The sequence below is a fragment of the Oncorhynchus kisutch genome, linkage group LG23, assembly GCF_002021735.2.
Source record: "Oncorhynchus kisutch isolate 150728-3 linkage group LG23, Okis_V2, whole genome shotgun sequence".
NCBI classification, from domain to species: Eukaryota; Metazoa; Chordata; class Actinopteri; order Salmoniformes; family Salmonidae; genus Oncorhynchus; species Oncorhynchus kisutch.
The window spans coordinates 26,170,404-26,314,582 of NC_034196.2; the positions used below are offsets into that span (position 1 = coordinate 26,170,404).

A 144,179-nucleotide genomic window follows, 5' to 3' on the forward strand; every position below is an offset into this window, starting at 1 on the left:
CGAGCAGAGAAGGTGTTTAGTTTATCTGGAAGAGTGACGTTGGTATCCGTGAAGTGGCTGTTCTTGTTTTCGTAGTCCCGGATTTCCTGTAGAATTGCGACTCCACCTTGTCCCTGTACCGGCATTTCGCTTGTTTGAATGCCTTGCAGAGGGAATAACTACACTGTTTATATTCAGCCACATCGCCAAACCTCTTTCCATGGTGAAATGCGGAGGATCACGCTTTCAGTTTTTCACGAATGCCACCATCCATCCATGGTTTCTGGTTAGGGTAGGGTTTTAATAGTCACAGTGGTTACGACATCTCCAATGCACTTATTTATAAACACACTCACTGATTCAGTGTATAGATCAGTGTCGTTCGCTTAGGCTGACTGGAACATATTCTAGTCCGTGTGATCAAAACAAACTTGGAGCGTGGCTTCCGATTGGTCAGTCCAGCGTTGAATGGTTCTCGTCACTGGTACATCCTGTTTAAGTTTCTGCCTATTTGTCCGTTTACAAAGCCTGACCAGAAGACCGCTCTGTCTGCCCCTTCTGCATCGCCGTTGTTTTCGGTCAGCTGTGGACCTGTGGATATATTTCAAGGCCTACCTTCAAACGCAGTGCCTTTTTGCTTGACATCATGGGATAATCAAAAGAAATCAGCCAAGACCTCAGAAAAACAATTGTAGACCTCCACAAGTCGGGTTCATCCTTGGGAGCAATTTCCAAACGCCTAAAGGTACCACGTTCATCTGTACAAACAATAGTACACAAGCATAAACACCATGGGACCACGCAGCCGTCATATCGCTCAGGAAGGAGACGCTTTCTGTCTCCTAGAGATGAACGTACTTTGGTGCGAAAACTGCAAATCAATCCCAGAACAACAGCAAAGGACCTTGTGAAGATGCTGGAGGAAACAGGGAGAAAAGTATCTATATCCACAGTAAAATTTGTCCTATATCGACATAAACTGAAAGGCCGCTCAGCAAGGAAGAAGCCATTGCTCCAAAACCGTCATAAAAAAAGCCAGACTACGGTTTGCAAATGCACATGAGGACAAAGATCGTTCTTTTGGGGAAATGTCCTCTGGTCTGATGAAACAAAAATAGAACTGTTTGGCCATAATGACCATCGTTACGTTTGGAGGAAAAAGGAGGAGGCTTGCAAGCTGAAGAACACCATCCCAACCCTGAAGCACGGGGGTGGCAGCATCATGTTGTGGAGGTGCTTTGCTGTAGGAGGGACTGGTGCACTTCACAAAACAGATGGCATCATGAGGGAGGAAAATGATGTGGATATATTGAAGCAGCATCTCAAGACATCAGTCAGGAAGTTAAAGCTTGGTCGCAAATGGACAATGACCCCAAGGATACTTCCAAAGTTGTGCAAAATGGCTTAAGGACAACAAAGTCAAGCTATTGGAGTGGCCATCACAAAGCCTTGACCTCAAATCCCATAGAAAATTTGTGGGCAGAACTGAAAAAGCGTATGTGCAAGCAAGGAGGACTACAAACTTGACTCAGTTACACCAGCACTTATTGTGGGAAGCTTGTGGAAGGCTACCCGAAATTTCAAGGCAATGCTACAAAATACTAATTGAGTATATGTACAGTGCCTTGCGAAAGTATTCGGCCCCCTTGAACTTTGCGACCTTTTGCCACATTTCAGGCTTCAAACATAAAGATATAAAACTGTATTTTTTGTGAAGAATCAACAACAAGTGGGACACAATCATGAAGTGGAACAACATTTATTGGATATTTCAAACTTTTTTAACAAATCAAAAACTGAAAAATTGGGCGTGCAAAATTATTCAGCCCCCTTAAGTTAATACTTTGTAGCGCCACCTTTTGCTGCGATTACAGCTGTAAGTCGCTTGGGGTATGTCTCTATCAGTTTTGCACATCGAGAGACTGAAATTTTTTCCCATTCCTTCTTGCAAAACAGCTCGAGCTCAGTGAGGTTGGATGGAGAGCATTTGTGAACAGCAGTTTTCAGTTCTTTCCACAGATTCTCGATTGGATTCAGGTCTGGACTTGGCCATTCTAACACCTGGATATGTTTATTTTTGAACCATTCCTTGTAGATTTTGCTTTATGTTTTGGATCATTGTCTTGTTGGAAGACAAATCTCCGTCCCAGTCTCAGGTCTTTTGCAGACTCCATCAGGTTTTCTTCCAGAATGGTCCTGTATTTGGCTCCATCCATCTTCCCATCAATTTTAACCATCTTCCCTGTCCCTGCTGAAGAAAAGCAGGCCCAAACCATGATGCTGCCACCACCATGTTTGACAGTGGGGATGGTGTGATGAGCTGTGTTGCTTTTACGCCAAACATAACGTTTTGCATTGTTGCCAAAAAGTTCAATTTTGGTTTCATCTGACCAGAGCACCTTCTTCCACATGTTTGGTGTGTCTCCCAGGTGGCTTGTGGCAAACTTTAAACAACACTTTTTATGGATATCTTTAAGAAATGGCTTTCTTCTTGCCACTCTTCCATAAAGGCCAGATTTGTGCAATATACGACTGATTGTTGTCCTATGGACAGAGTCTCTCACCTCAGCTGTAGATCTCTGCAGTTCATCCAGAGTGATCATGGGCCTCTTGGCTGCATCTCTGATCAGTCTTCTCCTTGTATGAGCTGAAAGTTTAGAGGGACGGCTAGGTCTTGGTAGATTTGCAGTGGTCTGATACTCCTTCCATTTCCATATTATCGCTTGCACAGTGCTCCTTGGGATGTTTAAAGCTTGGGAAATCTTTTTGTATCCAAATCCGGCTTTAAACTTCTTCACAACAGTATCTCGGACCTGCCTGGTGTGTTCCTTGTTCTTCATGATGCTCTCTGCGCTTTTAACGGACCTCTGAGACTATCACAGTGCAGGTGCATTTATACGGAGACTTGATTACACACATGTTGATTGTATTTATCATCATTAGTCATTTAGGTCAACATTGGATCATTCAGAGATCCTCACTGAACTTCTGGAGAGAGTTTGCTGCACTGAAAGTAAAGGGGCTGAATAATTTTGCACGCCCAATTTTTCAGTTTTTGATTTGTTAAAAAAGTTTGAAATATCCAATAAATGTCGTTCCTCTTCATGTGGGATTGTGGGATTGTGGGATTGTGTCCCACTTGTTGCACTGTAAACTTCTGACCCACTGGGATTGTGATGAAAGAAATAAAAGCTGAAATAAATAATTCTCTCTACTATTATTCTGACATTTCACATTCTTAAAATAAAGTGGTGATCCTAACTGACCTAAGACAATACTTTTTTACTAGGATTAAATGTCAGGAATTGTGAAAAACAGAGTTGAAATGTAATTGGCTAAGGTGTATGTAAACTTCCGACTTCAACTGTATAAGAGCAACATCAACTTACCAACATTACGACCAGGAATACGACTTTCCCGAAGCAGATCCTCTCTTCGGACCAGCACCCAGAACAATGGATCTAATCCCAGCAGCTGACCGAAAACAACGGCGATGCAGAAGGGGCAGACAGAGCGGTCTTCTGGTCAGGCTTTGTAAACGGGCAAATAGGCAGAAACTTAAACAGGATGTACCAGTGACGAGAACCATTCAACGCTGGACTGACCAATCGGAAACTTCTTGGCTGATTTCTTTTGATTATCCCATGATGTCAAGCAAAAAGGCACTGCGTTTGAAGGTAGGCCTTGAAATACATCCACAGATCCACAGGTACACCTCCAATTGACTCAAATTATGTTGTGATACAGTGAATTATAAAGTAGATGTCCTTTCCAACTTGCCAAAACTCTAGTTTGTTAACAAGAAATTTGTGGAGTGGTTGAAAAATGAGTTTTAATGACTCTAACCTAAGTGTATGTAAACTTCCAACTTCAACTGTATCCAATAGTTCTTCCCGGCTGTATGTAGTAAGACTTAAGATTTCCTGGGGTAACAATGTAAGAAATAGTACACAACAAAAACAAAATACTGCATAGTTTCCTAAGAATGTGAAGCGATGCGACCATCTCTGTCAGCGCCATCTTGAATATGGATGTAACAAATAACTACATTTTTAATAAAGAACTGTAGAAATGATACATTTGTGACATCAATATTGAATTAAAAGAAGAAAGAAAATACAGTAATATGACATCTGTATATAAAACATTTACATTTGACATTTTAGTAATTTAAGTGCATTCATCTTAAGATAGCAAGGTAAGACAACCACATATCACAGTCAAATATACATGATACAAACATTCCATTCCAGCTAAACAGTGGATATATAGCATTCACATCTAAAATCCATGAATTAAACATCTGAGGACAGTAATATTGTACACACACACAAAGGTACCCATAAGCAATGATTTCTGATGAAAAAACACAAATGTGAAACATATTGTTTTGGAAATAAACTATTCAAGTGCTTGAACGCCTGAAGATACAATTATTGGATTTAAATAGCTCAGTGAGTATCTTAGGGGACCGCCATTATGTACTATATGCACTTTATCATTTAGGGTAAAACAATTTTCTTCAATTAAAAATGCTTACGTTAAGCTTCCCCTAATCCCCATTTCTGAACATACAGTACATGCATGCGGTAACTGTGTGGCTCAATTGTGTGTGAATACATTTTGCCATATAATGTAGACTTTACTGTACTTTCTTGAAAATATTTGGTATGTTTTGTAAATTTGAACTTCTCTGGCAGTTCCTCCTTAGGGCTAGAGGGCTGCCAGTATCTATTGCCACACGTATATTGATGAAATATGAACTGGATCTCATCTCTGAGGTTAGTTAGGGCATGTTGCAAAAGATACATTGGTGCAATTCATCCATGAAGATGGAAAACTGCTGATGTACATCCAGTTAAGAATGGCAACTTGTTGAACTTATAACCTGTCATAACCTGTCATAACCTACCATACCTGCACATATTTGAAAATAACTTTATATTGAGTCTCAGGCTGTCATTATCTCTTAAAACTAGAGGAAGTGTCCAGTCGTTTCACCATATTGATTGCACCATGTCTGGTGACCTATATTGAAAGTACTAGAATACACGTAGAAGGTTTAAGTAACATAGAGAATGGGTTACGTTAAAGGTCCAATTCAGCCGTTTTTATCTCAATATCAAATCATTTCTGGTTCACAATTAAGTACCTTACAGTGATTGTTTTCAATTAAAATTGTTTAAAAAAAAGAAGAAAATAGCTTCTTAGCAAAGAGCAATTTCTCAAGAGTTTCGCTAGGACTGTCTGGGAGTGATCAGAGTGGAGAGGGGAAAACTGATAACTAGCTGTTATTGGCAGCGAGGTTTGGAACTCCTTTCTTATTGGTCCATTAACTAATTTACTGCCTAGTGATGTCACCAGGCAAGCCAAAACTCCATCCCACCCAAACAGGCTGAAATTTCAGGTGGTCTTTTTAAACAGCTCTTACACTAAAAGGGCATTATCATACTTTTACAATGTCACAGTATTATTCCAACCTCATAGTGTGTAAATATAAAACACAGGAAAATTATGTTTTTGACTGCCAACTTTAAAGGTTCATTTAAAGTTCTCTTAAAAAGAATAGAGACACAAAAGCAGGCTATACATTGAGTATAGTCAAACAAACGAAATAGCATTATGTTAGGGGGTTAAGGATAAGTAAAGGATTCAGACTACTGCTTGTCTTCAAAAGCCCTAATAGAAGGAGGATGTATGGGGCTTTTGGCATTACACAATACTCTGTTAATATTTGCCATACATATCTGTGGGATTGCAAACTCTCAGAATCAGATCTCTTGGAAGACATTACGGAACAAAGTCCCTCTCCTCGTTAGCCTAGAAAGTAGCTACTGAAACCCTAACATGCCAACTGACATAGATTTCATACTTAATCCCATTGAAGTCAGCTTGGAGTGCGGACCGAGGCAGGACGATGTCAACATCTTTCTCTGATGCTTTGCTCTGTCTGTCGCTCACAGTTCACTCATGCATTGTGGTCTTTGGTCAGATCAATGAAACTGTGTGCATTGGAGTAGATAAGTCAGATACGTGTAGCCTAGGTCAGCAGAATGAACATGAACCCAATCGTCCTGACAGACAGCCTTTCTTAAACAAATAATTAAATCACTCCATATATCACTGGCAGGCTTAATGATCTACTCTTCTGTCAGTCAGAGTGATTATAAGCCTCTAACCTTCTTTTTTCTATCTTCTTCTTCTAGGAAATGGATTATTAGAGACTGTTATATCACTGCCAGTCGAAGGAGGCAGCTAATCCCCTTGCCTCCCCTCCTTGTCACCATGCTCAGATATAGACAGCCACCAAGGTGCAGACACTCACAGTCACACTCGGGGTGCATCTTAATACTCTAAAGTGGCCTCCTCTCCTCATCTCTTTTCTTTTATTCATGTTGGTCTAAGAGCCCAGGACAGGGAAATGCAAGATGGTGGAAACTTACTAGGAATCAGACCTGGGTTCAAATACTATTTATTGTATTTCAATTACATTCAAAAACACTTTCAAGTAAGTATCTGCCTGGCAGATATCTCAGCTTGGATGTCGGCCCACTAACTCAATCTCAACCTCAACAAGACAGGGCTGCTCTTCCTCCTGGGGAAGGCCTGCCTCTTCAAGACCTCTCCATCACGGTTGACAACTCCACGGTGTCCCCCTCCCAGATTCCTAACACCCTGTCATTCTCTGCCAACATCAAAGCAGTGACTCGCTCTTGCAGGTTCATGCTCTACAACATCCGTAGAGTACAACCCTACCTCACACAGGAAGCTCCGAAGGGCCAAATCCAGGCACTTGTCTTCTCCCATCTGGACTACTGCAACTCGCTGTTGGCTGGGCTCCCTGCTTGTGCCATCAAATCCCTGCAACTTATCCAGAATGCTGCAGCCGCCTGGTGTTCAACCTTCCCGAGTTCTCCCATGTCACCCCGCTCCTCCGCACTCTCCACTGGCTTCCATTCGGAGCTTACATCTACTAAAAGACCATGGTACTTGCCTACGAAGCAGCAAGAGGAACTGCCCCTCCTTACCTTCAGGCTATGCTCAAACCCTACAACCCAACCCGAGCACTCTGTTCTGACACCTATGGTCTCTTGGCCCTCCTACCCCTATGAGAGTGCAACTCCCGCTCAGCCCAGTCCAAGCTCTTCTCTGTCCTGGCAACCCAATGGTGGAACCAGCTTCCCCCTGAAGCTAGGACAGCAGAGTCCTTGCCCATCTTCCAAAAACATCTGAAAACTTACCTCTTCAAAGAGTATCTTAAATAACCACACAACCCCCCCCCCCTCCTGTTACTAGCTCTGACTTTGGAAAAATATACCTATTATGACTGTGATACAGTATGTGGTTGTCCCACCTAGCTATCTTAAGTGTATCTGCTAAATGACTAAAATGTATATGTATTTAGATAACTATTTGGATAAGTAGTTGTAGTAGTAGCTGAATATTGGAAACATATTTGGAAATACACTTGGAAAGTATTGGCATGTATTTCTTGAAAATACTCAAATACAGACAGTGTATTTTCAAATACAAATATTTAAATACTCATTATACTTTTGAACCCACTTCTGTTTGTTCATAGGGGTATTTGAAATGTTTTTGAAAACATGTATTTGAAAATAGTTTCAAATAGTATTTATAGGAAATTATTTGAAAATATATTCTAATACTTGAAGTAGAAGTATATGATTTGGCTACATTATTTGAATATGGAGTATAACGCAAGCTATAGTTGTTTACATGTATTGGACACAGAAATGTAGGGCACATGATGCGACTGAAATTTTGCAGCTGGGGAGAAAGCAAGGGAGGGTGGAGGAAGAGGCTTGGCTTGAAGTGCTGGGCATCTTGTTATGACATGCATTATCTGAATTAGGCCCACAGAATTATACCTACAGAGGAGCGGCTTCTATAAAGGAACTTTGAATATCTTTGAACTTCCGAGAGTTCCATTCTAATTAAAAATATCTCTCCCTAATTTCTGAATGACGCTTGTAATGTCAGTAGGGTACAGTAGCCTATGCTTCATAGGGGAGGGGCAGGTGGACTACACATGCACACACACTGGCAAAGATTTCCAGCTGGCAGGCAGACACTGGAATAAGTTCCTGAGTGACAAAGTGAGGGTTTTGCGTAGGTGCTTTGTTGTGTTTTTTGTGGGACTGTAAAAAAATGCATGGAACGTAAAAGAACGTTATTAACCGGTCCCCATTCTTTTAAAATAATGGTTCTGTTTTGGAACAGTATAGATCACATTCATTCACGGGTTCTGATTCTGTTCCTCAGAAAATGTCCTTCTTTATTGGTTTTCGGATCTGTTCCTGAACCAGTTCCAACCCCTGATTTAAAATACAAATATTTAAATACGCATGTATTTGAACTCTGCTGGGAATTGGACTTCACTTGTCCAGTCCAATCACAATAGTGCACCAAATTAAGGAAAGGAGACAAGGATCAAGGAAGCCACTAGACGCTATTGAGACACCCACACAGTCTCTCAAGGCTTTTATTTGAGGAGTCAGGCTTTAAGCCGCTGCCATGATTAATCTTATCTCACCACCTGAGCTAAAGTGGGACACTGAAGCTGTTAAGTCAAGCCCGTGCTTAGCTAGTTAAAGGCCGGTAGACGGCTTAATGCTTTTGCTACAAGGCTCATAAGTAGGGTCAGGAGTTTCCTCCAACTCAAACATTTTTTCTGGTCAGGTCACATGGACAGGGAAAACACCTGGCCCTACTTATACTGTGAGGACTAGAGTAGAAAATAGTTGACCTCAGCTCAACCTATGCTCGACTTCACATTGCCCATACCCTGACACACAGATAGCCAGCAGCCAACTCTGTAATGTCACCTGTCATAATCAACAATCATTAAAGGGGAATTAAGATGACTTTCGAGCCAAGTCACATACTGTTGGGTGCATTATGCTAGATCGACAGTCTGCTCTGTAATAGAATGAATGTTGTAAATGCTCGTTTAGAGTTAACCATTAAGCGTGTAATTCGCTGACATGGTGGCTTGCCTTGGAGCAATAGATTAGATTACGTAGTGTCTGTCTGGCTGGTGCCATGATAACACACACCTTGTCTAGAATGCCAAACATTTCATATGGCAACAACCTAAGGTTATTAGAGTTGACTGAGCTTTGACGGTTGATCATTCTTGGTTGGGGCAGTAGCCTCTTGTGTAATCATGGATGGATATCAAGACAAAGAAACATCTTTGAAACATCTATCCACCGTCTTTGGATTTCTGTGAAATCAAAGCCTTCTGACGACATTTCAATTACCTCTTGAACACATTGTTTCAATGCAAAGCCTGAAAAGAGAGTGGTTTGCAGGTGATAGCGAAACAAAATAATGAGATACGAGCTGTGGGGATAATTGATGCCACGTTTGAACTAGAAATCGATATAGGCGAATAACGTCATGCTTTCGAGGGGATAAAACATGTAATCCTCTGTGATGCTGTAATGTAATGCTGTCTACAGATGATAGCCTCAATCTCAAGAGACCCCGAATTGACGTTTTTAATTCACCTAAAGTGAAAGATTACAACCCACGTGTGAGCCTGAATATCTAATTGCGAGTGACTGATGGTACAGTATAGCGGGGATCTCTCTGGTCTCTGGTAATTCAATAGGCAGTAGGCACTGTGGAAATGACAGAGATGGCATCAGCTCTGATTAGTAAGAGTCTATTGTAGTACTGTATGAAGTGTGGGTGTGTCCCCATAAATGACGTTTGTTAATGGGCCAATGCATGCATTTCACAGCAGGGCTGACCCGAGATCAATGTGTGCATTGTGAACAGGACAGATGCTTTGCTGTTGTGCTTTGGTTTTGTAACGCCTGCAGGGCCACAAAGGATTTTATTGGTTGTTTGCGGTTTGGTGAATCAAATCAAATCAAATCATATTTATTTATAAAGCCCTACTTACGTCAGCTGATATCTTAAAGTGCTGTACAGAAACCCAGCCTAAAACCCCAAACAGCAAGCAATGCAGGTGTAGAAGCATGGTGGCTAGGAAAAACTCTCTAGAAAGGCCAGAACTTAGGAAGAAACCTTGAGAGGAACCAGGCTATGAGGGGTGACCAGTCCTCTTCTGGCTGTGCCGGGTGGAGATTATAACAGAACATGGCCAAGATGTTCAAATGTTCATAGATGACCAGCAGGGTCTAATAATAATCACAGTGGTTGTCGAGAGTGCAACAGGTCAGCACCTCAGGAGCAAATGTCAGTTGGCTTTCCATAGCCGATCATCCAGAGCATCTCCAACAGCTCCCGCTGTCCCCAGAGAGCTGAAAACAACAGGTCCCGGGGACAGGCAGTACGTCCGGTGAACAGGCCAGGGCTCCATAGCCGCAGATAGGCCTATATGCAATTATATAGGTTCTGGAATGTCTATGAGTGATATCTTACGGCCATAGATCTTTATGTACCCCCAGACACAAACAAATCATCATGCTACCCATTTATGACAGAATTGAAATTGAACCAAGTACAATTTGATGATTGCATGGCGTGAAGGTTTTGGGACTTTAGTCCCCAGCTGGTTGCACGAAGTGAGTGCAGGCATGGGTTAAATTGGGATTAAGGAAGAATACTAGTTTCCACCACCCAAAACAGGTTGGCTCTCCAAGATTATTTTTAAACTGACAGTTTTAATATTAAACTGCCACTCTAAATCTGTTTTCTCCATCAGTATTCGGGGGATGTGATAAATACTTTGATTTGAAAGGGGTTCCGCACCACTACACTCCCCTTACAAGTCAACTCACCATCATTACAACCAGGAATATGACTTTCCCGAAGCGGATCCTGTGTTTTGCCCACCACCCAAGACAATGGATCGGGTCCCAGCCGGCGAACCAAAACAACGAAGTGGTAAAATGGGCAGATGAAGCGGTCTTCTGGTCAGACTCCGGGGAGACGGGCACATCGCGCACCATTCCCGACCATACTACACGCCAATGTCCAGTCTCTTGACAACAAGGTTGATGAAATCCGAGCAAGGGTAGCATTCCAGAGAGACATAAGAGACTGTAACGTTCTTTGCTTCACGGAAACATGGCTCACTCGAGACACGCTACCGGAGTCAGTACAGCCAGCTGGTTTCTTCACGCATCGCGACGACAGAAACAAGCATCTTTCTGGTAAGAAGAGGGGTGGGGGGGCATGCCTTATGATTAACGAGATGTGGTGTGATCATAACAACATATAGTCTGTTCACCTGACTTAGAATTCCTCACAATTAAATGTCGCATTATCTAAGAAGAGAATTCTCTTCGATTATAATCACAGCCGCATATATTCCCCCCCCAAGCAGACACATTGATGGCTCTGAACTAACTTTATTTGACTCTATGTCAACTGGAAACCACATATCCTGAGGCTGCATTCATTGTAGCTGGGGATTTTAACAAGACCAATCTGAAAACAAGACTCCCTAAATTCTATCAGCATATCGATTGTGCTACCAGGGTTGGTAAAACCCTGGATCATTGTTATTCTAACTTCCGCGATGCATATAAGGCCCTTCCCCGCCCTCCTTTCGGAAAAGCTGACCACGACTCCATTTTGTTGCTCCCAGCCTATAGACAGAGACTAAAACAGGAAGCTCCCGCGCTCATGTCTGTTCAACGCTGGTCCGACCAATCTGGATGCACGCTTCAAGATTGCTTGGATCACGTGGATTGGGATATGTTCGTCATTGCGTCAAACAACATCATTGATGAATATGCTGATTTGGTGAGAAAGTTTATTAGCAAGTGCATCGGCGATGTCGTACCCACAGCAACTATTAAAACCTTCCCAAACCAGAAACCGTGGATTGATGGCAGCATTCGAGCGAAACTGAAAGCGCGAACCACTGCTTTTAACCAGGGCAATGTGGCCGGAAACATGACAGAATACAAACAGTGTAGCTATTCCCTCCGCAAGGCAACCAAACAAGCTAAGCGTCAGTATGGAGACAAATAGAGTCACAATTCAACGGCTCAGACACAAGAGGTATGTGGCAGGGTCTAAAGTCAATCACGGATTACAAAAAGAAAACCAGCCCCGTCGCGGACCAGGATTGTCACGTTCTGACCTTAGTTATTTTGTTATGTCTTTGTTTTAGGTTGGTCAGGGCGTGAGTTGGGGTGGGTTGTCTATGTTCGTTTTTCTATGTTGTGTTTTGCGTTTGGCCTGGTATGGTTCTCAATCAGAGGCAGGTGTCGTTAGTTGTCTCTGATTGAGAATCATACTTAGATAGCCTTTTCTCACCTGTGTTTCGTGGGTGATTGTTTCCTGTCTTTGTGTATGTCACCAGACAAGACTGTTTAGTTTCTTTTCGTGTCATTCTCTTTGTTATTTTTGTTTCAGTGTTCTGTGTTTAATAAATTCACCATGAACACATACCACGCTGCGCATTGGTCCTCCGATCCTTCATACTCCTCAGACGAGGACGACGAACGTTACAAGGATGTCTTGCTCCCAGACAGACTAAACAACTTCTTTGCTCGCTTTGAAGACAATACAGTGCCACTGACACGGCCCGCTACCAAAACCTGCGGACTCTCCTTCACTGCAGCTGACGTGAATAAAACATTTAAACGTGTTAACCCTCGCAAGGCTGCAGGCCCAGACGGCATCCCCAGTCACGTCCTCAGAGCATGCGTAGACCAGCTGGCTGGTGTGTTTACGGACATATTCAATCAATCCTTATCCTAGTCTGCTGTTCCCACATGTTTCAAGAGGGCCACCATTGTTCCTGTTCCCAAGAAAGCTACGGTAGCTGAGCTAAAAGACTACCGCCACGTAGCACTCACTTCCGTCACCATGAAGTGCTTTGAGAGACGAGTCAAAGACCATATCACCTCCACCCTACCTGACACCCTAGACCCACTCCAATTTGCTTACCGCCCCAATAGCTCCACAGACGGTGCAATCGCAACCACACTACACACTGCCCTAACCCATCTGGACAAGAGGAATACCTATGTGAGAATGTTGTTTTTCAACTACAGCTCAGCATTTAACACCATAGTACCCTCCAAACTCGTCATCAAGCTCGAGATCCCGCCCTGGTCTCGACCCGGCCCTGTGCAACTGGGTACTGGACTTCCTGACGGCCGCCCCCAGGTGGTGAGGGTAAGTAACAACATCTCCACCCCGCTAATCCTCAACACTGGTGCCCCACAAGGGTGCGTTCTGATCCCTCTCCTGTACTCCCTGTTCACCCACGACTGCGTGGCCATGCACGCCTCCAACTCAATCATCAAGTTTGCAGACGACACTACAGTGGTAGGCTTGATTACCAACAATGACGAGACGGCCTACAGGGAGGAAGTGAGGGCCCTCGGAGTGTGGTGTCAGGAAAATAACATCACACTCAACCTCAACAAAACAAAGGAGATGATCGTGGACTTCAGGAAACAGCAGAGGGAGCACCCCCCTATCCACATCGACGGGACAGTAGTAAGTTTTAAGTTCCTGGGCGTACACATCATGGACAAACTGAATTGGTCCACCCACACAGACAGCGTGGTGAAGAAGGCGCAGCAGCGCCTCTTCAACCTCAGGAGGCTGAAGAAATTTGGCTTGTCACCAAAAGCACTCACAAACTTCTACAGATGAACAAGCGAGAGCATCCTGTCGGGCTGTATCACCGCCTGGTACGGCAACTGCTCCGCCCACAACCGTAAGGCTCTCCAGAGGGTAGTGAGGTCTGCACAACGCATCACCGGGGGCAAACTACCTGCCCTCCAGGGCACCTACACCACCCAATGTCACAAGAAGGCCATAAAGATCATCAAGGACAACAACCACCTGAGCCACTGCCTGTTCACTCCGCTATCATCCAGAAGGCGAGGACAGTTCAGGTGCATCAAAGCAGGGACCAAGAGACTGAAAAACAGCTTCTTTCTCAAGGCCATCAGACTGTTAAACAGCCACCATTGACAGTGGCTGCTGTCAACATACTTACTCAACTTCAGCCACTTTAATATTGGAAAATTGATGTAAAACAATGCCAATGCCATGTTTACATACCCTACATTACTCTTCTCATATGTATATACTGTACTCTACACCATCTACTGCATCTTGCCATCTTTATGTAATACATGTATCACTAGCCACTTTAAACAATGCCACTTTTATATGTTTACATACACTACATTACTCATCTCATATGTATATACTGTACTCGATACCATCTACTGCATCTTGCCTATGCCGTTCTGTACCATCACTCATTCATATATCTTTATGTACATATTCTTCATCCCTTTACACTTGGTAGTTGTTGTGAATTGTTGTTGTGAAAGCACAAGTATTTCGCTACACTCACATTAACATCTGCTAACCATGTGTATGTGACAAATAACATTTGATTTGATTTGATTTGAAGTTGCACATCAGCATTGCCGACTTCAGACAAGTCCCGTGGGGCTTGTGGGGGTCGTAGAGCAAAACGGAGAACACCATCGTGTTCATGAGAGTCTCATCGTTCCATAGAGTGAGACCAATTTTCAGGATGTCTCATGGTCTGTCAAACACCGCTGTAGCTTGGATGCGCCGAATTGAGATGCAGCTCATGCAAATAACCAGATACTGTATCTCTAGCTTCAACTGACTTCTTTTGAAGGAGAGTTTTTTTATTGTCTTACTTAGATTGACTTACTGGTACCTCAACAGACTCTTAAGGATAATATGAACTGAATTGACAAAGACTAGGATAACTCATGTGTTGTACATCTTTCCTTCAATGCCAGTTGGTACTTAACAGTAAACGGTATGTGTTCAAACAACAATATCCATGTGTAAATTGACCGCCTAAAGGCATCTTTGCACTGAGATGAACCTTACAAAATAGCGTGTTCAGTCTCTGTACCACCTCAACCCCTGATGTGGCACACGCAATGGACCAACAGTGTAAAGAGAAACCTCTAGACACAGCACTTACTGAAGTGTGTTCTAACAAATATTGCATGTTAAACATAATGAACATTTTCTCAATGCACATTAACTTTCATATTGTAGTGAACCCTATATGGTCTGGAGACAACTATAACCACAGTTTAACTCACCAAATACACTCTCCACCTAACTAAAGCATGCTGCACTGAAGTCCCAGTCCCCCCATGGCACTCGTCAAAATTGGACACATCACCGGTATGACATTCGATCAGATCTATACTTAGCAGTCATAACACAGATTGAGATTTAAAAACATTTGTGCTCCAGCAGGGCCTCTGAGGACCTGACTCCTGCGTCTGAGTACCCAGGGATTCATTGTGATGTTAATCTACTTTTATCCAGTAGGACCCTAAAATAAACCTGCTGCTCTGAATGAGCTTTCATTCCTCTTTGCCTGCCTCTCTCTCCTAGAGCCCATGCTGCAGAAGCTTTGGGGCTGACTGAGTCTGTTATATCACAGCTAAAGCTATAGGGCTAAAGTCATACTAGAGAGGGAGAGGGAGGGGAAGAGTGAGAGAGAGAAATGATGACCCAAAGTATCATAAAAGGGTTCTTATTTTGAAAATTGTTTAAAATTTTGTCTTAGAAACAATGACCGTCATGACTTAAATAAAATGTCAAATAAAATGATTAATTAGCCATTTAATTATGTTCCTGTCCCACCCTTCATTCCTACCCAAGAGTAGTAAAGCCCCCTTTACTGGCTCAAATAGCCGACCAATCAGCCTGTTACCAACCCTTAGTAAACTTTTGGAAAAAATTGTGTTTGACCAGATACAATGCTATTTTACAGTAAACTAATTGACAACAGACTTTCAGCACGCTTATAGTGTGCACAGCACTTACACAAATGACTGATAAATGGCTGAGAGAAATTGATGATAAAAAGATTGTGGGGGCTGTTTTGTTAGACTTCATTGCGGCTTTTGACATTATCGATAATAGTCTGGTGCTTGAAAAATGTATGTGTTATGGCTTTACACCCCCTGCTATACTGTGAATAAAGAGTTACTTGTCTAACAGAACACACAGGGTGTTCTTTAATGGAAGCCTCTCTAACATAATCCTGGTAGGATCAGGAATCCTCCTGGGCAGCTGTCTAGGCCCACTACTTTTTTCAATCTTTACTAACAACTTTGAGTAAAGCCCGTGTGTATGCGGATGACTCTTACCAAAGAACTGCAGTTAGTTTCATAATGGGTGGCAAGGAATAAGTTATTTAAAAAACCAAAAGCATTGTATTTGGGACAAATCATTCACTAAACCCTAAACCTCAACTAAATCTTGTGATGAATAATGTGGAAATTGAGCAAGTTGAGGTGACTAAACTGCTTGGAGTAACCCTGGATTGTAAATTGTTATGGTCAAAACATATTGATACAATAGTAGCTAAGATGGGGAGAAGTCTGTCCATAATAAAGCACTGCTCTGCCTCATGTTCAGTCATGTGGTCAGGTGCCACAAAGAAGGAAAATTACAACTGGCTCCGAATAGGGCAGCACGGCTGGCCCTTAAAATTACACGGAGAGCTAACATTAATGATATACATGTCAATCTCTCATGGCTCATGGCTCAAAGTGGAAGAGAGATGGACTTCATCAGTACTTGTTTTTGTAAGAAGTGTTGACAAGCTGAATGTACTTAGCTGTCTGTTTAAACTACTAGCACTCAGCTCGGACACCCATGCATACCCCACAAGACATGCCTACAGAGGTCTCTTCATGATCCCCAGAACAGACTATGGGAGGCGCATAGGACTACATAGAGCCATGACTACATGGAACTCTATTCCACATCAGGTAACTGATGCAAGCAGTAGAATCAGATTTATAAAACAGGTAAAATACACCTTATGGAACAGCTGGGACTTTGAAGAGACACATACACAGGTATAGCCACACAAGCGCTAACACACGCACTCTACACACACGTGCATTGTAATATTGTTGTACTGTATGGTGGTATTATACATTTTGTATTGTAGATATGTATAATAATAATAATGTTATATGATGTACTGTTTTATCTTTTGTTTTATATGTAATGTAAGTGCCTTAATGTGTTTGGAACCCAGGAAGAGTAGCTTCTGCCTCGACAGTGGCTAATGGGGATCCCTAAGAAATACAAATACAAATACAAACCTGGCCCTATAGTGCCTGGGCACATATTGCTCCTTTCCACTTAAAGGAACAATAGCAACAAAACTCCATACATTTGATCAAATCCTGAGCAATTAACTAAATGAGCAGCATCTTTTATCTCATATGACAGCCCCTATGACCATTAGAGGGGATAATTCACGCTGTTGATAGGTGTGTGTGTGTGTGTGTGTGTACGTGGGGGATCACTGACTGATCTGAGTGGGCATTCTATGTTGGATGTCTTGTTTGTCTGTTTCTGTGTTTGGGCCTGATATGGTTCTCAATCAGAGGCAGGTGTTAGTCATTGTCTCTGATTGGGAGCCATATTTAGGTAGCCTGTTTTGTGTTGGGTTTTGTGGGTGAATGTTCCTGTCGTTGTGTTTGTTACACCAGATAGGGCTGTTTTTGTTTTTTTACGTTTCTTGTTTTTGTATATTGTTCTATTTTCATCTTTATTAAAGATGTATCACAATAACCACGCTGCGTTTTGGTCCGCCTCTCCTTCCCAGGAAGAATTCCGTGACACTGACACTCTCAGTCACCCTGATCAGGCGAGGCCTACTCTCATTTTCTTACCCATAATTACGAGCACACATTCGTTAAATACATCCATCGTAAATCTACAAGATGTCAGTAGAGGTGATCCGGAGGCATACATTCGCAATTACAATCCTGCAAAATATTCCCCGTAGCCCTTTGTGTCTTGAGGGCAATTTGTCTCATGTTATCGATTCTTAAGTATGGGAATAGAAAAGCCTCTATGATTAGAAAGATACTGATCATCACATATTGTTCATGTAAAATGTAATATCCTAGCATGTTGCTGGATCATCTTTCACCTATGTCGGCCTATTGACTGCGTTATTACTACACTAAGGGGTTGTAAAACACTTGAACCGTCACAGATAACCTTGACTATACAGCTCCCAGAGACCTCTTCGAATACACCTCCCCCTCATCTGTCTGCTTCTGGTTTGACCAGGATCTTTGGGTTGAACATGGGCTCCATCCAATAACATAATTGGGCTGATCATTCTTGGCAGAGAAACGTGAGTGAACAAGTGAGTTCTTAGAAGGCAAATAGTGAGTTCCTTGAAGACAATCATTTGCAACTGGATCCCCAGGCTCAGACTTGTTCAGTCTGTATGCCCAACCCTGTCATCTTTTTGCATATTCTTTATAATTTCAGATGTAATGGATATAGTCATTAAGATTGGGAGATTGAGCTTTGGCTTCTGTTTCAATCTGGCCTGTCTAGCTCTTTCTGGAACGGGCATGCGTGTTCTATACAAACACACCTTTGTAAGCCTTTAGGGCCTTTCACATGAACAATTCAGTTCAAAAAACGATGGGATGAAGATGAAATGGAGCATCCCTTGTGTTATTTACAGAGATGTATTTTTTCTATGACAATTCTCTTACAGTAGTGTGGAAAGCGTGGAAGCACTGTGACAAGCCTGTGTCAGATGATTTAGATATGTCGGGCCACAGTGTCAGGGACTCTGCACTGTGAAAGTACAGCCAATTCAAATATAACACAGACATTATAACAAACTCTTGGGAAAAGATTTCCTTGAAAAACGGGATTAATAGCAATCCAATTGGTACCACTGAGGCGAAATAGCATGGTGAATGTAAACAGGTTCCCTCCGGATGTACTCTAACCTTTGCACAATGTGGACTAATACCATGTGGAAATGTGAAACTATTTCTTCATTGCCCATTTGATTCAATAGGGTAGGCCTAAATAACGAAAGTCAAATAGGACTAATAAAGGGAATATGTATCTGGTAATACATAGCGTTGATGAATTTGCATACAGAGTAGTTCACCACCAATGAGAATGTCATCACTAATTTGTTTTTATGCAGTACGGAAATTGCATTTTTTTTCATAATTACATTTAGGACACATGCTAATACATTCGTTATTAAATGACTCATATGACATGGGGAAAATAGAACAAAATACCAGATGCGGAAACTGGGCTTTCTGAAAAAGCACCACACTTAGGTTGGTTATGTCATGAATTATATTACATCCTTAGGAACATCTTGTCTATCATTTTGGCAGCTCTTTAATAATGACATAAAGCTGAGCAAACATTGACTGGAACAATGCACAGCAATGCCATGACGGTTCCATGAAACATTTTGAATTTTGGATCACACCCAAAGTATATATTATGTTATATATCATCTTGGGGAGTAAGCAAAGTGACTTTCAGAGTGAGTCTACCTCTATGGGGCCTCTGAGAGTGACCTGAGTATAACCTTATGGAGGTTGCCACACACATACACTTTGTTTCGGAGAATATTGGACAGATCTGAAATGACACCTTATTCCCCATATAGTGCACTACCTTTGACCATTGTATTTGACCTTTATTTTGACAGGAAGTCAATGCTGAGACCAAGGTCTCTTTTCCAGATGAGCCCTGCATAGCACCACAATACACATCAACTTAAAATAAACATCAAACTACACATTCATATGCACATTAAAATACACTTTATCATACACAACAATACACGAAAAGCTAAACACAATGATAAAAAACAGACACATTCTTCAGTAAAAAGGTCCCCTAACAACCATCTGAAATGCCCTAGAGGGTCCAATTCCTTCAATTTTAAAGTGCATTGGAGAACATTCCACATCTAAGGTGCTACTAAGCTAACATATGGAATTGTTTGTAGTTGGTCCTACCATGGATTATTTAGCTATTTGGTTTAGAATTTTAGGACCCCTTTAGGTATATATATATTTTATATATATATAAAATATATTTAGAAATGATTTGATAAAATATTGAATTTGGCCTGTAATATTTACTATAGCCCATAGAAACACATTGAATAACACATTCATAAATGGCTAAAAAGACAGTAAAATATATACATCAGAAGGAATACGTTTCGGAAGTGTCTGTCCTATATCTCGGAGATATACACCCCCAAAGCCTATTCCTCTATTGGCCGCCTTTCCTTCCAGCTCTCTGCTGCCAATGACTGGAACGAACTGCAAAAATCACTGAAGCTAGAGACTCATATCGCCCTCACTAACTTTAAGCACCAGCTGTCAGAGCAGCTCACAGATCACTGCACCTGTACATAGCCCATCTGTAAATAGCCCATCCAACTCCATCATCACCATACTGTTATTTATTTTGCTCCTTTGCACCCCAGTATCCTACTTGCACACTCATCTTCTGCACATCTATCACTCCAGTGTTTACTTGCTATATTGTAATTATTTCACCACTACGGCCTATTTATTACCTTACCTCCCTTATCCTACCTCATTTGCACACACTGTATTTAGACTTTTTCTATTTTATTATTGACTGTATGTTTGTTTATTCCAAGTGTAACTCTGTGTTGTTGTTTATGTTGCACTGCTTTGCTTTATCTTGGCCAGGTCGCAGTTGTTAATGAGAGCTTGTTCTCAACTAGCCTGCCTGGTTAAATAAAGGTGAAATAAAAAATAAAATAAAAGATATATACATATATATTGATATGCACTACTGTTCAAAAGTTTGGGGTCACTTAGAAATGTCCTTGTTTTTGAAAGAAAAGCAAAAAAAAAATCTCCATTAAAATAACATCAAAATTGATCAGAAATACAGTGTAGACATTGTTAATGTTGTAAATTACTATTGTAGTTGGAAACGGCTGATTTTTTATGGAATATCAACATAGGCGTACAGAGGCCCATTATCAGCAACCATCACTCCAGTACACGCAAAGCCTAATTGATCATTGACCCTTTTGCAATTATGTTAGCACAGCTGAAAATTGTTGTTCTGCTTAAAGAATCAATAAAACTGTCTTTGTTTAGACTAATTGAGTATCTGGAGCATCAGCATTTGTGGGTTCGATTACAGGCTCAAAATGGCCAGAAACAAAGAACTTTCTTCTGAAACTCATGTCTATTCTTGTTCAGAGAAATGAAGGCCATTCCATGCTAGGAATATCCAAGAAACTGAAGATCTTGTACAACGCTGTTTACTACTCCCTTCACAGAACAGCGCAAACTGGCCCTAACCAGAATAGAAAAAGGAGTGGAAGGACACGGTGCAAAACTGAGCAAAAGGACAAGTACATTAGAGTGTCTAGTTTGAGAAACAGATGCCTCACAAGTCTTCAACTGGCAGCTTCTTTAAATAGTACCCGTAAAGCACCAGTCTCAATGTCAACAGTGAAGAGGCGACTCCGGGATGCTGGCCTTCTAGGCAGAGTTCATCTGTCCAGTGTCTGTGTTCTTTTGCCCATTTTATCTTATTGGCCAGTCTGAGATATGGATTTTTCTTTGCAACTCTGCCTAGAAGGCCAGCATTCCAGAGTCGCCTCTTCAAATTATTATTATTATATACTCAACACTTGTCGACATGAACCCGGCTGCTCTCAGTCAGATTCCACCACAGATACAAAGGAAGCTGTTGGAACTTGTCTAGTGTGAGAGAATTGAAATGTCCTTGGCAAAGAACTGACCTTCCGAGGAATGAATGGCATCCACCAGTACCCAGAATCTGGACCAAAAATAGGATGTGATGAAGGCTCATATCCAACTGTAGAATTATTGACATACAGTACATTATCCATTAAAAATCCATTAATTTGTCAACTAACATGCCTGTATTTGGTCTACTGAACTTTTTGACCCTATTTATCTGTGACCATAGAGATGTTCTATTTCATTATGTGTGTGACAATGTATGATATATGTGTCTAACTGTTCATTATGTTGCGTAATAATATTTTTGTTCTATTCTAATGTGTATTTGTCGATGGGGTGGGAGGTAACTATGCATTGCCCTATAAATTAAATGGACAATAATGTATTCAGTACATGCAATCAGGTAAAGTCTCTATAAGATGTCCCAGTGGAAATCGCCTGCAACCCAAGTTCATATGTTATGAATACAGACAGATTAAATAAGAATTTCCTTAAACCCCTCAAGTAGGATTTGAAATCATCAATCAAAACACTGCAATACAGTACATTTAATGTAATGGATTAAAAAGGCAGACAAATAAACTTGATCAAAAAGCTGATTTCATCCAGGCCTAGTTATGAAATATTATTGTTCTGTATTACTGTTTAGTAATATTATCATCCAATCATGGCATTACCGAAAGGGAATGCTTGCCTGTGTGCTGGATGTTAGTTTGTGTGCTACATGTACATGGTATATGATGAATGCTCACAATATCAACCAGGGACTTTTCAGTAAACACAGCCTTATAGTCTTTGCAACTATTTCACACCATGTTTTTCTTCACCTACATTACTGTCATAAATTGATACCTGCGTCAAATGTATTTTTTCTATTCTGTATGGGTCAACATGAAAGTGACCGGGCTGCCGTTATGTGGTTTTTCAAATTAAGTCATGGGCCTTTAAGCCTTTAACATGAGGAGATAGGAATACATGAGTGATTCTTCTGACTTGACCTGTAGAACCACATGATCCCAGACCAGGCTGGCTCCCCTAGCTATCTATCTGCTATCTATCTGCTGCTCTACATTCTTCACTGCTTTCACATGTCCCCCTTACCAAAATATCAATATTTGATATTATCACTCTGTAGGTACATGACACCACAGCATATTTAATCATTTTGATTTGAGCTTACTTTTTTGTTTACCCTAGATTACAGAAAGACAACATTAAAGAGCCACTTTTACAGAAGTAGTCTAGTAAGTTGATGTGTATTATTGTTTGTTGAATACTTTTGCTATTTTAGGCTTATTTTATAATGAGTATTTCTGTTTTTGAATTTAGCGCTCTGCTATTTCACTGGATGTTGGCCAGGTGGGACGCTAGTGTCCCACATACCCTAGTGAGGTTAATATGCTCTCAATCTGTGTGATGCATACTGATGAGTACTTTTCTCATGGTTAAGGCATGAACACATGAACACTCAACACTGCCATCTGCTGTTGAAGGGAAACTATTAAGTAAAGAAACAGGTATGTTTGACATTGGCAGCAAGAAAAATGCTGACACCTTTTAACAAAGTATATTTTATTGTATTGAGGGTTTCATATAGACATCTGTTATTTATTCAGTTGAAAAAAAAAGTCTGACATAATTTAAACCGGTATTCAATGATGTCAGTGGTTAAAATCACTACCATAATCTTCTCAACAATAGTTTTCCTGCTTTGTTGTATTTGTGGACATACTGTTAATGAATTCCAATAGGTTTAAATAATATAAAATGATATTTGAAATATCAATCACTCAATATGAAACAAACGATACCCAGTTTAGTCAGTCCTGCCCTCAGGTCTGTACAAGGAAACTATTTTTTTGTATTTTTTTTCATTCATCCTTTGATCCAGTCCCAAAATGTTTTGCAGGTCAGCAGGCAAGGTTCCAAGACATTGGACTTTCAAGAGGCAAAGTGTCATTTGTCACATCATCATAATGATGCGTTTGGCATCATACGATGCGTTTTACATCATTATGCTGATGTGGCAAGTGACACTTTGCTTCTTGAAAGTCCAGTATCTTGAAAACGTATCTGCTGACATGCAAAACATTGTAGGACTGTATCAACAGTGGACAAAAATATTGTTTTTGAGTGGAATTTTCCTTTAACCTCGATAGCTTTATTTCCCCGTCCCTCAATGTCTGGGGAGACTGAGGGGTGTGGCATGAAGCCACGTTATTATTTCCATGTGCCTAGTTGAAAAGCTTAACGGTGCTCATACAGTTTTTTTAATCAACTGCCAGAAAGAGAACGTAACAGTGTGGGAGAATAGAACATAAGAGCGAGAGTGAAACTTACAGTAGGACTCTTTTTACCCTCACCATAAAAATACGTGTAACCGAAATCTCCATTAATTGTTTCACATTTCATAATCAAACTGCCTTATTCTTAATTGGCATATTCAAATATCTTTGGACATAATATAAGGAGCCATATTTGGCTTGATTCTCCAATGAACGGAAACAATAAAACAAATCAAACACACAAAAGTGCCTATTCTGACCATTCCAACCCCTCCACCACATATCTTCACAATATAACCATGTACAGATATTAAGTCTATGATCTTTTCCGTCGGCTTTCAACGTTTCGGAAGTTGACGGGTCTAATCTTCATCTCGACGAACTGGATTGAATGCTCGTGTCCCTTCCAATGGAACCAGTTGATACCCTGAAAAAAGTCTACTTTTTTTAACATGTTTACATTTTACATTTTACACACATTTTACATTTTACACACAGTATTTCAAAATATGTGTGTATGTGTAATACATAATAAATGTAATAATCTTGTTTCATACTCTGACAAGAATATAATATACGCACACGTACAAACACACACATACACACACACACTTTATGATAGCATTAAGGAAGTCAATACATTGTAGGCCACACTTTCTGTACCTTGCTGTGACTATTGTCACCATATTTTCCCATGAGGTTGACACGATGGCAGTTCTTGTACCAGAAGGCACCCTTATAGGACAGTGCACAGTTGGTTACTGCAATGTCGTTGTCATTGTCGTACGTGGAGAAGGGCCGACCATGGTGATAGGTCATAGAGTCACCTAGGAAACAAGAAAAACACATTGACTGGTGAGAAGAAATATGGATAGTTCAATCACAGTTATATTGTGTCTTTTATTGTAACTTTTTTTTACTGTAAAGTGTATTGGTATATTTCAATGGAATTTTAATCAAGTTAGATCTGACTAGATTTTCTGTGCAGGAGCACTAATAAACACAGCTATTATTATAATTGTCCTTACCTGCTGTGCCGATATATCTTCCTAAGTATATCTTGTAGCGGCTACGTGGCTCTGCGATGGTGAACTTGTCATACTGAGCGTAGGCCGACATCCCGTTGTCCCTCAGGTCCACACGCAGCTCGTACTGGCCTGATGCCGTCATCTTGTGGAGGTTGGCCAGACCTGAAACGACAGGAAATGACATCACAGTGCCATTCCTGTTTCCTATGGCTCAATTGGTTGGAGCATGGTGATGCAACCCCATGATTGTGGTTTGACTTCCGCATTGGCCACAAATACTGAATAAAGGGAGAAAATAAAATACAAATAAAGGAAGGGTGGAGAGATGTGGACTCACCAAACCAGAATTCATCATTCATGTCCCCAAAGCCACCTGTGTAATTCTTCCAGTTCCTGAAGAACTCTAGATTTCCATTCTGGCGCCTCAGGAACACCTGTAAAGAGAGTTGACAGAACCTGTCATATACGTGTTATTTCTTACATTAGTACCCCAGGTCATCTTAGGTTTCATTACATACAGTCGAGAAGAACTACTGAATATAAGATCAGCGTCAACTCACCATCAGTACGACTAAGAATATGTTTTTCGCGACGCGGATCCTGTGTTCTGCCTTACAAACAGGACAACGGAGTGGATCCCATGCAGCGACCCAAAAAAACGACTCCGAAAAAGAGGGAAACGAGGCGGTCTTCTGGTCAGACTCCGGAGACGGGCACACCGTGCACCACTCCCTAGCATTCTTCTTGCCAATGTCCAGTCTCTTGACAACAAGGTTGATGAAATCCGAGCAAGGGTAGCATTCCAGAGGGACATCAGAGACTGTAAAGTTCTTTGCTTCACGGAAACATGGCTCACTGGAGAGACGCTATACGAGGCGGTGCAGCCAACAGGTTTCTCCATGCATCGCGCCGACAGAAACAAACATCTTTCTGGTAAGAAGAGGGGCGGGGGCGTATGCCTTATGGCTAACGAGACATGGTGTGATGAAAGAAACATACAGGAACTCAAATCCTTCTGTTCACCTGATTTAGAATTCCTCACAATCAAATGTAGACCGCATTATCTACCAAGAGAATTATCTTCGATTATAATCACAGCCGTATATATCCCCCCCCCCAAGCAGACACATCGATGGCTCTGAACGAACTTTATTTAACTCTTTGCAAACTGGAAACCATTTATCCGGAGGCTGCATTCATTGTAGCTGGGGATTTTAACAAGGCTAATCTGAAAACAAGACTCCCTAAATTTTATCAGCATATCGATTGCGCAACCAGGGGTGGAAAGACCTTGGACCATTGTTACTCTAACTTCTGCGACGCATATAAGGCCCTGCCCCGCCCCCCTTTCGGAAAAGCTGACCACGACTCCATTTTGTTGATCCCTGCCTACAGACAGAAACTATAACAAGAGGCTCCCACGCTGAGGTCTGTCCAACGCTGGTCCGACCAAGCTGACTCCACACTCCAAGACTGCTTCCATCACGTGGACTGGGATATGTTTCGTATTGCGTCAGAGTCAGATAACAATATTGACGAATACGCTGATTCGGTGTGCGAGTTCATTAGAACGTGCGTTGAAGATGTCGTTCCCATAGCAACGATTAAAACATTCCCTAACCAGAAACCGTGGATTGATGGCAGTATTCGCGTGAAACTGAAAGCGCGAACCACTGCTTTTAATCAGGGCAAGGTGTCTGGTAACATGACCGAATACAAACAGTGCAGCTATTCCCTCCGCAAGGCTATCAAACAAGCTAAGCGTCAGTACAGAGACAAAGTAGAATCTCAATTCAACGGCTCAGACACAAGAGGCATGTGGCAGGGTCTACAGTCAATCACGGACTACAGGAAGAAATCCAGCCCAGTCACGGACCAGGATGTCTTGCTCCCAGGCAGACTAAATAACTTTTTTGCCCGCTTTGAGGACAATACAGTGCCACTGACACGGCCTGCAACGAAAACATGCGGTCTCTCCTTCACTGCAGCCGAGGTGAGTAAGACATTTAAACGTGTTAACCCTCGCAAGGCTGCAGGCCCAGACGGCATCCCCAGCCGCGCCCTCAGAGCATGCGCAGACCAGCTGGCCGGTGTGTTTACGGACATATTCAATCAATCCCTATACCAGTCTGCTGTTCCCACATGCTTCAAGAGGGCCACCATTGTTCCTGTTCCCAAGAAAGCTAAGGTAACTGAGCTAAACGACTACCGCCCCGTAGCACTCACTTCCGTCATCATGAAGTGCTTTGAGAGACTAGTCAAGGACCATATCACCTCCACCCTACCTGACACCCTAGACCCACTCCAATTTGCTTACCGCCCAAATAGGTCCACAGACGATGCAATCTCAACCACACTGCACACTGCAGTGTGGGAACACCCCCCTATCCACATCGATGGAACAGTAGTGGAGAGGGTAGCAAGTTTTAAGTTCCTCGGCATACACATCACAGACAAACTGAATTGGTCCACTCACACAGACAGCATCGTGAAGAAGGCGCAGCAGCGCCTCTTCAACCTCAGGAGGCTGAAGAAATTTGGCTTGTCACCAAAAGCACTCACAAACTTCTACAGATGCACAATCGAGAGCATCCTGGCGGGCTGTATCACCGCCTGGTACGGCAACTGCTCCGCCCTCAACCGTAAGGCTCTCCAGAGGGTAGTGAGGTCTGCACAACGCATCACCGGGGGCAAACTACCTGCCCTCCAGGACACCTACACCACCCGATGTTACAGGAAGGCCATAAAGATCCTCAAGGACATCAACCACCCGAGCCACTGCCTGTTCACCCCGCTATCATCCAGAAGGCGAGGTCAGTACAGGTGCATCAAAGCTGGGACCGAGAGACTGAAAAACAGCTTCTATCTCAAGGCCATCAGACTGTTAAACAGCCACCACTAACATTGAGTGGCTGCTGCCAACACACTGACACTGACACTGACTCAACTCCAGCCACTTTAATAATGGGAATTGATGGGAAATGATGTAAATATATCACTAGCCACTTTAAACAATGCTACTTTATTTAATGTTACTTACCCTACATTATTAATCTCATATGCATACATATATACTGTACTCTATATCATCGACTGCATCCTTATGTAATACATGTATCACTAGCCACTTTAACTATGCCACTTTGTTTACATACTCATCTCATATGTATATACTGTACTCGATACCATCTACTGTATCTTGCCTATGCTGCTCTGTACCATCACTCATTCATATATCCTTATGTACATATTCTTTATCCCCTTACACTGTGTATAAGACAGTAGTTTTGGAATTGTTAGTTAGATTACTTGTTGGTTATTACTGCATTGTCGGAACTAGAAGCACAAGCATTTCGCTACACTCGCATTAACATCTGCTAACCATGTGTATGTGACAAATAACATTTGATTTGATTTGATTTTATTTGCTATACAAGCCCTGAAGGTCAATCCAATCAAACCTGGAGTTTAGACTTTGTGTGTGTGTGTGTGTGTGTGTGTGTGTGTGTGTGTGTGTGTGTGTGTGTGTGTGTGTGTGTGTGTGTGTGTGTGTGTGTGTGTGTGTGTGTTCTTCACCATCCATCCTCCTCCGTCCGTGGTCATGTCACAGTAGACCTGGATGGGCTGGCTCTCGTCCCCGCCCAGGTAGATGTTGTAGGTGCCAGAGATCGTGTCTCCATTCAGCAGAGCCTGCGAGCAGTCCTTAGGGTATCTGTATAATCCTCCAACTACACACACACACACACACACACATCAAGAACAGTGCACTACATAGGAAATAGAACATCACTTGAGATCTGCCCATTGTAAACCACCACTTACTGGTGGTGAAGACATTGGTGACGTGGCGGCTCCGCTGGGCTCCAGCGATGGCCTGTAGCCTGACACTGTACTCTGAAGAGCCACTCAGCTCACTCATGCTGTACGATGTGGCTGTAGGGCTCAGGACAACTTCCTGTATTCAAATCAAATCAATCTTTATTCATAATGTAAAGCCCTTTGGAAAATGTAGCTGTAAAATAGCCATTGATGATCGATAGTGGGGGCCAGTGTGCGGACTCATAAACCCGTACCCGGACTGTGCCGTCGGGTGAGGTGAAGGTGAGGATGTATCCGGTGATGGCGGCACGCGGAGGCTTCCAGGTGAGAGTGGCACCGTCTGTCTGGACATTAGTGGCCGCCAGGTCACGAGGAGAATCCACATCTACAGACACAAACAGGAAAGTGGAAGGATCACATGTTAAACGTGTTAAATAATGATATCACAGGGCCTCCCGGGTGGCGCAGTGGTTAAGGGCGCTGTACTGCAGCGCCAGCTGTGCCACCAGAGACTCTCGGTTCGCGCTCTGTCGCAACCGGCCGCGACCTGGAGGTCTGTAGGGTTGGCCAGTTGCACGGTGTTTCCTCCGACACATTGGTGCGGCTGGCTTCCGGGTTGGAAGCGAGCTGTGTTAAGAAGCAGTGCGGCTTGGTTGGGTTGTGTATCGGAGGACGCATGACTTTCAACCTTCGTCTCTCCCGAGCCCGTACCACGAAATTGGGGAGAAAAAGGGGTAAAATTCAACAACAAAAAAACAAACAAAAAAAATAATAATAATGATATCACAGATGTCTTAATATTGAATTCATGGACAATACAATACTGCACTTCATTGAATTTATGAACAATAAAATATTACACAGTTTGACCCAATGCTCCTATATGAAGCATCTGATTGGAGAGCTACCCGTTGTGAATTCAGTGGTGATGGTGCCACTCTTCTGTGCCTCCCTCATGGCGTACACCCCTACTGTGTAGTGTGTGGCAGGGACCAGGGAGCCCATCTCAAACTCCACCGTGTTCCCAGAAACGTGCTCCATCACTGGGGACACTGCAGAGGAAAGAAACAATATCACCACCCGGTTACCACCACCAACAGTCCTATTGTGCTATGTCTCTTTGGCTAGTGATGAGGGATACCATTGATACAAATACATAATGTACATAAATACATGTCAACTCCTGGCAATCTGTGCCTTGGGACTCTTGTGAAACACACACAAACCTGAATCTGCGCTGTAGGTGATGACGTAGCCATCGACAGTGGCCTGAGCTGGTTGCCATAGCAGCAGGGCGGTCGTGTCAGTGACGTTGACAGCAGAAAGAGCTTGAGGCCTGTCCAGAGCTAAGGAGGAGGAAAATACACCGTTTTGTTACACACATAGGCCTGTAGCCACAACAGCTTCAGAAAACAAACACCTGTACTGACAATATTATGACCTGCAAACAACCCAATGCAATGATGTCATACTTTTTCCTGGAATAATTGACTGGGGTGGGCAGAGTAGAGGAGGACCATATGTGCTGTTGAGTATGAATGTATGAAGCTAATGATTTATGAAATGCTCATAATGTCTATGCATGACACAGAGACTTCTGTCTATCCTCCTCATAGCACTGTGACTTGAATGCAAACGTATTATATCATTTCATGTATTTAGTAAAAGGTCAAATGTGTAAATGTATGTATGCTAAAGAGTAGTCGGACACCTGTGGTGATGTTCTCTGTCCCCGGGTCACTCTCCTCCAGGCCCTTCCCAGCAAAGATGGTGACCTGATAGGTCACTCCTGGCAACATGTTAGGCAACATGGCCTGGGTCTCAGTCCCATCTGCTAGCACTGTCATTGGGCTGCCTGTTGTTGAGAGAAAATATTGCATTTATGCTACTTTACGTTCTTCTATCCTGAAGTAAATAAATGTTGAATGGTGCTGTTAAATCGTACTGCTAAATCCACTTTAAGGAACTGGTTTCCTTTCCTTCCCTGGTAGCAGCTGCAGATATTCACAGTTCTACACTAGTGTAAATTATTGTGTGAAGAAACCGTGTGATTACTCTATATTCCACTAGAGAGAGTGCTTTGTCCAATTTGAAAAATACTGGAGGAGAGGAAATTCCTCCCCCCATGCCACATACTATATAAATGCACTCCAATATCCTTATTATAATGTGTAGACTTGACTGACACTATAAGATATGAGGCTATTCACTCACCTCCTTGGAGAGGCACATAGATGATGCGGTAGTTATCCACTCTGGCACGAGGCATGATCCAGTGTACTATGGCCGAGGACTCAGTCACTTCAGAGAAGCGGATGCCTCTTGGAGCACCCAGGCCTGGGGTCAGGGTTAAAAAGGCAAGCAAAAAATGAGAAAAGTTAGATTGATCTGTTTGAGTTTGATTTTTGATCAGGAATCGATTTGACTGAGGTCAGTTTTTTCAACGGAATAGGCCTATTGCCCTATGGTGTGTCAATATACACACTGACAAATCAGAAAGGCACACAAAGACACAATCACCCCAGCCAGAGTAAGATTGAAACCCACTGCAATCTACAGATCAACAGGGGTGCATCAGTATCACACTTCCCAAAAGGCTAAAAAAGTGAACCATGAACCAAACCATTAAACTTTTGTCAAACATGCTACAAAAAAATGTAACCAGTTTAGTAACCAGAATGTAACCAGTTTAGAGCCAGTAAAATGTATAGGCTATGAAAATTGGTCTATAATGGGCATCAGAACACATGGACTTTGAGCTGCATTTAAATCCAAGCATAAGCAGCAGCACAATCTAATGCAAAAACATGTGTCTCCATATTCCTGAAAAGGATATCATATGGGGAAAAAGAGACATGCAAAACCAATTTTTAAAATGTAACCTTTATTTAACTAGGCAAGTCAGTTAAGAACAAATTCTTATTTACAATGACGGCCTACACCAGCCAAACCCAGACAACGCTAGCCCAATTGTGCGCCACCCTATGGGACTCCCAATCCCAGCCGGTTGTGATACAGCCTGGATTAGAACCAGGGTGTCTGTAGTGACACTTCAAGCATTGAGATGCAGTGCCTTAGACCGCTGCACCCCTCAGGAGCCACTTGTTTGGTCCCTTGATGCTCACAGGCCTAGAACTATTGATACATAAAATAATTATCAGTGGCAATTTAGATATATCCCTGAAGGCATACCCCTTGGAAAAGAAAACCAGTAAAAACAAAAGGTATTATTACAAAACCCAGTCAAAACAAAGATCAGTATTGCATCTTGTAATCAAGACACCTGTTTCCAGAGAAATCAGACGAGAGATGTGAGATGCAGACCACATTGTGCTTTGGCATTTACTGATAGTTCAGATTGTCAGAAAATAGGCCCTTTATTTAAATACCTGTTCGAGCGACACCGGTAATTGGTTGGGAGCGCTGTTCCAAAGTGACACCGTACAGCTCGATTTCGTACTCGGTGCCGCCGGTGAGTCCCGTTAAAATCTTGGTTCGCTCGTCACCAAGGACGTTGACTTCCTGCGGATGCGCAAACTTTGTGGAGTCCTTAATTTTGATCACAAATCTATCAAACATGTCTTCATCTGCGGTCCAGGCCAGGCGGAAACTGTCTGAAGTGATGTCCGAGACAAACATGTGCTCCACTTCTGGCTCAGCCTCTGGTTGGAAAGAGAATTCAATTCGACGTATTTGTCGAGAAACATTCACCCAATTACTAGAAAACAAATTTGACGACGGCAACTTTCGGCGACTAGATGGAAAAGGTGAGAGAGTAGGACTCCTAGTTTTTGGTTAAATTCTCATGAACTTGCTACCACCACTCTGACATGCTTTCAAATCGTCAAGGTGCTTTGCATTCCTTTGTTATTTTATTGAGAAATAGACACGTTCATGGTTGTGGAGGCATTTATTGACGTCAATTAGCAAGTCAACATCCACAATTACTATTCTCCGTGATTGTTGCATCAAGCCAAGGATTTGGCCAAAACAATCCATCCACACCGCATGCATCCTCAATGCCAGCCCTGCATTCAGTGCATTCAAAGGTAAATAAGAAAACGAGTGGTTAGGTCAACTGACATTTCATGCTGAAAATGCCATGTTGATTTGTCTGTGTTTTCCTACTTATAGGCTAGGCCTACTATCCAATCAATGGTCCATAACCATCCTCAGACATTTTCAACTGGAAATAAAGACTGTTTTTTAAACGCCTTATCAGTCTAATATTTACAGTTGAAACTTAGATATTGCTTGCTTAGCCTACCTCAAACAATTCTTAGTGACAGTGATATGTGTCCACTGAAAATGACATCCTTTACACCGTAACGTTCACAGTGTCACATTATGCGAAATCTGAGGGGAAAACACAGTTTAAAATATGAAAACATATTTTCATATTTTGGAGAGAGGAAAAAGCAGAGCACCACACACTTCTTCGCTGTAACAATTAAGCTTCAAACTGAAAACATAGGCAAGACCTCCATGATGCTTCAAACATGAAGAGGATGAAGAAAATATTAAGAGTAATCAGATTGCTCTGGAAAAGTAAGTGAGATGTTGGAGGAGGTAGTAGGGTTGTGTGTTGAGGCTTCCCCACCAAAGTAAAGCATTGATGGCATTAATATTTCATCCTTTCTCAGAAGATTACAGTGGAAAGGCCTACTAGTTTTTTGTGATACAGTAAAAGTACAAGTTGGGAATCAATCACCCCTTGAGTAAGTAAAGTAAACCTGTGTTTTCACTTCGACTGAATAGTGACCAATCCCTCAAGCTGTCCCAAGTGACACCTCACTGTGATGGAGAAGCCTCTTTGTACAGGGCCGAATCCTAACTCCAAGTTACTTGTGTGCATCTTAGAATTTCAGCCTACAGTGTGTGTAGTGTGGCCAGAGGCATCATGCACCTTATTTTTTGAGGGGGCACTGATGACCGAATTCAATGTATTTCAATGAATTGTGAGAAAAATCATCTATATCTTGTATACCTTTTATCTACAAATTGATCAAATTGGTAGGGGGCTCATGCCCCCTCATTTTCAACAGCCATGACGCCTCTGTGGGTGGTACCTGTCACAGCCACTGTGGTCAGTGGGCGGGAGACCAGCCCAGTACTGGATACCCCAGTCAGCCTGACCTCATAGCCTATGCCAGTGATCAGGCCCCAGATGTCCAAGAAGCTCTGGTTGCCAGGGACAATGAACTCCTGAGGTTCCAGTAGCCAGCCTGAGTCTGACACCACTATGTGAAAGTGGCCGAAGCCACCAGTAGAGGGAGCCCCTTCCTGTTGTTGAGGATGATGCGCCCTCCAGGACACGCGGAAGCCGAATGGGGTGATCTCAGAAATGGTCAAGTTTTCCACTTTGGGTAATGATGCTGGAAGGAGCAGGAGTTTTTTTTTTGGGGGGGGGATTAGGGTCGGGTAGAGGAGGGGTAAGACGTGGTGAGAATACATATGGTAGTTGATGTGTGCAATGATTGCAAAAGTAATTGTTGTCTTCGGCAAAGTTGGCCCTTTGACTTGTAGAGCCCCAATTCAATTAGGAGAATCTAGTCATGCACATAGCCTAAATAGATTGATATCATGTTTATAAATGGGTGACAAACTCTTAATTAAATGTCATGTAGATAAAAGGGGGTGTTGAAACACTAAAGTAAAGATCCTCATCCAAGAATACTGTATCCATCACGCCTCTTTGTAATGTTCACTTGAACACTATTCAAAGCCTGCAAATTTGTCCCGCTTAAACCTGGGTGGGTCCCTGGAGAGTTCATGTGTAATTCTTTGGCTACTGGGACACACATTTCCACCCTGTCAGTGTTTCAACATAAGTGGTAAGATTTGAGTAAATTACATAGTACCTGTGACGGCATGGGCTAAAACGGAAGGGGTGCGGCGCCCATGAGAAATACCGTACAGTTCAATGTCATAGTCAGTGCCGTCCACTAGGCCAGTGACTGTAATGTTACGGACCTCGCCAGACGGCGTGAACTCCAGTGTATCAAACAGCTGTTCAGGGTCACCGACCCGGATGACAAAGCCATCAAAGTGACCAGCCACTGTGCCCCAGGACAGGGTGAAGTTATCGGGGCTAGATTCGGACACAGCTATTGAGCCCAACTGTGGGACTGCCTCTGGACAAAAGAGAACAGTGATTTTGAATTAGGGGAGATGAGGAGTGTGATATAAAATTTAGACGTTATCTGTTTGACAGTCTAGTACTATGGCTGAAACTATAAAGTTATGATTATTTTCATAGTCCGGGTTTGACTACTCATGAGCTAGTTAAGAGTAATAGCTTTTGAATTCGGAATTATAATATGTTATAATGTAACATATGGAGAAAAAATACATGCGATGCAATACCTGTGGTGACTACAGCGAATAGGGGCTGTGTATTCTGTCCAGCGGAGCTAGCGTACAGTTTGATGTCGTAGGTTGTACTCCCTTTGAGGCCAGTCATAACTGTGGCGCGAGCCGCTCCAGGCAGGGTGCGGCCCATGGCCTGCGAGGGCAAAGCAGACTCTCTGACTTCTACTATAAAGTTATCAAAAGCCTTCTCCCCTCTCCTCCATGACAGTGAAAGTCTGTCTGAGGTAATGTTAGAAACAACTAGCCTGGACAAGTCAGGCTCTGCAGCTACAAAGGAGAGAAAAGTCAGCATTCATAAAAAATTTTAAGGGTGGCACACTGTTACTATCCTTTTGTCCCCTCAATTAACTGTTTTCCATTTAATCCAGTGTCAAAAACTTCAAGTGACCCAGATTATAATGAAGTCAATGGGTAGTCATGTGTATTTTATATAATAAGTATGTGTGCTCAAGAAAAATGATCAGAAAAGCATTGCAAACTTCAATATGGAGCAAAGTGATCATGCGCTCGTTCTGGCTTTAGAAATAAACAACTCAAACAAACTAGAAATACCTGTTGATGCAATAATACTGACGGCATGGGTTCGTGATCCCTTGACAATCCCAGTTAGGTAGGCTATATAGTCAGTGCTGGGCCTTAGCCCTGTGATGTCATGAGACATTGCATTCTGGGATATGTTATATTCCTTTGGTTCCTTCAGCCAATCTGAATCAATAATCTCCAGGACATAACCGTCAAACTCTCCCTCAGTGCCATTCCAGGAGATGGAGAAACTCTCTGACGTTAAATTAGATACATACAGATTGCCAACCACTGGCTCGCTCACTAAAGGAAGAAACAGTTATTGGATTTTTAAATAAGCTAAAATGTTAAAAGCAATATGCCTATTGCCTATGAAATCACTCGTTTGGCTGCTACATATTCAATTATCTATCTAAGGGGATGATAATAGATTGTAGATGATTTTGTTTATCAAAGATAAATGAGAATAATAAGTGCAATTTCACATGGCACTCACCTCACACCTGCCATTCTCGATAGTCTTTGAATATAATGAAAAATGAATGACATGCACATTTGAATTCTGACAATACAACGGCAAGCTTTTGGGGATGTGGTGAAGACTAAAGAAAGGTACAAATATATTGCAGTGTAACACATCAGTACTCATCATAATGTGTCACATGAATAATAATAGCATTTGTGCCATATAAAGTGTAAGTGATATCATCATTATTCCAATTAAAGCCAGGTCAGGACTAGCTCTTATTCTAAAAATAGATGTGCATGTTTTGTTCAGTGTTTGTTCAGACAAGACAGAGTAAGACACTGACATAGACACAAACAGGGAAAGTGACAGATAGCCAAAGTGCCGGAGAGAGAAAGAAAGTCAACAGGATTTGACTTGATTTGCTAGACTTGACAAGTATGCTTTTTGACAGAAGTGTACGGTGGAATTTAGTGTCAAAATGTGACGTAAGGCAGGGGTCTCCAACTCTGGTGCTGGAGAGCTACTGGGTGTATAATGTAAGGTTTTGTTCCAGCCCAGCACTAACTCACCTGTTTCAAATAGTAAACAATTGTAGCCTGTAGTTAGTGCTGGGCTGGAACAAAAGCATGGATACTCAATAGCTCTGCAGGACAGGAGTTGGAGAACCCTGGGCTAGAAGACAGTGGACATGTTGTTGGTGAGATAGTACATTGCCAAACCCAAGCAGGAGAGCCATTCACTTATGATGTTAATAATATGGATGGGTGATGATGTTAAAAACACTCCATGCCTTTGGAAGAGTTTGTTGACAAGGGAAAGGAAAACACTTATGTGCAAGAGACATTCACAAACAAGTTCAAATCATGCACACACATTACATTGAGTAGGACAATAAGTTGCCGTTTTTGTTGCACTATAGTAGGAATAAACAATGTTTCACAAATATAATATCTAAAAGAGGAGTTAATGTTGTTACAACACACACACAGTACTTAGTATTCATTGTCACAGGAGGTTGGTGGCACCTTAATTGGGGAGAAACAGGCTCATGGTAATGACTGGAGCAGTATCAAATACATCAAACACATGGTTTCCAGGTGTTTGATGCCATTTCATTTGCTCCTTTCCAGCCAGCTGTTCTCCCCTCAGCAGCCTCCATTGTTCATTGTATACTATTAGGCCTACATTTCCAGTCTCTCTCGTACTGAAACCAATACATAGGCCTCTAATGTCACTCAGCCGTTCTGGCCACTCAGTTAAAGCATGACTCCAACAGGCAAACAAGCTATAGGTTAATTACTCAGTCTGTGAGAATGGGGGGGGGGGGGGGGGGGGGGGGTGATGGAATGATGGCGAATGGACACTGTTTAATGTGGATGGGGGGGAGGAGGTGTTGTTTGGTTTTCTTTTGCAATCATTGCAGCACATCAAAACTCACCACGATGCATGTAATGGCAGGGGGAGGGCTTCATGCACTCAGGAATGTGAGGAGGGGGCGAGACAGGGTGAGGTTGGTCACTTGCGGGCAGCTTGCTTGTTTCAGTTATAAGGTAAGGGTTTGTGTGGGTGATGCCCAGCACCCTGCCCTGTGGTGAAAGACTGACACAGTGGCTGGAGGGTAAGAATGAAACATGGCATGGTGTTGTTAGAATGAAACATTGTCATTGGTATAAAAGGCTAAATTGAAGGGTTACGTCAGTGATCTTGCTTGCTACGTGCAATGCTGTGGATGCTTGCATGTGAATGGAAACAGGCAGGTGTGTGTGTATGCTGTTCACCACAGATCCCAACTGGAATAGAGAGAAATTGCTCAAAGGGAACAGTGAAGAAAAAGTAAAGAGAGAGATAAGAACAGAACCTTGGGGGACACCTCCATTCATTGGTACCTGTAGTGGCTTCAGTATACACCGGCTCCTGGAAGGAGCCCTGGTGGAGCCCGTACAGGCCAATCCTATACAAAGTGTTAGGACTCAGGCCAGAAATGCCCAGGTTGAAGGCATCAGCCGACAGGGTGAGGTTCTCACTCTCTGGACCTCCCTCTAAGTTTGTCACCTCAATGACAAAGCTCTCAAACTCCCCGTCCTCGGGAGTCCAGTACACATTGAAGCTGTCCCATGTCACGTCAGAGACTGTGAGGTTGGCCACCACAGGCCTCAGCTCCTCTAGCAGACAAACAGATCATAGTACAGTCAATAAAATATACACTATATGATATATATCAAATATCGATATTTCACATCATATTATGTTTTATATCCCATAATCAGGGATCATCAACTAGATTCAGCCAAGGGTCGATTTCTTTCTTGAGCAGATGTTTAGGGGGCCGTAACATAATTACAAATCATTTGTATACTGCAAATTGACCGCAAGAAGTCCAAACAAATTTCAAACCTTGCTTACATTTGTATACGATCACATGTATCTCTTTATTATGTGTGGGAATACTTTGAAATAGATTTCCAAAATTGAAATCACTTGGAGTTGATTTGCTGGAGGTTTTACAGTCTTTTATGTCCGACAATTAAAAAATAAAATGCAACAACAAATAAAATCACCCGCGGGCCGCAAATTAGGGAACCCTGCTTTATATATTCCATATATTTCACATCAACTATACAATGTATTGCAGGGATTAAACTGTGATGTGTTTCAGCAGCACTTTCTTAGTCAGTTATGATGACACAGAACACACGAATACAAAGACAGATGGATGAATAGGAGGATGTATGACATGTATAAGGATAGGATGGAGAGAATGATGACCGATGGTTATGGATGTCTATGGCAAAGAATCACTGCTCCATGTACCTGTATTGGCAAAAGCATGAAGAGGCAGAGACTGCTCCCCCTCCACCTTCCCATACAACGAAACCTCATAACGTGTCCCAGGGGACAAGCCTTCTATAAGGGTCTTCCTGGCACTTCCTGGTACCGTGGTCACATGAGCTTGTGCCATCCCTGACAGAGCATTCACCTCCACCAAAAAGCTATCAAAGGCTTCATCTGGGGCTGACCAGGCTAGCCTCACGCTAGTGGGGCTCACGTCTGTGACATTGAGGTCCCCTAGCGTCTCCAGGCTGGAGGCCTCTGGTTCAGATTCAGCCCCAGAGGGGATGTCCCCCGTGGGGTACAGAGATGTAGATGTAGGCCCCTCTGTGATCAGAGGAGCCAGGGGAAGGACTGTTGGATGAACAGCTCCTGTGTCAGGAGACTGTGTCGTCTGAGCACTTTTGACACTCAGAGCGACTACATCAGTAGAGGTAGACTTGGGTGCTAAATGAAAGTACATTCAAAAGGATTAAATGTGTAACCTGTAACCTCTAAAGGAGCAGAAGAAAAACAAAAAGAGTGGTTAACCTGTGGGAAGAAGATCTGGTTAGAAGAAATAACTGGTAGAGTAAAAGATTAACATAAGTACCCACAAAAGCATAATGATTGATTACAGTAACAAAAGGTATATTGTCTTTTGTCTAACTTTCTCCCATTGAGGTTTGGAAGGAATAATTCTGCATTCATCACCATTTTCTCTCTATGGTGCTGTGTGGGTTTTCTTGTTGTCAGGGACCATAAACTTCCACATGCATCGGAGACGTACATTTACACTGAGCAGCTCATGCATTAATGGCCCTTGAACGAGGGCCATTAATTTTTGAAGGTTCCGAATAGTCCACCGTAGTGACAGTACCCAGTACACTTCAAATGGATGAAGAAGCCATGCACTGCCAAAGTTATCCTACAACTTTGTTTATGTTCCAATATCCATATTAGGTCACCACTAGTGTACTATGCAAGCATGGATATTGGAACAGAACCCTGGTGGAACACTTTAGAGTTTGATTCATGTCTTGTTGTTTCAAGATGCATAATATACTATTTTAACATTGTCCTTTGCAAGCAATACTGTAAACATTTCAGAATGAAAATGCAATGTGAATGGGATCGCAAGCAATGACAGTGAAGTGGATGAGTTTGTTGGCACAGACATACAGAGGACAAATTGGGTGCTTTTAAAAACTCCAATGAATGAGGAAATTGGTGTGCAAATGTAGTCTAATCGACTTTTCTGGATGTCATGCTGATCTGCAGGGAAACAGTGGAGACATTGTAACCTCTGAATTGCCATTCCATGGAATTCACTGATTTTCTTAATGCTTTATCTCTTCAGCTAGAAGGTATCAACTTTTCTGATAACAAACCTATTTGGGGGAGGGGGGGGGGTTCCACAACGTGTTTTTAAACAACCAATAGATAGTATCGTTGCTGACAGAAAGCCGCAAATGATGCCCTGCAAATGACAGCATTTACAGTCCCAGTATCCATTGCTATATTTGCTATAACCAATTTTAGTAATGTCCTTCATCTGAATTTCTCTGGAATAGAGAAGGCATGGATTCCTCTTCATAGTTTGAAAGCAACACTTTCCGTTTTAGGACTGCCGTCCTCAGCATGCAAGAAGTGACTGGATGGGATGAAGCCAAATGGCCATTTTGTAAAGATGGTATTATCTCAAACCTCTAATATCATGCCATGCGTACTGATCCACTGCAGTTAAAAATCACAATACCATCATGCAAAACGTGAAAGGTTTGGTTTTGAATTTCTCAACCTTTGTTCAAATCCTGACTTTGCTATCCAGGCAGACTTAAAATGAGCAATGTTCAACAACAAAGGGATATCTATTGTACTGAAGGCATGCAGCCCAAAAGTAAAGCATATACCTGTAACTGTGACTGCTTCAAGCGGAGAGGATCTTTGGCTATTGCTTACTCCGTAAAGCTTTACTCGATATTCTGTGGATTCCCTCAGGCCTTGAAATCTAGAACCTTTGGCATCTCCATGGAGATGGACCTCTTTTACATCCCATAATCCCAGAGTGTCTCTACATTCTAAAATATAACTATCATAGACAACATGTGCCTTTGGTTCCCACGAAAGTTCAAATCCTTCGGATGTTACAACTGAGACAGTCAGCTCTCCCAGCTTATCCTCGAGCTCAAGCCCCATCCCTGAGATCTGTAGGTCTGGGTCAGAGGGGTCTAACGACACAAAACTAATGATATTGTCCTCCGAGCCTATGGGAGTGGTAAGCTCAGGGGCAGGGTTGGCTATGTAAAACGTGAAAGAGGCTACAAGAGAAACACAAAGGCACAAATTCAGATAAGGAAGACATTTAGAGATTGTGTGTCTTTCTGCACTGTTACTGTTGGCCTCAGTGTTGTCTATTTTTGTCCCACTAATAAAGTAAGTTACAGCCTACAACTACCGGACCCTTGCCCTTAGTAATTCCACATTCTTCTGTCAAGTATTGGTATGTATATGAGGAAATGATTTCACTCCCAAGAGCTTGTGTTGTGAAATATGTTTGGATTGGTAAAGCTGTTACAGATGTCTTTATCTCTTAGGATTATAAAATGCAATTCAAAACTGATAGCAGGACAATAGGATCCATACGTTTAGCACTTGCTGAATGTTTCCCACAAGAGACTGTTTTTTACCCAGACCTGAAACCAAATCTATGTCTTCAAATTGGCAAAATATTATTGTATACTGGAAAATTGCTATTTGCGGAGAGCAGAACTGAAACTACTTTCTTAAAGGATCAACCACACATATTTGTGCCTTGCAATACGAGGGTGGAGTCAGTTGTGAAGATTCTGTTTCAACCCTCACCTGTAGATGCGGACAGGGTGGCAGGTGTGCTCTTCTTTAAGCCCCTCTCAGCAACCAGGGTGATGGTGTACATCATGCCGGGGGTCAGGTTGTTTAGGTTGTAGGAGGTGGCTGTTCCAGGGACCTCCACCTCCTCCCTCCGGCCATCCTTGGAGATGTACACCAGCCTGTAGACTGGGATCTTGGCTCGGGGTCTCTTCCACACCAGCGTCATGCTGGTCTCTGTGGACTCGCTCACTTCCAAGTCCTTGGGCCCATCAAGGTCTGTGGAGGAAAGTGGTATAAAGCTTTCAATCAGTGATTATCAAGCCTTAGGTACAATTCATAGGGTAGTGAAAGTACAAACAGAATTCTTCTGTTTTAACAATGGATAGTATAGTGCTTTCATATTTCATTCTGTTCTATGATAGTTCTGAGGTTTGAAGATTGTTTCCCAAACCTCTTAGAAACATCAGAACCTCATAACGCACCTATGTTTGCCTCATATTGTTCCCTAATAATCTGTTGCATTGAAAGTTATTTATATATATATATATATATATATATCTACGACTGCAGAGTGTCTGTGGTCACTTATGGTGGTGGATATTTGGACTGCTGTTGAACAGTGGCTATCCTATGAAAACGTGTCAACGTATGCTCTCACTGGTTGCTGCATTTGTGGTGGCAGGCAGGCTCTCCCTCTCGTTCTTCATGGCGGTCACACCAATTCCGTACTCTGTACCCGGCTTCAATCCTGTAATGGAGAAGAACAGAGATTAATTGAGTACCTGATTAGCTTCAGTCCTGCAATCGAACAGAACAGAGAAGGATTTGAGTACCTAATTGAATTGACATCAAGAGTAACAAAGTCATAGCGAATCCTATCTTGACTACTACATAATTGCATGTTGGGATTTGGTCATGGTTGACACTCGCCAGTGATAGTTGCCTGAGTGTTGCCTCCTGGCCCACGGGGGAACACCTCTTCGCCATGGGAACCCCCAGAGATAGGGCTGTACTTCACCCGGTAGCTGTCAACGTCTGCCCGGCTGTTTTTCCACTCCAGTGTGACGCTGTTGTCTGACTGGCCCAGTGGCTGCAGGTCCTTAGGAGAGTCCAGGTCTGTAACAATGGAAGAAGAAGAAAGGAATATAATAAAGACTGTTGACAGCGAACTCTTGATCAATCCAAGTGTACCTGTTATCAGGTACACTTAAAAGAATGGACTGGACATGGAATTGAATTGGGACTGTAAAATTGTAGTGTGCTCAAACACAGTTTGCACTTATCAGGAGTGCACTTATCAGAAGTGGATAAAATAAAGCCCCGACCTGTGGTGAATATCTCAGTGACTGGATCGCTGGTGCTGTTTCCCCTCCTGGAGACCAGGGACACCTGGTACTCAGTGTCTGGGCTGAGGCTGTCAATGCTGTACTGTTTGTCTGAGGTGGACAGGTCCACGCTGGTCCTCTTTGTGGGGTTGGAGCTGGGGCCATAGGACACGGTGACACCATCCACCTGAGCCACGGGATGGAACCAGGTGACCAAGCCTGAGCTGTCTGTTACGTCACGCATCTCTACCTGCCTGGGCCCATCAATCCCTGGGGGAAAGGGACCCAAGGAATACAATATGTTAAGGATGACTATTGCAGGCTCATTCACCCACCTTCCTCTCCCCTGTAACTATTCCTCAGGTCGTTGCTGTAAATGAGAATGTGTTCTCAGTCAACTTACCTGCTAAAATACGGATTCAATCACAAGGAATTAAAAGGGTGAAAGTATGTGCTGTTTGTTATGGGCAATGATCACACACATGTTTTAAGTCCTCCCTTTGGACTACAGACACAAGGACACAAGGAGTATTGGTTTTACTTTAACTACATTTTAAGACCTGCATAACACTTACAATTATGGCATAACAAATGTAATTAACAGTTTGGTTACTCTGACTGTTTGGTATGTGATTTCACTGATCTGTGTTCTGACAGGACCTCTGGTAAGTTCCTGTGTTTATTTTCACAGGAGAAGTTTCTCAATTCCATGCTGTGGTGACTTCACCGGGTGAAATAGGCCATAGGTTCACACTGTATAAATCACCTACTTCTTCATTCCTCATTCTTGAAAGCTGTGCTGAACTTAAGCCTGTATAAATAAATTATGAACAAGTCAGGAGAAGATATATTTATAGGCTCCATCAACAAGGAATATTTAATGAAATGGCTTTTCCATAGACGAGGTAGCATAGTTCACTCTAGAAACCCATTTGACCTTAATGTATGGACTAAACAGTTGGCAGTGGAAGCTTATGGCAGGGCTCCTTGAAAGATACAAATACTCTCTATTGTAATATGCAGGCTGGGCTGAGACTCAGCATTGTTCACTTTTGCAAAAAAGACTGTTAAACTGGACTGTGTGAAACGACAATGGAGGTTTAGCCACTTTTTCCATCTAATCCTCATGCCATGATTGACAGTTAAATTGGTCTGTTCAGTTCCTCTGTCTGCTTGTGTGATTTGTGAGGTGTAGGCATTTTCCTTATCCACCCCATGGGATGTGGGTGGTCGCCAGGATGAGTGGAAGAAGCCTGGTTTAGATTCATTCATGCATGGCATGACAATGTCAGAAGAGTTGTTTGCACATACAGATCTGCATTTGACTAGGGGGAAAAAACATTACATAAGCTTACTGGTAGTGATGATTTTAGTAGACTGAGGTCCCCTGGTATTGTTCTTGATGACGCCCACTGAAACCTCGTACTCCTGACCAGGACCTAGCCCCGTCTGCTCATACAAGGTCTGGGAGGATGGAAGGGTGGTAAGGGTTTTCCCACTCTCCTCTTTCTGAAAGGACAAATACATACTGTTTTTAATATACCATTTCTGGATTCATACATGCTACATAGCCTACTTACATATCCAACAGGCAAGCTGAGGTAAGCCACGTCAATGTGTCCTTTGAATCAACAAAATCAATATTTCAGTTAAACAATAACAGTTAAACAATAACAATTGCTACAATATTAAAACGTCTCATGGTTATTTTAGCAAGTATTTGATTACCTCAGATTAGAATGCTACAAACAAATCCCATTTGGCCCATAGTAATAGGGATGAAGTGCTGATCATGGATTACAGGTCCTTACATTTTATGTATGGGGCAATAAAGCCCAAGCGCTGAGGAGAATGGGATTAGCAATAAACAGTGCTGAGCATGTCCTGGCTGCTGGCTGCTGTTATAACGAGGATACAGCCCTTTGTGAAAATGAACTTGGGAACAATATGAAGGGTATTATGGGTTATGGCTGCCCAGACCTTTGCCATTAGCAGCTGAGCAGAAAACATGCCAGTAATAATAAGCCCCCAGATTTGTGATCTGAGGCAATGCAGTTATTTTCCACGTACCGGTTCACATCAGCGTCATTCTTTAAAGTGTAAAGTACAGCACGCTTCAATAGTGTAATAGCAATTTGTGGTTTATCGTGTATGTTTCATTTTTAACCTTGTTATTTTGAGTTGTCTTAATTGAAAACTGAACTAACCCCAACCCTGATAGTTATTGCTACTTCACTGGACATGATAAATAGCCAAGTATTTCAAGATCTCCTCACTAAAAGAACAAAGCCAGCTTGTGAAAATCTGTCATCTTGTCCCTGCTGTTTAGTGGAATTCTAGGTAAGACCCAGCAGACATCACTTGCAGAGAGGTGGATAGATTGCAAAGAGACATAGACAGACTGACCGTGTTGCGGATGTAGAGCTCCCAGGCATCAAAAGGAATGTCCAGCTGATCCCACAGCACCTCTACTGAGGTCTCCCTCACCGATTTAAACTTCAAGCCTTCTGGTTCTGGCAGATCTGGCAGGACAGAGCGAGAGACAATAATATGTTATGCCTGATGACAAGATATTGTGCATCGAGACAGTGTGTGGTTTCAAAACTTGTTAAGCATCAATCAAATCTAGTGGTTGTGTTGGAATCACCTTAAAAAGAAAGCCTTGTGTAAACATTGTGCTGTGAAATGTTCTCCACTGGACTGAATAGCATTCTGATTACAGTTAATATGCAAATGTTTGTTTAAAAAAAAAAAAAACATCTAACGTGGATCACATTCCCATGAACCCAGACTGCTCAGAGACCCAAGTTCTCACATCTTAGGCAAGATGTCTTATTACGCAAGCCTGGTTAAACGGGCATGACCTACATGTGGCCACCCTGGCGCTGATTGGGATGCTCTTTTTGTTGCTGAGGATGGCATAGACGTTGATCAGGTACTCGATGCCAGGCTCCAGCTCGCTGACAGTGGCAGCAGTCTTGTCTCCGCCCACTGTGAACTCCTGATACAGACCCCCAGGACCATTTGGCACGTAAGTGATCAGATACTCTGTCACCAGCATCTCATTATTCCAGGTCAGGTCCACTGTCTCAGTGGTGACCTCTGTTACGGTCAGGCCCTTTGGAGGGGAAACTAAAGAGAATGAGAAAGAAAGAAAAAAGAGGGATAGGAAATAGTTATATTTTTGTCTGAGTTTTTTACTATCTCAGACACTAAGTTTCCCATGCCCTCAATTTAATAATATATAATATACTGTATATATGCCATTTAGCAGACACTTTTATCCAAAGCCACTCAGCCACTAACAATCCTCCACACAAAGCTAATGCTTTCCCCAGACTCACATCTGGTAGTGGTTTGGACCAGAAGTACAGACAACTGAAATGCACAGCTTTTGGCATCAGAGGAAATCATAGATGGAAGTTTTAATCCTTTTTGCAAAACCCCTTTGAAAGTAATTCAAATGGTATTTGGGGATTTTATTATGTTTTCAGTATAAAACATAACGGAAAAATAAGTAATTGGATTTAATGTGGCATTCAACCAGCACATGGAAGTATCAAGCGTGCAATGTTAACAAATGAACTAAACCCAATTATTCAGTTGTTTTTTTTCTCTCAAATCAGTGGGTCAGTTGAATGAAACCATTCTTACCTTCTGAGCAGTCTTCTCCAATGTATCCCTCTTCACAGAGACATTGTCCATTCACACAGCGGCCTTTGTCCTGGCAGTTGTTGAGGCAGCTCAGCTCTCCGCAGTTGTCTCCCACGTATCCCTCCTCACAAATGCATTTCCCATTAACACAGAGTCCCCTGTTGTTGCAGTTATCAGGGCAGGTGAGTCCAGAGCAGTCGTCACCCGCATAGCTGTCCTGGCAGACACATTTTCCATCCACACAGTATCCCTGGCCCAGGCAGTCATTGGGACAGCGCTTCTCACTGCAGTCTTCCCCTGTGAGGCCCTCATCACAGACACACTGCCCGTCAACGCAGCGTCCGCGGTTCAGGCAGTTGTTGGGGCAGCTCAGCTCGCTGCAGTCCTCACCAGTGAAGCCAGCATAGCAGACACATTGGCCGTCCACACAGTCTCCACGGCCGTAGCAGTCCGAGGGGCAGGTCTTAATACTGCAGTCCTCTCCACCAAAGCCTTCATCGCATACACACTGTCCGTTGACACAGCGGCCCCTGTTGAGGCAGTTATTGGGGCAGGAGAGCTCAGAGCAGTCCTCTCCCTGGTAGCCTACGTCGCAATGGCACTGCCCATTGACACACTGCCCCCTGTTATGGCAGTTGTTGAGGCAAGCCAGCTGGCTACAGTCTTCTCCTTGGTAGCCAGCATCGCAGATACACATGCCATTGAAGCAGGTACCTCTATCGTTGCAATCACTGGGGCAGGTGAGCTTGGAGCAGTCCTCTCCGGTGTAGCCAGCGCTGCAGACACACTGGCCGTTCACACAGAAACCATGACTCATGCAGTCGCTGGGGCAGGTTGTCTCCCCACAGTCCTCCCCGGTGAAACCTTCTTCGCAGTAGCAGGTTCCATTGACACAGTGTCCACGGTCATAGCAGTCGTTGGGGCAGATGAGTTCCGAGCAGTCAGAACCCGTCCAGGGCTCTTCACACACACACTCCTCATCTACACACTTTCCACGGCCTTGGCAGTTGTTCAGGCAGTCCGTCTGAGAACAGTCCTCTCCAATGAAACCCTCGGCACAAATGCAGACCCCGCCAATGCATTGTCCGTTCTCACCACAGTCCACTTTGCAAACCTCAAGCAAACAGTCGTTCCCGCCAAAGCCCTCGAAGCAGATGCATTTCCCGTCTATGCATCGACCTTGGTCCTGGCAGTCATTGGGGCATTCAGACTCAGTGCAGTTGGGTCCCTTCCAGCCAGGCTTGCAAATACAGCCACAGGTGTCAGCACTGTAGTTGCCACGGCCATTGCAGTAAGGCTTGGTCCCCACTTCACCTAAAGGAGCAGAGTTAAGTGATTACAACCCTCTGAATCATAATCCTGCCCCTCACCCCCCCCCCCAATCCACTTCTCTAACAAATGTAATTTACAAATATTGTAATCAAGTATTATCATTATAGACCAGAGACATTTGAAACTCAAATTATGTCCTGAATAACAATCTTCTAATCAGCACGGAGTATGTCCATGCTTCGATGTTCATTCCATTTTCAAGAGCATTTTTCCCTGTAAAAGAGAAAGCACTGCTAAGCCCAACCCCACATTCAATTCCAGTGAAGCTTCCCAGAGGTTGAGTAAAACAGATGTCCCTCTGAAGGAAGGGGAGGTGATGAGGTGACAGTCATCCTAAGCATGCTATAATGTACCAGGATTTCTCAACTCTTTAACCTTCAAAACACCCTAAACTTGTCCCAATTATATTATTTGCAGTATCCTAACTGTTGTGTTGTGTTTCCTAACCATTTATTTACCAGGTAAGTTGAGTGAGAGCACATGATCATTTACAGTGATGACCAGGGGAGAGGAGAGGGGTTGAATGAGCCAATCAGAAGCTGGAGGTGATTAGGTTGACGTGTATACAGTACAGTACCTGTGACTGGCTGAGCGCTGCAGAAGCCAGAGTCTCCAGTAGTGCACTGATCTCTCAGCGTGGACAGCTCTCCCTCCAGAATCTCCAACCTGCTCAGGAGGTCCTTCAAATCTGGGAACCCTTCGGTGCATGCACACGCCTGCTGAGGAATGTTAATGCGGTGGGTGAAGACAATCTGGTTCTGCCCATCCATGGTATGTTCGGTGGTGTGGAGGCCTGATGGTGGAACTGCGTCCTGGGGCTCAAGGCTGGTACTTCCTGGCGCATCCAGGTCCACTGAGCACAAGGAGCTAGCAGGGACGTTGATGTTGTAGACATGGTTGAAGACCACTGGCTGGTCAGCACTGGGGAGGGTTATGTTGTCTCCTCCCGTGGCTGTCAGAGTTGCCCGTTTATGCCTAAGTATTTTTCTCACCAGCCCAGATTGGCAGAGGCTGAAAAGGAGAGTCAGGAAGAGGCAGCCTAGAATGCTTTTAGTACTCATGTTTGGCTCTCTTAACTGGACTCAGCTTTAGGAATATCGGGACAAAGACTGGCCAAATCTGGAAAAACAGTGTAGGGGCCCTGGAAGGTAAACAAAAAACATTAAGTCAAAGATAGCCTCAATAACGCACATGGATAACTACATTTTCACAGGGTCACGCTGGGGAGACGTCCATGACTGTAAAACTTGTAAAGGCAGACAATAACCTGTGCACTCCGTGAACTACAAGACGGTAAAAATAGATCAATGAGCAGTCAACATAACTTTTTTGTCCAGACTAATGGAGGTTGTTACACTTGAACACCTGCACATTCCAACTGCATTCTGTCTATTATACCCTAGATAACAGCACCAGTAAAACTGACAATGCTAAATCCGGACACTAAAGGCCATAACATTCCAGAGGGATGAAGTTTGAGATGTAGCGACATCCCTCTGGGGTGGCAGGGTAGCCTAGTGGTTAGAGTGTTGGACTAGTAACCAGAAGGTTGCGAGTTCAAACCCCCGAGCTGACAAGGTACAAATCTGTCATTCTGCCCCTGAACAGGCAATTAACCCACTGTTCCCAGGCTGTCATTGAAAATAAGAATGTGTTCTTAACTGACTTGCCTGGTAAAATTACTTTTTTTAAATTAAAAATCCCGTGTGTATGTCATTAACCCCTCTAATCAATGGGTTTCACTCAGATGTAAATGAGAAAAGATTAAAATATTTTCTCCCTCTCTTTATTTACATATTCTCACAGGGTGAACACTGTCTATATAAGTTGTGAGTGATTGACACCTAACCCTTTAGTGTATTTTCCCGCTGAGGAAAGCGACCACTGACTACCGACACGTAGCTCTCACGTCTGTAGCCATGAAATGCTTTGAAAGGCTGGTCATGGCTTACATCAACACCATTATCCCAGAAACCCACTCCAATTTGCATACCGCACCAACAGATCCACAGATGATGCAATCTCTATTGCACTCCACACTGCCCTTTCACACCTGGACAAAATGTGTTAATGCTATTCATTGACTACAGCTCAGCATTCAACACCATAGTGCCCTCAAAGCTCATCACTAAGCAAAGGACCCTGCGACGAAACACCTCCCTCTGCAACTGGATCCTGGACCTCCTGATGGGCCGCGCCCAGGTGGTAAGAGTAGGTAACAACACATCCGCCATGCTGATCCTCAACACGGGGGCCCCTCAGGGGTGCTTGCTCAAGCCCCCCTACTGTGCTCCCTGTTCCCTCATGACTGCACGGCCAGGCACGACTCCAACTTGATCACCAACAACAATGAGACAACCTATAGGGAGGAGGTCAGAGACCTGAACTTGTGGTGCAAGGACAACAACCTCTCCCTCAAAGTGATCAAGACAAAGGAGATGATTGTGGACTAAAAGAAAATGAGGACCGAGCACGCACCCATTCTCATCAACGGGGCTGCAGCTAATCAAATGGCTACCCAGTCTATTTGTATCCCCCCCTCCCCCGGAATGCTGCTGCTACTCTCTGTTATTATCCATGCATAGTCACTTTAATAACTCTACCTACATGTACATATTACCTCAATTACCTCGAAACCGGTGCCCCCGCACATTGACATTGACTCTGTACTGGTACCCCCTGTATATAGTCCGCTATTGTTATTTACTGCTGCTCTTTAATTATTTGCTGTTCTTATCTCTTACTTTTTGGGGGGTATTTTCTTAAAACTGCAATTTCAGTTAAAGGCTTGTAATGCATGTAATGCTACACCTGTTGTATTCGGCGTATGTGATAAATAAGATTTGGTTTGATTTGACTTGACTTGACTGTGAACCACTGAGCCATTGAAAGTTTGCAACTTTTTCTCCCGCTACCTAAACCTTAATATACGCAGATTACTTTTGCATCATGGGACATCTTTGGAGACTTGTGAAGTGTCAGTTGCATGTTAAACGACTGAGATCAAGCTAACCACAGAACTGACAGTAATTTTAGCTGGTAATTAATTAATTACATTTTATGTTTGTGCTTTTCTAATAACCCATTTCTGTGTTCATGCAAGTGACTGATTGATATCTGCTATTTGGCAGTACACCCAGAACCTTGTTTTGAGAATGAAATGGATATCGCAGTTTCAAGTTCTCAGCTTGGAGAGAAGAAGCCTCATGAAATATTGGTCGGTTACATTCATGAACCAAACGTTAATGATGAATTAAGTATGAATAATGCATAAGCTAAATCATGTAAAAAATAACTTGTCTGTGTAAGCAGTACATAAGAGAACTAACGGAACTGCCCTGGTGGAGATCACTTCAGACTGGTACTTTATGCATCTAAGTTTGACCCATGTGTAGAATTTCTATTACACACCCTTTCCTTGGTCCAACAATTGTATATACACTCCTGTTCTAAAGTTTGGGGTCACCTAGAAATGTCCAAATTGATCAGAAATACAGTGTAGACATTGTTAATGTTGTAAATGACTATTGTAGCTGGAAACGGCAGATTTTTTATGGAATATCTACATAGGCGTACAGAGGCCCATTATCAGCAACCATCACTCCTGTGTTCCAATGGCACGTTGTGTTAGCTAATACAAGTTTATAATTTAGGCTAATTGATCATTGACCCTTTTGCAATTATGTTAGCACAGCTCAAAACTGTTGTTCTGCTTAAAAAAGCAATAAAACCTCCCTTCTTTAGACTAGTTGAGTATCTGGAGCATTTGTGTGTTTGATTACAGGCTCATATTGGCCAGAAACAAATCACTTTCTTCTGAAACTCGTCAGTCTATTCTTGTTCAGAGAAATGAAGGCCATTCCATGTGAGAAATTGCCTACAAACTGAAGATCTCATACAACTCTGTGTACTACTCCCTTCACAGAACAGCGCAAACTGTCTCTAACCAGAATAGAAAGAGGAGTGGGAGGCCCCGGTGCACAACTGAGCAAGTACATTAGAGTGTCTAGTTTGAGAAACAGATGCCTCACAAGTCCTCAACTGGCAGCTTCATTAAATAGTACCCGCAAAACACCAGTCTCAACGTCAACAGTGAAGAGGCGACTCCGTTGATGCTAGCCTTCCAGGCAGAGTTCCTCTGTCCAGTGTCTGTGTTCTTTTGCCCATCTTAATCTTTTGTTTTTATTGGCTATGGATTTTTCTTTGCAACTCTGCCAAATGTAATATTTTATTAAGGTAAAATAATGTGAATAAATTATGGTTAATAAGTGATAAGCAGTAATGGGCAGCCACTACCGTCATGGGGCTTTTATTAATTGTTTTATGTGTTACAGCATTCAATCCAAATAATGCATAGTGCATTTAATGTTACCATTTTTTATCATAGACGAAATCAAAAACCGTGATGATTATTTTTCAATAATCGAACCAAACCGACGTCAAAAAACACTAATCGCTCAGCACTACCATGCAGTAAATTAGTTAATAGACCAATAAGATTGAGTCTAAACCTCTCTGCCAATAACAGCTAGTTTTCAGTTTTCCCCACCCCACTCAGGCAACTCCCAGACAGTCCTAGCAAAATTCTTGTTTGAGAAATTGCCATTTTAGTTACTTTTTGACCATTTTAATTTAAAACAATCTCAGTAAGTGTCACGTTCGTCATATAGAGGAGACCAAGGCGCAGCGTGATATGAATACATTCTTCTTTTAATAAAGAACAGATAACTAAGGTCAGGGCGTGACAGTAAGGTTCTTAATTGTTACCCAGAAATCATTTGATATCGAGATAAAAACGGCTGCATTGGACCTGTAAGACATGTATGTGTTTAAAATAGTGTATTGATACACCCGTGCATCAATCTAAGTTACATAATAAAAACAAATTTGCATGAGCTACGTCTCAATCCACTGTATCCGCCTATGGCCGAGCTTCTGCAGTGTTTGTCAGACCCGAGACAACCCAAAATGGGTCTTCTCGCGAAAATGCCTGTGGCCTACAAACCACTACAAACCAGGGGAGACTCTCACGAACATGATGGTGTTCTTCGTTTTTCTCTGTCGTGATACTCTTCTCAAGGTAACCCAAACAAATGAATGGAAGTGTGTAGGTAGTTTTGTGCTAACAAAAATAAGGGGTTAAATATGTGTCCAAAAATATATATATTTCCTGAGCTTTCTAATATAGATATAGGACAGACACCTCATTCTTTATGATTCATTTTTTGGTATAGGTATCTTTTTGGGGTACCAAAAGTGTCACGCCCTGATCTGTTTCACCTGTCCTTGTGATTGTCTCCACCCCCTGCAGGTGTTGCTGATTTTCCCCAGTGTATTTATCCCTGTGTTTCCTGTCTCTCTGTGCCAGTTTGGCTTGTCTGTTTTTCCAAGTCAACCAGCGGTTTTCCCGTTCTGCTGCTTTTTGCTATTCTCCTTTTTCTAGTCCTCCCGGGTTTGACCCTTGCCTGTTTCTGGACTCTGTACCTGCTTGCCTGACCATTCTGTATGCCTTGACCAAAAGCCTGGTTGCCACTCTGTACCTCCTGGACTCTGATCTGGTTTTGACCTTTTGCCTGTCCACGACCATTCTCTTGCCTACTCCTTTTGGATTAATAAACATTGTAAGACTCCAACCATCTGCCTCCTGTGTCTGCATATGGGTCTCACCTTGTGTCATGATAAAAAGGGGTCCTAAAATTCTAAAGCAAATTTCAAAATGAATAAAAATAATTACATATGTTAGCTTAGTAGAAGACCCCCACCCCCCAACAGCTTTTAGAGATTAACATATGCACCCTGAGACCTGAAATAACTTCCCCCTCGGAGCCAAAGACCCAGGGAGTGAACATTTACTGAGCAACGGACATGGAACAGGACAGGACAGCATCTGGACATAAACACATAGCATTAATGCAGACACAGGGAACACACGGGGAAGCAGACAGAAATAGGGAAGGCAATCAACAAAGGGAAGGAGTCCAGGTGAGTCCAATGAGCGCTGCTGCGCGTAATGAAGGTGACCGGTGTGCAGCCTGGCGCCCTCCAGCTCCAGAGAGGGAGAGCAGGATGACACCCTGCCTATTTCTAGTTTCATGTTGCACCTCTGTACCCATCAAAAGTGAATACGGATGTAGGATTTTTACTGTATCACCCTGTTGTTGCAGGAAATGCAAACATCTAGTGTATTTGAAGTCTACAAAGGCTTCTAAAGTTTGTAATTTCCACTTAAAAATGTCAGACTTGATTTATGCATCAACCCCTACAAAAATGTAAATGAATTGTAATCCACACAATAATTGACATTTCCTGTTGCTACAGGATTATTTGCCTGCTGTGAGAAAAAGCTCAAAAGAAGATCCTATGTATGTTCACAGCAAATGGTCATGATGGAGGACTTTTGATCTACAAAAATCTACAAACAATCCCATCCCTGTTTTTCTCTTTGAGTGACCTGTCACAGCGCTCGGGGATGAATCTTCCTGGGTATTTTACCCCAGTTCCTCTGACACCATGATCATTCTAGTGTCAATAAGCAGTTTGGATGGAAAATTGTGTTCCATAGGATTTATTTAACTCCACACTGTACATGTTGGTCTTACCAGCTGTTTCATGCATTAAACTGGGGATGCATACCCACACACATAGGGCCAGATCCTAGCTTGAGAACTGAATATGTAAACTGAACTTGCATTAATTATGCTTTAGGAAGATGGCAAAGATCTTCTGATCCTTTGTTGCTGGTCTATGCACCAGCTGTCATGATGGATATGAGTGGTGCATTTAGGGCAACAGTTTGGATTACTTGTACATATCTCATGTTAGGATTCAGCCAATACTGCAGATCACTCTGATGACTTCATATGCTGGACACTGTAGTCCTGTAATTTGTGGGAGACGGATTGGAAGAAACATCAAACGGTTCTTCTCCCTCAGCATGAGAAAACAGTGAGGGATGACTGAGTTTAGGGTTTCCAAAGGTTGGGTGGGTGTGAGGGGAGACACTACTGTAGCAAGACCCTGGTTGATCCATTGAAGGTATGCCAATCCACAGGTCTGGTAGGATTGATCATGCCCAGCCCTATTTCCTAGTTCCCAATAGACTGCAAATTCAGCAGTTGACACAGAGAGTTACTCTCCTCCACTGATTTCCACTTGAACATAATAAATACTACTTGACTACAGGTTATGTTACAGCCCACATGCTTTCACGTCATGCCTGATCTAAGACAGTTTTATGTTGTACGTAATATAACAAGCCCCCAGATGAGGCAAAAGAAGCCTGACTGATCAATCAATATTATTGTGGCTATAAAATAATTGAAAAGAAAACATGATTTTTTTTGCATATCCCATCGGTGATACGTATCACAGTAGACTCTGCAAAGTTGACAGCTCAAACGGCAAGGGCACGAGGTTTCACGCATAGTGGAAAGGTGGCACGCCAGATCTGTAGATATGAGCCAACCCATGACAGCTCACTATAGACTCTGTCAACTCTTTGCAGAAAGACCATTCCAGAGCATCTATTTTGCTACTCTCTGGTTTCAGTGGAAATAATGTCATAGCAGGCCCATGGCTCAGTCGGTAGTACACCTGTGATGGCAATTCCAGCGCTCCTTTTCCATTCCCACCCTATCTGCCTCTCAAATGTCTTTCTTCCACTGTCTTGCAATGAGTGAGGCATTTCTGCCCACCCAGTAATTGGAGGACTCATTGTTTGGGTTATGTTATAGTGGATGCTCTGTCTACTGTTTCAGCATAGTGTTTAGTATACACACATCACAAATTGACCCCATAAGTTATTTACCACATTTGTAGGTAAATGCTTCACCAGAGATTGTGAAACCAACGACTTCTGTGTCACATCTGCTCCTGCCACGCCCTCTAGTGCTCATCCGGTGTCTCCTTGACCTGCCGCCACTCCCCCAGTGCTCTCTCCCTCTCTCTCTGTGTGTATGTGAGATTGTGTGGCCGGAGACAGGTGTGCTGGAGTCAGAGCAGATCCCCACCAGCTGCAACCTGTTCCATAATCAAGACCTCTACAAATACTCAGTCCACACTGGCAGATTGTAATCGCTGCCAGTCAGTCCATGTTTCTAGCCATTTGTTCCTGTTGTGGCTGTTTTTCCGTGCCTGATGCTGTTTTCCTCTCCGCTACAGTTCTACCCGCTCTGACTCTGGTCCCTGTCTCCAGGTAGACTTCTTGTCGGTCCTGCTACTCTGTCCTGGATTCCCCACTCTACGCTCCCTTGGATTCCCCTCAGGACCTGCTTACCCTGTCACCACACCTCTCACTCCAGCCTCAGCCTCGGCACCTGGTTTCCAGCAACCTGCCCGAGCTTCCCCTGGCCTGCACTCAATCTTCCCCCCCGTTTCAATAAATGCCTTGGTTTCCTCATCCCAGTCTCCTCATCTGAGTCTGCTCTTGGGTTCACCTGTTCCGCTCTGCGTGACACTCTGCATCAATATGGAGTCTGTATTTGTCAGTTTCTAACTCAAACGTGCAGTTAACCTGTTATAGGCTGATTACAAGGACCCCATTATTCCCTGGAGGCAAGGATACACTACAGAAACTTGTATTTAGGTTTAAAAAAGCTTCTGAAGTTTAATTTTCACTTAGAAATGTCAGATTTTCCCTTACAAAAAAATGTATCAACCCCTACAAAAAATGTCTTAGTTATAATCCACATAATTCACATGTCCTGTTTTAGCAAACTGGCTCAAATGAAGATCCTACACAAGTATTGTTGGATCTAAGACTCTTGATTTACGGCCTCTGTGGATGATGAGTGGACCACATGTACGTACTTTTCTTAGTTAGCAATACCCAGAAATTCCAGAGTTTAGCAACTGACATATTTTAGATTAATTGTAACCTAAATTGCTTGCTTTTCTTGAAAGGGTTAGAAGTTTGTGTTGGCTGACCTCTTCCCTGGTGAGGGTAATATTGGTAGAAAGGGTAGTATACAGTAAATTTGTATATAGATGTGTATATGTATATATTTTTTACACCACCTTAGTGTGTATGTCACCCACCTTGCATTAAACTAACACTTTTCAAAGTGTTGATAAACTAACACTCCAAGAGTGTTTGGTCCCTAACACCATGGGTGTTGAAATTTCAGAGTTAAATTAACACTTTATAAGAGCTGCTGCTGTAACACTTTCTCCGTGTTAGGGAATCAACACCTGTGGTGTTACAGTGTTGTTTTAGCGCTGTAGGGTGTAAAGCCTTATTTGCATATTTATTTCTGAGGGTGCCTTTCGAGTGAATTTTAGATGTACCTGTACCACCCATGACTGTTTTTGCTAATGGTTGTGAAATAGTTCATTAATGGTTACACAGAGCATCTGCACTGACCCTGTCTTGCACTGAGTCTATGCATACTCACATGACTATACAGTACACACTATACATACACATACACACACACCCACACACTACACTGACACTCAAAACCCACACACGTTCATATACACTACATACGCACACACACACACGCATGCCGAAAACACACACGCAAACATACGCATTTCATGATTAAATCTACCGCCTTTCCATTTGGAGCATGTGACAAATAAAATCTGATTTATATCATTCCTATTGGAATCGAGACAGAGTTAGGATATCCAACAACTGGAATTTTACTCACCCGCAACCTGCAGATAGAATGACTGTCAAGGTAGGGAAGATTGATGAACGAGACTACCTAAACTATCTAAACTGGATCAACCATCTCAATAACAAGTGAAATAAGTCCAACCACTTAAAGATTGTATTAGTTTAGAAACATTTGTTATTTATCTTTGTGTAGTATAAGAAAAATGAATCAATCAATGTGCATATATATATATATATATATATATATATATTTAACAAACTCATCTAAAAAGCAACCTGCAACAAAGCATGCTGGGAAATATGGCAATGATACCCCTCCCATATCATTTTTACTCAATGTTACCGGTTATTAACTCCATTCAGCTGAGTTACAACAACACCACCTGGTGTTGATTCCACTGTGATTCAAATAACACTTTGTTTATTCACCGCAGGTGGCGTCAATTTCAATCCCACTGATGTTAACCCCACTAGAATCAACACTCAGATATAACACAACACATTTGACCTCAACACCGAGATTTTAACATCTGCAAATGTGCTGTGTAATGATGAAACGGGGAAGTCCAAATTATGGGATTTCATTCATTCATGAGTTGTATCAGAAGTGTATGGTTTTTGCTGTGTTTGTGTATGAAATTGAGAGCAGCAGGGAGGTTTCCCCTATCTTTAGTCCTAATCTCTTGTAGATTATGGGAGGATGAGTTAAAAAGGCAGTAAATTTAAGTGTGTGTGTATGTGTGTGTGTGTGTTTTGGGTTGGAAGTGTCTGCAGAGATAAAGATGTAACAGATTCCATTTCTATCTGCTAGGAAAGAATCTCAGTGGAAGGTTTGAAGTTAACTGCAAGAGATGGTCAGAAATATTTATCATATTCACACCTATTAAAAATCCCAGAACAAATTATAATTATTAGTTTGAGTTATATATTTTGGACACCCTGCGATTTCAGGGACACATAATTCAGATTCAGAATGGGGTTGATCAAGGACATCCCCTTTCACCATGGGACTTAGGGAGACGTTTGTTAGAAAGAAAAAATAAATAAATATCAGTGTTTTCTTTAAAACAGAATTACTGGAGCCTTATAACTCTTCTCCCATCCTGGCGTGGAACTGTGAACTTTCCCACATGGAAAACAGGGATGAGGAATGTTGGCCCTAGATCCAGGACATCTGTTTTGCCTTGTCCAAGACCAAGGCATTAACACACAAGTCATACTGTATGTCCAGACTGGGGCAGCCTTAATGCTCAGACACTTTAGCAATTAGCTAAATTCCCCCTGAAGCTTAAGACAAGCTTTCCTGCAGGTCCAGGGTTACTTATATCACGGCTGTATCACCTTTCTGAGAAATGGGCAGCCTGGCTGCTCGATACAGAGCATTATGGTCGGTCCCATATGGGGTGACACAGGCGGAGAGAGAAATAAAAACTGTTTAAAACTCCCTAAGGTCGATTCCCGCACCCACGCGGTAATGTAATTAGTATAATTTAAAAATCCCCATGAAAATCTGTCAGTTTAAGCTAGATATATCTGTTTTTTTGCATTGCATGTGTCTCAATCCACAGCATCCACCTACAGTATGTAACACTTTCACAGTGAAAGGTGACATAGCTAGAGCAGTGTTTGTCAGACCATGAGACATACCAAAAATCAGACTTCTTACAAAATCGTCTTCAGCCTACAAACTATTATGACCCCTCTATGGAAAGATGAGACTCCTTTTTGCTCTACGACCCCCACAAGCGTCTTGGAATTCGTCTGAAGTCCGAACCCCCCCCCCCCCCCCCCCCCCCCCCCCCCCCCCCCACGCCCCTCATCGGCATAGACAGGGCTTAGACTCTAGGGGGATATTATTAATTAAATCATTCTTAAAATGTGTAGTCTTGCAGCACAATCCCTTTACAAACAAAGACATAGTCCCGTAGGCACTGTAACCATGGTTAGTCTTTTGTATCTCTAACTCAACAATTCATTGATTCCATTGCAAGCTGAGAGAGCAAAGATCTCTTCACCATTATCACTCATCACTACCACCTACACACAGACACAGTGAGTAGGATCTGGTGTCTATGGAGTCTTCAGTTCTCGCTCTGTATTTCATAACACCATATCCATGGGAACGGTTGGAGTGAAGCGCGGCAAGGTGTACCTCTTATGGAAAACAGTCTCTAAACTCTTGTCTCAGCGGCGTTAACAGCATGTCAGGACTTCCCGGTTTGTGCCAGACACAGCCGTCGATCATGCACATCTGCTTGTTTGCTCATTTAGTTTTTCCCTTGGGATTTTTTATTTTCCGTTAATGGGAACAGGAAGGGCTGATTGACCAAGCTGCTGGAACAGCTGGGGAATCTTTCCACTTAGTGGGTGAGAGTGTAGTGAGTGCAATACCTGAGGTCATGAGGTGACTTGTTGGTTCATACAAACACATACATACACAAATTCACACACACACACATGCACAGACACATGTGATCATGCAGTTGCATGCACACACACAGATCTCTCCCTCATGTGAACCATAACCCATACACACATACACAAACACCTCATTTTCATTAGACAGCGCATCCCTCCATCTGCATACAGATGAACGTAGGTATTACTAAATGGTTGTGCCTGGTTTTGCTGTTGTAAAAAAGAATTGAGATGCCAATAAGTAGTAGTAAACTCTGCCTCGCCCTGAGTTTGAGATATGGCATTGCAGGGTCATATGTTTCCGATCTGATCTGTATTGTTACATCATGTTCGCAGCGCCTACTGCACAATGAAATAGAAAGTCTTCACTCCACCTCTGAATTGTATCAATTATCATTATCCACAAGATAATGCTACAAACAAGTGACAAAATAAAATATAGAAGCTCGACAGTAGTTGACAATAATTAGGATGTCATTGAATAATCACATTGCCTCTTGCGTTTTGTTTAAGTAGCGTGTGGGGTTTTATGCTTGGCAGGATTTCGCAGCAGATTTACTACTGCTTCATTGGCAGATCCCCAAGAAAGTGAAAGCGGTGAATAAAAAAGCTGAACATTTTCACAGGCCGTTTGGAGCCATCTGCACCCCAAGTCCCACACGCAACTTGTTACACACCCCGTCTAGACGCCCCAGCAGATTTATAGTGCCAGGCCCTGATATCAAAGTCTGTATGCGCTCCTTGACACAGATCTTGCATATGTAGGCAATAACCCGTGCCCCATACATGGCCATGTGTATTCTAAGATGATCAAATAATATCAAGAATTACATCATCAGTCGATCAATCCACATGAGTATTGCAGTCATGTTTTTCCATACAGTGATGTCATTATTTTATTCAATAGGATGTGGATCGAATTCAAAATGGGTTTTCTTTACTTGAGTTGTGTTCACCTGAAACTACATGTTGAAAGATAGTTTGATAGGGTACATGCAGTTGGAATAGACATGATTCCACATGAACAAAAACATTTTTGGGGTCATGTAACAGAAAGATTTACATTTATATCTGATCGGTAAAGATAACTAGAGAGAAACTGCATATTTGAGGCGTCACACTCTCTACTGAGTGGAGGTTAAAATGAGAGGGAAATACCTTCTCCAAAAGCAGGACAGGCCCTGAGGCAAATGCCTCAAGGGGGCCACTATACCACCAGTCTCCCCCCTCCCCCTGCACACTCGCACGCCCATGACAGAGGCCTGTCCAGCCACACATCCCCCACACCAACAGAGGCCTGTCGCTTTCTCTCTGTTAAGCAGCCCCATAGCAGAGGACCCATAAAGCATCTGCCCCCTCCACCTCATGACCCTGACTGGGGCCAAGTAGTAACTAACAGATGTCCCATTCAAAATTCTCCACGTGTATGAGGTGACCTCTTCTTTGAGTTTTGGGGGAAGTGTGACTCCACAGATAACAGTTTTTCTCAATGCTTGGTCATGTTACATGGTATTTGGGTTTTGTGTTAAAGGTTGACAGCAATGATGATTTAAATGCCCGAAGTAGCTAACTTATTTTACTTATAGTAAGATTAGTAAGATTAGTTAAGAATACTGCCGACAACAGTTACTGTGTAAGTTGTCTCGCGTTCCGATACCTTCAAATTCACGTCGTTTTCACGCCTCCCTTGGAGGTCTGGAGAATTGTGTATTGGAAAAGCGGTTTGAATGGTCTCCCAGCAGCAATATTTTAATTGGATGTTACATTTCAAATACCCTCCCCCCACACACTTGATGAAGGGGCTGGTACATTTTATGCTCGACACTGTTTTCCGACCAGGTAGGACACATTTTGCAGAAAGTTGTTCTTTACGCTAGTTAGTTTGCGACATTGGCAATAAAAACACATGACACACCCCCCATTACTCTCTCCCTCTCCATCTGTGTGTGTGTGTGTGTGTGTGTGTGTGTGTGTGTGTGTGTGTGTGTGTGTGTGTGTGTGTGTGTGTGTGTGTGTGTGTGTGTGTGATTGTGTGGGTGGGGACAGGTGTGCTGGAGTCAGAGCAGATTCCCACCAGCTGCAACCTGTTCCATAATCAAGACCTCTACAAATGGGAAAAGGTGGGAAAAAGGGCTGCCTAAGTATGATCCCCAATCAGAGACAATGATAGACAGCTGCCTCTGATTGGGAACCATGCTAGGCCAACAAAGAAAAAGAAAACATAGATATACAAAAACTAGAGTACCCACCCTAGTCACTCCCTGACCTAACCAAAATATAGAGAATAAACAGGGATCTCTAAGGTCAGGGCATGACAGTACCCTGACTGTAGTAGGGGAGGGTCCGGGTGGGCATCTACCCTCGGTGGCAGCTCCGGTTCGGGACGTAGCCCCCGCTCCCTACGCTGATCCCTCTGCTTCTGTGGAACCGGACCGTGGATCATCGCCGGAGACTCCGGACCGTGAATCGTTGCCGGAGGAACCGGACCGTGGATCATCGCCGGAGGCTCTGAACTGGGAACCACCGCTGGAGGCTTCGGACTGCAGATCATCGCCAGAGGCTCCGGACTTGGAACCCCCGCCAGAGGCTTTGGAGTGCAGCTCGTCGCCGAAGACTCTGGACTGCGGCTCGTCGCCGGAGGATCCGGACTGCGGACCATCGCCACAGGCTCCGGACTGGGGACCGTCCCTGCAGGCTCCTTGCCATAGATCGTCGCAATAGGCTCCGGGCCATGGATTGTTACTGGAGGCTTCGTGCCATGGATTACCACTACAGGCTTCGTGCCATGGATTATCACTGGAGGCTCCGGGACACGGATTATCACTGGAGGCTCCGTGCCATGGATCATCACTACAGGCTCCGGGCCATGGATCATCACTGGAGGTTTCAGACCATGGATCATCTTACTCCTCATATCGTTGCCGTTCCGCTTTCGCTGCCTCTATCTCCTCCTTCGGACGGCGATACTCCCCGGCCCTTGTCCAGGGTCCTGCTCCCTCCAGGATTTCCTCCCAGGTCCAGTCCTCCTGACCACGCTGCTTGGTCCGTTGGTGGTGGGATCTTCTGTATCGTCCGTCGTTCAATGAAGACCAAGGTGCAGCGTCGTAGGCGTACATTTTCTTTAATTAAAAATTTTCCACCAATAAACAATAAACAATTCAACGAACGTAAAAGTAGGAGTGCAACATATGCAACACAAAAAGACAAGATCCCACAACTGAAGGTGGGAAAACGGGCTGCCTAAGTATGATCCCCAATCAGAGACAACGATAGACAGCTGCCTCTGATTGGGAACCATACTGGGCCAACAAAGAAAAAGAAAACATAGATATATAAATACTAGAGTACCCACCCTAGTCACACCGTGATCTAACCAAAATATAGAGAATAAACAGGGATCTCTAAGGTCAGGGCGTGACACATTTAAATAAAAGCAAAATACGATTTTAATATCTGAGACTGACATCATGCCATATACTACATATTTGCAATGATAAACTTTGTGGATAAACTTTGTGTACTGTATGTGCCACATAAAAGGGTCTTTATCAGTTAATTCATTGTCAAGGAAAACTAACTACACTTAGAAAAAAGGGTTCCAAAAGGGTTCTTCAACTGTCCCCATAGGAGAACCCTTTTGGGTTCCATGTAGAACCCTATGTGGAGTTCTACATGGAACCAGAAAGGGTACTGCCTGGAACTAAAAAGGGTTCTTTAAAGGGTTTCCCTATGGGGACAGCCGAAGAACCCTTTTAGGTTGTAGATATCACCTTTTTTTCAATAGGGGGGGAATGTAAATGAATTAGGCTACAATTGTCCATATGATCAACTGAAAATATTACAAATGTGAGCCTGTAGGACGTGTGCAACAGTGTCTTCGGCCTATATGATAAGTCTATGAAGAGTGTAATGATTAACACTGGGTTAATAAACAAACAAACAAAAGTTCACCTGTAGCTCACACACTGTTGCACCTATGACCCTAATCTAGTGAGCACCTCCGCCCAAGCAAGGCATTTGATTGGTTTGATGTGTTGTGAGGCGTCACTGATTTACACCGGGTTCCCAACACTTTTTTAGCTGAATTTGTGCCATGGACTTCCCCAGGCTTCCTGTTTAGAGAAACCTGGTTCTCCACTAGGCTACTGTATAAATTACACACAGGCTCAAAGCACTGTCCATCAGGACCACAGAGTGCAAACCTTATGAAAATCAACCACTCACACAGCATGAGGTGAGATTTCAATTAAGCAGAGCAAATGGATTTAGAAATAAATGCACATGCAGTGTGCCTGTTTTATCTCATGACTCACACTGGAAAAGGCTGCATCAACGGCTGCTGCTCCTGCTGTGTAATCTCCTTAATAGAAAACTCATATAAAACAAGACCATAATTGCGTCGCCCACAGACAAACGATTATTCACCAGACCGCAAAAGACTTCCAGAAACCTGGGGGGGGACACTTCCTGAATAACCCACACACACACATTTCTGCATGTCTCACACACAGACATACACACACACACCACCTTTCACAGACATAAGAATGCACATATACACAGACACACACACACACTTTCCTATTTTCTAAAGCACACTGTCCAGTCAGTTCACTGATCTAGAGTCTGGAAAAATTTGAAAAATATTTTTGGCTCTATGCCATTCTTACATCATACATGGGCTCTAAGCCCTGTAGCCCCAGGTGACCAAAGAGGTGGATGACTCCTCCACATGTTCTATCACTCATCAGTTATTCAACCCAGCTAATGCTCTCCTTGCTCTGTCTGTCTCCCAATCCTCCATCTCTATCACACAGACCCAGCCTTGGGTCAAACTGGCCAACCCAGAAGTTTCAGCATGCATGAAGTATGTTAATATTCGTTCCCTATAAACCATAATTGGTTCCCTTTAGCGACTCAGCAAAGCTGAGCAATGAGAGCCATCTGTTGCTAAATAAAGAACGAAGCCTGGCAGAGGGAGAACAATGAAGCCACAGTTGTTGGATAAGTATTATGACAGTATTGTATTCTGATTGAGTTCATCCTGCTTCTTTCCCCATTTATTTCAAATGTACATTGGCTTCGTAGAAGTTATTCATTTGGTATGATAAACGTATTATTCCACATTCTCTTATTCATATTTCATAAACACTTTATTCAATTACCTGGATGTCAAATTGAATTAGACAATTGAATTGAGTATGCTTTGAAGGGTTTGACATTAATAACCAAAATGTTTACAACAAAAAAATATCTAATCTCCAAAATGATCAGGAACAACTAAACACAATAAATGTAAGTGTCACAAGGTTTGATCACGTCATCAATAATCTCAATTGACTGTCAAGAAGGCTGAAAAAATCTCAACATTTCCAATTTATAAATATGGACACAGTAATCAATTATCTAAATAACAGCAACAACTCATTCAAAGATCTAAGATCAGTTTCATCCAGGTAAAAATAAATGAATCTCTCATTCTTACCTTTAGCAGACCAGACAGTTTAGAGCTACGCCACCACAGCCTTCAGCACCAGCTCACACAAATTGCCTCGTTGGAACCCAGCACATTAAATAAAGGGGAATGAAAGGATGTCCACTTTGAAGACTGTTCCGGAACCTCTCTCCTTGTGCTCGAACCTGATGACACTTCTGTTCCGAAAAGCCCCTCTGCCACTGATAGCTCAGGTGCCTGCTCTCCTCACCTAGACCCTACAGAGGATCTGAGCTAGAGAGAGAGTGGGAAAGAAAGAGAGAGGAGGATAAAAGGCCTTTTAAACTGAGAGAGAAGCATTCTGGTCAGACCCCCATTCCTCAACTACAGCCCTTAAATAGCTGTCCCCTTCCCTCCCTCCTCTACTTTCTCTCCACCTCCCTCCCTCTTTCTTACTGTTGGAGTTAGCTGGGCTGCTGTATTGAAGTGGTATGTTGTTGTTCTTACTGGCAACCGGTGGTGGAAAAAGTACCCAATATTCATACTTGTGTAAAAGTAAAGTTATGTTAATAGAAAATGACTCAAGTAAAAGTGAAAGTCACCCAGTAAAATACAACTTAAGTAAAAGTATAAAATTATTTGGTTTTAAATATACATAAGTATCAAAAGTAAATGTAATTGCTAAAATATAGTTACGTTTCAAAAGTACACTCCAACACTCAGACATAATTTACAAACAAAGAATTTGTGAGTCTGCCAGATGAGATGTGTTAGGGATGACCAGGGATTTTCTCTTGATAGGTGTGTGAATTGGACCAGTTTTGTGTCCTGCTAAGCATTCCTAATATAACGAGTACCCTTGGGCATCAGTGAAAATGTATGGAGTAAAAATTACATTATTGTATTTAGGAATATAGTTGGAGTAAAAGTAGTCAAAAATATGAATAGATAAGTAAAGTACAGATACCCCAAAAACTACTTAAGTAGTACTTTAAAGTATCTTTACTTAAGTACTTTACATGACTGCTGGCAACTCATGACAAAGAGTGAAAGAGAGGGAGAGAGTGACTGTATGTGAGGGAGAAGACAGAGGATGGAAAAAAATAGGGAGAACAGTCACAGTAAAGCAGTAGAGTGGTACTGAATGAGCCAAGTTAATCCAAATGAAACCTGGTATTAAACACATAAGGGGCTAAAAGAATCAGCTCTCACGTGTCTGATTAAAGTGAAATACACAAAGCAACACATCTATGAATGCATGATGGACTTCCATTCAATAGGTTGAGACTCCCGTAGCGAGTCCCTACACATGACCCACCAACTGCCCCAAAGCAGGGCATTCAATAGGTTGAGACTCCCGTAGCGAGTCCCTACACATGACCCACCAACTGCCCCAAAGCAGGGCATTCAATAGGTTGAGACTCCCGTAGCGAGTCCCTACACATGACCCACCAACTGCCCCAAAGCAGGGCATTCAATAGGTTGAGACTCCCGTAGCGAGTCCCTACACATGACCCACCAACTGCCCCAAAGCAGGGCATTCAATAGGTTGAGACTCCCGTAGCGAGTCCCTACACATGACCCACCAACTGCCCCAAAGCAGGGCATTCAATGGCACCATGGCAACTGTTGCCCATTCGCTACTGACCACAAGTCTCGACTATAGCCCTGTGATAACTAAGTCCCTTCAGTCATCTGTTGCCCATCTTAATCCAGGTTCCCCAAACAAAATAGACTTGGAGTGAGATAGCCAGCCTCCCTGCCATCCATCACTCTCCTTATCTCCCTACACAGACAAATCCTTAGACACAAAGACAGACAGAGGGACAGAGAGACCGAGAGAGGGAGAGACACACCCACATGCATGCACATGTATTCACACACACACATCAGGCGGCAGACAAAGCTGATTCTCCCACTGATAATACACACACAGCTCATCTTCTCCATCCACAACCTCTGTTAAACAGTAAAGTACTGGGTGGCTGCAGTCAGCTGAAGGGACATTCGTCAAAGTTGCATTTAGCTTACTAGATAAGAGTTAATGAACTTCAAAGTTGAAATAATGCAGAAATGCTGCAGGATGGCTAGATACCTGGTTCTGGGTATATTCCCCACCACATTTCAGGTCAGTATTTGGGAGTATTGAGTTGCATTTTCATTCAAGACAACTGTATATGACTCATTCCATTTATGCACGTCCCAAATAATGACAAAAGCATATGGTGAGTAGCTGCCACTTATAAAATAACCCAAATCTATCAGAGGACAAAATGATGGGGGATTTTCTCCCCTCGTCATCTCTTGTCCTGACCGATGAGTTTTATCTCTGACAGAGATACACTTTCATTTGTTTAACAGATGCTGTGAGGCTGAAAAAGACAGGAAACAGACACATTTTTTGCCGTTGTGTCGAAGCATCGGGGAATGGGGAAAAAGCTGATTTTATGGGAACATGAGTGGTGTTTTGTGTCGGTGATTTGAGCTGTAAAATACAACCCCGCAAACTCCATATAAAAGTCCACATCCGATGGACACAGTTAGTAGGCATGTAAATGCTGATGAGATCACATGCCATAAGGACAGTATAGTATTTTAACTGTAGACTTGCCTTAGGGGGGGTCACCTTTGTTAATTTATACCATATGTTTATGAAGTCCTCAGAAGGGAGGCAGAAGGAAAAAGGAGGATGAAATAGTTTTACTTTTACATTGAAGGGACACCTTTCATCATTATCCACTCTTATAGGTCTATACTGTAATTATAATTATGGCTATTTTCTGCTCTTGAACAGTAATGGTGAATGTACAATGATTCACTTTTTTATATGGTTACAAAACAGCTGTCTCAAATTGACATGCTTGTTGACAGAGGGTTCCAAACAAATGCTACCCCTGGTTCTGGTCTCTACCACCTGTTTGTAATCGCTTCACTGGTCTCAATTACGCAATTACAGCTCAACTGAGCGCATATCACCTAAACAGACTAACTGTGCTCTACGTGGAAGCCAAGCCAAGCGCAAATGCCCCATTGATTTCCAAGAGGAGCCAAATTCAACACTTTGTTTTATATTGAACACTTCCTCTCCATCATTAATATAACATAGCTGGGAGCGGAACAGGATATATCCTTTCTGTTTCTTGTGGAAAATATATTTCCTAACTGATTGATTTTTCCCTCAGGTTCATCTGATGATCGTAATACCCAAAAAGATTGCGATTCAGTTATTTAATCAAGAACACCTTGTAGGTCGTAAATGCTGTTGTAATTGATTATGACATAGCCTGAACAAGTACTTGGCCCCTCAACCTGCTAATGATAACTGACTGATGCACAGACAGAAAAAAAGCACATCTTCATAGGTCTCTAATATCCATTGTCATAAACTTGGATTCTCTATTTAGATATTATACAGTTTATGCCATTTAGCACACGCTTTTATCCAAAATGACTGAGTCATGCGTGCATACATTTTACATACAGGTGGTCCCAGGAATTGAACCCAATACGCTGGCACTGCAAGTGCCATGCTCTACCAACTGAGATACAAGGGACTATATGAAGACAGGTTGACGTTATTTCCATAGACACAGACCGAAGCTTATTAATTACTTAAAAATCATACAATGTGATTTTCTGGATTTTGTTTTAGATTCTGTCTCTCACAGTTAAAGTGTACCTATGATAAAAAATTACAGACCTCTACATGCTTTGTAAGTAGAAAAACCTGCAAAATCGGCAGTGTATCAAATACTTGTTCTCCCCACTGTATATACTCATTGAAATAAGTCAGTTCTCAGTGAACTCATACTGTACCTATAGAGTTCAATTTCTAATTGAGGCATTACAAAGAAAACCTTATCAAGTAGACATGAATCGGTTCTGGTGATTTATATACTATTCAAATGTTCCCAAATGCACCACTATGTTTCGCAGAACTTCCTACACACTGTAGAGGGCATGACAATAGAGAAAGGTCATCAATTATCTTTAACACCGATCCAAGTCCTACCATCCACATAAGGAATAGGTCATATGAGTAATGTTGTAGCAAACAAGACTTCCAACATGTCACTTCCTGCTCATCACAAACAGTTATGCTAGTTACTGCAGTCTGTTGACAAATGTAAACATTTACACACATACTCGTGCTCACTGTTTTTATCTTAACCCTAAAACATATACACTGGGCATTCATGTACTGTAAACACACACTATAACATTAGCCATTTTAAGTGCTACCATTAACTCAGACTTCTCTCTCAAAAATAAAAGTATTTCAAGTCTTTGGGGATGACTTCATCCTCAGTCATTTAATGGATCTTCCATAAACACACTGTCACTATGTAAACACAAACAGAGTTAAATCAGACACATTGCTTCTCTCTGCTCCCAACGACCCTCTTCTCTGGAAGTGGAGTCATTGGATTGTGTATCTAAACACAATCACAACAATGGAAACGGAAGCTTAACCCAAGACCACAGAGGACGCGGACACATTTCATCTTAGTTTTGCTCAATACCAACTGTAGAAAAACACAGGGGCATGGGGCTCACGACGTTCTTTTCTTTTGTGTCCATCCAGGATCTGTCTGTACTTATTGTAGCTCGCATTCCAGAAGAGGTGATCATTTGACATTGGGCCATTATAAATATTTACATATCATAAACAAACACTAATGAATGGCTCGTGAAGTCACATAAATTATATCTCCCTTGGCTGCCTGAGCAAAATGAGGAGACAGTCTGTTGGAGTGCACTAGAGAGGGAGACAGTCCCTGTAGACATGGGACATTTATTTGGTGGTGAGGTGAGAGGGTTACCCTGTTGTCTCTTTTTATTGAACGGAGGTGAAGGCTTCACATGTGTTTGACACGTATATCGTGACCTCTCTGAAGGGTAACGTGTCTTGTTTGTATGTAAGCCACCTCCAACGTGCAAGTCATCACTATAGGTAATGTAACCAAAAGGTTGACTTCACAACAGTCAGGACCCTCGTAGTATGTCACCAAGCACTTGATGTGTAAGTGTTGGGCTAAAACAAAAATGTGCACACTGTGGGGGTCCCTCAAAAATGGATTTAGAACACATGATGTATACTGTATAAAGTAAAGGTGTGATACAAGGGCCTACTGTAGGACAAAAGGTTGAAACAGGCTAGTGCCCAGACACATTCACAAGCTAAATCTGCCGAACAGATGGCAAGACTGTTATAAACAAATCAAAAGTCTCTTTTAAACAACACAGGTGTTCTTGTGTCTGAGTCATATGTAAACCTTACAGATACAGTACATCCTGCTGAAGTCAAACATGGATGTCCATTCAAGATGCAGGGCCTAACAACTCCCTGTCACAGTCAAAAGGAGACTTGAGCTGGATTAGCGGGTAGATCATGGTATTAGAGAGGACAAGGGAGTTAGGAGAGGGATGTACACCTTCAGGTATTTGGTTATGGTTTACATTAAATTGCACAGATACAGTGGGAAGAAAAAGTTTGTGAACCCTTTAGAATGACCTGGATTACTGCATAAATTGGTCATAAAAAGTTATCTGATCTTCATCTAAGTCACAACAATAGACAAAAACAGTCTGCTTAAACTAATAACATATACTATAATTTTTTAATAATTTTTCATGTCTTTATTGAACACACCGTGTAAACATTCACAGTGCAGGTTGGAAAAAGTATGTGAACCCTTGGATTTAATAACAGGTTGACCCTCCTTTAGCAGCAATAACCGTTTTCTGTAGTTGCGGATCAGACCTGCACAATGGTCAAGAGGAATTTTGATCATTCCTCTTTACGAAACTATTTCAGTTCCACAATATTCTGGTGTGAACTGCTCTCTTGAGGTCATGCCACAGCATCTCATTCGGGTTGAGGTCAGGACTCTGACTGGGCCACTCCAGAAGGTCAGGACTCTGACTGGGCCACTCCAGAAGGTCAGGACTCTGACTGGGCCACTCCAGAAGGTCAGGACTCTGACTGGGCCACTCCAGAAGGTGCATTTTCTTCTGTTCAAGCCATTCTGTTGTTGATTTACTTCTGTCTGTCTGTCTTTATTTATTTTATTTAACCTTTATTAAACTAGGCAAGTCAGTTAAGAACAAATTCTTATTTTGTAACGGTTTTCTTGAGTCGAAGGAGAGGCGGACCAAAACGCAGCGTGGTTATTATTCATGGTTCTTTAATAAAGAAACTATACATGAATAGACTAACAAAACAAGACATGTGAAAAACCAAAACAGCCCTATCTGGTACAAACACAGAGACAGGAACAATCACCCACAAAACCCAGCACCAAACAGGCTACCTAAATATGGTTCCCAATCAGAGACAATGACTAACACCTGCCTCTGATTGAGAACCATATCAGGCCAAACATAGAAATAGACAAACTAGACATGTAACATAAAATGCCCACTCAGATCACACCCTGACCAAACAAAACATAGAAACATACAGAGCAAACTATGGTCAGGGTGTGACATATTTACAATCACGGCCTACCAAAAGGCAAAAGACCTCCTGCGGGGACGGGGGCTGGCATTAAAAATAAATAAATAACATATAAATTTAGGACAAAACACACATCATGAGAAGAGAGACAACACTACATAAAGAGAGACCTAAGACAACAACATAGCAAGACAGCAACACATGACAACACAGCATGGTAGCAAGACAACATGACAACAACATGGTAGCAAAACAACATGGTACCAGCACAAAACATGGTACAAACATTATTGGGCACAGACAACAGCACAAAGGGAAAGAAGGTAGAGACAACAATACATAACACAAAGCAGCCACAACTGTCAGTAAGAGTGTCCATGATTGTGTCTTTGAATGAAGAGATTGAGATAAAACTGCCCAGTTTGAGTGTTTGTTGCTGCTCGTTCCAGTCGCTAGCTGCAGCGAACTGAAAAGACAAGTGACAAAGGGATGTGTGTGCTTTGGGGACCTTTAACAGAATGTGTCTGGCAGAATGGGTGTTGTATGTGGAGGATGAGGGCTGCAGAAGATATCTCAGATAAGGGGCATAAGAGGGTTTTATTAATAAGCATCAACCAGTGGGTCTTGCGACGGGTATACAGAGATGACCAGTTTACAGAGGAGTATAGAGTGCAGTGATGTGTCCTATAAGGAGCATTGGTGGCAAATCTGATGGCCGAATGGTAAAGAACATCTAGCTGCTCGAGAGCACCCTTACCTGTTGATCTATAAATTATGTCTCCATAATCTAGCATGGGTAGGATGGTTACCTGAATCAGGGTTAGGTTGGCAGCTGGGGTGAAAGAGGAGCTATTACGATAGAAGAAACCAAGTCTAGATTTAACTTTAGCCTGCAGCTTTGATATGTGCTGAGAGAAGGACAGTGTCTAGCCATACTCCCAAGTACTTATATGATGTGACTACCTCAAGCTCTAAACCCTCAGAGGTAGTGATCACACCTGTGGGGAGAGGGACATTTTCTTACCAAACCATATGACCTTTGTTTTGGAGCTGTTCAGAACAAGGTTAAGGGTAGAGAAAGTTTGTTGGACACTAAGAAAGCTTTGTTGTAGAGGATTTAACACAAAATCTGGGGAGGGGCCAGCTGAGTGTAAGACTGTGTCATCTGCATAGAAATGGAATAGAGAGCTTCCTACTGCCTGAGCTATGTTGTTGATGTAAATTAAGAAGAGTGTGGTGCCTAGGATTGAGCCTTGGGGTACTCCCTTGGTGACAGGCAGTGGCTGAGACAGCAGATTTTCTGACTTTATACACTGCACTCTTTGAGAGAGGAAGTTAGCAAACCAGGCCAAAGACCCCTCGGAGACACCAATACTCCTTAGCCGGCCCACAAGAATGGAATGGTCTACCGTATCAAAAGCTTGGCCAAGTCAATAAAAATAGCAGCACAACATTGCTTAGAATCAAGGGCAATGGTGACATCATTGAGGACCTTTAAGGTTGCAGTGACACATCCATTACCTGAGCAGAAACCAGATTGCATACCAGAGAAAATACTATAGACATAAAGAAAGACAGTCAGTTGATTATTGACAAGTTTTTCCAAAATGTTTGATAAACAGGGCAAAATAGAAATAGGCCTATAACAGTTAGGATCAGCTTGATCTCCCCCTTTAAATAAAGGATGAACCATGGCTGCCTTCCAATCCATGAGATCCTCCCTAGAAAGGAGAGACAGGTTCAAAAGGTCGGAGATAGGCTTGGCAATGATAGGAGCAGCAATCTTAAAAAAGAAAGGGTCTAAAACCATCTGACCCAGATGTTTTTTTGCGGTTAAGTTTCAGGAGCTCCTTCAGCACCTCGGACTCATTGACTGCCTGCAGAAAGAAACTTTGTAGTGGGGCAGGGGGGGAAAAGAGGGAGAAGCATTGGGCATAGTCGCATTAGACGGGGTGGGAGATGAGGAAATGTTGGACGTGCAAGGAGGCATGGCTGAGTCAAATAGGAATCCTGACTTAATGAAGTGGTGATTAAAGAGCTCAGCTATGTGCTTCTTGTCAGTAACAACCACATCATCAACATTAAGGGATATTGGCAGCTGTGAGGAGGACGGTTTATTCTCCAAGTCTTGAACAGTTTTCCAGAACTTCTTGGGGTTAGACCCACAGAGAGAGAACTGCTCCTTAAAGTAACTAACTATGGCCTTCCGGAGATCCTAAGTGCACTTATTTCCCTGAAAGATAGCCAGTCAGCTTGAGTATGCGTGTGCTGAGCCTTTTGCCAAATGCAATTCTTGAGGTGGAGTAACTCTGTAAGATCACGTTCGAACCAGGGGCTGAACCTGTTTTTTTTGTTTGTTAACAAAACCACTGAAAATATTAAAAAAGAAGGTCCATGCGTCTTTGACAGAAGGGAACAAGCTGATACTACACCATTTTACAGAGGCCAGTTCATGAAGGAAGGCATGACCATTAAAGTTTTTTAGCAAGCATCTATGACAAATCAGGACATGTTGTTTCACTGAGCAGCCATTACAAACACAGGCTGTAAAACAGTGATCACTAAGGTCATTACAGAAAACACCAGACTATTTGTGAGGATAAAATCAAGAAAAGCAGCCTTTTCTGGATGTTTGGAGTCAAACCTTGTGGGATGGGTAATAATCTGAGAAAGATTTAGGGAGTCCCATTGCTTTGGGACTTGGTCAGGTGGTTTAAGCATGTTCCACTTTAGGTCACCTAGCAGGACAAATTTAGACTTGGTGTAAGGGGCCAGGACACAGCTTAGGGCAGGTAGGGTACAGGCCGGTACTGTTGGAGGACGATAGCACCCAGCAACAGTCAACAAAGAGATATTTGAAAGTTTAATACTTAAAACCAGCAAATCAATTTTTTGGGGGACAGACTTGGTGAAGACAACCGAGTACTGAAGGTGGTCCTTGGTAAAGATTGCCACTCCCCCACCTTTGGGAGATTTGTCTTGCCGAAAAAGGTTATAACCAGAAAGGTTAACATCAGTATTCAAAACACTCTTCCTTAACCACGTTTCAGTAATGACCAACACATCTGGAATGGAGCTGTGAACCCACACTTCCAACTGATCCAGAGAGAGAGGGAGGGGGTACCTGTACCAGACAGGGGGAGACAGGCCAGGGCAGACAATGTACAGATCGCCAGGTGGAATCCAAGCAACAGTGCAGCAGGCGATGGGAGTAGGTGTCACCCACTTGGGTGAAGCTTTTATTTTTCGAGGCAGATTTCTTGAAGAAAATGCCAGCGGATGGTCTTGGAACAGCAGGAGGGGGCTTCAAGGCCTCTGGATCGGGTGGGGTAGCCTGCCATTTGTTGGGCTCAAAGGCTTCGACACCTCTCGCTTCACAAGGTGTGCTAATTGAAGTTGTAACTCTTTGTCCTAGCAAAGCTTGGTAGCCTCAGCTTTCAGTCCTTATCCTCTTTGGGCTAGGGGACAGTATTTTCACGTCAGGATGAAAAGTGTACCCAAAGTAAACTGCCTGTTACTCAGGCCTAGAAGCTAGGATATGCATATCATTGGTAGATTTGGATAGAAAACAAGTTTCTAAAACCTAAAATAATGTCTGTGAGTATAACAGGACTGATATGGCAGGCGAAACCCCAAGGACAAACCATCCCCCAAAAATAAAAAATTCAGCCTACCACTGTTTTCAATGGCTGTCACTTTTATTATAAGGCGAAATCCTCCCAGATTGCAGTTCCTAGGGCTTCCGCTAGATGTCAACAGTCTTTAGAAAGAGTTTCAGGCTGGTTTTTGGAAAAATGAGTTAGAAGTTGTAGTTTTTCTAAGTGGCTCCCATTTTGGCTGTAGTGTTTCCATGTGCGTGGATGGAAGCGCGTTCGTTGTTATTAGTCTTAAATTGTATCATTTATTTATGTATTAGGGTACCTGCGGTTTGTTTATAAACATTGTTTGAATTGTTTGGAAAAGTTGATTAGTAACGTTTGGGATTAATTTTGTATGCATTTTGATGGAGGGAAACCGGTGGATTATTGACTGAAGTGCGCAGCTAAACTGAGTTTTTATAGATATAAAGAAGGACTTTATCGAACAAAAAGACCATTTGTGATGTAACTGGGACCTTTTGGAGTGCCAACAGAAGAAGATCTTCAAACGTAAGGCATTTATTAAAACGCTATTTCTGACTTTTGTGTCGCACCTGCCTGGTTGAAAAATGTTTTCATGGTTTTGTATGCGGGGCGCTGTCCTCAGATAATCACACGGTGTGCTTTCGCTGTAAAGCCTTTTTGAAATCTGACACAGCGGCTGGATTAACAAGAAGTTAAGCTTTATTTTGATGTATTACATATGTATTTTCATGAATGTTAAATATTTATATTTCTGTAGTTTGAATTTCGCTCTCTGCAATTTCATCGGATGATGTCGAGGTGTCCCGCTAGCGGCACGTCTAGCCGTGACAGGTTTTAATAAGTCAAATATATCATTGTAATTGGCTTTTGAAAGTTTAAAAAGTTTTTTTTTAAGTACAAGAAAAGCTTCAGACTAAGCATTACTCACTCAGCTCCAGGTTGGATGGTGTTTTCAGGTCTCTGCTTGTTTGCCAGAGCATTTGATGTATAGTTTAGGAATAATAATCCTAGATGTAGAAAGCATTCGAAGTAATTCCATCCAAAAATCAGGTAGTAGGCTTGGAGTTTTGCTTTGGAAGGTTATGTTGTTAAGGGTAATATCCTGTATATATCCCTGCCAAGAAATCTAAGTTTGTCTAACTCTAAATCTATCTATTTTTAAAAACATGCTGAAAAATGTGTGAGCTTATCTACACATGACCTCTCTGTCTCTCTGTCTTTTGGGTTGTTGTCCCGTCGCATCACCCAACTTCTGTTGAGCTTCAATCGGTGGACAGATAGCGTTACATTCTCTTGCAAAATGTCCTGATAAACTTGGGAATTCATTTTTCCGTCGATGATAGCAAGCCGTCCAGGCCCTGAGGCAGCATAGCAGCCCCAAACCATGATGCTCCCTCCACCATAGTTTACGGTTGGGATCAGGTTTTGATTTTGGTGTGCTGTGCCTTATTTTCTCCACACATAGTGTTGTGTGTTCCTTCCAAACAACACAACTTTAGTTTCATCTGTCCACATAATATTTTGCCAGTAGCGCTGTGGAACATCAAGGTACTCTTTTGCGAACTTCAGACGTGCAGCAATGTTTTTTGGGGGCAGCAGTTGCTTCCATGGTGTCCTCCCATGAACACCATTCTTGTTTAGTGTTTTATGTATTGTAGACTCGTCAACAGAGATGTTAGCATCTTCCAGAGATTTCTGTAGGTCTTTAACTGACACTCTAGGATTCTTCTTTACCTCATTGAGCATTCTGCGTCCTGCTCTTGCAGTCATCTTTGCAGGACGGACAATCCTATGGAGAGTAGCAACAGCGCTGAAATTTCTCCATTAACAGACTATTTGTTTTACCGTGGACTGACTTTTAGAGATTCTTCTGTAACCCTTTCCAGCTTTATGCAGGGCAACAATTCTTCATCTTAGGTCTTCTGAGATCTCTTTTGTTCGAGGCATGGTTCACATCAGGCAATGCTTCTTGTGAATAGCAAACTCAAATGTTGTTTTTTATGTGGCAGGGCAGCTCTGACCAAAATCTCCAATCTCGTCTCATTGATTCCACTCCAGGTTAGTTGACTCCTGACTACAATTAGCTTTTGGAGAAGTCATTAGCCTAGGGGTTCAAATACTTTTTCCAACCTACACTGTGAATGTTTAAATTATGTATTCAATAAAGACAATACAAATACAATAATTTGTGTGTTATTAGTTTAAGCACACTGTCCTTGTCTATTGTCGTGACTTAGATGAAGATCAGATCAAATTATATGTAAAATATATGCAGAAATCCAGGGAATTGCAAAGGGGTCATATACTTTTTCTTGCCACTGTAAGTATTTACAACGGATTTCAAATGCTGATTGTTGTTACATGAAATTAAGACGTAACAACAACACTAGATAATCGTTTTGAAATTTGTCATGGACAATTCTCGGTTAATGCACAGGATATTTACAGTCTGATTACCAAAGTAGTAACTTTATTCAAGATGTATTCAACACATTTTCAACAATATTGTTTTCAACGCAGAAAAACAAATACAAATGTTTGTCCCATATCTACAGTAGCAGGCAGATATATTGCTCTGGCGACTTCATGTTTCACAGAAACACTTGTAATGAAAGAATACTGTTCGCATTGACCTCATGGACATGGTCAAAGGGTTAACCCAACAGCAAGCAGCCAGAGAAATCCAGATGTTTGAAGTAAAGAGTGTGAAAACAAATACATCTAACCAACGGAGTTCCAGCTCATGACTTTCATCCCCAAAACACTACAATTATCAGCAGTGAAAACACAAGGTCTCTGACACGACCTCGGTACCAGGCTGTCATTATCATGCACCAATGGTCATAAGAGGTATTTCCTCTCCTGTCATTGGTCGAATAAGGAGATACCAAAAACGGTATGACTTGTGGTAAAACACTGCATCATAAAAGATTCAATAAAAACAAATCATACAGTTTATGTGAAAATGGTTGAGAGATGTTTAAAACAGACACAGTGATGTCTGTATACTAATATCTTTGTTGAATCAATTTCTTACATCGTCTCTGAAGATAAATCAAATCCTTTACATTGGTCTCTTTCTGTAGTATGACAGGACTAGGACTAAATAATCTGACAGTCTGATGGAGAGACCAAAAAGAGAAAGAAAGCTAGCACAGTGGTGGATCACACTTTATTTGGATAGTCCATATTTTCCATCTGTAGATGCTCTACAGATGGTCATACATCAACAAACTATCTGTTGTTAAGCAACTGCTTGCTAGGTTTAGGTTTAGAATAAGGGTTAGGGTAAGGGTTAAGGTTAGGATTAGCTTATGGGTTAAGTTTAGGGTTAGGATAAGGATTAAAGTTAGGGTTAGGTAGTAGTTGAAATGTTGCTGATAGTCTGTAGAGCATCGACAGATGGACTATCCAAATAAAGTGTTACCCAGTAGTGTGCCGATTAGACTACTTTAGGAGGTAGCTCATAGCCGCAGAAAGTAGGGGTGCTGATCACAATAAAAAAAACACTTAACACTTAAAAATATATATTGGGGGCAAAAAAAATATCACCCACCAAATTTGTGCACTAGGCCTTTATCAGTCCTATACGAGCGGAGTGGCCATTAGATAGCTAGCTGTTTATCTGTTTATCACTTAAACGTCAGCACCTTTTCTGGAGTAACTAAGAGTAGTGCTTGAGCATTCCACACCATTACATGTTATTTTGCCTTTTGACCAAAAAAGGCGCACAATGTCAAAGTTTAGGTTGACATGACCAAACATAGCGTTGACCAAACTGTCAGGTCGGTGATCGCGAGCCTATTGAATCTTCCTCTGCAAGAGAGCCAGGCGATTGAGAAGTATGCAAACACAGAGTTTTGCCAGACTCTTGGCCAATTACTTATTGTCCAGAAGGGGGACTGACAGTAAATAACCAACACATAACCAGTTATTCATAAACAATGTGACACAGGGAGTAAGATGGAGAGAAATCACCTTGACAACCAGCGAGCCACACAACAACATAAGGAACAAATCTCAAACTTGGTATCTGTATTGTATGAGACATGAATGATTATCTGTAATAAAGAAAAATATAAACCCAACATGCAGCAATTTCAAAAACTTTACTGAATTACAGTTCATATAAGGAAATCAGTCAATTGAAGTAAATTCATTAGGCCCTAATCTATGTATTTCACGACTGGGAATACAGTTATGCATCTGTTGGTCACAGATACCTTTAAAAAAAATGTAGGGGCAAGGATCAGAAAACCAGTCAATATCTGGTGTGACCACCATTTGACTCATGCAGCGTGACACATCTCCTTCGCATAGAGTTGATCAAGACTTTGGAATGTCGTCCCACTCTTCAATGGCTGTGTTCGAAATTGCTGGATATTGGCAGGAACTGGAACACGCTGTCGTACACATCGATCCAGAGCATCCCAAACATGCTCAATGGGTGACATGTCTGGTGAGTATGCAAGCCATGGAAAAACTGGGACATTTTCAGCTTCCAGGAATTGTGTACAGCTCCTTGTGACATGGGGCTGTGCTGCATTATCATGCCGAAACATAGCACGACAATGGGCCTCAGGATCTTGTCACTGTATCTCTATGCATTAAAATTGCCATAGATAAAATGCAGCTGTGTTCGTTGTCCCTAACACATGCATGCCCATACCATAACCCCACCGCCACTATGGGGCACTCTGTTCACAACATTGACATCAGCAAACCGCTCACCCACATGACGCCATACAAGCTGTCTGCCATCTGCCTGAAGTCGTTTACAATGCTGAACTGCAGTTAAGTCAAGACCCTGGTGAGGACGATGAACACTCAGATGAGCTTCCAGGGGCGGCAGGGTAGCCTAGTGGTTAGAGCGCTGGACTAGTAACCGGAAGGTTTCAAGTTCAAACCCCCAAGCTGACAAGGTACAAATCTGTCGTTCTGCCCCTGAACAGGCAATTAACCCACTGTTCCTAAGCCGTCATTGAAAAAAAGAGTTTGTTCTTAACTGACTTGCGTAGTTAAATAAAATAAAATAAAAAAGACGGTCTGCCAGTTTGTGCAAACCCACAGTTTCATCAGCTTTCCGGTCGGCTGGTCTCAGACGATCCTGGGTATGTGGTTGTGTGGCCGGTCTAAAACAACATTGCCTTTTGATTATGGTAGAGAAATGAACAATAATTTATCCGGCAGCAGCTCTGGTGGACATTCCTGCAGTCAGCATGTCAAATGCACGCTCCCTCAAAATGTAAGAAATCTTTGGCATTGTGCTGTGTGACAAAACTGCACATTTTAGAGTGGCCTTTTGTTGTCCCAGCACAAGGTGCACCTTTGTAATGATCCTGCTATTTACTCAGCTTCTTGATATGCCACACCTGTCAGGTGGATGGATTATCTTGGCAAATTTCTGCACAAAATATGAGAGTATGGAACATTTCTGGGATCTTTTATTTCAGCTCATGAAACATGGACCCAACACTTTACATGTTGTGTTTATATTTTTGTTCAGTGTACATTTTATTGATGACACAATGGTTGATTAAGCTTTTGAACTGTGGTAACTATTTTGGAAGATGTTGGTGAGTGGACTGGCTCACCTCTTTCGTGGGAGTTTGTTACGGTAGGTTACAACTGACATGAGCATGTCTTTCCTTTAGTTCCATGTGTCAGGCTTCTGTTAATGCCAGCCCCTGGTTTGACCCTCACCTAGTCTACAATGTCCAGCCCCTGGTTTGACCCTCACCCAGTCTACAATGTCCAGCCCCTGGTTTGACCTTCACCCAGTCTACAATGTCCAGCCCCTGGTTTGACCCTCACCCAGTCTACAATGTCCAGCCCCTGGTTTGACCCTCACCCAGTCTACAATGTCCAGCCCCTGGTTTGACCATCACCTAGTCTACAATGTCCAGCCCCTGATTTGACCCTCACCCAGTCTACAATGTCCAGCCCCTGGTTTGACCCTCACCCAGTCTACAATGTCCAGCCCCTGGTTTGACCCTCACCCAGTCTACAATGTCCAGCCCCTGATTTGACCCTCACCCAGTCTACAATGTCCAGCCCCTGGTTTGACCCTCACCCAGTCTACAATGTCCAGCCCCTGGTTTGACCCTCACCCAGTCTACAATGTCCAGCCCCTGGTTTGACCCTCACCCAGTCTACAATGTCCAGCCCCTGGTTTGACCCTCACCCAGTCCTACAATGTCCAGCCCCTGGTTTGACCCTCACCCAGTCTACAATGTCCAGCCCCTGGTTTGACCCTCACCCAGTCTACAATGTCCAGCCCCTGGTTTGACCCTCACCCAGTCTACAATGTCCAGCCCCTGGTTTGACCCTCACCCAGTCTACAATGTCCAGCCCCTGGTTTGACCCTCACCCAGTCTACAATGTCCAGCCCCTGGTTTGACCCTCACCCAGTCTACAATGTCCAGCCCCTGGTTTGACCCTCACCCAGTCTACAATGTCCAGCCCCTGGTTTGACCCTCACCTAGTCTACAATGTCCAGCCCCTGGTTTGACCCTCACCCAGTCTACAATGTCCAGCCCCTGGTTTGACCCTCACCTAGTCTACAATGTCCAGCCCCTGGTTTGACCCTCACCCAGTCTACAATGTCCAGCCCCTGGTTTGACCCTCACCTAGTCTACAATGTCCAGCCCCTGGTTTGACCCTCACCCAGTCTACAATGTCCAGCCCCTGGTTTGACCCTCACCCAGTCTACAATGTCCAGCCCCTGGTTTGACCCTCACCTAGTCTACAATGTCCAGCCCCTGGTTTGACCCTCACCCAGTCTACAATGTCCAGCCCCTGGTTTGACCCTCACCCAGTCTACAATGTCCAGCCCCTGGTTTGACCCTCACCCAGTCTACAATGTCCAGCCCTGGTTTGACCTCACCCAGTTTGACCCTCACCCAGTCTACAATGTCCAGCCCCTGGTTTGACCCTCACCCAGTCTACAATGTCCAGCCCCTGGTTTGACCCTCACCCAGTCTACAATGTCCAGCCCCTGGTTTGACCCTCACCCAGTCTACAATGTCCAGCCCCTGGTTTGACCCTCACCCAGTCTACAATGTCCAGCCCCTGGTTTGACCCTCACCCAGTCTACAATGTCCAGCCCCTGGTTTGACCCTCACCCAGTCTACAATGTCCAGCCCCTGGTTTGACCCTCACCCAGTCTACAATGTCCAGCCCCTGGTTTGACCCTCACCCAGTCTACAATGTCCAGCCCCTGGTTGACCCTCACCCAGTCTACAATGTCCAGCCCCTGGTTTGACCCTCACCCAGTCTACAATGTCCAGCCCCTGGTTTGACCCTCACCCAGTCTACAATGTCCAGCCCCTGGTTTGACCCTCACCCAGTCTACAATGTCCAGCCCCTGGTTTGACCCTCACCCAGTCTACAATGTCCAGCCCCTGGTTTGACCCTCACCCAGTCTACAATGTCCAGCCCCTGGTTTGACCCTCACCCAGTCTACAATGTCCAGCCCCTGGTTTGACCCTCACCCAGTCTACAATGTCCAGACCCTGGTTTGACCCTCACCCAGTCTACAATGTCCAGCCCCTGGTTTGACCCTCACCCAGTCTACAATGTCCAGCCCCTGGTTTGACCCTCACCCAGTCTACAATGTCCAGCCCCTGGTTTGACCCTCACCCAGTCTACAATGTCCAGCCCCTGGTTGACCCTCACCCAGTCTACAATGTCCAGCCCCTGGTTTGACCCTCACCCAGTCTACAATGTCCAGCCCCTGGTTTGACCCTCACCCAGTCTACAATGTCCAGCCCCTGGTTTGACCCTCACCCAGTCTACAATGTCCAGCCCCTGGTTTGACCCTCACCCAGTCTACAATGTCCAGCCCCTGGTTTGACCCTCACCCAGTCTACAATGTCCAGCCCCTGGTTTGACCCTCACCCAGTCTACAATGTCCAGCCCCTGGTTTGACCCTCACCCAGTCTACAATGTCCAGCCCCTGGTTTGACCCTCACCCAGTCTACAATGTCCAGCCCCTGGTTTGACCCTCACCCAGTCTACAATGTCCAGCCCCTGGTTTGACCCTCACCCAGTCTACAATGTCCAGCCCCTGGTTTGACCCTCACCCAGTCTACAATGTCCAGCCCCTGGTTTGACCCTCACCCAGTCTACAATGTCCAGCCCCTGGTTTGACCCTCACCCAGTCTACAATGTCCAGCCCCTGGTTTGACCCTCACCCAGTCTACAATGTCCAGCCCCTGGTTTGACCCTCACCCAGTCTACAATGTCCAGCCCCTGGTTTGACCCTCACCCAGTCTACAATGTCCAGCCCCTGGTTTGACCCTCACCCAGTCTACAATGTCCAGCCCCTGGTTGACCCTCACCCAGTCTACAATGTCCAGCCCCTGGTTTGACCCTCACCCAGTCTACAATGTCCAGCCCCTGGTTTGACCCTCACCCAGTCTACAATGTCCAGCCCCTGGTTTGACCCTCACCCAGTCTACAATGTCCAGCCCCTGTTTGACCCTCACCCAGTCTACAATGTCCAGCCCCTGGTTTGACCCTCACCAGTCTACAATGTCCAGCCCCTGGTTTGACCCTCACCCAGTCTACAATGTCCAGCCCCTGGTTTGACCCTCACCCAGTCTACAATGTCCAGCCCCTGGTTTGACCCTCACCCAGTCTACAATGTCCAGCCCCTGGTTTGACCCTCACCCAGTCTACAATGTCCAGCCCCTGGTTTGACCCTCACCCAGTCTACAATGTCCAGCCCCTGGTTTGACCCTCACCCAGTCTACAATGTCCAGCCCCTGGTTTGACCCTCACCCAGTCTACAATGTCCAGCCCCTGGTTTGACCCTCACCCAGTCTACAATGTCCAGCCCCTGGTTTGACCTCACCCAGTCTACAATGTCCAGCCCCTGGTTTGACCCTCACCCAGTCTACAATGTCCAGCCCCTGGTTTGACCCTCACCCAGTCTACAATGTCCAGCCCCTGGTTTGACCCTCACCCAGTCTACAATGTCCAGCCCCTGGTTTGACCCTCACCCAGTCTACAATGTCCAGCCCCTGGTTTGACCCTCACCCAGTCTACAATGTCCAGCCCCTGGTTTGACCCTCACCCAGTCTACAATGTCCAGCCCCTGGTTTGACCCTCACCCAGTCTACAATGTCCAGCCCCTGGTTTGACCCTCACCCAGTCTACAATGTCCAGCCCCTGGTTGACCCTCACCCAGTCTACAATGTCCAGCCCCTGGTTGACCCTCACCCAGTCTACAATGTCCAGCCCCTGGTTTGACCCTCACCCAGTCTACAATGTCCAGGCCCCTGGTTTGACCCTCACCCAGTCTACAATGTCCAGCCCCTGGTTTGACCCTCACCCAGTCTACAATGTCCAGCCCCTGGTTTGACCCTCACCCAGTCTACAATGTCCAGCCCCTGGTTTGACCCTCACCCAGTCTACAATGTCCAGCCCCTGGTTTGACCCTCACCCAGTCTACAATGTCCAGCCCCTGGTTTGACCCTCACCCAGTCTACAATGTCCAGCCCCTGGTTTGACCCTCACCCAGTCTACAATGTCCAGCCCCTGGTTTGACCCTCACCCAGTCTACAATGTCCAGCCCCTGGTTTGACCCTCACCCAGTCTACAATGTCCAGCCCTGGTTTGACCCTCAATGTCCAGCCCCTGGTTTGACCCTCACCCAGTCTACAATGTCCAGCCCCTGGTTTGACCCTCACCCAGTCTACAATGTCCAGCCCCTGGTTTGACCCTCACCCAGTCTACAATGTCCAGCCCCTGGTTTGACCCTCACCCAGTCTACAATGTCCAGCCCCTGGTTTGACCCTCACCCAGTCTACAATGTCCAGCCCCTGGTTTGACCCTCACCCAGTCTACAATGTCCAGCCCCTGGTTTGACCCTCACCCAGTCTACAATGTCCAGCCCTGGTTTGACCCTCACCCAGTCTACAATGTCCAGCCCCTGGTTTGACCCTCACCCAGTCTACAATGTCCAGCCCCTGGTTTGACCCTCACCCAGTCTACAATGTCCAGCCCCTGGTTTGACCCTCACCCAGTCTACAATGTCCAGCCCCTGGTTTGACCCTCACCCAGTCTACAATGTCCAGCCCCTGGTTTGACCCTCACCCAGTCTACAATGTCCAGCCCCTGGTTTGACCCTCACCCAGTCTACAATGTCCAGCCCCTGGTTTGACCCTCACCCAGTCTACAATGTCCAGCCCCTGGTTTGACCCTCACCCAGTCTACAATGTCCAGCCCCTGGTTTGACCCTCACCCAGTCTACAATGTCCAGCCCCTGGTTGACCCTCACCCAGTCTACAATGTCCAGCCCCTGGTTTGACCCTCACCCAGTCTACAATGTCCAGCCCCTGGTTTGACCCTCACCCAGTCTACAATGTCCAGCCCCCTGGTTTGACCCTCACCCAGTCTACAATGTCCAGCCCTGGTTTGACCCTCACCCAGTCTACAATGTCCAGCCCCTGGTTTGACCCTCACCCAGTCTACAATGTCCAGCCCCTGGTTTGACCCTCACCCAGTCCTACAATGTCCAGCCCTGGTTTGACCCTCACCCAGTCTACAATGTCCAGCCCCTGGTTTGACCCTCACCCAGTCTACAATGTCCAGCCCCTGGTTTGACCCTCACCCAGTCTACAATGTCCAGCCCCTGGTTTGACCCTCACCCAGTCTACAATGTCCAGCCCCTGGTTTGACCCTCACCCAGTCTACAATGTCCAGCCCCTGGTTTGACCCTCACCCAGTCTACAATGTCCAGCCCCTGGTTTGACCCTCACCCAGTCTACAATGTCCAGCCCCTGGTTTGACCCTCACCCAGTCTACAATGTCCAGCCCCCTGGTTTGACCCTCACCCAGTCTACAATGTCCAGCCCCTGGTTTGACCCTCACCCAGTCTACAATGTCCAGCCCCTGGTTTGACCCTCACCCAGTCTACAATGTCCAGCCCCTGGTTTGACCCTCACCCAGTCTACAATGTCCAGCCCCTGGTTTGACCCTCACCCAGTCTACAATGTCCAGCCCCTGGTTTGACCCTCACCCAGTCTACAATGTCCAGCCCCTGGTTTGACCCTCACCCAGTCTACAATGTCCAGCCCCTGGTTTGACCCTCACCCAGTCTACAATGTCCAGCCCCTGGTTTGACCCTCACCCAGTCTACAATGTCCAGCCCCTGGTTTGACCCTCACACCAGTCTACAATGTCCAGCCCCTGGTTTGACCCTCACCCAGTCTACAATGTCCAGCCCCTGGTTGACCCTCACCCAGTCTACAATGTCCAGCCCCTGGTTTGACCCTCACCCAGTCTACAATGTCCAGCCCCTGGTTTGACCCTCCACCCAGTCTACAATGTCCAGCCCCTGGTTTGACCCTCACCAGTCTACAATGTCCAGCCCCTGGTTTGACCCTCACCCAGTCTACATGTCCAGCCCCTGGTTTGACCCTCACCCAGTCTACAATGTCCAGCCCTGGTTTGACCCTCACCCAGTCTACAATGTCCAGCCCCCTGGTTTGACCCTCACCCAGTCTACAATGTCCCAGGCCCTGGTTTGACCCTCACCCAGTCTACAATGTCCAGCCCCTGGTTTGACCCTCACCCAGTCTACAATGTCCAGCCCCTGGTTTGACCCTCACCCAGTCTACAATGTCCAGCCCCTGGTTTGACCCTCACCCAGTCTACAATGTCCAGCCCCTGGTTTGACCCTCACCCAGTCTACAATGTCCAGCCCCTGGTTTGACCCTCACCCAGTCTACAATGTCCAGCCCCTGGTTTGACCCTCACCCAGTCTACAATGTCCAGCCCCTGGTTTGACCCTCACCCAGTCTACAATGTCCAGCCCCTGGTTTGACCCTCACCCAGTCTACAATGTCCAGCCCCTGGTTTGACCATCACCCAGTCTACAATGTCCAGCCCCTGGTTTGACCCTCACCCAGTCTACAATGTCCAGCCCCTGGTTTGACCCTCACCCAGTCTACAATGTCCAGCCCCTGGTTTGACCCTCACCCAGTCTACAATGTCCAGCCCCTGGTTTGACCCTCACCCAGTCTACAATGTCCAGCCCCTGGTTTGACCCTCACCCAGTCTACAATGTCCAGCCCCTGGTTTGACCCTCACCCAGTCTACAATGTCCAGCCCCTGGTTTGACCCTCACCCAGTCTACAATGTCCAGCCCCTGGTTTGACCTTCACCCAGTCTACAATGTCCAGCCCCTGGTTTGACCCTCACCCAGTCTACAATGTCCAGCCCCTGGTTTGACCCTCACCCAGTCTACAATGTCCAGCCCCTGGTTTGACCCTCACCCAGTCTACAATGTCCAGCCCCTGGTTTGACCCTCACCCAGTCTACAATGTCCAGCCCCTGGTTTGACCCTCACCCAGTCTACAATGTCCAGCCCCTGGTTTGACCCTCACCCAGTCTACAATGTCCAGCCCCTGGTTTGACCCTCACCCAGTCTACAATGTCCAGCCCCTGGTTTGACCCTCACCCAGTCTACAATGTCCAGCCCCTGGTTTGACCCTCACCCAGTCTACAATGTCCAGCCCCTGGTTTGACCCTCACCCAGTCTACAATGTCCAGCCCCTGGTTTGACCCTCACCCAGTCTACAATGTCCAGCCCCTGGTTTGACCCTCACCCAGTCTACAATGTCCAGCCCCTGGTTTGACCCTCACCCAGTCTACAATGTCCAGCCCCTGGTTTGACCCTCACCCAGTCTACAATGTCCAGCCCCTGGTTTGACCCTCACCCAGTCTACAATGTCCAGCCCCTGGTTTGACCCTCACCCAGTCTACAATGTCCAGCCCCTGGTTTGACCCTCACCCAGTCTACAATGTCCAGCCCCTGGTTTGACCCTCACCCAGTCTACAATGTCCAGCCCCTGGTTTGACCCTCACCCAGTCTACAATGTCCAGCCCCTGGTTTGACCCTCACCCAGTCTACAATGTCCAGCCCCTGGTTTGACCCTCACCCAGTCTACAATGTCCAGCCCCTGGTTTGACCCTCACCCAGTCTACAATGTCCAGCCCTGGTTTGACCCTCACCCAGTCTACAATGTCCAGCCCCTGGTTTGACCCTCACCCAGTCTACAATGTCCAGCCCCTGGTTTGACCCTCACCCAGTCTACAATGTCCAGCCCCTGGTTTGACCCTCACCCAGTCTACAATGTCCAGCCCCTGGTTTGACCCTCACCCAGTCTACAATGTCCAGCCCCTGGTTTGACCCTCACCCAGTCTACAATGTCCAGCCCCTGGTTTGACCCTCACCCAGTCTACAATGTCCAGCCCCTGGTTTGACCCTCACCCAGTCTACAATGTCCAGCCCCTGGTTTGACCCTCACCCAGTCTACAATGTCCAGCCCCTGGTTTGACCCTCACCCAGTCTACAATGTCCAGCCCCTGGTTTGACCCTCACCCAGTCTACAATGTCCAGCCCCTGGTTTGACCCTCACCCAGTCTACAATGTCCAGCCCCTGGTTTGACCCTCACCCAGTCTACAATGTCCAGCCCCTGGTTTGACCCTCACCCAGTCTACAATGTCCAGCCCCTGGTTTGACCCTCACCCAGTCTACAATGTCCAGCCCCTGGTTTGACCCTCACCCAGTCTACAATGTCCAGCCCCTGGTTTGACCCTCACCCAGTCTACAATGTCCAGCCCCTGGTTTGACCCTCACCCAGTCTACAATGTCCAGCCCCTGGTTTGACCCTCACCCAGTCTACAATGTCCAGCCCCTGGTTTGACCCTCACCCAGTCTACAATGTCCAGCCCCTGGTTTGACCCTCACCCAGTCTACAATGTCCAGCCCCTGGTTTGACCCTCACCCAGTCTACAATGTCCAGCCCCTGGTTTGACCCTCACCCAGTCTACAATGTCCAGCCCCTGGTTTGACCCTCACCCAGTCTACAATGTCCAGCCCCTGGTTTGACCCTCACCCAGTCTACAATGTCCAGCCCCTGGTTTGACCCTCACCCAGTCTACAATGTCCAGCCCCTGGTTTGACCCTCACCCAGTCTACAATGTCCAGCCCCTGGTTTGACCCTCACCCAGTCTACAATGTCCAGCCCCTGGTTTGACCCTCACCCAGTCTACAATGTCCAGCCCCTGGTTTGACCCTCACCCAGTCTACAATGTCCAGCCCCTGGTTTGACCCTCACCCAGTCTACATGTCCAGCCCTGGTTTGACCCTCACCCAGTCTACAATGTCCAGCCCCTGGTTTGACCCTCACCCAGTCTACAATGTCCAGCCCCTGGTTTGACCCTCACCCAGTCTACAATGTCCAGCCCCTGGTTTGACCCTCACCCAGTCTACAATGTCCAGCCCCTGGTTTGACCCTCACCCAGTCTACAATGTCCAGCCCCTGGTTTGACCCTCACCCAGTCTACAATGTCCAGCCCCTGGTTTGACCCTCACCCAGTCTACAATGTCCAGCCCCTGGTTTGACCCTCACCCAGTCTACAATGTCCAGCCCCTGGTTTGACCCTCACCCAGTCTACAATGTCCAGCCCCTGGTTTGACCATCACCTAGTCTACAATGTCCAGCCCCTGGTTTGACCCTCACCCAGTCTACAATGTCCAGCCCCTGGTTTGACCCTCACCCAGTCTACAATGTCCAGCCCCTGGTTTGACCCTCACCCAGTCTACAATGTCCAGCCCCTGGTTTGACCCTCACCCAGTCTACAATGTCCAGCCCCTGGTTTGACCCTCACCCAGTCTACAATGTCCAGCCCCTGGTTTGACCCTCACCCAGTCTACAATGTCCAGACCAGGTTTGACTTTATTTACATTAGTGGTCACCAGCCTCTAAATGCAAAGTTTTAGTCAGGCGCAAACACAATGGCTACACATCAAGATCTTGATTAGTTAAATGATATGTGTTAGTGGTGGAATTAAAGCCTGCACATCAGATAGTTCTACAGCACCATGGTTAATGACCTTTGATTTATATGGTGAGATTTGGTGGAGAGATTTGAGGGTGGAGCTGAAACTGAAGCGATTGCATCTCCCAAGCCCTTAGCACTCAACAGCAAAAGGCTACAAAAATGTAAACTTAAAACTACTATGAGGTCATGCAGCACAAAGTTGAAGCAACCAATAGAGCCTAATCTAATGCTAGATGCTAATGAAGAGGAAGGTTGAAAAGACCACGGAAAAACGATTACCTCCAGACGAATAACATTCAAATATGAACAACACAATCCCTATTGGTGACAATGACAGGAATCTTCCATTTGGTCATCTCACTGATTGCTGCAGATGTTTGCAATAGAGCCAGTTCATGGCGCCAGCCGTTAACAATTATGGTTCAACAGCATTTTCAGGAGGTGTATAGGACACAGCTAAAATGCATTGAATATTTCACCCAATGTAGAAGATGAATTGGAAGATGAATTGCATCTTTGTGGAACTTAGCATTTCTATGGTATTTACTCATTTTATCTACCACCGGAGTGATACAAAACAGCCATTTTGTGTCATAACACTACATTAATTGATTGGATATATATATAGCACTTTTCTACCAACTGAGGTACTCAAAGCACTTTACTTAGTAAGAGGGAACTCATCTCATCCAACACCAATGTGATGCACAGCAACCATTTTTGTGCCAAAACACTCACCACACATCAGCTAGAGATCTATATGCCCATTAGGAATGTGGGGGATGATTAAGTGGCCATGATGGAATGGTGCCAGGTTGGGAATTTAGGCATGACACTGGGGTTAACACCCTACTCTTACAATAAGTGCCATGGTATTTTTAATGACCATAGAGAGTCAGGACCCATATTTAATGTCCCATCCAAAATACAGCACCCTACCCAAGGCAATGTGCCCTTCACTGCCCTAGGATCTCCTTAGACCAGAGGGAAAAGTGGCCCCTACTGGCCCTCCAACACCACTTCCAGCAGCATCTGGTCTCCCATCCAGGGACCTACAGGACCAACCCTGCATAGCTTCAGAGGCAAGCCAGCAGTGGTATGCAATGGGGTATGCTGCTGGGGATCTATCACAGTAGAGAGGTAAGGAGGGAAGTGTTGCCACCTGGAAGCAGATTACTTACATGGACCTGGGTGTCTTCTCATCACTTGTAGACAGAGGAGCCTGGTGGGTGGAGATATAGGAAGATGGGCTCATCGTAATGATTGGAATGGAATGGATGGAAAGGTATCAAACACATGGATGTCATGTATTTGATACTGTTCCATTCCAGCCATTACAATGAGCCCATCCTTATATATCTATGTCTACCAGCCACCACTGCTTGTAGAGAATAACTGGAGTGATGAGTGACTATCAAATTATTATGTGGCTTATACTGAGGGTGATCATTTTGCCTTGTAGCTGATGGAGATTGGAAATCCAAAACAGTCTCAGCCAAATAGTGTGTATCATAAATCCCAGTTGCGCATCCTTCAACAACACCTGTGTAATCCTCTCACTGGGCCTGGGCTCTCTGAATCACTTCTTTGTCAACTTGTAATGAGTATTCACCAGGCTCAGGGAACTACTGCACTGCCTTCCAGTCTAATACCAGAGCCCACACAAAAAACATCAGAAAACAACACACCAAATGGCTGCTTTGCAGTTGTGCTCTCCAAAACCAATCCGATTTTGTTTTGGGACGTTGCCAGGATTGCCCTCTTTTCCCTGGAAGTGAATCTCTCAGTGGAATAGGGTAGCATGTTGGCTAAGGATAAGCACATCATCATTTTATTTTAAATATATACATGCATCATTATACCAAGCTCAGAGGAGCTCTCACCTCAGAGAAGACGTCAAATGGAGGCGTCAAAATAAAATGTCCTCTGGGCTGGTGGCTTCAGACCCATATTTGTTCATGTTTATACAGGTTCTGTCAGCACTGCTCTGCTCAGCGTCTGCAGATGAAGCACCTCTGGCTGAGTTAGTGTGTTGGGCTGTTGTAGTCGGAACGTCATAATGCAAAGATGCCTCGTCTCTCTTGCTTTCTTTTTGTCTCTTTCACCCTCTCCAACTTTCTCTCTCTATTTCATTTTTTGTTCTATCCTCATTTTGTTCTCTCTCTATTTCGTTCTCTTACTCCCACTATATTCATACACATATTGATTGAATGATGAGTAAAACAATTATTTCCACCCAAATAGACATACCCAAATGTAGTTATTTTTCATAAGATGGCCATGAACAAATGGAAAGAATGCATAGTTTTAGAAAGGTCTGGAACTCACCTTTCTGTTAAAAAATGGTTATAAATTGCTGTTGTAGTCACATTTGAGGACACAAGCTCAACTACATAGTACACATATTATGAAAATATGAACAATCATATATTGTTTTTTTCCTATTCAACAAAAGTGGGGCAATAGGGCTTGAAATGACTGAAATGCATTCTAAGCATAATAATAATACAATTATAAACAACTTTGTATAAGACTTTAACTTATTCATAATTAATTAAATTAATTAATTTCATATAACTGACGACAGATCATTTTCTCCTGAACGTCTGCTGAGCGCTGCTGAGACACCATTCAAATGTGCTAAGACTTGTTACAACTTCAGCTATAAACACAAAGTGATTTTGTCTGTCTGTGACTAAAAGAAAGTGGTCATGTTTTCCTGGAAATGTGACATCACTCCTTATGTAAATGTTGGATCTGAAACCTGACAGTTCAAGACAGTTCCGCTGAGAAAGTGGAAGCGGAGAGCCAACAGATGGCCCTTCATGGCACTATAAGGCAAGGGACCCTACGGCATTCACAGAGTGCTTTGTACACCAAAATGTCAGTCGGAACCGGTCCAGAACCAAAGTCCCCCATATAGGGGACTTAACATCAAACGGGGGACATATTACCCCTTCCAGGAAGCCCTTTAATTTCGTGTGTTCACATGTTGAAGCTCCCCTCGCTCATCCTTTCCCTCTATTTCCTGCTACAGTTTTATGACCCACGGTAAATTAAGATAATGAGATTTACATGCTGTGTTCTCCGTATGACGTCATATCAGGTTCTGGGAATGCGTTTCATATTTTTGGGACTTTACTGATTCGTATGAATATGACACACTGAGGATTTTGGGCCTCCTCCGATTAGAATTTATACCTGCATTCCATTTTTCTTAGTTATGACTTTCTGAAACTAAAGGTTTTACTCTAAACAAAAATATAAACATAACATGTCAAGTGTTGGTCCCATGTTTCATGAGCTGAAATAAAATATCCCAGGATTGTTCCATAAGCACAAAAAGCTTATTTCTCTCAAATTTGGTTTACATTGTTAGTGACCATTTCTCCTTTGCCAAGATAATGCATTAACCTGACAGGTGTGGCATATCAAGAAGATGATTAAACAGCATGATCATTGCACAGGTGCACCTTGTGCTGCGGACAACAAAAGGCCATACTAAAATGTGCAGTTTTGTTACACAACACAATGCTACAGATGTCTCAAGTTTTGAGGGAGTGTGTAATTGGCATGCTGACTGCAGGAATGTCCACCAGAGCTGTTGCCAGATGATTGAACGTTAATTTCTTTACCATAAGCCGCCTCCAATGTCATTTTAGAGAATTTGGCAGTGCGTCCAACTGGCCTCACAACCGCAGACCACTTGTATGGCGTCGTGTTGGCAAATGGTTTGCTGATGTCAACGTTGTGAACAGTACCCCATGGTGGTGGTGGGGTTATGGTATGCTCAGGCATAAGCTAACGAACACTACTGCATTTTATTGATGGCATTTGAATGCATAGAGATACAGTGATGAGTTCCTGAGGCCCATTGTCTTGCCATGTTTCAGCATGATAATGCATGGCCCTGTCACGCCTTGGTCTTAGTAGTTTGTGTTTTCTTTAATTATTTGTTCAGGCCAGGGTGTGACATGGGGTTATTGTATTGTCGTATTGGGGTTTTTGTAGGCATTGGGATTGTGGTTGATTAGGGGTGTGTCTAGTATAGGCTTGGCTGCCTGAGGCGGTTCTCAATCGGAGACAGGTGATTCTCGTTGTCTCGGATTGGGAACCGTATTTAGGTAGCCTGAGTTTCACTTTGTATTTCGTGGGTGATTGTTCCTGTCTCTGTGTAGTGTTCACCAGATAGGCTGTATATAGTTTCACGTTCCGTTTGTTGTTTTGTATTATATAGTTATTTTCATGTATCGCACTTATTTTCATTAAAGATCATGATTAGCCACCACGCTGCATTTCGGTCCGACTCTCTTTCGACAAACGAAGAACGCCGTTACAGGCCCTATGTCACAAGGATCTGTACACAATTCCTGGAAGCTGAACATGTCCCAGATCTCTAGTAGCCTGCATACTCACGTCACCAATTGAGCATGTTTGCGATGCTCTGGATTGATGTGCATGACAGTGTGTTCCAGTTCCCACCAATTCCAGCAACTTCACACAGCCATTGAAGAGGAGTGGTTCAACATTCTACAGGCCACAATCAACAGCCTGATCAACTCTATTCAAAGAAGATGTGTCGCACTGCATGGGACAAACGGTGGTCACACAAGACTGTTTTTCTGATCCACACCCCTACCTTTTCTTTAAGGTATCCGTGACCAACAGATGCATACCTGAATTCCCAGTCATGTGAAATCCATAGACTAGGGCCTAATGAATTTATTTCAAATGACTGATTTCCTTTTATGAACTGTAACTCAGTAAAATCTTTGAAATTGTGTTATGTTGCATTTATATTTTGGTTCAGTGTAGTTACAGTATATTAGGTAGAGAACCTGATGTTGGAAAATGTTTCTGGCTAAATATTTATAAAATTGAAAGAGGATTGGCAGCTTACAGGAAAAAGGCAAATGAAACCTTTGCGATGACGTCAAACTCAAACGTTTACCTTTATATAGCTAGCTTTCAAATTATTTACATTTTGTAGCTGATGGTCATTTGAACATTTAAACAGTGCCTCCAAAGCTTCTGCTGACGATTGTGGGATGTCATTGAACGCTGGACTGCGTCCTTGATGCGAGTCTTTGAACGTTCATTGGAGTGATTCCTTCCACAGTCATTGACAGTCACTCCTCCTGGCTGGCAGCAGACACTGCCAGGTTCTCAGGACCTCGATGTGGTCATAATTTATATCAGCAATAAACACATGTTGGGATGCTCCACCGAACTCAGTCTATTAACATTATCCGGCTTGTTGACCAGATGTCCATGAGTGTACAACGGATTTCCTCATCTAGGCTCAGATGGGAATTAAAAACACCTTTAGACATTTCCGATATACAGAAATGTAATGCTAGTGGTCATTTTATAAATCTAGCTCAGCCTGCCAGCATCACTTCAAGGCATGTTGGTATTACAGTAGTATTATCACTAATAGTATGCAGACCTGGGATAACTACAGTTTTAACTATGCTTTGCGGAAAGTAACTATTTATTTTGGGTGAACAAATAGTTACTTTGGAGGGGACTACAACTATTTGAATACAAATCTCAGAAAGTGACTACTTTTTAAAACGATTTGAATACAGATCTGAGAAAGCAACTACTTGAAAACATATTTGAATACACATCTCAGGAAGCAACTACTTTTTCAAACTAGTTGAATACAGATCTCAGAAAGTAACTTGTTTTTAAAACGATTTGAATACAGATCTGAGAAAGCAGCAACTCCATTTTGGGGACTAAAGATCTCAGGAAGTGACTACTTTTCAGAAGCTATTGGATTGGCTGCCTTCAACTAATGGCAAGGCTTTATCTGGAACTGCATGTTGAAGATAGAAATATAATTACTAGAGAACACAATATAGTAATTCAATCTATCTGACAGTCATATTTGATCTACACAATACATTTCTATCTGTACATTCTGTAAATGTCCATTCTCTTGAATGTCCATTGCCCATTATATTTTGTACAGTAAAGTATAAATAAGTTGTGACGCTCAACTACTGTACGACTCTTTCAACATGACACTGAAAAGGTAGAAAGCTGCAATTAATTTTATGATACCTGAAAATGCTGCAGTGCAAACAGCAAGTTGGAAGCTTAGTAAAAACAACTTTGAACCATATGCGAACCATCTGCGGGTAAGTATTCTTGATTCAAACACACACTATACCATCATTAAAAGGGATGGTTTACTCAGAATACCAACTAACATGATTTTCCAACTACCTTGGCTGTAGTTTATTCAAGAATCAGTTTTGGATATTTCGTTTCCTTTCAACACGTATTAGTCGTAGTTTATTACTGTTAGCATTCTCAGTAACACTTAACAAACTATTATTGTGCCTGTGTACTCAAACTGTAATTACTGTTGGAACAGCATATTATTAGCATGTTGTTACATAATACTTTGGTAACTAAATTTGAATTCTGTAGCAATGAGCTGAGTTATAACTACTCTACACAAGAGGAATAGTGACTGTTCCTTACTCCATTTATGTAATAACCCCATTATTATGAACTTATAAAGCCATTTCTAAAGTCCTATGTAACAACAATGTTGCTATTGTAATAATACACATGTATAAGAACTACAGTAAAATACGTTTTACTGTATTATTCATTTTGAAGCTGCAAATGGGGTCTACTCTAGTGTTGAGGTGATTCCATGTTCCTCATGTATTTAATTCTAGGCTATAGGCTATATTAGGATTCATATCTTAGAGGTCTCCAATCCCTGTGCTTATGACAATATAACTCAACTAACTGTTGTAATTTTTGTTTTTTTGTCAAGTATTTGGCAGCCATCAAATATATATATATATTTTTTTAATCTTAATTTTAACTAAAACAATTCTGATACCTGTATTTTAATTAGCCATTTAGTTGAAACTCTATATAAACTATATTCAACTACCTCAAGTATTTGGAAAAAGTTTGTATTTTCAAATAAAATACAAAATACAACTATTTTCTGCCCAGGTCTGATAGTATGTTATAGTTGTAGTACATTGTCTTCCCAAAGTGAGTTCTGCATGATCATAGTTCCTTCCAAGATTACTCTTAATTAGTTCTAAGACAAAGCTCTCCATCACGCTCCATTTGGCAAGCAGGAAGCACCAGTGACTCAATAAAAAAGTGGTCAGATGAAGCAGATGCTAAGCTACAGGACTGTTTTTACAGCACAGACTGGAATATGTTATTGGATTCCTCCAATGGCATTGAGGAGTACACCACATCAGTCATTGGCTTCATCAATAAGTGCATCGATTCCCACAGTGACCGTACATACATACACCAACCAGAGGTCATAGATTACAGGCAACATCCAAACTGAGCTAAAGGCTAGAGCTGCCGCTTTCAAGGAGCGAGATTCTAACACGGAAGCTTATAAGAAATCCCGCTATGCCCTCCAACGAACCATCAAACAGGCAAAGCGTCAATACAGGACTAAGATCGAATCGTACTACAGCGGCTCTGACACTCGTCGGATGTGGCAGGGCCTGCAAACCATTACAGCATTACAGACTACAAAGGGAAGCACAGCCGAGAGCTGCCCAGTGAAATGAGCCTACCGGACGAGCTAAACTACTTCTATGCTCGCTTCAATGCAAATTACACTGAAGCATGCATGAGAGCACCAGCTGTTCCGGAAGACTGTGGGATCACACTCTCCGCAGCTGATGTGAGTAAGACCTTTAAACAGGTAAACATTCACAAGGCTGCAGGGCCAGACAGATTACCAGGATGTGTACTGTGAGCATGCGCTGACCAACTGGCAAGTGTCTTCACTGATATTTTCAACCTCTCCCTGTCCGAGTCTGTAACACCAACCTGTTTTAATCAGACCACCATAGTCCCTGTGCCCAAGAACATTAAGGTAACCTGCCTAAATGACTACCGACCCATAGCACTCATGTCTGTAGCCATGAAGTGCTTTGAAAGTCTGTTCATAGCTCAAATCAACACCTTTATCCCAGAAACCCTAGACCCACTCCAATGTGCATACTGGCCTAACAGATCCACAGATGATGCAATCTCTATTGCACTCCACACTGCCTTTTCCCACCTGGACAAAAGGAACACCTATGTGAGAATTGCTATTCATTGACTACAGCTCAGCGTTCAACACCATAGTGCCCTCAAAGCTCATCAATAAGCTAAGGACCCTGGGACTAAACACCTCCCTCTGCAACTGGAAACTGGACTTCCTGAGGGGTTGCCCCCAGGAGGTAAGGGTAGGTAACAACACATCCACCACGCTGATCCTCAACACAGGGGCCCCTCAGGGGTGCGTGCTCAGTCCCCTCCTGGTACTCCCTGTTCACTCATGACTGCACGGCCAGGCCTGACTCCAACACCATCATTAAGTTTCCCGATGACACAACAGGAGGAGGAGGTCAGAGACCTGGCCGTGTGGTGCCAGGAAAACAACCTCTCCCTCAACGTGATCAAAACAAAGGAGATGATTGTGGACTACAGGAAAGAGAGGCCCGAGCACACCCCCATTCTCATCGATGGGGCTGTAGTAGATCAGGTTGAGAGCTTCAAGTTCCTTGGTGTCCACATCACCAACAAACTAACATGGTCCAAGCACACCAAGATAGTCGTGAAGAGGGCATGACAAAACCTATTCCCCCTCAGGAGACTGAAAAGATTTGGCATGGGTCCTCAGATCCTCAAAAGGTTATGCCGCTGCAACATCGAGAGCATGGTTGCATCACTGCCTGGTATGGCAAATGCTCGGCCTCCGACCGCAAGGCACTACAGTGGGTAGTGCGTACGGCCCAGTACATCACTGGGGCCAAGCTTCCTGCCATCCAAGACCTTCATACCAGGCAGTGTCAGAGGAAGATCCCAAAAATGGTCAAAGACTCCAGCTACCCTAGACATTGACTGTTCTCTCTGCTACCAAACGGCAAGCGGTACCGGAGTGCCAAGTCTGCATTCAAGAGGCTTCTAAACAGCTTCTACCCCCAAGCCATAAGACTCCTGAACATCTAATCAAATGGCTACCCAGACTATTTGCATTGCCCCCCCCCCTCCCTCTTTTACACTGCTGCTACTCTCTGTAGTTATCATCTATGCATAGGCAATTTAATAACTCTACCTACAGTTGAAGTTGGAAGTTACATACACTTAGGTTGGAGTCATTAAAACTCGTTTTTCAACCACTCCACAAATTTCTTGTTAATATAGTTTTGTTAACAAACTATCTACTTTGTGCATGACACAAGTAATTTTTCAAACAATTGTTTACAGACAGATTATTTCACTTAAAATTTGCTGTATCACAATTCCAGTGGGTCAGAAGTTTACATACACGAAGTTGACTGTGCCTTTAAACAGCTTGGAAAATTCCAGAAAAATCTTCTGATAGGCTAATTGACATCATTTGCGAGAATTGGAGATGTACCTGTGGATGTATTTCAAGGCCTACCTTGAAACTTAGTGCCTCTTTGCTTGACATCATGGGAAAATCAAAAGAAATCAGCCAAGACCTCAGAAAAAAATTATAGACCGCCACAAGTCTGGTTCATCCTTCAGAGCAATTTCCAAATGCCTGAAGGTACCACATTCATCTGTACAAACAATAGTACGCAAGTATAAACACCATAGGACCATGCAGCTGTCATACCGCTCAGGAAGGAGACGTGTTCTGTCTCCAAGAGATGAGTGGCCATCACAAGTGGTCAGTGGCCAGCCCTGACCTCAATCCCATAGAAAAGTTGTGGGCAGAACTTAAAACGAATGTGCGATCAAGGAGGCCTACAAACCTGACTCAGTTACACCAGCTCTGTCAGGAGGAATGGGACAAAATTCACCTAACTTATTGTGGGAAGCTTGTGGAAGGCTACCCGAAACGTTTGACCCAAGTTAAGCAATTTAAAGGCAATGCTACCAAATACTAATTGAGTGTATGTAAACTTCTGACCCACTGGGAATGAGATGAAATAAATAAAAGCTGAAATAAATCATTCTCTCTACTATTATTCTGACATTTCATATTCTTAAAATAAAGTGGTGATCCTAATTGACCTAAGACAGAGAATTTTTACTAGGATTAAATGTCAGGAATTGAGAAAAACTGAGTTTAAATGTATTTGGCTAAGGTATATGCAAACGTCCGACTTCATTGTACATGTACATATTACCTAAACTAACCGGTGCCCCTACACATTGACTCTGTACCGGTACCCTGTATATAGTCTCACTATTGTTATTTTACTGCAGCTCTTTAATTACGTGTTACTTTTATTTATTTTTAAACTGCATTGTTGTTTAGGGGCCTCGTAAGCAAGCATTTCACTTTAAGGTCTACACCTGTTTTATTTGGCGCATGTAACTAATAAGATTTGATTACAGAATTACTATTACTATTACAAACTCCTTGCCAAGTGTTTCCTGAACCATCACATCAGTGACATTTTGAATGCCTGGCAAAGTTAGGCTCTGAAATGCGATGCATTTAATGTCTGCTTTAGTTCCTCAGTACTTTAGATGACCTAGTATTTCTGTAAAGAAACATTTCAATTTTCCATAGTATTTACTCAGATAGATGGTCAGGACATCAACTCTTGGAGTTTCTGTCATTGGTCACCAGTGATATAACACACTGGAGCAGCAGTTGCACTTGTATGCACCGTGTTTTGTTTTTTTCTTTAACACCCTTGCTTTCAAAGAGCACCCTTTCAGTAGCAGTGCCATTCATTTTGGAGACTTTGTGAAGAATTACTCTCAACGCAATAACATTGATCTTCCATTTGGAATCTTCACTAGACATCATTGCAATAAAGAACAAAATGTTAAATATTGAGACATATTTTCCATCATGTACAAAACTTTACAGTAGCTGTGTTCCAGCTATGCTGTTGATTAGCACAATGTCTAACAACACAATTTGTACTGTTTGTCTCCCAGAACACATAACAGATGACAGAGTACCACAAGGGTAAATATTTAGAACCCACAGAATTTTCCGGTCAGTTTGTCCTCATCATGGGCAAAGTATGCATACAGTGAGGGGGAAAAGTATTTGATCCCCTGCTGATTTTGTACGTTTGTCCATTGACAAAGAAATGATCCGTCTATAATTTTAATGGTAGGTATATTTGAACAGTGAGAGACAGAATAACAACAACAGAAATCCAGAAAAACGCATGTCAAAAATGTTATAAATTGATTTGCTTTTTAATGAGGGAAATAAGTATTTGACCCCTCTGCAAAACATGACTTAGTGCTTGGTGGCAAAACCCTTGTTGGCAATCACAGAGGTCAGACATTTCTTGTAGTTGGCCACCAGGTTTGCACACATCTCAGGAGGGTTTTTGTCCCACTCCTCTTTGCAGATCTTCTCCAAGTCATTAAGGTTTCGAGGCTGACGTTTGGCAAGTCGAACCTTCAGCGCCCTCCACAGATTTTCTATGGGATTAAGGTCTGGAGACTGGCTAGGCCACTCCAGGACCTTAATGTGCTTCTTCTTGAGCCACTCCTTTGTTGCCTTGGCCATGTGTTTTGGGTCATTGTCATGCTGGAATACCCATCCACGACCCATTTTCAATGCCCTGGCTGAGGGAAGGAGGTTCTCACCCAAGATTTGACAGTACATGGCTCCGTCCATCGTCCCTTTGATGCTGTGAAGGTCTCATCTGACCACAACACTTTCACCCAGTTGTCTTCTGAATCATTCAGATGTTAATTGGCACACTTCAGAAGGGCATGTATTTCTTGAGCAGGGGGAGCATGCGGGCGCTGCAGGATTTCAGTCCTTCACGGTGTAGTGTGTTACCGATTGTTTTCTTGGTGACTATGGTCCCAGCTACCTTGAGATCATTGACAATATCCTCCCGTGTAGTTCTGGGCTGATTCCTCACCGTTCTCATGATCATTGCAACTCCACAAGGTGAGATCTTGCATGGAGCCCCAGGCAGAGGGAGATTGACAGTTCTTTTGTGTTTCTTCCATTTGTGAATAATCGCACCAGCTGTTGTCACCTTCTCACCAAGTGGCTTGGCGATGGTCTTGTAGCCCATTCCAGCCTTGTGTAGGTCTACAATCTTGTCCCTGACATCATTGGAGAGCTCTTTGGTCTTGGCCATGGTGGAGAGTTTGGAATCTGATTGATTGAATGCTTCTGTGGACAGGTGTCTTTTATACAGGTAACAAACTGAGATTAGGAGCACTCCCTTTAAGAGTGTTCTCCTAACCTCAGCTCGTTACCTGTATAAAAGACACCTGGGAGCCAGAAATCTTTCTGATTGAGAGGGGGTCAAATACTTATTTCCCTCATTAAAATGCAAATCAATTCATAACATTTTTGACATGTGTTTTTCTGGATTTTTGTTGTTGTTATTCTGTCTCTCACTGTTCAAATAAACCTACCATTAAAATTATAGACTGATAATTTCTTTGTCAGTGGGCAAACGTACAAAATCAACAAGGGATCCAATACTTTTCCCCCCTCACTGTATGTATCTCTATATCTGTAAACAGGACCATTCGCCAGTATTTTACAGTACCAACACAATAACCATGAATCTCGACACAATAACCATGAAACTGTATTTTATTGCCATAATCAGAGAGGGTATAACTGAAGAAAGGTAAGTATTTTAAATGTATTCACTGTTTCTCAAAATATCTTTGTTATTTGACAAGAAAAGTTATGTGAGGAAACTGTTAAAACTTCTATTCAATTTGACCAATGATGTGCACAATTGCATGGACGAGTTCTATTAACTTGGTTAAATGATGGTGTGTTAAGACATGGCCAGAGGGCAGAGGCTTACTTGGGGCAAAGTAAAGACCTGTCGGTGTCATGTGTGACAAATTTATGGAATTGGATTGTCTTCTGAAGTGACATGTGGTGCGACAATGTGTTTTTTAAGGTATTAGCAGAAATCATCGGCTGTAGTCATGGTTACAGTGCATCATGTTTGGGAGTGTGGGACCATTAGCAAAAGAGAAAGAATTATGGCATTAGAATGCTTCATTTTTTAGGAAGTGCTTTGCATGCAATTGTGAGTGTTGGACCTCGTGCTGATAGATTGTGTTGAGTGATGCCTTTATTACATCTGGAAAGTCTGCAAAGCCTTCCTTGATCCCCTACTAGCACACAAGCTGTGTGGTTTCCTACCACTTAATGTTTACTACATTTACTTTTCCTCTCCGAGTTTGCTAATCAAGTGCCCTGGTGAACAAAGACTTCAAATCCACTATATATACAAAAGTATGTGGACACCCCTTCAAATGAGTGAATTCAGCTATTTCAGCCCCACCCGTTGCTGACAGGTGTATAAAATCGAGCACACCGCCATGCAATCTCCATAGACAAACATTGGCAGTAGAATGGCCTTACTGAAGAGCTCAGTGACTTTAAACGTGACACCATCATAGGATGCCACATGTCCAACAGTTCGTCAAATGGATTCCCTACTAGAGTTGCTCCGGTCAACTGTAAGTGCTGTTATTGTGAAGTGGAAGCGTCTAGGAGAAACAACGGCTCAGCCACCAACTCACAGAATGGGACTGCCAAGTGATGAAGCGTGTAGTGCGTAAAAATAGTGTGTCCTTGGTTGCAACACACACTACCTAATTCCAAACTGCCACTGGAAGCAACGTCAGCTTCATGAAATGGGTTTCCATGGCCGAGCAGCCGCACACAAGCCTAAGATCACCATGCAAGCATCAACTGGAGTGGTGTAAAGCTCGCAGTCTTTGGGCAGTGGAAGCATTCTCTGGAGTGATGAATCACACTTCACCATCTGGCAGTCCGATGGACGAATCTGGATTTGGCGAATGCCAGAAGAATGATACATGCCTCAATGCATAGCGCCATCTGTAACGTTTGGTGAAGGATGGTCTGGGGCTGTTTTTCATGGTTCGGGCTAGTTCCAGTGAAGGGAAATCTTAACACTACAGCATACAATGAAATTCTTGGCGATTCTGTGCTTCCAACTTTGTGGCAACAGTTTGGGGAAGGCCCTTTCCTGTTTCAGTATGACAGTGCCCCCGTGCACAAAACGAGCTACATACAGAAATGGTTTGTTGAGATCAGTGTGGAAGAACTTGACTGGCCTGCACAGAGCCCTGACCTGAACTCCATCCAAAACCTTTGGGAGGAATTGGAACTCTGACTGTGAGCCAGGCCTAATCGCCCAACATCAGCACTTTACCTCGCTAATGCTCTTATGGATGAATGGAATCAAGTCCCCGCAGCAATGTTCCAACATCTAGTGGAAAGCACAGAAGAGTGGAGGCTGTTATAGCAGCAAAGAGGGAACAACCCCATATGAATGCCCATGATATTCGATGAGCAGGTGTCCACATACTTTTGGTCATGTAGTGTATGTGTGTTATTATCGCCTCTTTTTATTCTTCTCTATATTGTACGTTCATACACTTCCTTCCTGTGTCAAACATGAAAGGAACCAGACAAGAAGATGATGATTCGCAGGCGTCTACTGTACATCCTTCCATTTAGTCCATCCTGCCATTAAGGGAAACAATGTTCCCTCAGCATCTTTTGACAGCTAGAAATATATCTGTACTCTTAACTCAATACATACCCTGTCACTTTGTGATAGGATATGGTGGACTTATTTATATTGGCTCCCGAATGGCACAGCGGTCTAAGGCACTGCATCTCTGTGCTAGTGGTGTCACTACAGACCCTGGTTCAATTACAGGATGTATCACAACCAGGCTGTCATTGTAAATAAGAACTTGTTCTTAACCTACTTGCCTAGCTAAATAAAGGTTCAATACAATTATATACATATTTTGCATTGAAGCGGTGCTTTGCCATGTTAAAATCACCTAACACCATATTGTTTGGGATAATATGATTACCAGTAGCCTTTCCCACAGATACAAGTGACCTTTACCTACGCTTTATGTACAGTACATACAGTGTGTCTATCCTCTCCCTCATTGTGAGTATTATATCTTAAAGGAGATTAAATTCACCTAAATCAATCTTTCATGCAACATAAATATCTCTTCAATGTGTAAATGAAGGGGAGGAGACAGGATAAAGAAGGATTTTAAAGCCTTGTAACAATTGAGACATGGATTGTGTATGTGTGCCATTCAGGGGATGAATGGGCAAGACAACATATTTAAGAGCCTTTGAATGGGGTATGGAAGTAGGTGCCAGGTGCACCGGTTTGTGTCAAGAACTGCAACGCTCAACAGTTTCCTGTTTGTCTCAAGAATGGTCTACATCCAGCCAACATGGGCTAGCATGTCTGTGGAATGCTTTCGACACCTTGTAGAGTCCATGCCCCAACGAATTGAGGCTGTTCTGAGGGCAAAAGAGGGTGCAACTCAATATTAGGAAAGTGTTCCTAATGTTTTGTACACTCAGTATACATTTCAACTGTATTGTAGTATTACGTATTTTCACATTCCATGTTAAGTATAAAAAATAGATCTCAAGTAAAAAAAATGTTTATCTCCATCAGTGGAGGCTCCACAGAGGAGGAAGGGGAGGACCATCCTCCTCAGTGAATTTCATGAAAAAAATAATAGTGAAACTTCAAAAAAGTTAACATTTTTAGACACATTTTAAGAGAATTCAGTTTAGAAAGGAAACCCAAGTGCCCCGCCTCAGCTGAAGCATTAGCTGAGATGGTACCAATTAGAGGCTAGTATCAATCACGGCTACCTTATTGGGTGGGTATTTAAGCTTTATGGGTCTGCTCTCTCATCCTGCTGCAGTTTGCTGCTACTGCTAATATGTGATGGCTTCTTGCTCTGCATCAACGCTGCTGTATAACTAGATGTTTCTCGCTATGGTGCTGTGTTCTGATATCATATTTTCTTTGTGAATGCTCACTAGCTGCGTTTGAACCTCGTCCGCGTCATTCAATATGTTCATGTTTCAATGTTTGGTTGCATTGTCTGGGATGTCACTGATTGCGAGGATCAACCATGTTGCTACTCTACTGTTGTCAGTCAATAGTGGCTACAAACTAGCTAGCTAAAAATAATTAGCCTCAGAGGTAGCCTATTATATAGCTAGCTACTTGTTTGTTCCCAATACCAGCTTTCAGGCAGATTGGTGAACACACACCCCATCATGGGGAGTCATCCCCTGTAATAAAAGAATGAAGTAGCCTTTGCTAGGCTAGCATACAGGCAATGCATCAATATACAGGAGTGAGTAGCAATGTTTTCTAATCATGAGCAGGAGATGATGTTATCATGGTGATTCGATAGTATTTCAGTCTATATGCATGTGTTTATTATTTAGTGCAGAATCAATTTCAATAGTAGTTATCACTGTGCATCGCGCAGCTCATGAGAACAGTGGAATTATGTATATTATCAGTGATGGGCTATATTTTATATCCAGAAGGCCAAAGTTAGTTACTTTAAGGATCAGTTCTCTCTCTGCAGGTCTAACCCCAAGAAGTTCTGGAAAACGGTTAAAGACCTGGATAATAAACCGTCCTCCTTACAGCTGCCCATGTCCCTTAATGTTGATGATGTGGTTGTTACTGACAAGAAGCACATAGCTGAGCTCTTTAATCACCACTTCATTAAGTCAGGATTACTATTTGACTCAGCCATGCCTCCTTGCCGGTCAAATATTTCCTCATCTCTCACCCCTTCTAATGCGACTCTCCCCGATGCTCTTCCCTCTTTTCCCCTGCCCCGCTACAAAGTTTCTCCCTGCAGGCAGTCATTGAGTCCGAGGTGCTAAAGGAGCTCCTTGAACTTGACCCCAAAATATTATCTCAGTCAGATGGTTTAGACCATTTTGTCACGCCCTGGTCTTAGTATTTTGTGTTTTCTTTATTTATTTGGTCAGCCCAGGGTGTGACATGGGTTTATTTTGTGGTATGTTTGTGTATTAGAGTTTTTCATAGGTTTTGGGATTGTGGCTTAGTTGGGGTGTTCTAGCAAAGTCTATGGTTGCCTGAGGCGGTTCTCAATCAGAGGCAGGTGATTCTCGTTGTCTCTGATTGGGAACCATATTTAGGCAGCCATATTCTTTGAGTGTTTCGTGGGTGATTGTTCCTGTCTTTGTGTTAGTTGTCACCAGATAGGCTGTATAGGTTTTCACGGTCCGTTTTGGTATTTTTCGTCTATTAAAGATGTATCGAACTAACCACGCTGCATTTTGGTCTGACTTTCTTTCGACGGATGAAAACCGTAACACATTTCATCTTTAAGGTTGCTGCCCCTATCATCGCCAAACCTATCTCCGACCTTTTTAACCTGTCTCTCCTTTCTAGGGAGGTTCCCATTGCTTGGACGGCAACCACAGTTTGTCCTTTATTTAAAGGGGAGATCAAGCTGATCCTAACTGTTATAGGCCTATTTCTATTTTGCCCTGTTTATCAAACATTCTGAAAAACTTGTCAAAAATCAACTGACTGTCTTTCTTGATGTCTAAAGTATTCTCTCTGGTATGCAATCTGGTTTCCGCTCAGGTTATGGATGTGTCACTGCAACCTTAAAGGTCCTCAATGATGTCACCATTGCCCTTGATTCTAAGCAATGTTGTGCTGCTATTTTTATTGACTTGGCCAAAGCTTTTGATACGGTAGACCATTCCATGTCACACCCTGATCAGTTTCACCTGTCCTCATTATTGTCTCCACTCCCTCCAGGTGTTGCATGTTTTCCCCAGTGTATTTATCCCTGTGTTTCCTATCTCTCTGTGCCAGTTCGTCTTGTATGTTTCCAAGTCAACCAGCGTTTTTCTCTGTCTCCTGCATTTTGCATTCTCCTTTTTCTAGTCCTCCTGGTTTTGCCCTTGCCTGTTTCTGGACTTTGTACCTGCCTGCCTGACCATTCTGCCTACCTTGACCACGAGCCTGTCTGCCACTCTGTACCTCCTGAACTATGATCTGGTTGTGACCTTTTTGCCTGTCCATGGTTTTCTCTTGCCTACCCCTTTGTATTAAGAAACATTTTAAGACTCCAACCATCTGCCTCCTGTGTCTGCATTTGGGTCTGACCTTGTGCCTTGATGTTCCATTCTTGTGGGCCGGCTAAGGAGTGTTGGTGTCTCTGAGGGATCTTTGGCCTGGTTTGCAAACTACCTCTCTCAAGGAGTCCAGTTTATAAAGTCAGAAAATCTGTCTCGGCCACTGCCTGTCACCAAGGGAGTACCCCAAGGCTCAATCCTTGGCCCCACAATCTTCTTAATTTACATCAACAACATAGCTCAGGCAGTAGGACGCTCTCTCATCCATTTATATACAGATGATAGTCTTATACTCAGCTGGCCCCTCCCTGGATTTTGTGATAAATGCTCTACAATAAAGCTTTCTTAGTGTCCAACACGCTTTCTCTGCCCTTGACCTTTGTTATGGAGGTGTTCTGAACCTTGTTCTGAACACCTCCATAACAAAGGTCATGTGGTTTGGTAAGTTGAATGCCACTCTCCCCACAGGTGTGATTACTACCTCTGTGGGTTTAGAGACAAAGCACAAAAAGTTTTTTATAAATGTTTGCAAATTTATAATAAAATAAAACTAGAAATATCACTTATACATAAGTATTCAGGCCCTTTACTCAGTACTTTGTTGAAGCACCTTTGGCAGCAATTACAGCCTTGAGTTTTCTTGGGTATGACGCTACAAGCTTGGCATACCTGTATTTGGGGAATTTCTCTCATTCTTCTCTGCTGATCCTCTTAAGCTCTGTCAGGTTGGATGGGGAGCGTATCTGCACAGCTATTTTCATGTCTCTCCAAAGATGTTCGATGGGCCACTCAAGGACATTCAGAGATTTGTCCCGAAGCCACTCCAGCGCTGTCTTGGCTGTGTGCTTAGGGTTGTTGTCTTGTTGAAAGGTGAACCTTATGAGCACACTGGAGCAGGTTTTCATCAAGGACCTCTCTGTACTTTGCTCCATTAACTTCTCTGGGATATGTGGGACGGTAGCATCCCACCTCGCCAACAGCCAGTGAAATTGCAGGGCGCCAAATTCAAAACAACAGAAATCCCATAATTTAAATTCCTCAAACATACAAGTATTTTACACCATTTTAAAGATAAACTTCTTGAAAATCCAGCCACAGTGTCCGATTTCAAATAGGCTTTACGGCGAAAGCACACCAAACAATTATGTTAGGTCAGCACCTAGTCACAGAAAACCATACAGCAATTTTCCAGCCAAGGAGAGGGCTCACAAAAATCAGAAATAGGGATTAAATTAATCACTAACCTTTGATGATCTTCATCAGATGGCACTCACAGGACTTCATGTTACACAATAAATGTGTGCTTTGTTCGATAAAGTTCATCTTTATGTCCAAAAACCTTATTTGAAATTGGTGTGTTATGATCAGAAATGCATTGTCTCAAACAAACATCCGGTGAAAGTGCAGAGAGCCACATCAAATTACAAAAATACTCATAATAAACATTGATAAAAGATACAAGTGTTATGCATGGAAATATAGATCAACTTCTCCTTAATGCAACCGCTGTGTCAGATTTCAAAATGGCTTTGATGGCGAAAGCACACTTTGCGATTATGTTAGGTCAGCGCCAGTCACAGAAAAACATCCAGCCATTTTCCAAAGAAGGAGAGGTGTCAGAAAAGTCAGAAATGGCGTTATAAATATTCACTTACCTTTGATGATCTTGATCGGAATGCACTCCCAGGAATCCCAGTTCTGCAATAAATGTTTGTTTTGTTCAATAAAGTCCATCATTTATGCCCAAATACCTCCTTTTTGTTTGCGCGTTTAGCCCAGTAATCCAAATGCATAATGCGCGATCACTTGTTCAGACGAAATGTCAAAAAAGTTACATTACAGTTCGTAGAAACATGTCAAACGATGTATAGAATCAATCTTTAGGATGTTTTTAACATAAATCTTCAATAATGTTCCAACCGGATAATTCCTTGCAATGAAACGCAGCTACCTCTCACGGGCGCGCACGTGATCAGCTCATGACACTCTGCCAGACCTCTGGCTCAAACAGCTCTCATTATCTCCTCCTTCACAGTGGAAGCCCCAAACAAGGTTCTAAAGACTGTTGACATCTAGTGGAAGCCTTAGGAGGTACAATATGACCCCATAGACACTGTATATTCAATAGGCAATGACTTGAAAAACTACAAACCTCAGATTTCGCACTTCCTGTTTTTTTCTCAGGTGTTTGCCTGCCATATGAGTTCTGTTATACTCAGAGACATCATTCAAACAGTTTTAGAAACGTCAGAGTGTTTTCTATCCAAATCTAATTATATGCATATTCTAGCTTTTGGGCCTGAGTGGCAGTACTGCCCCCCAGGCTACTCAATACTGCCCCCCAGTCCCAAAGAAGTTAATCGGTCCCTCGGTCCTGACTAGTCTCTTAGCCCCTGCCACTGAAAAACATCCCCACATCATGATGGTGCCACCACCATGGTTCACCGTAGGGATTGTGCAAGGTTTCCCCCAGATGTGATGCTTAGCATTCAGACCAAATAGTTCAATTTGGGTTTCATCAGACCAGAGAGTTTTGTTTCTCATGGTCTGAGAGTCTTTAGGTGCCTTTTGGCAAACTCCAAGCGGGCTGTCATGTGCCTTTTACTGAGGAATGGCTTCCGTCTGGTCAATACAATAAAGGCTTGTTTGGAGGAGTGCTGCAGAGATGGTTGTCCTTCTCATCTTCTGGAGGACAGCGTGGTGAACAGGCCGTGTTTTGGATGGTTTCTGACCTTGATGATCTTTATGGCCTTCCTGTGACATCTGGTGCTGTCGGTGTCCTGGAGAGCAGGCAGTGTGACCCCGGTGATGAGTTGGGCAGACCCCTTGTGGGGCCCTTGTGTTGAGGTTCAGCATGGTGGAGGTGTTGTTTCCTACCTTCACAAACTGGGGACAGCCCATAAGGAAATCCAGGACCCAGTTTCACAGGGAGGGGTTCTGACCCAGGGCCCCAAGCTTAATGATGAGCTTAGAGGGTACTATGGTGTTGAAGGTTGAGCTATAGTTAATGAACAGCATTCATACATATGTTTTCCTCTTGTCCAGATGGGATAGTGCAGTGTGATGTGCGATGGTTATTGCACGTCTGTGGACCTATCGGGGCGGTATGCAAATTGAAGTGGGTCTAGGGTGTCAGCTAAGGTGAAGGAGATATGATCGTTAAATTGCCTCTCAAAGCACTTCATGACAGAAGTGAGTGCTACGGGGCAATAGTCATTTAGCTCAGTTACCTTTGCTTTCTTGGGTACATGAACAATGGTGAACATCCTTGAAGCAAGTGGGGAAAGAAGACTGGGATAGGGAGAGATTGAATATGTCCGTAAATACTCCAGCCGGCTGTTCTGCGCATGCTCTGAGGACACGGCTAGGGATGCCATCTGGGCCGGCTGCTTTGCGAGGGTTAACACCATTAAATGTCTTACTCACGTCAGCCATGGAGGACGAGAGCTCACAGTCCTTGGGAGCGGGACATGTTGGTGGCACTGTGTTATCCTCAAAGCAGGCAATGAAGGTGTTCAGCTTGTCCGGAAGCATGATATCGGTGTCCGATAACACCTGAAGGTGTTATTTCATAGTTTTGATGTCTTCACTATTATTCTACAATGTAGAAAATAGTAAAAATATAGAAGTAGGTGTGTCCAATCTTTTGACTGGTACTGTATATTACTTGTATAAACTATGACTTTTTCATAGAAAACAAACCAAATACGAGCTAAAAACATTGTTGAAAAAGTACAAAACGTTTGGACGCCATCTTGTTCTCTTTGCTTGCATGCAAACCAATATAATTTACATGTAAACCATTTGCAACCTAGCGAACCTCCATTACTTAAATACCAATCATTAACTTGATTAAAACTTCCTTCAATGACCTTCGAACATCACCAAACTCATGGACTATGTAGTTAACCACGTTATCTCAATATTTTTCTTGAGTCATATTCTACCTTTGCAAATTACATACCTGAATTATCAGGTTGGAATGATGAGATGGAGTTAGTAGTGCTCAGTATTAGGCATTCTCCATGATGAAGAAGAAACCAAGACTTCAGTAATCATATACATTAAATTCAATGCAAATATGGATAAGGATCCATTTGTAAATTATACAAGGGATAGCTCCATAAAATAACCAACCAAATAAAACATATGACCATACAGTATCTGTGTGCGTCACAGTACAATAGTAATGTTCCTCTTTGTTCTATTGTGATCTTAAATGTAATAAGGGACAAATGTCATAGGCCCAAAGCACGAGTAGATCTTATCTGTCGGAAAGATATCAGTTTGTCTCTGTGAATGGTTTGTCCTCTGACAAATCAACTGTAAATTTCGGTGTTCCTCAAGGTTCCGTTTTAGGACCACTATTGTTTTCACTATATATTTTACCTCTTGGGGATGTTATTCGAAAACATAATGTAAACTTTCACTGCTATGCGGATGACACACAGCTGTACATTTCAATGAAACATGGTGAAGCCCCAAAATTGCCCTCGCTAGAAGCATGTGTTTCAGACATAAGGAAGTGGATGGCTGCAAACTTTCTACTATTAAACTCGGACAAAACAGAGATGCTTGTTCTAGGTCCCAAGAAACAAAGAGATCTTCTGTTGAATCTGACAATTAATCTTAATGGTTGTACAGTCGTCTCAAATAAAACTGTGAAGGACCTCGGCGTTACTCTGGACCCTGATCTCTCTTTTGAAGAACATATCAAGACCATTTCGAGGACAGCTTTTTTCCATCTACGTAACATTGCAAAAATCAGAAACTTTCTGTCCAAAAATGATGCAGAAAAATTAATCCATGCTTTTGTCACTTCTAGGTTAGACTACTGCAATGCTCTATTTTCCGGCTACCCGGATAAAGCACTAAATAAACTTCAGTTAGTGCTAAATACGGCTGCTAGAATCCTGACTAGAACCAAAAAATTTGATCATATTACTCCAGTGCTAGCCTCTCTACACTGGCTTCCTGTCAAAGCAAGGGCTGATTTCAAGGTTTTACTGCTAACCTACAAAGCATTACATGGGCTTGCTCCTACCTATCTCTCTGATTTGGTCCTGCCGTACATACCTATACGTACGCTACGGTCACAAGACGCAGGCCTCCTAATTGTCCCTAGAATTTCTAAGCAAACAGCTGGAGGCAGGGCTTTCTCCTATAGAGCTCCATTTTTATGGAACGGTCTGCCTACCCATGTCAGAGACGCAAACTCGGTCTCAACCTTTAAGTCTTTACTGAAGACTCATCTCTTCAGTGGGTCATATGATTGAGTGTAGTCTGGCCCAGGAGTGGGAAGGTGAACGGAAAGGCTCTGGAGCAACGAACCGCCCTTGCTGTCTCTGCCTGGCCGGTTCCCCTCTTTCCACTGGGATTCTCTGCCTCTAACCCTATTACAGGGGCTGAGTCACTGGCTTGCTGGGGCTCTCTCATGCCGTCCCTGGAGGGGGTGCGTCACCTGAGTGGGTTGATTCACTGTTGTGGTCATCCTGTCTGGGTTGGCGCCCCCCCCCCCTTGGGTTGTGCCGTGGCGGAGATCTTTGTGGGCTATACTCAGTCTTGTCTCAGGATGGTAAGTTGGTGGTTGAAGATATCCCTCTAGTGGTGTGGGGGCTGTGCTTTGGCAAAGTGGGTGGGGTTATATCCTTCCTGTTTGGCCCTGTCCGGGGGTGTCCTCGGATGGGGCCACAGTGTCTCCTGACCCCTCCTGTCTCAGCCTCCAGTATTTATGCTGCAGTAGTTTATGTGTCGGGGGGCTGGGGTCAGTTTGTTATATCTGGAGTACTTCTCCTGTCCTATTCGGTGTCCTGTGTGAATCTAAGTGTGCGTTCTCTAATTCTCTCCTTCTCTCTTTCTTTCTCTCTCTCGGAGGACCTGAGCCCTAGGACCATGCCCCAGGACTACCTGACATGATGACTCCTTGCTGTCCCCAGTCCACCTGGCAATGCTGCTGTTCCAGTTTCAACTGACCTGAGCCCTAGGACCATGCCCCAGGACTACCTGACATGATGACTCCTTGCTGTCCCCAGTCTACCTGGCCATGCTGCTGCTCCAGTTTCAACTTCCACCTGACTGTGCTGCTGCTCTAGTTTCAACTGTTCTGCCTTATTATTATTCGACCATGCTGGTCATTTATGAACATTGAACATCTTGACCATGTTCTGTTATAATCTCCACCCGGCACAGCCAGAAGAGGACTGGCCACCCCACATAGCCTGGTTCCTCTCTAGGTTTCTTCCTAGGTATTGGCCTTTCTAGGGAGTTTTTCCTAGCCACCGTGCTTCTACACCTGCATTGCTTGCTGTTTGGGGTTTTGGGCTGGGTTTCTGTACAGCACTTTGGGATATCAGCTGATGTACGAAGGGCTATATAAATAAATTTGATTTGATTTGATTTGAGTATAGCTTTTAGTCTATGTGCACCATAATACTACACATTATGCATGAGTCTCATGCCTTCAGACTTCCAAAAGTGTTTCATAATATTTCAGCAAACCTCCACAGTTTCTCCTAGCTGCAGTGGTACAGCACAAAATACCTGCTCCAGGGAGAAAGGTCCCGTGTCTCACTCCCACACATTTTCCATCCATACGTCCAGGTCTCCAAGTCAAGAGACCACAGCATTTCTGCAGCTGTGAGCCTAAAAGAGCTGAGTAGCTGCAAACCAGAGCCAGGTTGTACAACCTTCCCTGAAGGTTGGTCATCTCTCAGTGTTGAGAAATATCAGATGTATGGTATGAACTAAGCAAGCCTGGAGCAACCTGGGCTGGAATACAAGGAGGCCTGCCTATATAACAGAGCACAGTAGAGAGCTGGATAGAAGAGAGCATCTAGTTCCTCGTACACCTGCACATTGACTCGGTACTGGTATATATAAAGCCATGTTATTTTACTTGTTATATGTTATTCACTGTGTATTTATTCCTCATGTCACTATTATTCTTTTTTTTTCTTTATCTTTTACTCTGCATGGTTGGAAAGGAGCCGTAAGTCTTTCACTATTAGTCTAAACCTGTTGTTTACGAAGCATGTGACAAATACAATTTGATGTGATTTGATTAAACTGTTTGGTGCAGCAACCCATCCTGAACCTTCTTGAGTTGTTTGTTACAAAACAAGCACAATCAATGTTTCTAGCCAGGACACAGTTTAGAATGGTTTAAAGTCTCCAGGCCAAAAATATCAGCCAAGACGGGGTCCCAACTCACTGTTTGAGAAGCACTGCTGTAGACCACAATCCACACACAATTCAGACTTTCATCTAAAATATTGGTACATTCGTGACGAAGACTGTTATCTAGTTTTATAACCTAAAATACAATCATTAATATTACGCCTGGACAAATAACTGCTCCATTTCCGTACTTTAAAAGCTGAATGGAGTTTTAAATTAACATAGTTAAACGAAGCATCACAGTATAGCTTCACATGTAGATTAGATGGGAGTCAATGCACAATACCCAATAAAAAGCTGATGCACGCATGTTCCAGCCACCATGGATCAATACAACATGTTTTGTTGAAGTTCATTCGATTCAATCAATGTACCACTGTTCGGCAATGTACCACCAGTGTTGTACCACTCATAGCAGATAAATCTTCTTACAAGCAGATGTGGACACAGAGAGGTCACATGAAAGGTCACCCACAAAGACACTGTTGATGCTTTTAAATGTGGGAAACTGCATTGTGGCAGATCATACCACAAAGATTAAAGACAAAGTAATAGTAGGATTCAAGTGGGCATGAATGTCATCAACACCCATGGATGGATTATGGTCTCATGCAGTGATTTAAAGACAGATAGGCATGAAAGCCGACCACATGACAACCATGTTGACACATTCTTCTTTTGATCATGGTGACAGTTTCCTTTCTTGGGGGAGTTAGTGGGATATAACCATGTGGACGTGGAGATCCAACTCATCCAAGGGGACAATACCCATCCTCTGTCTTGTTCAGAGCCCAAAGCTCAAAGATTCCTCAGAGGAGAACCCCCATTAGTCTACAGTAATCGTTCTGTCTCCTTGGTATGACATGGGATAAATGCAATGTTATTTTGACCGTGTTGTCTCTGCATTGGGCTAAACTTGGATTATACTGCACCTGTCAGCAATGAGGCATCAAAGGGGAATCCATAACAATGGTAAATGGAGATCACACGTGACTGTGACCGTGTTGAATAAACGCCTTCAGGGCATTAGTATTTGGAAAGCTTTGCCGACTTTATGATAGGAGGAGGATTTGAAATCACTGTAACCCTGACTGGAATGATCTGGAATTTAACTAATTTGGAAACGGCAGAGACAAAAAAATATATGCAGTACCAGTCAAAAGTTTGGACACACCGACTCATTCAAGGGTTTTTCTTTATTTTTACTATTTTCTACATGATAGAATAATAGTGAAGACATTAAAAACTATGAAATAACACATGGAATAATGTAGTAACCAATAAAGTAACCAAACAAATCACTGGATAGGTGCAGTGAAATGTGGTAGTAGTACAGTGCCCCTGGAGCAAATTAGGTTTAAGTTCCTTGATCAAGAGCACATCGACAGATGTTTCACCATCTCGGCTCATATTTTCAAACCAGCGACCTTTCGGTTACTGGCCCAAAGCTCTAATTGCTAGCCTACCTGCTGCCTGCATAGATTCTCAGCAATGGTACGAATAAACCAATGATGTTTCTACATCCATCCAGAGTAGACATACATTTAAACAACTCTGTCATCTTAAACTCCTTAGACTGAGAAAAGTTGATGTTCATAACATCCCAAATGGCAAAGACACTATATGTATAGCCAAAATCTGAATGTAACCATTATGCGGACAATTAATATAATTTTTTTTATTTCACCTTTATTTAAAAAGGTAGGCCAGTTGAGAACAAGTTCTCATTTACAACTGCAACCTGGCCAAGATAAAGCAAAGCAGTGAGACAAAGAACAACACAAGGTTACACATAGGATTAACAAAAGTACAGTCAATAACACAATAGAAAAATATATATACAGTGTGTGCAAATGGAGTAAGGAGTAAATAGGCCATAGTTGCGAAGTAATTACAATTTAGCAAATTAACACTGAAGTGACAGATGTGCAGATGATGGTGTGCAAGTAGAAATACTGGTGTGCAAAAGAACAAAAAAAGTAAATAAAAACAATATGGGTATGAGGTAGGTAGTTGGGTGGGTGGGATATTTACAGATGGGCTATGTAAGCTGCTCAGACAGCTGATGCTTAAAGTTAGTGAGGGAGAGACAGTGGGGCAAAAAGGTAATTAGTCAGCCACCAATTGTGCAAGTTCTCCCACTTAAAAAGATGAGAGAGGCCTGTAATTTTTATCATAGGTATACTTCAACTATGACAGACAAAATGAGAAAAAAAATCCCATTCCTCCATGCAGATCTCCTCTAGAGCAGTGATGTTTTGGGGCTGTTGTTGGACTTTCAACTCCCTCCAAAGATTTTCTATGGGGTTAAGATCTGGAGACTGGCTAGGCCACTCCAGGACCTTGAAATGCTTCTTACGAAGCCACTTCTTCGTTGCCCGGGCGGTGTGTTTGGGATCATTGTCATGCTGAAAGACCCAGCCACGTTTCATCTTCAATGCCCTTGCTGATGGAAGGAGGTTTTCACTCAAAATCTCACGATACATGTCCCCATTCATTCTTTCCTTTACACGGATCAGTCGTCCTGGTACCTTTGCAGAAAAACAGCCCCAAAGCATGATGTTTCCACCCCCATGCTTCACAGTAGGTATGGTGTTCTTTGGATGCAACTCAGCATTCTTTGTCCTCCAAACACGATGAGTTTGTTACTTTGGTCCCAGCTCTCTGCAGGTCATTCACTAGGTCCCCCCATGTGGTTCTGGAATTTTTGCTCGCCGTTCTTGTGATCATTTTGACCCCACGAGGTGAGATCTTGTGTGGAGCCCCAGATCGAGGGAGATTATCAGTGGTCTTGTATGTCTTCCATTTCCTAATAATTGCTCCCACAGTTGATTTCTTCAAACCAAGCTGCTTACCTATTGCAGATTCAGTCTTCCCAGCCTGGGGCAGGTCTACAATTTTGTTTCTGGTGTCCTTTGACAGCTCCATGGTCTTGGCAATAGTGGAGTTTGGAGCGTGACTGTTTGAGGTTGTGGACAGGTGTCTTTTATACTGATAACAAGTTCAAACAGGTGCCATTAATACAGGTAACGAGTGGAGGACAGAGGAGCCTCTTAAAGAAGAAGTTACAGGTCTGTGAGAGCCAGAAATCTTGCTTGTTTGTAGGTGACCAAATACTTATTTTCCACCATAATTTGGTGATTTTCTGGACTTTTTTTTCAAATTTTGTCTGTCAGTTGAAGTGTACCTATGATGAAAATTACAGGCCTCTCTCATATTTTTAAGTGGGAGAACTTGCACAATTGGTGGCTGACTAAATACTTATTTTTTTGCCCCACTGTCTCTCCCTTTGCCCCACTGTCTCTCCCTAGTTTCCCTAGTTTTAGTTATTTAGCACCGTGGTCATGGAATTCCCTCCTGAACATTTAAAAATGTGATGATCTAGTTTCGGTGGTGGAGTTTAAACACTTGATCGATGTATATATCATAAAAGAGTGTAATTGTTTTTAGGCCAGCTTTTTTTAGTCAAGATGTTTGTGTTTTTAATGTAATATGTAATTGTTGTACTGTATGTGTGTTTATGGTTTTGTTTGATGTTGTGTTAGTGTATGTAAGTTGTTTTGTCTGAAACGTTGTTCCCCCTGCTGCTATTGGACCAGGTCTCTCTTGGAAAAGAGATATTATCTCAATGAGAAAAAACCTGTATAAATAAAGGTAAAATTAAAAAAATGTAAAGTCTCCAACTTCAGCGATATTTGCTGGAAGGAAAGGCGGCCAAAGTGGGTGTTGGCTTTGGGGATGACCAGTGAGATATACCTGCTGGAGCACGTGCTATGGGTGGGTGTTGCTATGGTGACCAGTGAGCTGAGATAAGGCGGAGCTTTACCTAGCAAAGACTTATAGATGACCAGGAGCCAGTGGGTCTGGCGACGGATATGTAGCGAGGGCCAGCCGACGAGAGCATACAGGTCGCAGTGGTGGGTGGTATATAGGGCCTTGGTGACAAAACGGAAGGCACTGTGATAGACTGCATGCAGTTTGCTGAGTAGAGTGTTGGAGGCTATTTTGTAAATGACATCGCCAAAGTCGAGGATCGGTAGGATAGTCAGTTTTACGAGGGTATGTTTGGCAGCGTGAGTGAAGGAGGCTTTGTTGCGAGATAGGAAGCCGATTCTAGATTTGATTTTGGATTGGAGATGCTTAATATGAGTCTGGAAGGAGAGTTTACAGTCTAGCCAGACACCTAGGTATTTGTAGTTGTCCACATATTCTAAGTGAGAACCGTCCAGAGTAGTGATGCTAGTCGGGTTGAAGAGCATGCATTTAGTTTTACTAGCGTTTAAGAGCAGTTGGAGGTCACAGAAGGAGTGTTGTATGGCATTGAAGCTCGTTTGGAGGTTTGTTAACACAGTGTCCAAAGAAGGGCCAGATGTATACAGAATGGTGTCGTCTGCTTAGAGGTGGATCAAGGAATCACCCGCAGGAAGAGCGACATCATTTGTATATACAAAGAAAATAGCCGGCCCGAGAATTGAACCCTGTGGTATCCCATAGAGAGTGCCAGAGGTCTGGAAAACAGGCACACTGAATTGACGCACTGAACTCTATCTGAGAAGTAGTTGGTGAATCAGGCGTGGCAGTCATTTGAGAAACCAAGACCTGTTGAGTCTGCCGATAAGAATACGGTGATTGACAGAGTCGAAAGCCTTGGCCAGGTCGATGAAGACGGCTGCACAGTACTGTCTTTTATCGATGGAGGTTATGATATCGTTTAGTACGTTGAGCGTGGCTGAGGTGCACCTGTGACCAGCTCGGAAACCGGATTGCACAGCGGAGAAGGTACGGTAGGATTCGAAATGGTCAGTGATCTGTTTGTTAACTTGGCTTTAGAAAGGCAGGGTAGGATGGATATAGATCTGTCACAGTTTGGGTAAAGAGTGTCTCCCCCTTTAAAGAGGGGGATGACCGAAGCAGATTTCTAGTCTTTAGGAATCTCGGACGATACGAAAGAGAGGTTGAACAGACTAGTAATAGGGGTTGCAACAATGGCAATCAGAAACTGACCAGAGATCAGTGGTAACACTTTACAATAAGGATCCATTTGTAAAGAGTTTATAAAGGATTTGTAATTACATTATTAACGGTAATTTATTTATTTGTAAATGCATTATAAACCATTAATAAAGGGGTTATAACAAATTCATTAAAAGAGTGTGATAGTCAGTCTGTGAGACACTATTTACCTCCAGCTATTAACCATTTATAAATATTTCACCCTTATGTATCTCCATGCAACCTTATTTTCAATGGTTGCACAGTTAAATAATTCTCACTTTTGGGTGTGATGCATTTTTGCTCGTTCCCAGGAACAGATGGTTGGTTTTCAGACCAATGGACAACACCCATGATGTGTCTTCTTGCCCCATGTTTGAAACCGTGATGATGTATTGGTACACTTGTTTGTTCCAGGAATGAAAGCCTCATCTGAAGATATCAAGCCATATATTTGGCATGGTTTGCGGGTTTTGGAGAAGTACCCCCCACTTTCTGAGATCTGCCCATCTATGACATGCACTTGAAATTAAGACGACCTGGAACGTCCCCATAATTTTGTGTTGACACTGTGAAGAATCAGGATGGAAGTTTGCAAAGGCCAGACAGAAGAGATTTCGCAAAATAAACGTTAGATGGCAGAAAGTGCGAACCACCACGTTTAACCATGGCAAGGTGATTGGGAATATGGCTGAATACAAACAGTGTAGTTATTCAAACCGTTAGGCAATCAGATAGGCAAAACGTCAGCACAGAGACAAAATGGAGTCATAATTCAACGGGTCAGACATGAGACATATGTGGCAGGGTCTACAGACAATCACAGACCACAAAGGGACAACCAGCCACGTCGCGGACAACGACGTCTTGCTTCCGGACAAGCTTATCACCTTCTTCGCCCGCTTTGAGGATAACATAGTGCCATCAACGTGGCCCGCTACCAAGGACTGTGGGGTCTCCTTCCCCGTGGCCAACGTGAGTAAGACATTGAAGTGTGTTAACCCTCGCAAGGCTGCCGGCCCAGACGGCATCCCTAGAGCATGCGCAGAACAGCCGGCTGGAGTGTTTACGGACATATTCAATCTCTCCCTATCCCAGTCTTCTGTCAACACTTGCTTCAAGATGGCCACCATTGTTCCTGTACCCAAGAAAGTAAAGGTAACTGAACTAAATGACTATCACCCCGTAGCACTCACTTCTGTCATCATGAAGTGCTTTGAGAGGCTAGATAAGGATCATATCACCTACACCTTGCCTGACACCCTAGACCCTCTTCAAATTGCTTACCGCCACAATAGATCCACAGACGATGCAATCGCCATCACACTGCACACTGCCCTATCCCATCTGGACAAGAGGAAAACCTATGTAAGAATGCTGTTCATTGACTATAGCTCAGCATTCAACAGCATAGTACCCTCCAAGCTCATTATTAAGCTTGGGCTCTGGGTCTGAACCCCATACTGTGCAACTGGGTCCTGGACTACGTTCACCGCCCCCAGGTGGTGAAGGTAGGAAACAACACTTCCGCTTCACTGATCCTCAACACAGGGGCCCCACAAGGGTGCGTGCTCTACTCCCTCCTGCACTCCCTGTTCACCCATGACTGCGTGGCCACGCACACCTCCAACTCATGAAGTTTGCAGACAACACAACAGTAGTAGGCCTGATTACCAATAATGACAACACAGCCTAAAGGGAGGAGGTGAGGGCACTGGGAGAATGGTGCCAGGAAAATAACCTTTCACTCAACTTCAACAAAATGAAGGAGCTGATATTGGACTTCAGGAAACAGCAGAGGGAGCATGCCCCTATCCACATCGACGGGACCTCCAGTGGAGAAGGTGTAAAGCTTCAAGTCCCTCGGCATACACATCACTGACAATCTGAAACGGTCCACCCACACAGGCAGTGTTGTGAAGAAGGCGCAACAGCACATCTCCAACCTTAGAAGGCTAAAGAAATTTGTCTTGGCCCCTAAACACTCACAAACTTTTACAGATGCACAATTGAGAGCATTCTGTCGGGCTGTATCACCGTCCGGGCTCTCCAGAGGGTGGTGTGGTCTGCCTAACACATTACCGGAGGCAAACTACCTGCCCTCCAGGACACCTACAGCACCGAATGTCACAGGAAGGCCAAAAAGATCAACTACATCAACCACCCGAGCCACGGCCTGTTCACCCTGTTATCATCCAGAAGGCAAGTACAGGTGCATCAAAGTTGGGGCCGAGAGACTAAAAAACACCTTCTATCTTAAGACCATCAGACGGTTAAAACCTCTTGATACTAGACATCCCGAATCCGGGATCGTGAATACAGCGTCTAGCTCATTACCATAACGCAACGTTAACTATTCATGAAAATCGCAAATGAAATGAAATAAATATGCTAGCTCTCAAGCTTAGCCTTTTGTTAACAACACTGTCATCTCAGATTTTCAAAATATGCTTTTCAACCATAGCAAAACAATCATTTGTGTAACAGTATTGATAGCTAGCGTAGCATTTAGTGTAGCATTGAGCGGGCAACATTTTCACAAAAACAAGAAAAGCATTCAAATAAAATAATTTACCTTTGAAGAACTTCGGATGTTTTCAATGAGGAGACTCTCAGTTAGATAGCAAATGTTCCGTTTTTCCCAAAAGATTCTTTGTGTAGGAGAAATCGCTCCGTTTTGTACATCATGTTTGGCTACCAAAAAAAACAGAAAATTCAGTCATCAAAACACCAAACTTTTTTCCAAATTAACTCCATAATATCGACTGAAACATGGCAAACGTCGTTTAGAATCAATCCTCAAGGTGTTTTTCACATATCTCTTCGATGATATATCGTTCGTGGAAGTGTGCTTTCTCCTCTGAATCCCATGGAAAAATGCTTGCAGCTGAAGATTACGCACCAGGGAATACCCAGCACCACTGGAAACGCAGGAGAATCAATGAGGAAGAGACTAATCAGCTCCTTCTCCGGTGGCCCTTTTAGCAGCACCCCCTAGCTCCAACGGTGTCGGAGCAGGAGTGTTGGGGGTTGGAATAAACAGACCCTGATCAGGACGCCCGTGAGCAGCCAGCAAGTTGTCCAGCCTGATGGACATGTCTATTAGCTGATCCAGAGTGAGAGTGGTGTCACGACAGGCTAGCTCCCTGCAGAAGTCCTCCCACAGGCTACACCTATAATGGTCCATCAGGGCCCTGTCATTCTACCTCGCGCCGGCGGCCAGGGTCCGGAACTCCAGCGCGAAATCCTGTGCACTCCTCGTCTCCTGCCTTAAGTGAAACAGTCGTTCATCCACCGCTCTGCCCTCTGGTGGGTGATCGAACACCGCCAGGAAGCAGCAGGTGAACTCTGGGTAATGGTCCCTCACCGAGTCCGGGCCCTCCCAGACCGCGTTGGCCCACTCCAGGGCTTTACCCGAAAGGCAGGAGACGAGGACGTTGACACTCTCCTCTCCCGAGGGGGACGGGTGAACAGTCGCCAGGTAAAGCTCCAGCTGGAGCAGGAACCCCTTACACCAGGCAGTCGTCCCATCGTAGTCCCTCGGGAGAGCGAGCCGAATCCCGCTGGGGCCGGACACCGCCGGAGAAGGTAGTGGTGCAGGCTGGAGAGTGGCTGAAGACGAGGTAGGGAGGCCGCTCCTTGCCAACACCTCTTGCCAACACCTGATCCATAGCTGTCCCTAAACGGTGTAATACCACCATGTGCTGTTGAACACGCTCCTCCATGGACGGGGTGGGAGCGTCCACTCCTGCTGACTCCATGATTACGGTGCGGGATTCTGTCAGATCTCCCCAAGGAGATGTGGGTGTGGAGTCAGGCGCAGGAGAAACAAGTTCCAAAGAAAAGGGCGTTTTATTCAACCAGCTCAAAAAATAACAGGACACCGGACTACAGCAGTAGCCACGAAACCCCACTCAGACACAGTCCAGGGAAAAACCACCTGTTAAACATGAACTAATGAAAACAAACACAAACTTTCTGACAGTCAAATTAAAACAATCCCGCACAAAACCCCAAAGGAAATGTTGAGATAAATACCCCCCCTAATTAACCAAAATGAAACCAGGTGAAACACAAAACAGACATAACCAAAAGAAAAGGGAATTGGATCGGTGACAGCTAGTAGACCGGCGACGACGACCGCCAAGCGCCGCCCAAACAGGGAGAGGAGCCACCTTTGGTGGAAGTTGTGACAGGGTGAGAACAATGAGCCTCCTAGTTTTGTATTGAAGTCAATGTACCCAGAGGAGGACGGAAGCTAGCTGTCCTCCGGCTACTCCATGTGGTGTTACCCTACAGAGTGCCGTTGAGGCTACTGTAGACCTTCGCAAAATAATGTGTTTTAATCAGCTATTTGGTGATGTGATTATATGTAGTGTAGTTTTGTCTAAAATGTATAACTTTCTTAATGTTTTACAATTTCAATTTTTATGAAATTCACTGAGGATGATGTTCCTCCCCTTCCTCCTCTGAAGAGCCTCCACTGTAGTGGAGTAGTAGAGTTATGTGTAGCTAGAGTGTCTATGCTAAATTGTCATAAATTGCTCTTCTCTCCCACAGATTCCCATAAAGTCTTAGATTCAAGGATTGGGAAATGATTAACAAGAGGGAAACAGATTAAGATGCAAAAGGGGACCATTGTCTATTTCTTTTCTGACTTGTAATGAAGACGGGGGGGCAGAATTTTCACTTTTGGATAAATAGTTCAACTTCCTGCTACTCATGCCAAGAATATAAGATATGCATATTATTCATAGAGTTGGATAGAAAACACTCTGAAGTTTCTAAAACTGTTTGAATCATGTCTGTGAGTATAACAGAACCTATGTAGCAGGCAGAACCCCGAGGACTAACTGTTCAGATTTTGTATTTTTTTTCCCCCATCTCTCTTCCCTATATTGTCTTTGCCATTGGAAATTTAATAGGAACCTACTTTCAGTTCCTAACGCTTCCACGCGATGTCGCCAGTTTTTGGAATATGGCTGAGGTTATTCCTTTGTCTTATCAGGAAGTAGGCCAACTCGGAACAGGGGACACTTTTGTGAGTTGCACAGAACGTGAAGAGCAGAGCTTTTTTCTTTTCGTTCATGTATTGAATACAGATTGCCCCGTCTACAATTTGGTCGATTATTAACGTTTAAAAATACCTAACGTTGTATTACAAAAGTAGTTGGAAATATTGTGGGAAAGTTTATAGCCAACTTTTGAAATATTTTGTGGTGACGTTGCGTTTTTCTAAGCTGTTTTTTTATGGATCAAACACGCTTTATAAATGGACATTTTCGATATATATGGACGGAATTAATCGTACAAAAGACCAATTGTGATGTTTATGGGACAATTATGGGACAATTATGGGAGTGCCAACAAAAGAAGCTCGTCAAAGGTAATGCATATTTTATATTTTATTTCAGCGTTTTGTGTAGCGCCTGCTACGCTAGCTCCTATGTTTACTGCTGGTGAGGATGGCTGCAGGCTATCAGATAATAGCTTCATATGCTTTCGCCGAAAAGCATTTTTAAAATCTGACATGTTGGCTGGATTCACAATGAGTGTAGCTTTAATTGAGTATCTTACATGTGTGATTTAATGAAATGCTACTCATGCCAAGAATATAAGATATGCATATTATTCATAGAGTTGGATAGAAAACACTCTGAAGTTTCTAAAACTGTTTGAATCATGTCTGTGAGTATAACAGAACCTATGTAGCAGGCAGAACCCCGAGGACTAACTGTTCAGATTTTGTATTTTTTTTCCCCCATCTCTCTTCCCTATATTGTCTTTGCCATTGGAAATTTAATAGGAACCTACTTTCAGTTCCTAACGCTTCCACGCGATGTCGCCAGTTTTTGGAATATGGCTGAGGTTATTCCTTTGTCTTATCAGGAAGTAGGCCAACTCGGAACAGGGGACACTTTTGTGAGTTGCACAGAACGTGAAGAGCAGAGCTTTTTTCTTTTCGTTCATGTATTGAATACAGATTGCCCCGTCTACAATTTGGTCGATTATTAACGTTTAAAAATACCTAACGTTGTATTACAAAAGTAGTTGGAAATATTTTGGCAAAGTTTATAGCCAACTTTTGAAATATTTTGTGGTGACGTTGCGTTTTTCTAAGCTGTTTTTTTATGGATCAAACACGCTTTATAAATGGACATTTTCGATATATATGGACGGAATTAATCGTACAAAAGACCAATTGTGATGTTTATGGGACAATTATGGGACAATTATGGGAGTGCCAACAAAAGAAGCTCGTCAAAGGTAATGCATATTTTATATTTTATTTCAGCGTTTTGTGTAGCGCCTGCTACGCTAGCTCCTATGTTTACTGCTGGTGAGGATGGCTGCAGGCTATCAGATAATAGCTTCATATGCTTTCGCCGAAAAGCATTTTTAAAATCTGACATGTTGGCTGGATTCACAATGAGTGTAGCTTTAATTGAGTATCTTACATGTGTGATTTAATGAAAGTTTGATGTTTATAGCATTTGATTTGAATCTGGCGCTCTGCATTTCCCCTGGCAACTGGCCAGTTGAGACGCTAGCGTCTCCCCTATCCTCAAGAGGTTTTAAAAAAGACAACTCCCTTGTCAGGCTACTCACTATACCAATGGTAGGCTACAGATTTGCCTCACTGCAATTAAAATAGTTTTCCAAATGTATCCTTCTATAAAATTACATTTTGTTCTTTCTATGTATTGATGAGATTATATGCTGTTATAAATGTTTGCAGCTCATCAATAAATGGTCAGTAGGTTTCCAATTTCTTTGAAGTTATCTTTTCAGCACTTATAAATGTTGGTAACTCATTTGTTAATGGTCAGTGTATTGCCACTTTAAAATAAGATGTCATTTTAGCAGTTAGAAATTTTGATAACTCAGATGTAAATATTCATAGGTATGTCACTACAAAATAAGTTATACTTTTAGCAGTTCGAAATGCTGATAACTCAGTTATAAATGTTTATAGGTCTGTCACTAATAAATAATAGATAGATGATTTGAGTGTTCACTCAGAGCTTAGACATACTTATAGGCAGTATTCTGTACTCATCATAACATACCTGAGAGAAGATTCAACACCTTGTTAAACGTGTTCAGTCAATTAATGGTGGGTATGAAGACCAAAACATTCAATGTTGTGAGAAGATACCTCCTCCATTGTTTCACCAACCAAAGGTATTACGGTTACCATTTCACACCAGTGTTCACTATACTTGGACTATGACAGAGAAGTGGTAAGTGTGTTGATATAATCTGGTGTGTTAGGAATGATGATGGAATAATGTTCTGGATGCAAATTTGGCCAGGGCATCAGGGTTTCATCAGGGTTTCTTCTATTCTCCTGCCTTTCGGTGCGGCAGGGTAGCCTAGTGGTTAGAGTGTTGGACTAGTAACCGGAAGGTTGCAAGTTCAAACCCCCGAGCTGACAAGGTACAAATCCTTGAACAGGCAGTTCAAGGGCAGAACGACCCTGTTCAGGTCGTCATTGAAAATAAGAATCTGTTCTTAACTGACTTGCCTAGTTAAAGGTCAAATAAAGAAATATTCCTGGGACCAATGCATCACACCCAAAAGTGAGAAAATAACTATTGTCCAACTGCAACTATTGAAAGTATGATGATACATAATGGTTTGTTAATCTTATAGGCATTTGTAAGTGCATTTATAAATGGCTAATAACTGGAGCTAAATATTGGCTCACTATTTGGCAAACACTAGCCAGTTGTTGGATTATTTTGACCAATGCGATATAATAGTTTATTAATAGTTTATAATGCTTTTACGAGTGATTAAATAATCATTAATAACATAATTATAACCCCTTTATAAACTCTTTACAAATGGAAGCTTATTGTAAAGTGTTACCAATCAGGGTCTATGGACATCTTCATCCTAGTCCTGCTAACTTCCTAACTGGAGCTGTGCACCCCTGCCCTAGAGACATGGTTTATATTAGCGAGATTTGGTTTGTCAGTTCTATGATGAACAGTCCAGTATCCCCATTGGAAAAAACTTGTGGATGGGATCTCCAAAATGGTTCAGGGGACTGTAGCAACTCATCACATCCCTTGTGACTCTTTTTAATATCTACATAAACTTTTATTTATCCAGGTTAGTCTCTTTGAGATAACTGTTTGCAAGAGAGACATGACCGGAGAATGTAGATCTGGTCCAAGATAGAAACCTATAAACCGTGGCCAAGAGATCAGCAGGGTCAGTAATGTTACAAATACTTTAATACTAAATCCCCGTAGGTCACCTGAGCTAGCCTGACATAGCTATCACATCTAGCCGCTCCCAGTGTGTAGTCACCGTCAGCAGTGGGATAGCAGCTCATTGCGGATGTACGGACTAGGCTTTAGTTTCAAAGAGACCGGAGAAAGCGGGCTCCCTCAGACAAAGATGTCCCAAAGCCAAAGGCCTGTCAAAGACGCACGCTCCACAGCTGCTCCGTGGTCTAAACAGCACCACTCCATACATTGAGGAGGACGGTGATGTCATCCTTGTTAAGCTACTGGATGTCAGAGGTTGGGTCAGAGTCAGAATGAGATAGACAAGACCATGTTCAAACCAGTATCTATTTCAATGTCCCATGTATCTATTAAAGATGCACTATGCAGAAATCGCTCTGCCATTTCCTGGTTGCTAAAATTCTAATAGTTCGCCTAATTTCAGTTTATGTGACAAAACAAGCAGTATACTGTAGAGAATCATTGTACAATCTAAACCGCTGTGAAATATATTTTCCATAGCCAAGAATATTGTATTTTCAGCTCTTTTAAGCTGGTGTACAAAAGCTAAAGTATAAGAGGCACAAACAAAACTTAAGAATGGGCAGCATAGAAATAGCACTTCTTAGACTTGCTTTTAGTGAGAATGACAGATCTATAACACACATTTCTATGTGAATTTGGTCAGGTCGCTTTAATTGGACTAATTATCGTTAGTTTAGTGTGTCTTTGCACCAAGTATTCAATGGCCTGACATTTGCCTTGATAAATGAAGAGTGCAGTGAATTAGCTACATCTGTACTAAATAGAAATAAGCTAGCTCCATTACATTCACAGTCCTTAAATCATGACAGGCCAGACAGTAATATAAATTAAAAGCCAGTAAATACACATCACACATCAACTGCTGTACTGACACAATACCACAGGCCTGAAGTAACTGTCAGTCTTGGCAAAGGGAAAAGGAGAAATTGGAAATCATGTGTGAATTTCCGAAACCTGGAGGATATGCAGGCATAGCTTCAGAAGATGTCATAACACAAAACATGCATTTATAATCTTGAGATGTTCTTTTAGTCTGCAGATGTGCAGGCTTAAATAAATCTGAAAATAGATTTAAGCTCATTCATTTTAAACGGAGACAGTGAAAGGACATGCTACTTTTTCCATGACTGACGAACGGGTATCATTCATTCTGTCATTTAATATCAGACTAGGGTGGCTAAACCTAAAAGATCTAAAAATAAACCTTCACAGTTTTCAATGCTAACACTTCTCTGTGCCAAACCATGCCATTTTGAAAGGAAGGAAATGCCAGTGAACCAGGATACTGCATGCCATGCTTTGAGGCAAGAAACAAACCCAATTTTCCACATTTCCCATCTCTCCAGAGATGATGTCAGCCTGCTGAGTAGCCAGCTCTGCAGGCCTTGTGGTGGTGGGGGTCTGTGCCTCAGCTTCACCACGGACAGCCAGCGTCAACGGTGAAGAGAGAAAGCACTGTCTTGTGGAACAAAAATCAGCTGGCACCCACCACACACTCCCCCGCTGCCAGAGGGTGCCCATGGCAGTATGCCCTCCTCACTGAGTGCTCAGAGAAACTGAGAGCAGAGCAGGCTGGTGGGGAGAGTGATGTAGATACAGGCACCAGTCATTGCAGTGGAACACACACTTTGCACATAGACATTTATTGAATAGAGACAACAGGATATCTGACAATAATATCTGTTCTACATAATATATTTATATCTGCTCAGTCTTCAGAACAGGCCACAGGTCATAAGAGGTAAACCTGAGGTAGTCTACAAAGCCAAGCATCCTGGGAGGTGGAGGGTTATCTGTGGAGTCAGCAGAGTGTCATGGAACCTTTACCTTTACCAAGACAAAACCATGACCATGAATCTCTTTCCATGAGGTAGCCCACTATCTACATTGATATACTGTAAAGATCTGATATATTGCTTTTTATGAATCTGTACTGTACGAAATCCTACACGGAGCCTTCACCGTGCGCTGCCACTTTAAGAGCGCATCAGCAGTAAGGAAGGAGGAAATAAAGACAACTCTCTGGGGAGGAGCTCTTGGTTGGCGCGACAGTTTGATTGTGTGTGCTATGCTGCAGATGTCCTTGTTTATTTTCAGCATGTGTAGTTTATAAAGTATTTAACTCAATCGTCGGTGTGACCGCTCTAGGTCGTGGTTGTTATCGGTTGGGACCGCACAGGTTATGGATCTCATGGATTAGTAGCAACATTGTTGCAAAGCGAGGTTGTTTGCAAGTTGTGTATTGTTATTGGAACTGTATTGAGGTGGTGTGTACTAATGACATGTGGCCGAGAAGATTGTGGACATTTTTAAGGCCTTTAAGGTCTATGAACACCCCCCACATTCATACCCTCTGCACTCCTCCACTGAAAGATAATACAGAAATCTTTATCTTTACTCCTCTCTAATAAATACCGCTACACTGTATATCCTTGAGACAGATATAGTGAGGTAGAGCAGACCTGTTGCCAAGACCATTATGCTCCCTCTTCCTCTCCATCCAGCCTCTGTCAGAAGAACATAGAAGTACATCTCCCTCTATCATTACCACATCTTTGAAAGATGCCATAAAATACTTGACCTCTGCTCTGCCCTCATATCCTATATTTGACATGCATACTGTAGGAGACAATCGCTCTTAGCTTCCTACGTCACTGTAACCTTTGACTCCTAACCAGTGGCATGCCGTCTTTCACTGTGAATTTTCTTTGTCCCAACACTGCATGGAGTGGTGTTTTTCAATCTAACGGCTGGCCATCTCAGTTTGGTGATTAAAAAAAAAAAAAAATCACCTTACAAGCTCCTGGTTGCATTAGTCTTGCATTTCTGAGGGAAGCCATTGCAGTATAGGGACAACATGGCTAGCTATTCATCTGTGTCTCTGAGACTGAGCTGAGAACATCATGATGTCAATCAGACAGCCACTTAATCACAAGGAGGGTGGAACACTACAGTAGAAAATAAGGCCACTATGACAAACAACCCTTTACCCCCGCAATTCATCTTTACATGCGTTCCTAGTTTGATTCAATTGTTTAAAGAGCGAAGCAGACATGCATTAGACTGACTCGACTTTGACAAAGTAATACCTGGCAACAAGCGGCTGTGGTAAACTGATTCTGCTGCTGTTCAGTCACTTAATATTTTACACTCAAATTCCCACAGGATATTCCCCCATATTTACTTTTTTCTTTCACCAAACCAAGATCAAGTTCATGTCAAACGAAAAGACACACATACCAATGATCCATGTTTATTAAAAAAGTATTTCATTGAGTATGTGGACCATTAATGTTCGCCATTGTTACAGTATAGAATTACAATTTTCCTGACTTTTCAGTGATCTCAGAGAAGTTAAAAGCAGGAATTACAAGTTAAAAAGAATAGACACATTGACATTGTCCTATGTACGCTTCATTTAAATCTCACCAGAATATTGGAAAGCTACATACACATCAGGGCAAGAGACAATGGTTGCAATATAGTCCGCAGATGGGATTAAGTTACAAAAGAATAGCCTGAATCCTAACGTGAGAACTCAAACTGACATCAATGCAAGAGGAACGTAAAAGTTTGAATATAAGATGGAATCCACTTGCTTTATCATATTGAAGATCAAGACAGATATGGTTGCTAAAGGGCTGCTATGCTGTAGGTCTTTCTAAGGAAAGACCGCTTGAACAGTGACATCATGCCAAAACAAGGATTTGATTGGATAAGAAAGGAAACAATTTTCAGTTCGTCAAGTGATGCATCTCTCTCAGTATTTCCTCACAAGTTGAGACATTCTCCACTACATCCAACTAAATGGACAATTAAACTTAGTGATTTCGGCCAGAATCCTTGGAATCCACAGGGTTTCAAACTATTAAACTTAACCCATTTTCTGAACTTACCTATTCACTGTCTTCAAGTCAAATGTTATTGTGCACATGGTTAGCAGATGTTAATGCAAGTGTAGAAAAATGCTTGTGCTTCTAGTCTGACAGGGCAGTAATATCTAACAAATTCACAACCACTACCTTATACACACAATGTAAGGGGATGGAATAAAAATATATACATATAAATGTATGGATGCGCGATGGCCGTGCGGCATAGGCAAGATGCAATAAAAGGTATAAAATACAGTATATACATATGAGATGAGTAATGTAGGATATGTAAACATTATTAAAGTGGCATGCTGCCATCAATCCACGGTTTCTGGTTAGGGAAGGTTTTAATTGTCACAGTTGGTACAACATCTCCAATGCACTTCCTAATAAACTCATTCACCAAGTCAGCGTATTTGTCAATGTTATTATCTGAGGCTACCCGGAACATATCCCAGTCCACATGATTGAAGCAATCTTGAAGTGTGGAATCCGATTGGTCAGAACAGTGATGGATAGACCTAAGCACGGGCAAGACCTGTTTTAGTTTCTGCCTATAGGAGGGGAGAAACAAGATAGAGTCATGTTCAGATTTGCCGAAGGGAGCGCGGGGGAGGGCCTTTGTATGCATCGCGGAAGTTATAGTAGCAGTGGTCCAATGTTTTGCTTGAGCAGGTGCAACAATCATTGTGCTGGTAGAATTTAGGTAACCTTGTTCTCAAATTAGCTTTATTAAAATCCCTAGCTACAATAAATGCATCCTTAGGATATATGGTTTTACGTAGAGTCCCGTGAAGTTCTTTCAGGGCCGTTGAGGTATCTGCTTGGGGGGGGATATACACGGCTGTGACTATAATCAAAGAGAATTTCTTGGAAGATAATTCGGTCTGCATTTGATTGTAAGGAATTCTAGGTCAGGCGAACAAAAGGACTTGAGTTCCTGTATGTTGTTATGATTATACCATGAGTCGTTAATCATGAGACATACACCCCCGTCCTTCTTCTTACCAGAGAGATGTTTGTTTCTGTCGGCACAATGCATGGAGAACCCCGGTGGCTATACCGACTGTGACAAGATATCCCGAGTGAGCCATGTTTCTGTGAAACAGAGAATGTTACAATCTCTGATGTCTCTTTGGAAGGCAACTCATGCCCTAATTTCGTCCACCTTGTCTAGAAACTGGACATTGGTGAGTAATATGCTTGGAAGCGTTTGATGGTGTGCTCGCCTTGTAAGTCCGACCAGGAGGCCGCCCTGTCTGCCTCTAATGCGGCAACAACGTTGTTTTGGGTCGGCCTCTGGGATTAGAACCAATGTCCAGGGTGGAGGTCCGAACAAAGGTTCCACTTTGGAAAAGTCATATTCCTGGTCATAATGTTGGTAAGTTGATGTTGCTCTTATATTCGATAGTTCTTCCCGGCTATATGTTTCTTCAACTTCACTGGACACTTACGATTTTTGGGCGTCACCGGCTATCTAGCTACCGCCGATCCACTTTTCATTTTCCATTTGTTTTGTCTTTGTTTCACACACCTGTTTTCAATCCCACAATCACCTGTTCATTATTTAACCCTCTGTTTTGTGTGGCCGTGTATATTACGTGTATATATTTCGATTTTTGAGTAAAAGTGTTTTTATTACTCATATATCTGCTGTCCTGCGCCTGACTCATCTCACCAGCTACAAACAGACGACATTACAGAATCACTCACCTAAGAATGGAGTCAGCAGGAGCAGATGCCCTCCCTGTTCCAGTGGAGGAGCGCGTTCAGCAGCACGCGATCATGTTGCAACGTCTGGGCACGGCCATCGATCGCGTGCTGCAGACTATGGATCATTCGGAGAGAGGTTTTCCAGCGCCTCCACCAGCTCCACTACAATAGGTCCCACTGTCCACCCCTCCTTCCACTGGTCTCAGCGGGATTCGACTCGTGCTCCCGAGGGAGTATGATGGGACGGCTGCCGGATGTCAGGGTTTTCTACTACAGCTGGAGCTCTACCTGGCTCCTTCGGGGCGTGAGAGTGTGTCCGCCCTCGTCTCCTGTCTCTCAGGCAAAGCCCTGGAATGGGCCAACGCCGTATGGTGTGAGGGAGATGCAGCATTGGATCATTACGCAGAGTTCACCCGAACGTCTGTTCCACCTGAGGCAGGGGACGAGGAGCACGCAGGGTTTCGCCTTGGAATTCCGGACCCTGGCCACCAGCGCGGGATGGAACGACGGGGCCCTGATCGATCAGGGCAGGTGCAGTCTGCGCGAGGACGTCCGTCAGGAGTTGGCCTGCAGAGACACCACCCTCGCATTGGACCAGCTGGTGGACCTGTCCATCCGGCTGGACAACCTGCTGACTGCCCGCGGACGTCCGGATCGGGACCTGTCAGTTCCATCCCCCAGCACCTCCGCTCCAACGCCCATGGAGCTGGGAGGTGCTGCACTTAGGGCGACCGGAGGAGGGGCCATTCCCTGCACCATCTGTGGCCGGTCCCTCGGGGAGTCGAGGTAGCAGGCAGGGCATTGTCGTGTTACCCCAGGCAAGTCGGCACCAGGCTCACCCAGAGCCCCCTGTTGCTCACATGTATGTGTTTCATTTCCTGAGTTTTCCCCGCATTCCCAGCATAAGGCACTAGTAGATTCAGGCGCAGCTGGGAATTTTATTGAGCTTTCATTTGCTCGTAATTTAGGGATTCCCCTTGTTCCTGTGGATATGCCTTTCCCTGTGCACGCCCTAGATAGTCGACCATTAGGGTCAGGGCTGATTAGGGAGTCCACCGCTCCACTTGACATGGTTACGCAGGAGGGTCATGAGGAGAGAATCAGTCTCTTCCTTAATGAATCTCCTGCGTTTCCCATGGTGCTGGGCTTACCCTGGTTGGCCTGTCATGACCCCACTATTTCAGAGGGCTCTCAAGGGGTGGTCACGAGAGTGCTCAGGGAGGTGTGTGGGGGTTTCCATCGGTGCGACTACGATGGAGAGTCCAGTCCAGGTCTCCACCGTGCACATCCCCTCAGAATATGCTGATTTGGCTCTCGCCTTCTGTAAGAAGAGGGCGATTAAGTTACCACCTCATCGACGGGGAGATTGGTGATAAATCTCCTGGTAGACGCAGAACTTCCCAGGAGTCACGTGTATCCTCAGTCACAGGAGGAGACGGTGGCTATGGAAACATATGTCTCCGAATCCCTGAGGCAGGGATACATTCGGCCCTCCACTTCACCTGCCTCCTCAAGTTTCTTTTTTGTGAAGAAGAAGGATGGGGGTCTGCGCCTGTGAATTGACAATCGAGGGATCAACCAGATTACTGTAGGTATAGCTACCCGCTGCCTCTCATCGCCAGTGCGATCGAGTCAATGCACGGGGCGCGCTTCTTCACAAAGTTGGACCTCAGGAGCGCTTACAACCTGGTTCGTATCCGGGAGGGGGACGAGTGGAAGACTGCATTTAGTACCACCTCAGGACACTATGAGTACCTCGTCATGCCGTACGGGTTGATGAATGCTCCATCAGTTTTCCAGGCCTTTGTTGACAAGATTTTCCGGGACCTGCACGGGCAGTGTGAGTGGTGTATATTGATGACATTCTGATATACTCCGCTACACGCGCCAAGCATGTGTCCCTGGTGCGCAGGGTGCTTGGTCGACTGCTGGGTCATGACCGGTACGTCAAGGCTGAGAAATGCTTGTTCTTCCAACAGTCCGTCTCCTTAGGGTACCACATTTCCACATGGAGATGGAGAGTGACCGCATTTCAACCGTGCGTAATTGGCCGGCTCCCACCACAGTAAAGGAAGTGCAGCGGTTTACAGGGTTTGCCAACTACTACCGGCGGTTTATCCGGGGTTTTGGTCAGGTAGCAGCTCCCATTACCTCACTGCTGAAGGGAGGTACCTTCTTTTGTGCCTTCTTTTTGAAGAAGCTCAGCACGGCGGAGCAAAACAATGATGTGGGGGACCGGGAGCTATTGGCTGTTGTCAAGGCTCTGAAGGCATGGAGACATTGGCTTGAGGGGGCTAAACACCTTTTTCTCATCTGGACTGACCACCGCAATCTGGATTAAATCCGGGCGGCGAGGAGACTGAACCCTCGCCAGACAAGGTGGGCTATGTTCTTTACCCGTTTTGTTTTCAGTGCAAGGCTCCCAGGCACCTGCCCAGAGGGAAATTACAACCCCTACCTGTTCCACAACGACCGTGGTTGCACCTGTCGGTGGACTTCCTGACGGATCTTCCTCCCTCACAGGGCAACACCACGATCCTGGTCATTGTGGATCGGTTTTCTAAGTCCTGCCGTCTCCTCCCTTTGCCCGGTCTCCCTACAGACTGCGGAGGCCCTGTTCACTCATGTCTTCCGGCACTACAGGGTGCCTGAGGACATAGTCTCTGATCGAGGTCCCCAGTTCACGTCCAGGGTCTGGAGAGCGTTCATGGAATGTCTGGGGGTCTCGGTCAGCCTCACCTCATGATTTCACCCCGAGATTAACGGGCAGGTAGAGAGAGCCAACCGGGATGTGGTTAGGGTTCTGCGGTCATATTGCCAGGACTGGCTGGGGGAGTGGGCGGCGTTCATCCCCTGGGCAGAGATGGCCAAAAACTCGCTCTGCCACTCCTCCACTAACCTCTCTCCTTTCCAGTGTGTGCTGGGTTATTAGCCAGTTCTAGCACCGTGGCATCAGAGCCAGATCGAAGCTCCTGCGGTGGACGAATGGGTCAAGCACTCTGAGACCTGGGACGCTGCCCAAGTGCACCTGCAACTGGCCGTCAGGCGGCAAAAGAGGGCGCTGACCAGCACCGCAGTGAGGCCCCGGTGTTCGCACCGGGGGACCGGGTCTGGCTCTCGACCCGAAATCTGCCCCTCCGCCTGCCCTGCCGGAAGCTGGGTCTGCAGTTTGTGGGGCCATTTAAAGTCCTGAGGAGCCTAAACGAGGTATGTTACAGGTTACAGCTTCCCCCAGATTATCGTATTAATCCCTCGTTCCATGTGTCTCTCTTCGGGCCGGTGGTGGCTGGTCCACTCCAGGAAGCTGAGGTGCAGGAGGTTCCTCCGCCCCCTCTGGACATCGAGAGGGCCCCGCCATATGCTGTTCGAGCTATCCTGGACTCGAGGCGTCGGACGAGGGGCCTCCAGTACCTCGTGGAGTGGGCGGCATACGGTCCAGAGGTGAGATGCTGGGTGCCGGTGGAGGACGTCCTGGACCCTTCATTGTTGCGGGATTTCCACCGTCTCCATCCGGATCGCCCTGCACCTCGTCCCCCGGGTCGTCCCCGAGGTCGGTGTCAGCGCGCTGCTGGAGCCACGCGTCAAGGGGGGGTACTGTCACGACTTCCGCCGAAGTCGGTCCCTCTTCTTGTTCAGGCGATCCACTTTTCATTTTCCATTTGTTTTGTCTTAGTTTCACACACCTGTTTTCACTCCCACAATCCCCTGTTCATTATTTAACCCTCTGTTCCCCACATGGTTTTTGTGATTGTTTGTTGTATTGTGGTCTGTATTGTGTGGCTGTGTATATTACATGTATATATTTAGATTTTTTAGTAAAAGTGTTTTTATTACTCATATATGCTGTTCTGCGCCTGACTCATCTCACCAGCTACACACAGACGACGTTACACTATGTAAGAAAAAAATACTGCAGTAAAAAATACTGCATAGTTTCCTAAGGATGTGAAGCGAGGAGACCATCTGTCTGTGCCATCTTGCTATGGTTATTGAGGCAGCTGAACATAATGGTCTTAATTACAAGCAATTATGCCAATGGGTGTAAGGCTTTATTATGATGAAAGTCTTTCCATGAAAGAACCAAGTCTCTGAATGCACAATGGAAACGGGTCCTCCTGTTGCTTTAGGAGGGAGAGAAGGGGAAATCTGAAGCAGAGAAGGCATCGCTCATAAAGAAGGAAGTCTAACCAACACCAACCAAAACAATCTGGTGTCCCTATGGCAACTGCACCATCAACCCTTAGATGTGGACACCCGTGGGAGGTGGAACATTTTTGAAGGTCTTGCTCATGGTTTATCCTCCTCATATACATGCCCCCGGCTGTGGACACACACACAGCAAATGTGGAGAGAATTTTGGTGAGTTCCGCAATCTCCAAACCAACACCCTCTCTTAAAGAGGCATAAGTCAAATCTAGTAGGCTATATCAGTGCTTCCAGAAGTAGACTTAAACCTGGTTATAAATCCTTTATAGATGGTAGCTAAATGTAAAGTAACATGTTACGAAATCCCAACCTAATTGTATGTTTATCCATCACTGGGTTAAAATATGTGGGTTAGTCTAGACTGTTGAGAGGTCTGTAAGCAACAGTCCAGTGACCTCTAGCCCATATGAATCTTTGTCCCAGATACACTTCTCTGGTGGTAGTTGGCGTCCAACCTTGGCTGTCTCTCACTGCCATCTATCTTCAGCACAGGAGCAGGTGAGTCCTGTCTCATCATTTCCCCCCTAGTAAAGTCCAAATCCATGAAGAGCAAAACACAATCAGAGAGAGAGAGATATACAGAAAGTATGAGGGATAGACTTCACAAACCTGCCAGCTGCCATTCTGACTTTACCTCAACAACTCTGTCTGACATAAGATGAGAACAACAACTCTGTCTGACATAAGATGAGAACAACAACTCTGACATAAGATGAGAACAACAACCCTGTCTGACATAAGATGAGAACAACAACCCTGTCTGACATAAGATGAGAACAACAACTCTGTCTGACATAAGATGAGAACAACAACCCTGTCTGACATAAGATGAGAACAACAACTCTGTCTGACATAAGATGAGAACAACAACCCTGTCTGACATAAGATGAGAACAACAACCCTGTCTGACATAAGATGAGAACAACAACTCTGTCTGACACTTGACTGGGTCGCCCTCTTTTCACCTCTTTGTTGATTAATGATTATTTAAAGATACAAAAGAGCAATTACAAGACACCCCAATGGGTGGATATGGGAAATGTAATAGTAAATCATAGAATTAGATATTTATAATCTCCATTACAGAGTTTGGAGTTTCTTGTCAGGACAACCAGGTTTTGCTTGTACACTGACAGTTGCATGAACTTGGCTGCCCCGTGTTGTTTTCATTTGAACTACTGCATGTGAATTCACTGTCTCATTGTAGTTGTGCAATAGTTGTGCAGCCTGCAAAGCTCTATGCATAATTCACCTACAGGGTGAGTAAGTAGTCGTGTGTGGCTCAGTTGGTAGAGTATGGCACTTGCAATGTAAAGCTTGTGGGTTCAAGTCCCATAAGGGACAAGAGTGTCTTCTAAAATGTAAATGTATTAAATAAAAATGATGCATGAATCTATGTGGTCGAAAGGTGTGTGTTATTATCATTCTGAGTGGTCAGCTAGCTAGCAACAATGACAATAAGCTGCTGTGTGGGAAATCATAGGGATTTTGTTATTGATACTGTGTCTTGTTTTGACTGATTTCATGTCTGCTAATAATAAAAAATTGCTAGATCGCTGAATTATGATGTATTTGAGAGACAAGTGCTCATTGTGCAAAGGTATGTATGTTTGTGTAAAACATTTGGAGACTAAATATAGTTTACTTGCTTTCAACAGTCTAAGGTCGTGTCTACACTTGACACTTACAGTACTTTCAACTTCTGCTGTCAGATTACGAAGATCACATTGAAAGACGGGCCTAGATGCACAAAAGTTGTGGTCTGATTGTGTTCAGATCTGGCTGACCACATCAGAAGGTGGTCAGGGATGCATTATGTGTGCATGTCTCCTCAGTCTGGATGTAGCCAAGCTACCAAAAGCGCATACAGTGGGTGACGTTATCAGCACTCCTCCCACAAGTCTCCTAAAAACGTGTGTTTTGGGACCGAGAGGCACCTTTTCATTATAATGTTGGAGGAAATACGTTTCTAGCATATGAGGAACATGTTTGCTGGCCTCAAATGCTAGCCCTCTAGCTAATATTTTGAAAAACGATTTTGGAGTTATGCTAACCCGTTTGAAATCCCTTTAGCATTGCTTGCTAGCTACCGAGGTTAGCTTGCTAGTTAGCTACAATAGTTAGCTACTGCCATCAGTTGTTGTGTTATTATCATATTTTGCCTATTCCATATAATGTATAAGGACATTTGAATATGGCTCGGGAATCCGGAATCACTGTGGACATGGTAGAGACATTTAAATGAGGTGTAGATGCAATAGCGTTCGGAATTCCATGATCAGAACTATATAATACTAAAGCTGCATGAACTGTCAGGTCTAGACAAGGCCTAAGCCAACCCTGTCTGTTTTACCCTATAGTTGCCCATACATTGATTTTGTTGCTAAACAACCAACCCGTCTATAGGAACATACATTTTTCCTGGCCAAGTGACCAGAACAGAAAACTAGGTCCCAGTGTTTTGTCATAGTCAGGTGACATGGTCAGGATTCAGGAAAAACCTCTGGGCTTCTACTCACTGATCTGAAATATTTTAATATTGAATACTGTTCCAGTCCCTGTAACGTCACAAATAACTTTTTCAGCAGTCATCTTTCCTCTTACACCATGATTATTGTGTCAATAAATCTACACTATGGGCTTCATTCATGATAAAGTTTGATTGGATGTCGAATCTGTAAAGATCTATGTCACAGCTCTGGAATAAAGGTCAAAATCATTGAGCCAGAAATCAATGTAAATCCACTAGGTCTGGGAGGAGTACCCTATCAAAAGAACTATGCCTCCCTGCCTATTCATTGTTCCCTGGATCTATATCACGCATGGAAAAATAGGATGCTTACTTCTTATCATTAACATGAACCGGATTTGTACTTTGTTCCAATTTTTGTCTAGAATCTGGCTTACTGTATGGTACTTTAAAATAAAGACTTTTTTTGCATTGCTTTTTCACCAATATGTACAATAATGAAAAATGTTGGAACAAACCTCTAAGCAGTTTCACCTCTTCAAATCCCTCGGCTCTATCCAGTGAGCTACTACAGCTGTCTACACTGCAGAGCAACAGCGTGACAGACACTGCAGGCCTCTTGAGGTCACTGCATGCTTCTTCCTTCTCAAATTCCGAGGGTAACCACCGTCCGTCCACTCTCCAAAACAAACCAGAGGGATGCAGGGGAAGCCCCTCTCATGTCACAAGTAGGTCTTCCGGTCCAAATGTTCTCCTGTGTTCTGGTGTCACTTCATGAAACATCCAAGAGCCATGTTGTAAACCGTAACACTGTCAGCCATAGACGAGAGTGTACTAAGTTTGTATTCCTAAGCTCTCATAGCCTTGACGATCGGCTGGGTCTGCAAGTTTGCTCAAACCCACAAATCTGACTACTGCAGACAGCCTAGCTAATACTCATCTCTCTACAGACAATGTAATTCAGAAATGGCCTATTTCAATGGCAATCTGCCTCTCTGTAGGGAGTCCCCTATGAAGGAGCCAAAATCAATACTGACAATCAGCTGTCAGTCGCACAAATCAGTGGCATGAAAGAGGTCAGTGCCTCCAGACATACTATATAGATATCAGAGTTGAAAAGCTACCCTTCTGTCTGAACAGTAGTGCAAAATAGTGATGTGTATTGTCAAGTTGTAAAACAAAAGTAACATTTCTTTTTGGATAATAGATGCATTTCATTATCTCTTTGAACTTGTTGGGAACCAATCCATTGGTTATGGACTAAAATCTAACACAGGCCCAGTAACAGGGATGGGGCAGATAAAGAGGGAAATCCTTGACGAAGCCATTTATAACTACATCAGTGTGATTTCAGCATTACAGTATTCATGAGGGCATGTACAGTGCAGTAATTTGTCATTCAAACTAATCCCTGCCAAATAGCCTATCTCTATTTAGGAACCCTAATGTCACTATTTATAATTGTCATGGTAACTCTTCTATTTTGGCACACTGTCTCCCGGTTTCCTTCCATCACCATATGTCTCCATCTATTCTATCTTGGTTATGGCAGTGTTTGGTTAACAGGGCCTGTGCATGCCGAGTGAAGCCCTGCCTAACCCCACTACAGATAGCCAGACAGTGACTAATCCCCCTCAGGCCTGCATCCATCACAGAGACAAAAGCTTGGGTGTGAAGTCTACGGGGAAATCTCTGCGAGGATCAGAGTCTCTCTCTCTCTGAGTTTCCAGACTTCCGGACTTTCCGGACTGACTGACAACATGGTGAAGCCACCCTCTCTGAAGAACAGGATAAGGATGTGGACTGTGAACAGTAACAAATAGGTTCTACTGTTATAAAGAGGAGCTTGTTCTTGTAACTTGGGTGATGTAGTATGAACTCAACTTCTCCCCTGTGTCCTTGGAAAGAGTTGTGTTCTAACCTGAAAAAGAAAATGATCAGGAAACGTTTTTTATGTCAAAGGAAAATACAGCACATGTACAGTTCATTTGCTACAATACATGTCTGTACAATTGACCCTTCGCTAAGTCCCGCCCCCTTGGTTACTGTTGCAACCTCGGACAACATTTTCCCGGCAAACCCACTTCCCCTTTTAACCATTGGGGAAATGCATTCACAACGATCTCAACCTGTGTTTTTAATACACAATGAAATTAAACACAGAATACCCCTTGCTGATCAGGAGACTCTGGGTTATATTGTGGTGGACTGTCGTTACAATTGCTTCACGGGAACCTGGTAAAATGTACGAGACAGATATTTCACCGGATGTATAAATATGAAGCATCCATTTGCCGTTTCCACTCACTACCAAATATGGTGGTGAGAGGAAGCCTGGTGCCTAGTACTGGGAGAAGATGGAGCAAGATGGATTTTGGCAAACATTCTGCTAATTTTCTCATAGATTAAACATTTGATCTTAATACAGTTGTATTTTTCCAAAACTAGAATCTGTTACGAACAGAGTGGACAAAGTTTGTAGAATTCATCCTTTGCCAGACTTTAAAAAAATTGTTGTTTAGAAGGAGTGCAAGTGTGAATTGAGTTATTGCACATGTGCACTTCACAGAGTAGGCGTTCCCTAACGGAAACATGCAAAAACATGGTGGAGCGTGCCGATAGGCTCTCGCTAGCTCGTGCTTGGCTCTGCCCACTTCCTTGCTTGTTCTGCCCACTATGATTAATTTGCTCCAGTTGGAAATTACAGGCTGTGGTCTATCTTAATTATACAAATCTTTGGTTGCAGTATGGCTAGCCACTGGCTCTGAATTCATTGTCAGCATACAGTCAAAGCTACTAACCATTTTTGCAGCTAACTAGCTAGTGCTCTCAAATAGTATCCTGATGTTGACAACATATGAGAGTTCTATTCATAACATGGCTAACTTAGCTAGCTAACATACATTTCATATTAAGTGGCTAGCTAGCTAGCTTTAGCAATGCTTGGTGGTCAATGAGATGGGGAGCTAGCTAACTAACCAGCTGAGCTAGCAAACAATGCAACAAAAGTATGATTTTGGATTCTAAATATACTCCATCAACAGTTTCTGCATTTCAGGAATCACTGTAGCAAATATTCCTGGTGC

General features: G+C 43.6%; 1 protein-coding gene across 6 annotated transcripts; it reads right to left on the reverse strand.

The window, feature by feature from the left end:
- Positions 1–23,094: 23,094 nt before the first annotated feature.
- tnca (tenascin Ca) lies at positions 23,095–65,839 on the reverse strand. 6 transcript variants are annotated; one of them, XM_031802750.1, is made up of 28 exons: positions 65,535–65,839; positions 48,587–49,150; positions 46,678–47,991; positions 45,892–46,155; positions 45,430–45,545; positions 44,379–44,532; positions 43,024–43,293; positions 42,629–42,814; positions 42,357–42,446; positions 41,711–41,974; positions 38,849–39,313; positions 37,924–38,199; positions 35,599–35,871; positions 35,041–35,313; positions 34,536–34,808; positions 33,744–34,049; positions 32,064–32,336; positions 30,889–31,011; positions 30,386–30,529; positions 29,901–30,020; positions 29,583–29,726; positions 28,929–29,059; positions 28,678–28,810; positions 28,432–28,583; positions 25,193–25,289; positions 24,856–25,017; positions 24,491–24,654; positions 23,095–24,254 (listed from the first exon to the last, which is right to left on the reverse strand). In XM_031802750.1, the coding sequence occupies exons 2-28, from the start codon at positions 49,068–49,070 to the stop codon at positions 24,144–24,146; spliced, it is 6,762 nt and encodes a 2,253-aa protein (XP_031658610.1). In that variant the 5' UTR covers positions 49,071–49,150; positions 65,535–65,839; the 3' UTR covers positions 23,095–24,143. The 6 variants fall into 6 exon arrangements, with proteins under 6 accessions (XP_031658610.1, XP_031658612.1, XP_031658613.1 ...); XM_031802751.1 differs by lacking the exon at positions 38,849–39,313 and having other exon boundaries at positions 23,098–24,254; XM_031802752.1 differs by lacking the exons at positions 33,744–34,049; positions 34,536–34,808; positions 35,041–35,313; positions 35,599–35,871.
- Positions 65,840–144,179: the final 78,340 nt, after the last annotated feature.

Coding starts and splice junctions, on each gene's coding strand:
- tnca (XM_031802750.1), bottom strand. CDS start 49,070: ATGAGTACTAAAAGCATTCTAGGCTGCCTCTTCCTGACTCTCCTTTTC. Junction 42,447..42,628: donor CACTCAGGCAACTATCACTG/GCGAGTGTCAAC, acceptor TCTCCATTACAG/GATTGAAGCCGGGTACAGAG. Junction 31,012..32,063: donor TACCGGTGTCGCTCGAACAG/GTATTTAAATAA, acceptor CCCTGACCCCAG/GCCTGGGTGCTCCAAGAGGC.